At 43.4% G+C, this 144,179-nt stretch overlaps 4 protein-coding genes across 4 annotated transcripts; 1 reads left to right on the top strand and 3 right to left on the bottom strand.

The window, feature by feature from the left end:
- Positions 1-17,264: 17,264 nt before the first annotated feature.
- RPS21 (ribosomal protein S21) lies at positions 17,265-23,491 on the bottom strand. Its single transcript, XM_063425659.1, has 6 exons — positions 23,406-23,491; positions 21,982-22,055; positions 20,795-20,858; positions 19,482-19,553; positions 17,571-17,626; positions 17,265-17,327 (listed from the first exon to the last, which is right to left on the bottom strand). Exons 2-6 carry the CDS (start codon positions 22,029-22,031, stop codon positions 17,318-17,320), a joined length of 252 nt encoding a protein of 83 aa, XP_063281729.1. The 5' UTR covers positions 22,032-22,055; positions 23,406-23,491; the 3' UTR covers positions 17,265-17,317.
- A 15,870-nt stretch (positions 23,492-39,361) lies between these two features.
- Positions 39,362-49,391, bottom strand: CABLES2 (Cdk5 and Abl enzyme substrate 2). The gene is made up of 10 exons (XM_063459595.1): positions 49,147-49,391; positions 45,661-45,729; positions 45,272-45,364; positions 45,087-45,164; positions 43,476-43,584; positions 43,121-43,277; positions 42,914-43,017; positions 42,112-42,218; positions 40,383-40,587; positions 39,362-40,083 (listed from the first exon to the last, which is right to left on the bottom strand). The coding sequence occupies exons 1-10, from the start codon at positions 49,377-49,379 to the stop codon at positions 39,943-39,945; spliced, it is 1,296 nt and encodes a 431-aa protein (XP_063315665.1). The 5' UTR covers positions 49,380-49,391; the 3' UTR covers positions 39,362-39,942.
- A 20,584-nt stretch (positions 49,392-69,975) lies between these two features.
- Positions 69,976-128,936, bottom strand: RBBP8NL (RBBP8 N-terminal like). Its single transcript, XM_063459591.1, has 14 exons — positions 128,830-128,936; positions 107,254-107,386; positions 95,884-95,926; positions 94,354-94,449; positions 88,860-88,972; positions 87,454-87,526; positions 86,848-87,002; positions 86,591-86,673; positions 85,616-85,767; positions 83,179-83,962; positions 82,378-82,468; positions 80,126-80,196; positions 75,366-75,450; positions 69,976-70,790 (listed from the first exon to the last, which is right to left on the bottom strand). The coding sequence occupies exons 2-14, from the start codon at positions 107,318-107,320 to the stop codon at positions 70,684-70,686; spliced, it is 1,920 nt and encodes a 639-aa protein (XP_063315661.1). The 5' UTR covers positions 107,321-107,386; positions 128,830-128,936; the 3' UTR covers positions 69,976-70,683.
- Positions 120,920-132,597, top strand: LOC134566215 (uncharacterized). Its single transcript, XM_063425923.1, has 3 exons — positions 120,920-121,003; positions 121,775-121,888; positions 131,728-132,597. Exons 1-3 carry the CDS (start codon positions 120,920-120,922, stop codon positions 132,595-132,597), a joined length of 1,068 nt encoding a protein of 355 aa, XP_063281993.1.
- Positions 132,598-144,179: the final 11,582 nt, after the last annotated feature.

Genomic DNA, 144,179 nt, shown 5'->3' with positions numbered 1-144,179 from the left:
AATACACATCAGCCCCAATATATAGTAAAAACCAAAGGAAAAAAAATGTTACCTGCGCTCTCCTTAATCCCTTAATATGCTGCTGCCCATGCCATGTGTTCCCTATTAAGGGTTAATAAGTATAGGGGTGTATATAAAAAATACCCCTTTCTGTCTCATTAGAGATATCTTTGCCAGAAACTCAAGGAAGCAGGCTGAAGGGTCAGTGTTAGGACCCGCTTAGGGGGGTCTGCCTTGACGTTGGCAGGCGGGCATTCCCTCCAATGGCCATTGGAGCAACTAAATGACCTCCATTTGTCTAAATATACATAGGGATTAAGGAGAGCGCAGGTAACATTTTTTTTCTTTGGTTTTTACTATATATTGGGGCTGATGTGTATTGTAGTCCTTGCTGCTTAAGCGCAGGACTTCTCTTTTTGTATTTGTATTTACTTTGTATCACACAGCCTGGTTACAATGCTGCTGCCCATCCCATGTGTTCCCTATTAAGGGTTAATAAGTATAGGGGTGTATATAAAAAATACCCCTTTCTGTCTCATTAGAGATATCTTTGCCAGAAGCTCAAGGAAGCAGGCTGAAGGGTCAATGTTAGGACCCGCTGTTAGGGGGTCTGCCTTGACGTTGGCAGGCGGGCATTCCCTCCAATGGCCATTGGAGCAACTAAATGACCTCCATCATAGGCGTGCGCAGCCTATTGCATTAGGGTGTGCACCCGAAAGCACAAACACGCCGCATGTGTATATATTTATTCTATTTTTATTTTTCTATTTTTACTATATATATATATATATATATATATATATATATATACACACACACACACATACACTGCTGTGTGTGTGTGCTGCTAGTGTGCTGTGTGAGGGTGGTGTTAGTGGGATGTGTGGGTGAGGGTGCTGGTGTTATGGTACTTTTTAGCAGTAAACCAAAATGTTTAAATGTCTATCTGTTCCTGTCCAAATTAAGAAAATTGAATTGCGTATATACGCTGAAGTAATTAAGTCTGACACACGGAGTTCAGGTTAAAATAACTTCGAGAAAATTTATTGGCAAGTGAAGCAAAGCGGGCGCGCAGGCCCTTTTAAGAGGCATTTTACGTCATCATTGATTATCAATATATTAGTGAATAAACATCATTAATTGGGTTAATTGTTAAGTGTCTGAATTAGTGTCCACCTATCAGTATAATTAATTGGCTCAAAAACTAAGTGGTTAGTCCCGTGCCCACCCACCAAGAGGTGGTATTCTTTTGGACACGGGTGGGGACAAGGGGGTCTGGAGCGTCATTTTACACGGTCAGTGATCTCAGATCTCGTGGCCAGGTGCAAGGTCTCTTATGAATAGAACATTTCATTACTACTGTGTTCTCATGGCCTTCAGATTATACTATGTTGCGAGTTAGGGGAAAGTCAGCAGTTCCTGAGTTAGTCATGTCTTTATAGAAAATACAGTCTTTGTCCATTGTTAGATGTGCTGGGAAATTCTGTCATGTAATGTAGTTTTAAAATGGAGAAGTTAGGTTATGAGGACAAAATGGAGGAATGAAGAAGTCAGGTTAGGAGGACAAAATGGAGGATTTGTCACGGTATGAAGTTAAAATGGAGTTAGTACAATAATTCAATACAAGTACAATAAAGATTTTTAATAATTCTACATCACTGGTAGTGTGCTATGTGGGTGAGGGTGTTTGTGTGGGTGCTGTTTGTGTGTGAGGGTGCTGGTAGTGTGCTGTGTGATGGTGTTTGTGTGTTTGTTAGGGTCCTGTTACTGTGCTGTGTGTGGATGCTGTGTGTGAGGGTGCTGTTTGTGTGATGGTGCCGTTTGTGTGATGGTGCCGTTTGTGTGATGTGTGTGGGTGTCGTGTATTTGTGAGGGTGCTGTTTGTGTGTGTGTGTGTGTGTGTGTTTGTGAGGGTGCTGTTAGTGTGCTGTGTGTGAGGGTGTTGTGTGTTTGTAAAGGTGCTGTGTGTGTTTGTGAGGGTGCGGTTAGTGTACTGTGTGTGAGCGTGCTGTATGTGTCTATGTGCTGTGTGTGTGTGGGCTGTATGTTGGGAGGGATTGTGGAGGTGGGGGCAGATTAGTAAATATCCCCCCTCCCTACCTTATGTTTGGAGGGAGGATCCTTGATGCCATGTGCCATCCCTGGTGGTCCAGTGGAGAGTGAACTCTAGCCTGCGGAGCTAGAGTTAACTCTCGCGAGATCTGGGGGGCGGAGTCTGACCGCCGAGGCGAGCAGACGTGCAGGGAAGGGGCTCCTGACGGGCAAGTGTAAAAACGGGCAAAACCGACAGCTGTACAGCCCATAGACCCCCCCAAAGTGTGCTACCCACGTCGGGGACACACCAAGGAACCGGGGGACACCCTCCTGAAGCCGAACGGGGCATACAGCCCAATAATCTACTTGAGGCCTGCGGGAGATGGAGTCGGGGAGAGGCGGCCGCTCTCTCCGGAGCCGTGCACCCCAGCACTCACAAATAGCCACTGAACCCCCCCCCTATGGACCGGTGGGGGTTATCCCGGTCCCCACAAGGCAAGCGGACAAGAGACGGCAATCGAGCATGCTAACTTGGCAGACACACGAGTCAGGCGGGGCGCGCCCAAAATGGCCGCCCAAGACGGATCACGGAGGAGACCCACGAGCATTCATACACTGCCTTCCTCCTTGGAGACCCTGGACTGGCTGTGCTCAGCCTTCCATAAACTTCTATGCGGCAGGGGTATACCCTATCTTCACGCAGCGCGGGCGGTGGCCGGGTGGATTCGACCGGTGACCCGCAGGCGCTATTATGGAGACCCACTGCAGATATCCCGCTCACAGAGAATACAAGCGGCTCCCGCAGGGGAGAAACTCACACAGAGGAAGCGCACTGGATCCCGCACATCACCCCAACATAAGCTAAAGCAGCAGCAAAGCTACCGACACGCAAGACCTACCTATGTCCATCGCTGCAGTCTTCCGACGCCCTTATCTTCCACAACCCGCGGGCCTCACCAGACCCACACGCCGAGTTTGAATCACAGAGGTCCGGAACATCTCTCTGCCCGGCTGAACCTCGGGAAACACCGCCACCCGCCGGATGCCTGGCACTCAGCCGCAAACAAGCTTTGGTCACCCCAGGTGCCAGGAACTCACAAGGTCAGCGAGTGGCTCCCGGAAGGGATTGGATAAGCCCAGGCACTGGCTCAGGGTCCGTCAGGCACACCAAGATGAAGCGAGACTCCCCCACCTGGCTTCTTTATACAAGACCTGCTCCCTACATTCTCGCTGAACGTAATGTACTGACTGTTGAACAGCCAACATATCTCCCCTATGCAGCATCTCTAGCGTTGTTACCTACGCCCAAACCGTGCAACAAGTGCCTTTAACATGAACGCTCTCCTCCCCATCTAAGCATTGCTTTATGTCTTAATAGCCTAACATGTCTCACAACAAAATGCCAATGTTACACGTATTGATTAGCGTTTGATCTCCCTCATTAATGTTTTTGTATTCGCTTGACCATACCCGCTTTAGCATAAGCAGCAACTACACTTTTTTTATCTTTAAGCTTGCTTAATTTTCTATATACTGTACCTCAAATTAGTATAAGCGAAGTCATGCCTCTTGGTTTATTCAACACAAAAAAAATAAAAATTAGGCATTGTCTAGCAGGAAATGTAATTAACGCTGTATGAACCCTAACTTGTATACCACTACTGCATTTCCCCTCTCTTTGTTCTGTACCCCACTGCATATGCCTTAATAAAAGAAAGATTGACAAAAAAAAAACTCTCGCGAGATCTGAGTGTTGCTGTGGCAATGCTCAGATCTCGTGAGAGGAACCTGGCAGAGCTGCTGTCTAGAGCTCCCCGGGTCCTCTCCTGCCTCCCTCCGTGTTGCTGTGGGTTGGTGAGGTAGATCTTTGATCTCCCCGCCAGCCCATGGAGGCTAAAAGCAGAGCCGGCACTCAGATAGTGCCGACTCTGCGTGAGCCGTCAAGGGAGATCCGGACATCTCCAGAGAAGTCCTGGGGAATAAAGTGTGGGAACTCTTTTCCCACCCCCCTCCCCAAAAAAAATATACACGTGTGTGTGTATATATATATATTTATATATATATACTGACACACAGATATATATACGCGTGCACACACATACTCAGACACACACACATTCACAGACACACACACACTCACAGACACACACACACTCACAGACACACACACCCATACACTCAGACACACACATACTCACAGACACACACACTCACAGACACACACACTCACAGACACACACACTCACAGACACACACACACACCCATACACTCACAGACACACACACACACACACCCATACACTCAGACACACACACTCACAGACACACACTTACAGACACACATACACTCACAGACACACACTCACAGACACACAAACACACACACATTTATTCACAGACACACACATACATTCACAGACACACACACATACATTCACACACACACACACACATACAAATAATTTTTTTTTTATTAAAAAAATGTCCACCCAGCCTCCCTACCTGGAGTGCTGGCGTGGACTTGTCCCTGGGGTCCAGTGGGTCAGATGCCTGCGTCCATCTCAGCCGCGGCGAGGGAGCTGTGTGCTCTCTGCTCCCTCTCACCGCGCGGGCTGTCTGCTGTAGCTGGGAGCCGGAATATGACGGCAGAGAGCACACAGCTCCCTCGCCGCGGCTGAGATGGACACAGGCATCCGACTGGGGGGGGGGGTGTCCTTCACCTCTTGCTCCGTCCCCCCCCGCCATGACAGGGGGAACATGGGGGCCGGAAGGGGGCATTTGGGGGCACTGAATGCCCGCAGGAACAGCGTTCCTGCTCAAATAAAAGTGCAGGAACGCTGTTCCTGCAGGACTCAATACATAAGCGTGCCGCGGGGATTAGGGTGTGCCCAGGCACACCCGGCACACCCCGTGCGCACGCCTATGACCTCCATTTGTCTAAATATACATAGGGATTAAGGAGAGCGCAGGTAACATTTTTTTTTTTCTTTGGTTTTTACTATATATTGGGGCTGATGTGTATTGTAGTCCTTGTTGGTGAAGTCATAGTGTCTACTGTTATCCGTACATTTGGGTTTTAGAAACACATTTATGACTATGATCACAAGCAACTGACGTTATAAACTATATAATCTGATGGCAAAGTAGACTATTTCAGCAGGTCTTGGATAGTAACGTCACTTTAATTACAATTCTCATTTGGTATAAAGCAGATATGTAATATGCATTGTGAGTATATACATCAAAGCACTATCACTTTAATTGTTTAGTTTTGACACAGCATTTTTTTTATTGTGTTTTTATTACATTAATTTAGCATTTTATATATATTCACAATGCTCTTAGAACAGATACACTTCAGCTCATTTAGCAGTAGCCCTTTTAGTTTGTCTCCCACGTTGGAATTAGTGAAGGCAGTGGCGTACATACAAACCATGGGGCCCCGGTGCGAAAATGATCCGTGGGCCCCCCCAACAGGCACACACACATACATAGAGACAAACACACACATAGACACATACACACAGACGCATACATACAGACAGACACACACAGACACATACATACAGACCGACACACAGACAGGCACACATACATACATACAGACCGACACACAGACAGGCACACATACATACAAACAGACAGGCACACATACAGACACACACACACTTACAGACAGGCACACACACACATACATACAGACAGGCACACATATAGACACACACATACAGACAGACACACACACACAAGACACATACATACAAAGACACATACATAAAAAAACAGACAGGCACACACACAAGACGCACATACATACATACAAACAGACAAGCATACACACATACATACAGGCAGACCCACACACAGACAGATACACATACATACATACATACATACACAGACAGGCACACACACATACATACACACAGACAGACACACATACATACAGACAGGCACACACATACAAACACACACACAAAATGTTTAAGTCACCCTCCTGTTTCCTACCTTTAAGGTGCAGGAGGGTGACATTCCCTGGGGTCCATTGGTGGCTCAGGTGGATGGAAGTCCACTCTGACTCCCTGTTATTTATCCCACGCAGGCTCTCAGTGTTAGCTGGGAGGAGTGACGTGCAGTCACTTCCTTCCAGCTCGTGATGTCATCACATAAGGGACCCGGTCGCGCTGTTAAAGCGCCCAGCGCTGACCGGGCCCCCTGACAATGCATATCCATCGGGTGGCCCTGACAGCATGCGCCACCCGATGGACCCCTTGGACGTCGGCCCCGGCAGTTTGCGGAAGATGATGGCGGCCTGGCCCCCTGGAGTGGCGGGCCCGGTCACAGCTGCGACCCCGGTATGCACACCGCTGAGTGAAGGACCCACCGATATTGGGGTACTGCAAAGTAGTGGTGGTGGGGTTACCACAATATGGTGGAACTGAATCCCCATATTTGTTTGCTGAGATAGGCAATTTTAAGTGGCCTTGTAGGATTTAAAAATATATTTTTATGTGTGTGATGTAACTAAATCTGTATTTTGTATAACATTTTGGTCTGTACGGCAGAACCATTGCTGAGAATGGCGTATTCCGGGTGTGCCCCCAATTCGCTTTTTGTCTTTACTCGGTAAAACGAACTGCGTTCCGGATTATTCTGTTTTGACAAGCTGAAAATGTCTTCTTAAGTATGTTTGGAAATTGAAAATACAAATTGGTATGTGAGCGCTCCAAAAATCAAATATAATAGAATAGTGACCACTGAAGTACTGTACCTCAATTTATACAGCAAATAAACATAAAATAAAAATAAAGCCTAGTAATAAACCAGGGTTAATATAAATAAATGAGTAGGTAGCATTAATAATCTTGCCATGTGTCAAAAGTATCAAACATATTTATTCAACATAGACACAATATAAAAGCAACAAATTTTATACCACAAAAATACATATATATCGGCAACATAAAAGTCCAGAGCTAATGTCAAGAAAACAGAAGTATAGGCACAGTATGGGGCCCCCTAAACACTGGCACATAGGCTACTGGCAAGGACTGTGCACATATAAAAAAAATATATATATGGGGTATAGAAAAAAAGGATCGGAAAAAGGTGGAATGATCCCCCAGCTCCTGCACTATCCCTATCGGGGGGAGCTCATCAACCAACCAGGCTATCGGGTCTGGGCTAAGGGGGCAGCAATGGTGAAAACCCAGAGTACACAAAGTCAATAGATACTCTGGGGATCAGCCAGAGCAACTTACCCTGTTCACCCGACCTCCGAGCGAGGTAAAGGGAGCACGCCAACCCCTCAACACGAGATGTGAAACGGTGAGAGATCCGATCACGACAGCTACCACAAGTCACGGCCGGACCGCAAATGAAGGTCCGGAACTGAGGTACAGCACAGAGGAATAGGAGAACGACCGTCTACGCGTTTCGTCCTTGCTGGAGGACTTTATCAAGACAACGTCCAACTTTCACAAAAATGGGTATATATACCCTCTCCTAAAGTGGTCACAATTAATCAATTAAAACAAATTAAATAAAACAATTGAATTAAAGCAATAAAAAAATCAAAATACTGATATATATCAAAATATGAAAAGCATGGTATATGAAACAATAATCAAAAATGTATATATAAAAATGTATCAGAATTATAAAAATGCACAAATGCTCACATTCATGCAGATAGGAGCTACCTTCACCCCTTTATTTTAGAAAAACAAGTATAACCCCTGAGATGTAAAAATATAATTGCTACCTTTTTCCCATCCATTTTTTCTATACCCCATATATATATATTTTTTATATGTGCACAGTCCTTGCCAGTAGCCTATGTGCCAGTGTTTAGGGGGCCCCACACTGTGCCTATACTTCTGTTTTCTTGACATTAGCTCTGGACTTTTATGTTGCCGATATATATGTATTTTTGATGTATAAAATTTGTTGCTTTTATATTGTGTCTATGTTGAATAAATATGTTTGATACTTTTGACACATGGCAAGATTTTTAATGCTACCTACTCATTTATTTATATTAACCCTGGTTTATTACTAGGCTTTATTTTTATTTTATGTTTATTTGCTGTATAAATTGAGGTACAGTACTTCAGTGGTCACTATTCTATTATATTTGATTTTTGGAGCGCTCACATACCAATTTGTATTTTTAAGTAGTATTAAGTCGCTCTCCTGTATGTGATGCAGCCCGACACTTGATTAATATAAAATATTTCTTTGTCTGTTACCTTATATCAGTTATGTTTGGAAATTGCATCTGTTTTTTGTCCTCTGTATATTTCTATAAACACAGCACGGCCTATGGTATAGGGATACGTGTCTGACAAGCAGGGGCGGGCTGGGCCGGGGGGCAGGGAGGCAATTGCCCCCCAGGCCGCCCGAAATTCTTTTAGGACCGGCCGCGGCGGGCCGGCCCTTTAAATGCTGCAGCCGCCGAGCGCTCTGTAAAGAGCGCTCAGGCGGCTGCAGAACAGATTCTCCCCTCCCTCCCCTCCCTTGTAGGTGGCCGAGCTGGTCTCCGGTCCGCGGTCCCTGCCGGAGTGATAGGAAAGTGCACTAAGTGTGCACTTCCTGTCAGTCCGGCCGGGTACAGGAAACAGAAACCCCTGTTCCGCGCGGAACAGGAGTTTCTGTTTCCTGTACCCGGCCGGACTGACAGGAAGGTGCACACTGAGCACCTTCCTGTCACTCCGGCCGGGACCGCGGACCGGAGTGCAGCTCGGCCACCTACAGGGGAGGGGGTAAGAAGAAGGGGGGGAGGGGGTAAGAAGAAGGGGGGGAGAGTAAGAAGAGGGGAGGGGGGGAGAGTAAGAAGAGGGGAGGGGGGGGAGAGTAAGAAGAGGGGAGGGGGGGAGAGTAAGAAGAGGGGAGGGGGGGGGGAGTAAGAAGAGGGGAGGGGGGGAGAGTAAGAAGAGGGGAGGGGGGGAGAGTAAGAAGAGGGGAGGGGGGAAGAGTAAGAAGAGGGGAGGGGGGAAGAGTAAAAAGAGGGGAGGGGGGGGAGAGTATAAAGAGGGGAGGGGGGAGAGTAAAAAGAGGGGAGGGGGGAGAGTAAAAAGAGGGAAGGGGGGAGAGTAAAAAGAGGGGAGGGGGGAGAGTATAAAGAGGGGAGGGGGGGAGAGTATAAAGAGGGGAGGGGGGAGAGTAAAAAGAGGGGAGGGGGGAGAGTAAAAAGAGGGGAGGAGGGGAGAGTAAAAAGAGGGGAGGGGGGGAGAGTAAGAAAAGGGGAGGGGGAGAGTAAGAAAAGGGGAGGGGGAGAGTAAGAAAAGGGGAGGGGGGAGAGTAAGAAGAGGGGGGAGTAAGAAGAGGGGAGGGGGGAGTAAGAAGAGGGGAGGGGGAGTAAGAGGGGCGGGGGGAGTAAGAAGAGGGAAGAGAGGGAGTAAGAAGAGGGGAGGGGGATAATAACAGGGGGGAGTAAGAAGAAGGGGAGATAAGAAAAAGAGGGGGGTAAGAAGAAGAAGGGGGGAGTAAGAACAAGAGTGGGGAGTAATTAGAAGAAGGGGGTAAGAAGAAGAGGGGGTAAGAAGAAGAAGGGGGAGTAAGAACAAGAGTGGGGAGTAATTAGAAGAAGGGGGTAAGAAGAAGAGGGGGTAAGAAGAAGAAGGGGGAGTAAGAAGAAGAGGGGGGAGTAAAAAGAAGAAGGGGGTAAGAAGAAGAGGGGGGAGTAAGAAGAAGGGGGTAAGAAGAAGAGGGGGGAGTAAGAAGAAGAGGGGGGAGTAAAAAGAAGAAGGGGGTAAGAAGAAGAAGGGGGTAAGAAGAAGAAGGAAGGGGTAAGAAGAAGAAGGGGGTAAGAAGAAGAAGGGGGGTAAGAAGAAGAAGGAAGGGGTAAGAAGAAGAAGGAAGGGGTAAGAAGAAGAAGGAAGGGGTAAGAAGAGGGAGGAGGGTAAGAAGAAGGGGTAAGAAGAACAAGGGGGGGAGTAAGAAGAACACAGGGAGGAGGGGGGTTAGAAGAACACGGGGGGTGAGAACACACAGAGGGAGGAGTGAGAAGAACACAGGGAGGGTGGAGGGGGGATGAGAAGAGCACAGGGAGGGTGGGTGAGTGTGAGAAGAGACCGCTAGGGGAGGGTGGGGGAGAGGAGAGACCACTAAGGGGCAGAGGAGAGCTCTAAGGGACAGAAGGGACAGCTCTATAGGACAGGGGGCAAGACAGGGAGCTCTTTAACACTACGCGCACACACACACACACACACACACAATGCATCCCTATACATACACAGAAACACAATGCATCCCTATACATACACAGAAACACACAATGCATCCCTATACATACACAGAAACAGAACATGCTTCCCTTACACACAGAGAAACACACAATGCATCCATTACACACACACACAATGCAACCCTTACACACAAAGACAATGCATCATTTGCACACATACACAGAAACATACAATGCAAACCCTTACACACACATGCAAACACACACACTGTTTTTCTTACATACACACAGAAACACAATGCATCTCTTACACTCAATGCACACACATACAGACACACACCTTGCATCCCTTATGCATACAAACACAGATTCACACAATGCATCCCTCACACACAACCAGAAACACATAATACATCCCTTATACACAAATACACACTGCTTCCACTACACACAAACACACTGCATCACCTGCACAAACTGGTATCCCTATACACTACATACCATAAGCACACATATTAGATAACACATAACACATCCCCTACACACTCCACTCCCTGTGAGCGAGCTCATGGGTGGGTGGAACATACAAGTGGACTTATGAGTGGGCCTTATGGGCATACTCACCGTCAGGCACTGGAGCCCAGACCTTGAGATGTGTAAGAGGCCCCCAAAAAATGGAGCTGCTTCCAATTCTCCCAGAACGTTGAATTTTGTGACCACAGTTGCAAACAGCCTCCAGAGGTCCTGTTCTACACCAGACCAGTGGAGCCAAACTGCAGCCCATCATCATCCTCATCTAATTGTAAGTAGGCAATCTAGTATATTATTAGTGACACTAATCTATAATTTACCTCACATTAAAGGGACACTATAGCTTAATGAAGTGGTTCTGGTGTCTATAGCTGGTCCCTGCAGGCTTTTTAATGTAAACACACACTGTGTGCAGCACTGGCGTTAGTTCATATGGCAGATCATACGGGTGGGGCATTGTGATGTCACATGGGGGGGGGCGGCAAATTTATATTTTGTCTAGGGCGGCAAAAATCCTTGCACCGGCTCTGATCCTGGGCAGGTGCACCAGTCTACTGGTGACCCACAGGAGGGGAGTGCACTGATTGCACTGCAGTCTCCTCCTGCCCAGACCCGTCTTGACCGCAGTGCAAGTGCCCTCTGCCCCTAATTTACAGTGGCTCACACTCACAACAAGCAGTGCCTGGAGCCCTTTGCAGAGACGGAAACAAAGAGGTTCTGCGGCAGCTGGCCGTCCTGCAAGCATTACATTAAACAGCTGTTCCCCATGCAGCCACAGGTGGCATTGTGCTGGGAGACTGTGATTACTCTTCATTTCCTCCCAGCCTACAGAGCAGCGCATGGGGGAGAGAGGAGGAGGCATGATTTAATCTTGAATAAATCCTCTAAGCAAACCTTTATAAATTTGGGGGGGATCAGCTCTAGTTTCCACAGTTTATTTGTGTTTACTCTCATCTCTGTATTAATATTGAGGGATGTCTAAGTAGTAACATCAGTGTGTGTCAGCAGGGCCAGCCGTTGGGGTGGGCAAGCTGTGCGGTCACGCAGGGTGCCATGACCACAGAGGCGCCCGGCGGCCAACACAGCTCACAAGTTGGGTACACCAGCATATTTAATTTAAACGATTCGCTGGTGGTCCACTGGTGCGCACCAGCAGTAGGTGCAGTCAGATCATATCCTCTCCCTCGTGGTTCCGGCGCTCAGTTACTGAGTCAGAGCACAGGCTCAGAGATTCTCAGCCTGTGCTCTGACAACATTGAAAGTCAGAGCCGTGAAGGAGCGGGTATGGCAAAGAGCTACTGATTAGCATTACATCAATATCCGTTATAAAACCAGAAAAAGGTGGGCATGGATGGTGAACTGATTTGGTGGCGCAATGGGCCACTTGACTGGTTTTGCCCCCCAGGCCTAAGGCTGCCAGCCCTCCCCTGCTGACAAGGATCTAATTCCATAACCATGTATACTGATATAGAGCTGGTCTCTACCTCTGCTGCCATAACGAATCCTCGCTCTTCTGTTAGAACCTGGGATTGGCTTCCATTCAGTGAGGTCATGTGCTAATACTGTGTGATCACGAAAAGGATTTACCTTAAAGGTATTCATTGTGTTTCAGGTGGGTCACGTTCTCCAATATTAACTAAGGCCATTTCTATACGCCTCTCTCAGTGTACAGAATGTCGATGCATGCTGTGCTGTTAAAGGACCTCCTAATATCACCCAGACCCCTTCATCTCAGTGATGTATCTTAATGAAGTGGTCTTGGCGTAGTGGTACTGTCTTTTTAACTGTGCAATTTATAATATTGTAGACATTTTGTAGAAATAGCCCTTGATGAGTTAAAAACACACCTCTAGTAGCTGTCACACTGACACAGTATACAATTCCTTTTCTATGAGAACCATCTGATTGGACGCACACGCTCTGTGATCATCATGTCCCCATTGCTGTTCTATGAGGAGCATTGGATTGGACGAATGCTGGGGCTGCGACACCACCTTGATGATGTCACAGAAGGCGGAAAGGCCATCAACACAAAGGGAGGCTCGAGGGAGATAGTGTTCTCTGTTGTAGACAGCGTACCTGCAAGGGGAAGCCTTCACCTCCCCTCCCTCTGTGCACTCCTTTCAGTCTCTATAAATCGCTGGTTATGTGTTTTTCTCATAAGAACACGTCTCAGAGGGGCACATGTGCTCTGAGCCAGTTAAACAGCCAAAATCAAATGATTCTCTACAACAAGCATTTGAATGGACAGCACAAAGGCAGGGATGACGTCAGACAGGTGAAGAGATGAAGAGCAGCGCATGCAGCTTTGCCTGGTACGGGATTTCAGATAAGTTTACTAGGTTTTTTCCCCCCAGGTTTTTAAAGGGGACCCTAGCTAGTAATGCCCAATAGAGCATTATAAATATAAAAAATAAATACAAGTTAGACCTTTTAAGTTGTAGATCTTCACATGTGTAAGAGTATTCAAAATGTTATTCCCAAGTTTCTACCAGCTTGAGAACTGTGGTCTGTAAATGTAACATCTGAATAGGTTATCCACCTTGGCACAGATCTACTTCAGTCTTTGTAGTTGTTCATTATAACACCCATTGCACAGCGCTGTGAAATTTGTTGGCGCTATATAAATAATAATGGCAACTACGCAGTGTTATCACACAGGACAGCACAGATAAAAGACCACATTACAACTCATGTTCCGTGTGTAATAAATAGCCATCAATGTGTCGGAAGCATGTGGGTCAAGGTACAAGTGACCGGGGACCTTGCCAGTACCCTTAAAATGAACAATAAGCACCTGATGGGGTATTTTTGTCTCCATACTGGCAGTGCCCTATAAGGGGAGCAGGTAATCAGATTTTATTGGTGATGGAGGCTGTAGCTCTCACATTTGAAATCATTTTGATATTTTTAGTCTTTACACAGGGTTGCAGGCAGCCTGTCAGAGGACGTGGGAGGAGGTAAGCAGAATCCAGGGATGTGGAATTACTATCGCCAGACACATCGTTCCGAGCAGCAAAGCTTCAACAGAAAGCGTGTGTCCTAGGGGAGAGGCGAGCGCATGAAACTCTCAGAGGATGACTTTGTAGCTAGGCCCAAGCGTTTCTTCCCTCTGCCCAGCCTTAGGCTCCACTTCTTGGCCGAGGATTTTGTGGTCTGCTCCCTGACTCAGGGCCGGATTAAGAGCCCAGTGGGCCTGGTGCTGACCGTTATGATGGGCCTAATTACAGAATCTTATCGACCAAAAACACTAAAACAGTCATACCTCTCTAGCGTCATGTATATGATGGAGATGGTGTTGGAGGGAAACTCACAGGATGCAGCTATACGAAAACACATACTCTATGCTAATCTCTTTATCTAATTTATGTAGGCAAACCAACTAGGGGCATACTATGCAGGCAGGAACCTGAGCTTGACATAAATGCGTCTAATGATGCGCTCACTCCATGCTTTCTAAGGACTGTCCCCTAGCACTCGCTAATCCACTTGACTTACCTTCTTACTAGCAGGTAGAAGTTCCTGGTATATAGTCTGAGACAGAGAACAGATGGATGCAGTGAGTGTTGAAGAAATGGGACATGCCACAGTGACCAACGTCTGCATTATCTAAACTAATTTTATTGTCAGCCAGTCCACACAAGTTTTGTTCCCATACATCCCTCTTAAGCTTCCAAACTTAAAGGGACACTATAGTCACCAGAAAAACTACAGCTTATTGTATTTGTTCTGGTAAGTAGAATCATTCCATTCAGGCTTTTTGCAGTAAACACTGTCTTTTCAAAGAAAATACCTCCGCTGGCCACTGCTTAGATGGCTGCTAGAGGTGCTTCTTGGGGCAGTACTGCATAGTGTGCAGCACTGCCATTCAGTGTCTCCACCCTCTGCATGCAGACACTGAACTTTCCTCATAGAGATGCATTGATTCAATTTGTCTTTATGAGGAGATGCTGATTGGCCAGGGCTATATTGAACTTGTGCTGGCTCTGCCCCTGATCTGCCTAGTTGACAGTCTCAGACAATCCTATGGGGAAGTATTTTATTTTGCTCAGACCACCACTTCTGATGATGTCAGCAGACAGTTCAGAGGCAGAGCCAGCAGCTGCAGACTTGAATACAAGTAATATTTTACTATATTTAGGGAGGCAAGAAGGGGCCAGGGTGGTGGTTTTAACATAATAGGGTCATGATTATGTTCCTGACCCTATAGTGTTCCTTTAACCCCTTAAGGACACATGACATGTGTGACATGTCATGATTCCCTTTTATTCCAGAGGTTTGGTCCTTAAGGGGTTAAGCAAGAGTATGTGAAGAGTAGTTAGGGTTTCCACCTTTCATGGAAAAAAAAATACCAGCCATTTGTATAATTAATTAGTTATGCATGACATCACATGATGTAAATCACAAGGAGTGACATCAGAGAAAATTCTGTAAAATCACCAACAAACTACTCACAGTTTGATTCTGCTGTATAGATTAATTGCTCCCATTGTCTCTGTGTCCCTATGTATCACAGTGTCAGTGTCCCCATGTCGCCAAGTCCCCTAGTCTCCCAGTGTCCCCATTTCTCCCAGTGTCCCAATGTCTCAGTGTGTCCCCATGTCACTAGGATACTGGGGACACTGAGAGACCGGGGGACACTGAGAGACATGGGGACACAGAGACATTTAGGGAAACTGGGAGAAATGGGTACACTGAGACACTAGGGACACAGACACTGGGAGACATGGGGACACTGAAACATTTGGGGACACTGAGCCACTAGTGTCGGTCTCCCAATGTCCCCATGTGTCTCAGCGTCCCCATGTGTCTCAGCGTCCCCATGTGTCTCAGTGTCTCCATGTGTCTCAGCGTCCCCAGGTCTCCCAGTGTCCCCTAGTGTTTGTATCCCCATGTGTCCCCTAGTGTCTCAGTGTCCCCATGTCTCCCTGTAGCCTTCCCCCCATCCCTCACTTACCTGAGCTGTAGAGCTGCTGTCTGGACTCTGTGCTGTGTAGCTGCTCCCCCAAGGATCAGTGAGTAGTAGAGAGTATGCTGTAACTTCCTATCCTTGCCTCTCTCCACACAGTGACCCCTACTGGCCGGTGCTAGTATTGCAGAGTAATCTCCGTTTATACTGAGAAAAATACCTGCAATTGCATTGCCGGTATTACTGCAATATCAGCATGGCCAGGCAGCCTTAAATACCGGCTGTGCCAGTAAAATACCAGTCAGGTGGCAAACCTAAGAGTAGTGTGTGTAAAAAAAAAAAAAAAAAATTTTTTTTTTTTTTTTTTTTTTAAAATGGGCCTATTCCATGGGCCTGGGCCTGGAGCTGCAGCTCCATTAGCCCCTATGTTAATCCGGCCCTGCCCTGACTGGCTGTAGATTGGAGGTCGCACAGGAGGAGGAACAATAGAGGTTGGGTGGAAGACACACTTCGTGAAAAAGGGCCAGGAACATCAATCGGGAAGATAGGGAATAGACACTCATAGGGGGAGATTAGAGTCAAGGACACTGAGGTAGGATTATTGCAAGGACATTAACAGGTGTGCTAATGCATAAACACTAATGGAGTTTGGTAAGGGTCAAAGACACTAATTGCGGTGAGTTAGGGGGCAGGAACACACAAATTGGGGCACATCACACACACAGCAAGTACACCCCAAACACCCGGCCCATACTAAACACAACCTGCATACACACCCATCGGGGCACAATAGCTCCCTCCCGCACGCCCCTCCGCGGGGTAATAGGTGTTAAAAATACCCCTTCTGTCATTTAAACGATTAGCGAGACAATGTCCATCGGCACTGGTTCAGTCTCCACCTTTGCCAGTGTCTGCAGGCAGGGGGGTGGGAAAGGACCTAATGCGCGTCAAACGCAGCGCTCGATTTAGTACTTTTTTGTGCAGTTTGATGACGTATCAGCCTCATTTACCAGATGGATGTCCCTCGAAGTGCAGTTAAATCTGCAAGGTAATTATTGCAGTTTATCAAAGGCTGCAATAATTACCATTGGAGGATTCAGGGGACTTAGACCTTAAATGGTCTGGGTGCCTATAGTGTCTCTTTAAATCTGAATGTAAAAAGAGACAAAAAGTGGGACTATAGCGGTTGGAGAATTTTGCAGATCTGCTTTGTCTCAGTTTCCCCATTAGAATTTAACTAGTGAAAATTCTGAGTTTACCGAATAGCCTGGTCTATGGCCAGGACTCTAGGCAGGTATCCCAATCTGAAATTCTGTCAGGACAAGTAGATTCTTTTAATAAGGTCTGCACCCATTATGCAGTTAGATGGCTTGGTACACAGTGTAATAATCCTTAACCATATTCTGTGTAATTTATTGGGGACAGGTTTCTTGTAACAATCCGTGCACACTGACTACAATAAAGATTTGTTAAAGCTGGCTGTGTAGCCTGTGTTCTCGACTAACTGCAATAGGAACAATACAAGCATGCAATGTTTGCAATGTTTGCACTGACACACGCACCCCCCCCCCCCACCCACCCATTAAAAAGACAACACAAATGTTATTTTTCAGCTTTTATTTTTGTACAAGGCAGTACATTTCAAAGCAACCCTCTTAGAAGTTCCTGGAAAGAGAAGAGAATACGCAGACATTAGATTTTCACATTAATACCATATTTAACAATATGCTAATCTAGAAACGTATAAAATCTGTACATTCTAATATAAACAGGATAAGTTAATCTAATCTCCCTGATATCCCTGGCACAATATGCAAATGAATGACTATGCCAGAGAGGGCATATGGGATAGATTAAATGCACAGAGGGGATTCTTGAAAGATAAAAGTTTATATTCCAGAAACTTACTTTGAAACAATAGAGTCATTTTTTGCCAGCCTCAGAATGGAATCGTCAGATTCTCCCTGTAAAGAAAACACAAACAAAAATGATATCACACGTTTTATTTCATGATCCTTGGCCTGGAAATATCTAGCATCAGGGCTGAAAATTGCACTAGTGAGCAGAAACCAGGGCTGTGGAGTCGGACATTTAAACTTGCTTTTTTTAAATTCCAATCTAAATTTAGTATGAGTAGGAGTCGGCAAACAATGCACCGACTCCGACTCCAGGTACCCAAAATTTCCTCCGACTCCTCGACCCCGACATATTCCATGTTTCTATTTATATTCATGTTAAGTATGAAAGTCTAATGGGTTAAAAAGAACAGATGGTAATTTGCTATGCTATACCATGAGAACTCTGGAATGTTGGTGATTAAAGTCTTCATTTGTGTCCTTATATGGGCAGAGTTTTAGTCATTATGGTCATAGCTATATAGAATAGTGGACAAAGGACCACGAGGCTTATTGTCCGTGTGTTCTCCCTTCCCGAGTCCAGCAATATCGGTTGTATTATATTAGTAACTGTAAGCAGAATAAATCTAAAGAATACGTAAGTAATGCATATTAATATATAAACATCACAGCGAAGAAGAAAAGAAATATAAAAAATACAAGTGCCTTTTCTACATATAATCAGTTAAAAGAGCACAGGAATTGGAAAAAGGCATCAATTAGTGCGTACATTAAAGAGACAACCCAGTTTACATTTGATGACGCAATTGTTGCACAATAGGGATCGACCGATATTGATTTTTTTTAGAGCCGATACCGATAATCTGAACTTTCAGGCAGATAGTCGATGACTTGCCGATATTCTGTACATTTACCATTTTGAAAAAATAAACAATTTCTTAAGGTAAATGCACAAAATATACATGTTACATGTAGTGGACGCAGTGTGTGTATTTGTGTGTGTGTATATAATGCAGAGTGTGTGTGTGTGTATATATAATGCATATAGCGTGTGTATATATAATGCATATATATATATATATATATATATATATATATATATATATATATATATATATATAATGTATCGGTATCTATATTGGCGGATACCGATATTATTGCCGAAAATACAGATAAAACCGATAATCGGACGATCCCTATTGCACAAGTGCCAATTTTATGTAGACAGGCTCCTCCCAGGGGTGGAGAAGAACAGTGGCAAAAGTGTACTCGCCAGTTGACAAATAAAACTGATGAGGGTGCCATAGCACCTGGCAGTTACAAGATGAAACACTAAACAATCTATATATTTGTTTAAACCTTGAAGTGTAGAGAACTTACAGTCAGTTTGCCAAGGTAACCTTACTGTGACTAACGGTAAATGATACCGTGGTCCCAAAACATCACTGATCAATGTTTGATGCTACTTGACTCACTAGGGGTAGGATGGCTACACAGAATTTGATAGTCCCAAAACTCATGAGAATGCTAGTCACGGGTCTAAAAGAATGGTTTAAAGGGTTACTCGAAGCACCATAACCACTTCAAAACACTGGAATCTGTATATGCTGCTTCAGTACAAAACGCTGTACAGATTAATATGCTATTAGCGTAACAATAGCTCTGGGCAGACTAAGGTAAATTCTGTGCATATGCCATGCAGAGAGCATCATTTATTGGCGGAGAGCGTTCACCCAGCTAAGAAGTGACTCAACACCTAACAGGGACCCAGGTAAGAGGACAAACCATTAGAAAATGTTGTACCCCATTACTGGGGAATGGCACTGGGGTATTCCTTGCATCAAAACCACTAGAGGGTTGTACAGAGGGCTGTAGTGGCAATGTTTAATCATACTGTGTGCATTATTTCCCTCTAGTAATGCTCAACTATTAAAGTAGAGATACTGAGAAAAGCATTACATACCATCCGGCGAATTGTACCGCAGATCGCATAAGTTGTGCACTGGCCATTAAATCTTCCTGTGACTTTATCCAGCTGAAAATTAAACCAACATAATACAAGTGAGGCAACAAATCAACTCTACATTCTTGCAAATAACTGAAATTGGCCAATCTAAACACAAGTCAACATGAAGTGCAATCCAGTCCATCTCTTCATCACCCATACAGAAAGGGAACAAATCAATGCAATAGCCTTTAGTGCCAAATTCTAAGTAATTTAAACAAATCTAAATTGATTTACGAAGCAGCTTTGACTAAGTGAGAAAAGCTCTATATCAGCTGCCTTCAGCCAAGTACAAAATATTTATTTTTCAGCTTGGGAGATTATACCAAGTAGGGATCGACAGATATTGTTTTTTAAAGCAGATACCGATAACCTGTGAACTTTCAGGCCGATACTCTGTCTATTTACCATTTTGAAAAACAAATCTACTGTTAACTGAACAGGTTTTATATTTTTGCAAATTTTTTTTAATTAAGTGGTAAATACACAAAATATACATGCCAGTCAGATTTTTTTAATGTTTTCAAGAATACCTCTACCTCCCCCTTAGTGTTCCCCTCCCTGTCCATTAGTGTCGTGCCCCCCCCCCCCCCCCCACCCCCACCCCCACAGTGTTTCCCTGATCTCCCAGTGCTTTAGTGTTCTCTCCTCGCCACTCCATGGTGTGCCTCATTGCCTCTCTTGTAGCGTGGCCGAGCAGACCGGACTGCTGTACAGGAGATTCAGTTTCCTGTACCGCGGTCTGCTCTTCTCCACAGAGTGACTGGTAGGGGGAGCGCTCTGCGCTTCTTTCCTGCTCGTCACTGGATTCTTGCGCCCCCTGGGCAGGTTTGCCCTAATGTGGCCGCGAGTTTTGCCTTATGGACGTGCCGGCCCTGCATGTGTTAGATATAAAGCTGTAATATATATCACATCATCACATTATCCTATCACATTATCACATCGCCTATCACATTATCGGTATCAATAGTGGCCAATACCAATATTAGCCAAAATCCGGAATATCAGCCAAACCGATAATCTGTCTATCCCTAATACCAAGCTGGAAAATTGGCTCAAACTAGTCTGATGATGACTTGCATCTTTATTTCACTGGCAGTTAGAGGAATACCGTGAGGATTATTCAGTACAGTGAGAAATGTGTGGAATTCATAGAGAGATTCATATGTAAAGTCAAAAGAGCTGAATGGGGAAGAATGGTTTGATTAAAAAAAAATAACCACAGCAGTAAAGGAATATATCCTATAAAAATAAAACAGTAGGACCCTCACCTCCGCAATGTTTATCTGGATTGAAGCATGGTCCTTAGCACCAATAATTCTGTTGCTTGCAGAGCTGAAAGGTAAGAGACCAATGGTCACCAGTGAGATGAATATTGTGAAAACAACCATCAATGAATGGCAGAGTAAATGGATGGCCTGATAAAATAAGCTACTTTATCCTTCGAGCACCTAGGAAAAACACATTGAAAGGAAAACTATAGTGCTAAGAAAACTCCTACAATGACCCCCTCCTTCACAGCACTGGAAGGGTTTAAAAACCATTTTGTCACTTTCCTGATTCTAGTGCCGATGTCCCTCTGATCTGGGTCAGGTTGCGGCTCCTCCACCGATGTCAGTTGGCGGGGAATCTATTACTCATGCGCGCTGGCATTAGCACTACCCCATAGGAAAGCATTACTCTATGCTTTTCAGATGACGCTGGATGTCCTCATGCAGAACGTGATGACATCCAGCATCGGGCAACTGACCAAAAGTCGCCTAACCACCTGGAAGAGCCTCTAATTGCTGTCTGGTACTATCCACTAGAGGTATAGTTAACCCTGCAAGGTTATTATTGCAGTATATCAATAACTGCAATAATAACCATTGCAGGGTTAAGGGGACTGGGACAATGCACCCAGACCACTTCAATGAGCTGAAGTAGTCTGGGCTCCTAGAACGTCTAATCCAAGATTCTTTTAAAAATTAGATTTTAACAAGGCTGAACTCCTCATGGGCTAAGGGTACTGTTAGACCCAAGTAACTTACAAAAAAAATAAAAGGAGGTGCAAAACATATGTCCAAGTGAAGTAGACAGGACACAAGGCAGAGAATGCAGGGGACGGAGTCTTCTTGTTTAATTAGGTGTTCATATCCAATTACGAGTGGGAAGTGCTGTAATGCTGCCCTAGATATATCCAGGAAATAAGACCTTAACAAGCATTTTTCAAAATAGTTTTTAATATGCATGGTGAAATGTCACAAAGTGACAGGTCCAGGTTACAACCATAGTTTTTTACAAATGTTATATTTGGGTGTAAGAGGGGAAACGGGCAAAACGCAGTCTGTGCAATAATGATTTTTCAAACATGTAAAAAAAAAACAACCAATCTGCAAAGACTTTCCTGATCATTATCTGCTTCATGTAGACTTCAAACACTAGATTAACCGTTGAGAATTGCAATAATTTAGCTTACCATTTACGGGGGACGTACAAGTCCACAAATTCTCCAGCGTCGTTCTGCATTTTGCTAAATAGTCACACGATGACCTGCAATGTATGCATGTTTATTGGTTAGATTTTATTTTCTATAATTATGCCAAGTTAATAAAGGTAGAGAAACTTTAAAACTACTCAAAGGACCACTATAGTGCCAGGAAAACAAACTTGTTTTACTGGCACTATAGGGTCATTAGGTGCCCCCCTCCCGCTGGGCTGAATGGGTTAAAACTGTTCTCCAGCGCTGGGCTCCTTCTGTGCTGGGGAACTCTCCATCCCCTGCTGACGGCAGATCCAAATGCCCACAGGAAAGCTTCACTCAATGCTTTCCTATGGCCGTCCAGCGTCTTCTAACTGATTTTCACAGTGAGAATCCCGGAAGAGCCTCTAGCGGCTGTCAGTGAGACAGCCACTAGAGGCTGGATTAACCCTCAGTGAAACATAGCAGTTTCTCTGAAACTGCTATGTTTTCATCTGCAGGGTTAAAACTAGAGGGACCTGGTACCCAGATAACTTCATTGAGCTGAAGTGGTCTGGGTCCCTATAGTGCTCCTTTAAGAATTTCCTTGTTAGATACCTAGAAAATTTTGGCTATGTTACAGTTGCTAGAGCAAGTTACACTTGTCAGCTACGTTATCTAAAGCCAAATATCCCCAATATCAAGAGTTCTATGGCTGGAGGATTTTCTACAATTACCCTAATATTGAGGGAGACATGCCTGAATCTACTAATCTCTAGTGAGTTTTCTACCACCACACACTCCCTGCCTGTGCTTATTGTATTGCACTATATTTGTGTTTTATCCCACAAGATATACAGTGCTTATGGTAGATTGTACCGACTACTATACAGGTTGTACTATATACTATCACTTTTGGGGATTTCACACACAATTTTTCCTTTTGTTTTTTTCTCTTCTGGATTTCATCTATACTATTTCTTGTGTGTTACTAGACCAAGTAATATGTGCCCCCTGACCGTTCATACAGAGCCGTGGGGAGGGGACCACCAACATTACATACAGAGCTGATGAGTGACCCCTAGGAGCCATTTATAGTGAGGAGGCCCTGGCAGATCACACAGAGCCAGTGATGGGCCCCTGGCAGTTCATACAGAGCCGGTGAGGGTCCCTTGGGAGCCCATGTGAAGCTGTGGGCCCCTGGCGGGGGCTCTATATTTGGTATATAAATCGATCTCAGTCTCGCTCACTGAGGCCTACCGATCCCCGCTGTTTCCCAGCTCTCTCCCCGGCCACGTGTTCCCGCTCTCCCGGCTTTCCTGCCCCCGGGGCCCCCATCTCTCTGCCAGCGGCTCCCGGTGGCCCCAGCCCGCTCCTGGGGGCCTCTCTCCCCGACCAGGACCCAGCTCCACCCGGCCAGCTCCCCGCAGCCCCGAGCTCACCTCCTGCTCGCTGCAATGGCTGAAAGAAAGAGGCGGAAACGGCGACCCGGAAAGAGAGACGTCACCACGGAGAGAAGTACTTCCGGGTCACGGGAACAGGAAGTCAAAGCTCCCAATAATAAAAATAAAATAATAATAAAAATAATAATAATAATAATGTCATACAGCAACACTGAGAATATAATACCAAGAGTATTAAGAAAATATTACTAATTAGAGTCTAATCTCTGCAACATGTCATAATTACAGCTTTATATCTAACACTAATAATAATAATAATAATATTAATAACAATAAAATAATAATAATAATATTAATAAACATCACTTAAAGGGAAACTGTGGGGTAAAACGGCCCCAATAGAGATAATACACAGAAATAAAATATTAAAACAAACCCATGCCTTCAGTTACCCAAAATGCACTGTGTAGGGAGTACACCTGCGTCCCAGGTAGATCACGGGGTGATTGGAAGATCTCTGTAACCTGAGGGCAGCCATACTGCAGACGCCAGCGGTATATACACACGCAACCCGGATCGTTTATTAGAGAACCCAGCTGCGTCACGCTCCTCTCTCTATTTAACTAAAGGAATCAGCCCAAATTGTGAGCACAGCATTCAGATCGTACTTGGAAAATTCACATACAATTAATAAAATCCAATAGGCCACTGATTTCAGTTCGCTTAAAATGTGAGATCACCCTTTTACAAGCCACATAATTCTAATCATAGCGAACCAATATTTATCACAAGAAATAGTGTTGTCTCCTTTCACATGAGAGGGAACGGGATCAATGGTACTGGTGGTGGGAAGAGAGGGAACGGGATCAAGGGAACAGGGGGTGAGGCGAGAGGGAACGGAATCAAGTGAACAGGGGGTGAGGTGAGAGGGAACGGGATCAAGGGAACAGGTGGGGAGGCGAGAGGGAACGGGATCAAGTGAACAGGGCTGGGGCGAGCGGGAACGGGATCAAGGGAACAGGTGGTGAGGCGAGAGGGAATGGAATCAAGGTGACAGGTGGTGAGGCGAGAGGGAATGGAATCAAGGGGACAGGTGGTGAGGCGAGAGAGAATGGAATCAAAGGGGCAGGTGGTAGGAAGAGAGGAACCAGGATCAAGGGGACAGGTAGTGGGGAAAGAGGGAATGAAATCATGGGGACAGGTGGTGGGGAATGAGGGAATGGGATCAAGGGGAGAGGTGGTGGGGCAAGAGGACTGAAGAGAGGAAACCATCTGATCAGTATATAGGAGTAAGGAATTTAAGGCAGAAATAAAAGGAGAGATTGGTGGGCTGAACCAGGCAGTATCGGCCATGAGAACACACATCCTTTGTATTTATAGGTCGGGTAACTCTTCCCACAAGGTAAGATTGCTGTGTTTCTGCTAGCCAAGTGAACTTCCCAACTAACCTCATTATTGTTAATGAGGAGGACCAACCTTATTCATAGTTTCACATATCCCCCTCCATAGACACTGTTGTGTGTGGCTGCCACGATGAAGTATACTCAAAGAGAGCTAAAGTGTAACTAAAAGAGGTTAGGCTCCCGCCTCTCTGTGGGCCCTATGGCACAGAACCAGTTGTTCTTGAAAGTGCAAATCCAGTGTGGGCAGCAGCATCAGTACAGATAATGGGGGATTCATTGGACAGTAAGGGAATGAACATGGCTTTCCAGTTCCAGTGGAATAGGAAGTACAGCCCTATAAACAGGTCTGCTCAAACCTGAGCATCGAGTGTCTCAGTGCAATTGTCGTAGGTAACCAGGGAGCAGGCTGAGTAGTCAGAAAATGAAGTAGTTCCCTTGTGGTAAATGTGCATGGCAGAGTTCAGAGAACCAAAGAGAGATCCAAACCGTAATAGGTATCTTAGAACTCGGTGTTTTCTGTTACATTAGACATTGCCCGTGGGAGAGGTGGGCTGGACTGCAGTGCAACATCAAGTCTAATTGTAAACCCAGGAAAATTAAACTGGAGGAGGGGTCTACAGTTTAATCTTAAGACAGCATAATGTTAGTAGATATAAAAAGAGTCAAGGTCTTGTGCATACTTTAGGATATAATATTCGGTTACTCTACTGATAGAAAATAATCTAGATAATGTATCACTGTGACCAGTTACTTACATACAAGACAACTATTAGTATTGAAAATGTTGCAGACTGCACTTTCCCTAAAAGCACAATCAATCTGTCCAATTGTTCTTTAAAGTATATGCTTGCAATATTCCGTAAAATAGAATAACATACCCTCTTGAACAAGTCAACCTCTCAGTCTTGATAAATTAGGGCAGCGTCTCTGCATCGACAATTCTCTCCTCTATCTCTAATATTAATAAGTACACAGTTATATCTTAGATTTTCAATTAGGTCATGTTATGACCTACCTTAACTTGGCAAAGAGAAGAGGCCATGAGCTTGCTGTCGACTCTGTTGGAGCTGGAGATTACAAGACTCTGAACGTACTGGGTTTGATAGACCATAAATTGGTGGAGTGGGAGGCACAAAAAACAGAAGACAGTGGTTTAATGCCTGAGAAATGACCGGAGAATAGTTTTGTCTAAAAGACTCTAATCTAAACGGGTGTTTAATTGAGCCAAAGCCGCAGCCGATTTGGCCTAAAATATTAGCGATAGTCATACAATGTATAATATATATATATATATATATATACACACACACACACACACACACACACATATAAAAACAGGAGCACTCTCTTGGATTTCCAAAAAATCACCACCTCTACATCAACGTTTCGACCCTTCAGGGTCATCTTTATCATCTTGATAAAGACCCTGAAGGGTCTAAACGTTGATGTAGAGGTGGTGATTTTTTAAAATATATTTTGGAAATCCAAGAGAGTGCTCCTGAGAGAGAGAGAGAGAGAGAGAAAGGTGTAGGTGAAGCGCTAATAATATGTAACCCGTGATATAGAGTGCGGAATATATAGCAATACCTCTACCTTAGAATATTTTAATACAGGAATCCTAATGGAGGTATGCTGTACCTTAAAGACAAAAGGCAAAATAACCACACATAGTGTATACTGTAATATGAATAAGTAGTGTACAAAAAATAGGGGAAATATGCCCACTCTTTCTAATTTTTTTATATATATTTTTTTTAATTAGAAAGAGATTGGAGAGGAGGTGACTTTAATACCAAGATGAGTAAAAACGAAATGGAATGGATTTTTAAATTAAACACCCTAATCCCCTACGGTCTCTTGACGGGGTTTTAGAACCGGTGGCAAAATACCTAGACTTCTTATTCAAAGAACCGGTGGAGCGTCTTCCAACGTGTATAAAGGATACACAAGACTTGATTGGTAGATTAAAGAAAATTGAACATATTCCCACGGACCTGGTGCTGATCACATTAGACGTGCAGAGTCTTTATACCACTATCCCTCATGAGGGGGGCATAGATGCTATGTGGCAAATACTATGTGAATCTCCTTTCTATAAGGGTCCCCCCATAGAATTCATTATGGAATTACTTATGCTTACCCTTCAACTCAACTACTTCAGATTTGAAACTCGGTGGTACATGCAATGCTCGGGAACATCGATGGGCGCAGCAATGGCGCCAATGTATGCTAATGCATATATGCATATATTTGAAAAAGAGTATATTCTCCATCCATATAAAGAACAGATTGTACAATACGTACGTTTCATTGATGATATCTTAATCCTCTGGAAGGGGTCTATCATGGAAGCCGAGCAGTTTGTGAAGGACATCAATGATTTGCCTTGTCCAATTAAAATCACGGCTAACATAAATGTTAAAATTGTACAGTACTTGGATTTGGAGATTTTTATCGAGAAGGGCAGAATTGAATATCAACTATACTCGAAGCCCACGGATAGAAACACCATACTCCATTTTTCAAGTGCGCATACTGCACACAGCAAAAGATCACTACCATACACCCAGTTTCTCCGGGTTTTTCGGAATAATTCTCTGACCGAACGAGTCGAGAAACAAGTTGAAATTATGTATAATAAGTTTCTTATGAGGGGATACAATCGGTACACAATTGATACAGCGCTAAGTCGACAATACCACGGGTACACAGGCATCACCAAAAGCACCCAGATTGACTTTTCCAATGAGATTCAATTCGGCCAGCACCAAATTAGCCCAAGCTGTGAAGAGAAATTGGAGTACCCTGACGGGAGATCCAACTTTACCTACAATCTTTACTCAAAAACCAATGCTTTGTTATAATAGGGGGAGAAATTTGCGAGACTTGTTAGTCCGCACTGATCCGGAACAGAGTTATCTGCGTGATCAGAATAAATTCCTTAACCCGGGATGCTTCCGTTGCCTAGGATGTGTCACGTGCGGGCACTTGATTCCCACAAAATCATTTATTCACCCACATTCCCAGAAGAAATATCTGATTCGACATCGCATCTCGTGTAAAACCGATCATGTTATTTACAAACTGTCATGCCCTTGTGGATTGAACTATGTGGGGAAAACGGACACACAACTTTGCGAAAGAATAAGGGGACATCGTTCGAGTATACGTACAGCAATCAGAGATGGCCATACCGATAAACCAGTGGCACGTCACTTCCTCGAACAGAAACATCCGTTGACAACACTCAAGTGTATCGCCATTGACCATATTCCAGCGTCCAGGAGGGGAGGAAATCGATACATAGCATTATTACGTAAAGAGGTCTTCTGGATTCGAGAACTCAATACATTGGCACCTCTGGGTCTCAATGAAAAACTCTCTTATATATCCTTCCTTTGATTGGATAAGCTCCCTTTAGCTATTTTAACTTGTGATATAGAGTGCGGAATATATAGCAATACCTCTACCTTAGAATATTTTAATACAGGAATCCTAATGGAGGTATGCTGTACCTTAAAGACAAAAGGCAAAATAACCACACATAGTGTATACTGTAATATGAATAAGTAGTGTACAAAAAATAGGGGAAATATGCCCACTCTTTCTAATTTTTTTATATATATATATTTTTTTTAATTAGAAAGAGATTGGAGAGGAGGTGACTTTAATACCAAGATGAGTAAAAACGAAATGGAATGGATTTTTAAATTAAACACCCTAATCCCCTACGGTCTCAATGCGGATTTTGAAATGTGCAATTTTTTAAAGTAAGAATTTTAGGATGACAGTTTTTTAAAATGGGAATGCAGTCTCCACCCTTCTCTCCTTTTATTCATATGGTCTTATTTGAGAACTTTTTAAACCACTATTCTTTTTACTTTTAAATGCAGCACATCAGCACTGCTGAATTTGTAGATAATGGTTTTATCTATTATATTGTTGAATCTAATTATTTATGGGCTGTACTATCCCCTACAATATTTCTAATTCTTCCCTATACATTGATATGTTTAATTAAAACTTCTAGGGGCTGGATTACCCCCTGTAATAAACTCTAATCCTTGTTAAATATTAATATACTATATAGAAAGGTAACAATATCCCTATGGGAGAGGTTGGAGTTTAGGATTAATATACCAAACTGAGAGGTGAAAGATAGACCATTTATTCAAAAGATATAAAGGATATGTGTTCAATATAAGAATGTAATCATATGTCATTATGTGTACCAATTCCCCCGTTGCCATGCCAACCGACAATACAGAGATCGTGAGTGCCGAGCGCATAGTGATGACGTATCGGCACATAGACGGAAACCGGAAGTGACGGGCGGATCAGAAGACGAACTGAAAGCGAGGCTTGGAACGCAGGGCGTCACCGTTCCCATGGTGAACGCCCGCGATTCAACAAGCCGGAAATCAATCACAGTACCCATGAAGGGGTACTTATAGCAGGAGCTGGTCCAAAGAAGAAGCAAAGATTTTTCTCCAAACACCAGTTGAAGAAGCCAGATCGGCGAAACGCGTCCTGGGGACCTTGTGAGGAAAAGAGACTTTGATATTGGACTTTTTTTGGCCATTTTAGTGGTATTTTATGTAGAGATATTATATTATATTATTATTACTTTTTTTAAATATATGATACAATAAATTGCTTATTATTTTTATACCACTTGTGGCATCTCCTGCTATTTTTACAAAGAAGGCTTGTAGTCCTTAACTACATACACCCTCAGACCAAAGCCGATGTGGAGGGCTCTGGGTTTGTAAGTACATATTTTACTTTTTGAATATCACCACTGGAACCCACAATATTGCACCATAGATGTCTGTGTTTTGATCTAGAAAACAAGTGACAAAGGAACAACCACCCAAGAAGGGATAGGGTCGTCTTCACGGACCCTACAGGCGATCACAGTGAGCTATACATTGTTAGCTCCTGTAAGTGGGCATATTTCCCCTATTTTTTGTACACTACTTATTCATATTACAGTATACACTATGTGTGGTTATTTTGCCTTTTGTCTTTAAGGTACAGCATACCTCCATTAGGATTCCTGTATTAAAATATTCTAAGGTAGAGGTATTGCTATATATTCCGCACTCTATATCACGGGTTACATATTATTAGCGCTTCACCTACACCGTTCTATACTTTGTTTTAAGATAAGATTTTGGTGTTATAGCGGCTGTGTTTTGCGGTGTTATACAACAACTACCCATCTTTCCATAAGTAGCGCCAGTACACTCTATTTTTTATATATATATATTTGTGGTCGGTTAATATCGTATAGTGAAGTACCTTGTGATTGGAATTAAGTCGGTGTGGTGTGCCGGAACCGACGTAGAGGGTAGGCCTGAAAAAGAGGGCCCCCCCTGAATGAATTGTATAAGAGGGAGAGGTGGGTGGGGTGAACAGCGTGCGTACGGCAGGTAGGAAGGGGGGGGGAGTAGCGTTTATATGGAACGTTTAACTCCTCCCACAAATACAGGCCTTACGGCCTTAAAACTTGTGGTCGGTTAATATCGTATAGTGAAGTACCTTGTGATTGGAATTAAGTCGGTGTGGTGTGCCGGAACCGACGTAGAGGGTAGGCCTGAAAAAGAGGGCAAAAGGAAATGCCAGAAAACACACTTATAGCACTATATAAAATCCATGTCTTGCTACTCCTGTGTTGGGAATGTTCCTGTATAATATATAGCCGATTCCTAGTGCCTCTAATGTTTGTTCCGGCGTACTGCTACTGGATGTCGTTCTTATAGAATGGATGTGAAAATAGCAGCTAGTGGTCCTACTTACTCTAATGACGGAATGTGAACGTAGAATCGTATTTAGAAGTAGATAGGGAGTGATTAGTGGTTAAGTGTCTCGATTGTCTGGTTCGAACGTTGACGTGACGCGGTGTAGTGTTTGTCCCTTCTTAAAGTTTCCTTGGGGAGACATGACTTACCTGTCTGATTAGTTGTGATCGTGGAGTTGTAGGGTTCCCGAACCCTTGTATGGTTGCAGGCACATAGATTTAAGACCTGGTTGTGTGGCGCGAATGCTGTTTAGGGAGTCTGATACTGCCCGGTATTCCCATCTGTGTACGTACGTTACTGTGAAGCGATAACCAATTATCTTTGATATCTTGTGTAAAAAATGGGGTATGGTTTGAAAGGCTTGTCAGAAACGTGTATGTCAGTTCGGAATAGTGCGATCATGTACGTATGAAGGTTTGAATAAAAGGTGTCAAAAATGTAGAAAAGACTACAGGGTGATCAGTATGCCTGTGGAAGTCCTGCTCCACTGCTTCTTTGAAGAATGTCACGATTCTGTTATATGTATCCTAGAGCAAACGAATAAAGTTCTAGATGATAACTTGTGTCGAGCCCCAACAGCCGAGTGACCGGAAGGGGATGCCAAAATGCAGAATATGCCTGAGAGATGTGAGTTGGGTGAGGTACGAGACTGAGCGACTCATGGATAGTCGGCCCTGATAGACACGACAATGTTGCAATCCCTCGTCTGACGTTGCGTATGTAGGACATCCTGAAAAAGAACATGACAACAACAATGAACTCAAACAACAACAATATGGTTAAGTAAAATAGAACTGGCTGGCTAACTAGTGCCGAAGCGAAAAGCTCACTACCCCGTGACAAGTGAGGCCCTGCTAGTAGCCAAGCGGCTGGTGAGAGGCTCTACCTATGATTTGGGCGTGGGGCTCGAGCCACTAGCGTGGTGGCGGGGTGGTGGCCTCTCGGTGACAGTAAAGATCCAAAACGTGTGGCCGTGTCAGGTGAGGCCCTAACTATAAACCCGATAGGTGGGTGAATGCGAGGCACTAACTATGATTTGGGCCGAGGGGCGAAATCTCCGTGTTGAGATTGGGGAGTTGGCCTCGCGGGACCAGCTACGGTGTACAGCTAAGGCCAGCTCCTAACCCTAGATAGCCAGTTCTCTGACCCTAGACGGGGGCTTGATAAGGGGGTAACGTAACGTGCTTGGAAACCCAAGTTGTAGTAAATGATAGATACCCGGATATTCCCAGATAGAGACAGAGGAAACGAAGGGAGAGAAAGGAGGAAGAAAGAAGAAGGAACTGAAGTCGAGGGAAGGAAAATAATGTGCAGTATAGTGAAGTACTATGGAGATATAGCTGATAGTGCAGTATCGATAGACCCCGAGGGTGCTGAAGATTCTCATGATGGTTACCATATAAACCTGAAAGGAGATGAAATGAAGGCGTTGTGCCAAGAAAACGTCGTGGCAGCTGACGGAGAGAGGAGGGTGAAATTAGCAAGGTAGTGAGTAACAAAACGATTGTTACGGGTAGTGAGTACGAATGAAGAGTTGTGGAGTGGAGCCGTGGCCTGACGAGGCAAGGCAGGAATCAAGCCCCCGTACCCCAAACATGTAACAACGTGGCCTGGTAGAGGCAGTTGTTAGGAAACACAATGAAACTAAACCTGATAGAAACAGGTGATAATCGTTTAACAAAGGCCAATTGTGTAACAATTGTAGGAAATGTGAAGGAACACATTTATACCAGATAGAAACAGGCGGCAATAGTGAACCAGTAATTGTCTACTGCTAGCAGATGACAAAATGAAACAAATAGTAACAGTGATTGTCGGTTCGATACCTCATCGTGTAACAACGTGGCCTTGTCGAGGCGGTTGTTTGAAGTGTGGATGAAACAAAATTGTACCTGATAGAAATAGGTGATAATAGCGACCTAGTGACTGTCTAATGGTAACAAATGACAGTATGCAACATTAATAGAAATCAGCGGGGAATGTCAAATGGCGGTTACGCCTGAACCTGAGGTAATTCGATGCATGTATAACAGGAGATGCGTAAGTGTAAGCGTAAACTGGGAGATAAAACAAATCCAACATATACAGTGTTTAGTTAGTTAGATTAACTTGACCCAATAAAACAGTACATGCATAGCGTCAGGCATTTAGTGGTATTACGTGGGATGCACCAATAGAAGAAACACCATTAACAACCTGAAAACAGGACGGCAGAGAAGCTACACATTATACAGAATAAACAGCAAATACCATCAAACCACTAGGTGGAGATACCAGCCGAATAAACTAGGACTTTGCACTGATACATTAAAACATAATGGAAAGTATGCCCAAAATCTCCAATTTAGAAATATTGCACTGATATATGAAAAACATGATGGAAAGTAGGAGTGAAAATTTCCGTAGCCAATATGTCGTGCATGATATAATAAAATTAGGTAGTAAATCTAGCAGCCCTCTCCAACACTTCAGTGCACCAACTGGTACCTATCAGCCAATAGTGAGAAGCCTGTGGGTGGGTCTGCAGGTGGTTTGGGAGGGTGCTGGACCTGGCACTACAGATTTTTGCGAGCTTAGTCAGCCACAGAGGTAATGGAGCATGAGGGTCATGGGGGTGTCAGCCCTCTGGGATAAAAGTACATTACATTTAGATACACTGCTGAGATGCATAGGAGTACTTCCAGCCAAGTAGCCTTAGACCCGCCGCCCACGGTATAATTGCAAGTGTGTGGGCTATTCATTAGGGAGTACCTATATACCAGGCACTGACAGTATGCAATGTACCACTTCATAGCCAGACCACTACTGATTAATGAGTTTTAAAACGTTTACAAGGTCTGTAGTGACCATTATGTGCTAAGAGACCAGACAGGACAGGAGTACATTCTGGATTATGCCTTTACAGACCTCAGAGACTGTTTAAGGCCTGATGGCCTTGTTTAAGTGAGGCAATCTTGTCCAAACATACATGCCCCTGTTAAAATGGAAGCGGGGCCACTCCAAAGAGGCTCAGCTGGGTATTATCTATTTACCCCAAGAGGAAAAGGAAGTCACTCCCAGAACCTCATGAACATTCAGAAGCTATGTTTCATTGACCGAGCAGTGTGCAGTAAGTACAACTGTTCATGTAATAGGAATGTACAGGACGTTCTGGGTAGGTTATAGTGCCTATGAATTAAAACGAACAAACAAACAGCCGAATTGCCCTCCGTTCACAGTCTCACATGTGCGTGTGATCGTAGGTACATTAGGGAAAAAAAGAACGGCGGGAATAGCCGAAAGCGGCTATTCTCGCCGATTACCTGACGTTCATTAGTTTGTGTTGCGAGCGTGTGGCCGAAAGCCGGTGAGAGAGCCGCAAGGAATGATGGGACCGGAAGCGTGCTGTAGAAGACCCGGAAGTTGCTGACGAGAGGGAGGTGAGCAGGCCAGGTGAACAGCGTGCGTACGGCAGGTAGGAAGGGGGGGGAGTAGCGTTTATATGGAACGTTTAACTCCTCCCACAAATACAGGCCTTACGGCCTTAAAACATATATATATATATTTTTTTTTCCAGGTTGAGTGCCAGATGTTGGACATATACATATATATATATATATATATATATATATACACACACACACACACACACACATAGATACACACTCCGCCCCCTACGTTTTAATTTTCTTCCCAGGAATTTTAGCACTCCCTCAATTTAAGCCTAGAATAAAAGATTAAAATTAGAATCTAGAGCCAGTTTTGAGCGGTGTCTGGAAAAAACTGCATCCGTAATGGGAATGGCAAAGCATCAGGGGAATGTAGTCCACATCTGGAGTGCCGAAGGGCTTACCCTTCCACTAAGAAATAGCAGTCAAGAGCAGTATTTCCCCCATGACCATGTAAATCTGTACTGGGTGAAGACATTTTGCTTCAAGCAAGGAATGACAAATCTCTGACATCTCGGTAGTGTGCTAGTATAGGTCTCAGGATGATTTATCTCTAAGCCTGGGATGGGTGAGCATTCACATGGGATTTGACAATTTTGGACAAAACAGACAGACAAGTGGGTGGGGGGGATTGGAGATTCACTAATTTGTAATTCACTTAACAATTCACCACTATTTTTTAGGGGTATCAGTTAACCTTTAAAACCAACTCTATAAATTGTATAAAGCAGTGTTTTCTCAGGGATTAAAACACGTTAAATTAAATCAAACGATGAACAATATTTGAATTACTACATCCTCTATTTACGGAAGGTTGTCAGGACATACTGCTCTCTTATCCTTAGGTATGTTTTCCCCCTCTTTCAAAGTCGCCAGCGACCAATTAATATATTCTCTATTCTCACTTGTTTCATCCACATGAAGAGTAATGGCTGACTGACTTGACTTTGTATGTTAAAATATATCTACCTGAAGCTAAAGTCCCCCCTTTCAGAAATCGTGTTCTGACCTGCTGGGGACAACTGCCCAATGCTGTCCTATAAGTTATGCGACATGCGAGTGCATCTTACAAGTAGTCGGATACTGCTAGTTACTAATGGGAGGTCCAACCGCACACAAAGCCACATTCGAATTTCAGTAAATTTGTGAAAAAATGTTTTTACTGCCAGTTTGTTCACACCCGAATGAAATTAATCAGTCTGTGATTTACCTGTGGAGTCTTTTTAAATGGAGAAGACTCTACAGATAAATCCTAGGGAGAATTTTTTTTTTTTTTTACAGAAGTCTTGTTTTTACCCCATATTTAATGGTTCAGCTGTGAGGACTAAGCACCTAGTCATTTGTCATCTATTTGACTAGCACAAGGTACAGGTATTCTGTACAAAGAAACACTTTTGGCCTAACACGTGGGTTTAAACTATTGTATTAAACATTTCCTGCAAAGATTTCCACATTATCTTCTCTTGTCATTTTGAGTAAACGGTGTCAGAAGAAGCATGAAGCGATCACATTAAAAAAAAAAAAAAAACATTAAAAAAACAAACAAAAAACTAAAACACAATACGACAGTCTGCTTTCAAAACCTGTATCAAAAAACTTAATCTCCACTTTGCTATGTCACAACAGCATCAATTGAGAGGTACACACCGGAGTCAAAATACAAACAAGGTGCTTGGTTTATTTTACTGCAAAAAACATGTACAATACAATTTACAAATAAAGTTTTATTTGATTGGCATAGATCTACCCTGGAAGCACCAGAAACACACATATACAAACTCCAAATAAAAATAACAATTTCATATATAAAAATTACAGAGCTTGGCAATAAAATATAACACAAATAAAAATAGGATCTGATTTGTATTGTTAGCTTACACAAAACAACTATACATGTATTCTCTAGAAGTACATTAAAAACATCAAGTTTAAAAAGTCTACAGTAAAATGCATCTCCAATCTTCATTGCTTGAAGGTCCTGCAAGTTTGTCCTTATTCAAACAGTTTAAAAAGTGTATTGCTAGATGGGTCAAATACAAGGGGGTTAAGTATAAAAAGTGCCCAACTTCACGTTCCTATCTGTGCTGTTTATAGGTAATATTACTCAAATCTTTGTGCCACAATCTATCCTCCACCCCCCCCCCCCCGATTTTACCATTTACTACAATTGACAAGTTTGAGGGGGGAAATAAAATAGGGAAAATAAATTAATGATGGAAGATGCATGGTTAGAAAAATATGCACAAATAAGGCAATAAATAGGAGAGCAATAAAAAAATGTATATGAAGGGTGAACGTGACTCTTTTTATATAACCTCCAAGGTGCTTGCAGGAGACAAAAACTTATAAAACCACCATTTGTTTTCAACAGTTATATGGCAAACATCGTGGCTGTTTCACACCAAACAGAAATATTCACATTTATTCAACAATGGTTATACTAAGACCATAAACCTTTGGCTTTGACATTAAATAAGCTTGAAACTGGCACATGATGCAGAACGGAGCAGTACACATCTAACACAAACTGTGGATTCCACGCACAATACAAGATGAAACGCTTTGCAATGGAGAATTTGATGACTTAATGGCAGTTAATTTTTTATTTTTTTAATAACTTCTTCCAAATACCTATTAAAATTGCAAATGTGTTAATTTCAAAAATTTTCACTTGAAAGAGTGATTATAGCAACTGTTCCATCAGACCTGTCAAAATTAGGTCATTGTGCAAATCGTGTGGCAAGGAAGGGCCGGCAACAGGTTTAGAGTGGACACAGCCTTTACACCTTAATGGACAGCCACCTACCACATAACTGGGCAACCAATCTTACTCCTCTTCTACCCATAAGATGCATCAGAGGCAGTAACAAAGGGGGAACACGCACAGATAACAAGCATCCATAGGGCAGCCACGAGGTGCACTTGCCCTGCATTTCTGGAAATTTTACAAAACAAAGTAACATTATGGAATTAAACATTATCAAACAGAGTAATCTTTAGATTTTTTCAGTTATAGCAATGTTATTACAGGCCGTTACAGTGGTTAATAAAAGCCTGAAAAGTAAGAAGGTCAGTGCTGAAATAGAACACTAAAGACAATAAGCTGGTGTCTTTATCTGGGGTTATATTTGGAAACTCTTCTCCGCAGGGATAATTAGTGTGGAAAAAGGGGCGAGATGTACACTGCTGTATATTTGTTGTAACTTAACACCCAGAATGGAAAAGCAGAACACAAGCCACGGACACCGCCTTCTACTCAATATAGTAAGACTCTGCACTCCCTGTAGATAATGCAATATTAATGGAATCATAGACAGAGGAGCTAAATCCAAGTTCTGTAATTGATCAGCTACAGGCAGGCAGCATTAGGCATAGAAGACAGGACAGCTGCAGAACGTTTGCATTTACATAATCTGAAGCAAGGAAGATCTCTTTCGACCCTTCATCGGTTGGAGTAAAATTAAAAGTAACAGCTGGAGGTCCAAGGTCAGGCACCCAATTTACTGGAAGATCACACCATCTACAGGCCTTCACAAATTGCAAAGTCTTTAGGTAGTTAATGCTGTAATGTTTAAAAAAATCTGGACGTAGCTCTAGAACAGTCACTTTGCTAAACCAGTTTTCATTAAAATAATAATCTTAATAAAAGACAAGAGAAAATAAAAATAAAAACACACTACGGAAAAAAAAACAATATGTTGACTTTTTTTGTACAATAGATAATAACTTAAGAATGCTGGTACCAGACCAGTTTGATTTAGGCACATGTTTATACATCTTAATGCATAAAATTTAAAATCTTTGTTCTTGCAATAAAACGATCAGGAAGCAAAAAAACTAAAAACAAAAACAAAGAAAAAACCCTCAAAACAAACAAAAAAAAAACCTAAAAGACTCAAAAAGCACCAGATCTGAACATCAGTTTATATAAATCACCCTTCTAATGTTGGAGAAATGCGAATGCAGTTTATTGAATATATGGACTGATCAGCCACAACATTAAAAACCAGACAGGTTGAAGTGAATAACATTGATTATGTTGTTACAACTGTACCCATCATGGGGTGGGATATATTAGGCAGCAAGTGAACAGACAGTTCTTGAATTCCATGTGTTTGAAGCAGGAAAAATGTGCTTGTAAAAATATCTGAAGTGCCATATAGTGATGGCTAGATTACTATGTCAGAGCATCTCCAAAACGACAAGTCGTGTGAGGTGTTCCCATTATGCCGTGTTAGGGCCTACCAAAAGTGGTGCAAGGAAGGACAACCAGTGAGAATCATGGGTAACCAAGTCCCACTGATGCACGTGGAGAGCGAAGGCTAGCCCGTCTAGTCCGATCGCATTGAAGAGCTACCGTAGCTCAGATTGCTGATAAACTTAATGTTGGCCATAATAGAAAGGTGTCAAAACACAAAGTGTATCACAGTTTGCTGTGCAACTGCAGACCAGTCAGAGTGCCCATGATGACACCTGTCCACTGAAAGAGCTTTCAATGGAGAACACCAGAACTCGATCAGGGGGCAACGAAAGAAGGTTTCGTTCCGATGAATCCGTTATCTTAGATAAGGTGAATGGCCGGGTGCATGTGCGTCATTTACCTGGGGAAGAGAAGGCAGCAAAATGCATTACAGGAAGAAGGCAAGCTGGTGGAGACAGGGTTATGCTCTGGGCAATGTTCTGTGTTGAAACTTTGGGTCCTGACATTCATATTACTTTGACACGTACCAGCTACCTAAAGATTGCAGGCCACATACACCCCTTCACTACAATGGTGTTCTCTGATGGCGGCAGCCTCTTTCAGCAGGATAATGCATCCTGCAACATTGTTCAAGAATGGTTTGAGAAACATGAGAGTTCAAGGTGTCGCCTTGGCCTCCAAATTCCGCAGATCTCAATCATATTGAGCATCTGTGGGACGTGCTGGAACAACAAATCCGATCCATGGTGGTCCCACCTCACAACTTGCAGGACTTAAAGGATCTGCTGTTAATGTCTTGGTACCAAATACCAATGTTGTGGCTGATCAGTATAATAAATATATTGTTTTATTTGACCTCTTAGTGACAGGTAGGTGAACTTTTATAGTGTTAAAAGTGACTTTCTCCTGACATTTTCTTTACAAAAGGCATTTGAAACAACATTCCTTTTTTCCCCCCTCTCTCATCTATTAAAACTCTGGAAAATTAAAGCAGTAAAGACTATTTAAAAAGGCTTCTCTTTGCCATCTTGCATCATAATTCACAAGTACAACAAAGTAGGCAGTCGGATTGCATTCTGCCTTCAGGTTACAAAACACTTTGTTTTTGCAAAATTAAAAAACAAACAAAACAAAACAAAAAAACAACAACAATTGCAGAACAAATTTAAATATGATCAATGCAATCAATGTGCAGCTTTAAAGTGCTACGAAAGTGCAAAGAATATATCTGATGATGACACTTTAAAGACACTGCCGTGGCAATTCAAGCCATGACTTGTTAACATCTTCAATGCCAGAGTGATTTGTAATACATTACAAAAGGCACTGAAAGTGTTAAATGTGCTTTTTATCCCAACATCTATGAAAGAGATGCACTTTTCTAGAGGATACATTAGAGGGATGAAGAAATACTGTAGAAATATGTATACAGTAATGTTCCATAGAGACTGACACCATTGGTTTAAATAATACACTGTAATACCCACGGTTATTGTTACCACTGTGGTATTACGGAACGGACTTTGTACACACTGGCCTTGCAACGCCCCGGGATCAGAGCGTTCACATTGTTTTTCTTGCTAGTGACAGAGAGGGCACCAAAAAGACAACTTTTCCACTGTTAGAAGAACAATCCAAAAGAGTTAAAGATCAGTGGTGTGAGTCTGATGAGTGCACATGTCCACAGGGCACAAATAAAAATAATAAATAAATAATTATCATCACATTGTGATATTCATGTTACATCTGCTTGGTCAAGCGCCGGAAGTGAGGTAATACTTGGGCCTCGGGAAGGTAGAGGGCCAGCTCCATGGCAACAAGAACAGTCAACTCAAACCCAACCAGGTCCAGTCTGTTGGTTCGGAAGCGCTCTTCTAATTTCTGCATTTGCAGGAAGGGAACAAAAACACAAATCCAAAACATTGTAAATTCAAGCAAAAGTAAAAACCATATTGATTACAATTCTATTTAGCAGCAGACTAAGTTGAAACCAAATTCTGAGAGAACCAAGCTTGGTTGAAACTCTCAGAAATTATTTTGACAGATCTCTGTGTTGTATTATGGACTATGTGATAAACTCGAACAGTCTCCAAAGAAATGACTAAAATCCAATAATGAATAATGGACACAGGCAGGGAACAATTTGCCCAGTTACCCGGGGCAGTGATGCACATACTTACATCCAATAGATGTTTCAGCTCTGGTTTCTTGAAGTCGCTGCTTATCTTGGCAGCCAGCAGGACACAAGCTCCAGCACACAGTTTTCGGTTCTGTTTGTTTACCTTGCCCTGCAAGACCAGCTTCTCAAAGTAGACATAGGACATTGCCACAGTAACAGGTTCCAGATTACACTCCGCTGCCATGTTTCTCATCTCACGTTTTAAGCTACAGGAGAAGACACAAGGACAAGCTGTTAGAATAATTCACAGCTTTAGTACAGGAGAGGCTGAATGATGATCATCAGCAGAGCATGCTGGGACTGTGTGTTAGCATTCTTGGTACATTAAACAAAACAGGTAATAAAGATGGAATGATATCCACCAAGTAACTAAGTTAATGGCATGCATGCAAACCTGCAAGACAAGGATTTTCAGCTCCCCAAGCTCCGCCACCCTCCTCCTCCCGCAGCTCTCCAAGCTCCGCCACCCTCCTCCTCCCGCAGCTCTCCAAGCTCCGCCACCCTCCTCCTCCCGCAGCTCTCCAAGCTCCGCCACCCTCCTCCTCCCGCAGCTCTCCAAGCTCCGCCACCCTCCTCCTCCCGCAGCTCTCCAAGCTCCGCCACCCTCCTCCTCCCGCAGCTCTCCAAGCTCCGCCACCCTCCTCCTCCCGCAGCTCTCCAAGCTCCGCCACCCTCCTCCTCCCGCAGCTCTCCAAGCTCCGCCACCCTCCTCCTCCCGCAGCTCTCCAAGCTCCGCCACCCTCCTCCACAAGCTTAAACCCCACTGCCTCACCATCTTCCCAGCTTGTCAGGATTCCCACATATTTTTTTTCAGACCAACCAGCATTACCCGTATAACTTCCGGGTTTCGCCCACACGTCTGACGTCACGCGTTTCCCTTCAAAAAGGAAGCCGCGACCGCATCTAAATTGCTCAATGTTTGTTCATCCTTGATGTGCTCTCGCTACTTGCTACATTGCTTATTCCCGACGGAGCTCTGCTAACCGATTTCCTGTGTACCAAACCTCTCTGGTTTTGATCCTGGCTACACTCTACTCTCCACTCCCTGACAAGGAACAGAATTCACTTTGGATTTCTTCCTCTCTCCACTTACTTCAGGGACCCATAATCCGCTCTACTCTGGAAAGGACTTCAGTGCTCATCATCCATGAAAGGCAAGATAAGTTCTCCAGTGATTGGGATTACTAATTGGTTCTTACCTAGTTATTTTGGAAGGATACGGAATACTAAGTCTGCCCTCTGGGATTCCACTTGCTATCTCTATGGAAAATCTCATTAGCCAATTACTCATTTATGTTATTCATTATTACTGGAGTCTAAAGACTATAACCACTTCTCAGACCAGGATATATAACATTGCCAACGTTTACTGGTTCAAGTTAAAGGACTGTGTTACTTCCCTACAACAGGAATCACCTGCTCTGTCAACACTATATTGAAGTCTAACAGACTATACTACTTATTGCCAATGAAGCATTCCTTATTTTCATTTATTACTAAATGCTATATTCTTGTGAAGCAATACTGAAACAAGATTCCCATTATTTATGCATTATTATTTCCAATCCTTATTGCTGCAGAAGTCTGCCAAAGTTAAATTACATTTTCTTTAAGTGATCGTATCAAATCTCTTCATTCACCTGCGGTTGAGTTCCACATAATTTTTCCCTGAGAGTATTACACAGCTCACCAAGTCCCACTGCCGTCCTTAACTACCCAACCCTCCTCACCTCCTGATTTTGCTCAATGTCAGCTTCACATGAGGAAATTTCTCTTTGAAGGTTTCATTCATATCCTTTTTCATGTCGGATGGCTTCACATACTCAATCACTGTGGTCTTGGAATACAGAATCATATATTATAATTTGAACTTTACCATGACCATGAAACTAGTTGTGGTGCCACATTGTATAACAGGATTAGAATTAAAATTACTTGACTGATGGCTCCATAGGTTTCAAAGATGATCTTCTAAAATATTGACAAGTTGTAAGATACCAACACTCACAAAAATCTAATTCTAGGAGGCGGATGTTATTCCATATTCCTGTAAACACTGCTGTAGTAGTTATAATGCCAGAACTGTCCTGGTGCCATTCCACAGTAAGATGTCAAACCATTATAGTTCAGTGAAACAACTTACCTGGATACTCCAGGGAGCCTGCGGCCTGATCTGCATCCAGTCTTTTCTAGCAGCAGAATCTGGATGACTATATAGAACAAAGCAGAGCCGTGCAGGACTGCTCTCATTGGCTGAGAGCATCAACTGCGATCTCTCAAATAGTAAGCGCAGATAGCTAGATTCTCCTGCTGGAGAAGACCAGATGGTCTGTCATCTTACTATGGGACAGGGCCTGGACACTGCTGACACCATAACCGCAAAATTAGTTATAGTGCATGGAGTATTCCTTTATACACCGCATGCTAGATAACAAACCTGTCTTTTTTGTCAACTACCCATGAATAAAAATGCACACTTCTGCCATGTTGGAGTTACGGGTGCACTGTGCTGGTGGTAGCAATAACACTTACCATATATGAAGCAAAGATGAGAACACGTTTGTGTTTTCCACAGGTCCACTGAGGGTCATCAAGAATATTTGGGTTATATTCTACATCTTCTCCCGCTTCTGTACCTAAAAGATCAAATGCATAAATTCTATAAAAACCAGGAGAGAGGAGCAAAAGAGGAGATAAAAAACAAAACAAAAACCCAAAAGGTATTTTCCAGTAGCTTACCGAGTTCTGTTCCAGAAGCAACTGTGGTAAATCTAGCTGTGGAAAAATTCCGTTTGGCGGGCTCATGAGAGCTGTTTCGTAGTATGGGTGCCTGTCCTTCACTTTTTTGGCTGACTAGGGCATTTGTTGGGTACAGAAATTTTGCATATGAAACTACCTTGGGAAGAGAAGAATCAAAACAAATAAAACAAAGAAGAGCAACATCTTTCTATAAAACTAGAAATTGGACTCTCAAGATTTAGACTAAATGCTTCCAATTGTTGAGAAGGCCTCCTGGTGTAGATTTTAACCACTGCTAAGTGATATTTTTGGTTCTGGAAGTGAACACGAAGATGTGGCAAACTGAATGTCTTACCTGTCCCTCCGCACCCAGCTCCACCCCTTCTATTCCGAACACAGCATCGCTGGAGGATGACACACCACCTGAAGCATGTCGCTGCTTGGTTACGTCAACACGTAGATCACTGAGCAAAGATACCACAATTTAAAACAAACAGCAAAAGGACACATTTATTCACAGAATTAAGTTTGCTAAATGTTCCTGAAAGGATCTACAAGTTAACCAAAACAAACACACACACACACACACTTTCAAGTAACACTTTACAAATTCCAGTAAGTTCACAGAATATTGACATCACACACAAAGCATATACATCTGTGTGTTCTATTCAACCACTGTTTGATATGTAAATGAATTAAGAATACAGTTTCCATTCATTATCAATCTTTATTTTATATCTTTTCCCACAAGAATGAGATTTTAAAGCCTTTCTATAGCCTTTTACATTTATTCTCTCACAAACACAACAGAAGCCTGATTTCAAGTGACATTTTTCTTCTCTTCTTCTACAAACCAACTGCAGTTATTAAATTTAAAAGTTACAAGTTGTAGAAGGCAGTGGTATATTTCGATCTGAAACCTTTACCGCTAAGGATTTTGCAAACTCTATAACTCAAGTTGTACCATACTGAGAATCTTCGTAAAGGAACACTTCATAGTGAAATAAAAACAATTATTTAATAGACATACCGCAACGGATAAACAAGTATTCATTGGGGAACATCTTTAAGGGGGTGCAAAAGATACAGTTCTTATGACTGCAGCCTTTGCAAGCCCTCACCCGCCCCCCCCCCCCTTTCCCAGGAAGAGATGAACGCTGACCTGATTTGAGAGAAAGTATGAGGGGGGAGGAAGGCACGCTCAAGTAAAGTCTGACAAATCCGTTAGATCCAGGGAGCTAATGGAAGAACACCCCTTGATGTTTAATTTTTAATTTTTTTTTTTTTTATATTTATTTAGAAAGATTCTTTTTAAATGGAATATTCCTCACACATTAATGTGCTTTATGGGCATGGAGTGGTGCTTTAACACTCAGAGGTTCTGCTTACGTATTTTTTTTATTAAAAATTTGCAGGTAGAAATATAAGCAAAATATATGCTATGCTGGATAAATATGTATACATCTGTGAATTAACATACTATGGTGAAATGATGAGCAGCACGTGACAAGTTGTATGCCATTTTAAGTGACTGATGGGTAGGTTTTTGGATACAGTGTTTTGGCAAGGGATGCGGACAATGAAACGTGAGTCAGGTGAGTTAGAGTTGCATCTATGACTGGATGGGACTCCTAGATCCAGCCCTGTTTTAGGACTGAGCTTATTAGATAACTACGCTTTGACATAAACACAAGCATATTTGAAGAATCCAAAATAACACAAAACTAAAGTGTGCAGGAATTAATTTCTCAGATCAAAAAAACAGTGGCAGCACCTCACAGGAAGCAGTTCTATAGAGAGAGGATGCAGACTTTTCCAGAAACAATTAAACATATATTGAGAGAGAAAGGAAATAACATATCAAAAGAAAAAAAAATATATCCACAGTATGTGTTTTATAATACTGTTATGGAAATCTACAAAGTATTTTACAGCCTTGTGATACATTAAAACAAGCTCTGACCTGGTATGTATGCTTTCTCCATAGGGAAGGACAGAAAATGCTGCACATAGGGACCTTCTTGCACAGATGAGAATTATTCTATAAAACATTAAAAAATAGAAGTAATGAGGAATGGCACATTACACAGATATACTCATATAAAAGATGACAAATAGTTTGATACACTGTGTGTTTTTATACCATACCTGCTATTTTGGATGTCATAGTGGCGCATGCTTTTAATGAAATGAACTTTCCTCAAAACAGAGAGTCTTGGAGACTCAGGAGCAAGTTTGGACCTGAAATAGAAGAAGAACAAGCAAATAATAAAAATGTAAAGAAAAAAAAAGAAAAAGAAAAGAAGAACAAAGAAAACTGGGGGGAAATAAAGCACATTTGATGACCACAACAAAAGCAAGTGGAGTTTATCAGACAAGTTAGTTTATTATACCCACAATTCAAGCTAAATTATCCGGTAGAAATAAAAAAATATTGTGGTTACAGCACCCACTGCTAAAGTGCTCTCCCATTGTCAACAGCCACTCAGCATTAAAGACAGCATGGATAGGTACATAATGTTATAGTGTAAAAGTACCTCTGACTTGAAACACACTCGGAGAAGTCCTCTATTATTAGTTCATGTGGTCCGCTGAACTGGCTCTTTCTGTGAAAAGGTAGTGAGAAATAATAAACATATATATATATATAAAATAAAAGATCCGTGCATTTACGGCAAATGTGTTCAATTAAAACAGAGGGAACTATAGTGTAACGAACTGGGAATAAAAGAGAACCAACTTCAAAACAAAAGCAATTTGCTACAATGTTACACATTTATATCACGGGAAAAGGATGCTACGAATAACGATTTTGCATGCATTCAGTGAACACATCTACCACAGAATTCCAAAAATCTCTGTATGATTCAAGCCAAACAGCCAACTATAAAAAAAAGAGTAATGAGTCCCAATAACTCACTAAGATAACAGGTACATTAGGTCACTTTAACATACATCTTTCTTTGCCGGATGCAGTTATAAATGGACAACAAAAAGCTACAACGTTTGACAAAACCTACAAATTGTGTTCGCATCCCCAACATCCAGTCCGTGCTTCAACGCAGCTTTGGGAGTCTTGTGAAAAATGATCAAATTCAACTTTGAAGGAATACAGTTTGTAATCCGTTGAATGAATGTACGTTAATGGCTTTTTGGCAGCTGGAAGAGCAAATGTACAATTTAGTTGAATTTATGTTTCAGATAAATCTAAAGCGCCAGCCTCATCTCACCACTGTAAATACTGTGATGTTTAATAAAGCTGGATTAATACGGGAAGACAAACTTTATCCGAACATTCAAAGCAAAGACTGGATGGAATATTTTTAATACTTTCTGTTGAAGTCAACGCTTATAATTGACAAAAACTTTCTGGGATATGATTATGTTTTTTGCCCAATTGTTGAATAGGTGTCTTTTATTCAAGGCTGAGCAATATTCACATGGCCTGTGAAAGATTCAACATACACAGCATGGATGGCTAAACCAGATGTTTCTGTACTACTCTGCCATCCCCAAGTGTTCTAGTACTATTGGCTCATTATTATTCACCTAGCTAGATGTTCTGTTTAGCATAAAAAAACAAAAAAAAACAAAAAGAAAACCTCAATAAGGAGTTTTACTTCCCTTTACTTAGTGTTCATGCTAGCCTCTGTGTACTTGAAATCACCAATCCAATGCTACCCCACAGGGATTCCTCTCATCAGTAAGCACGGCAAACAGTTCTGGGAGGTTTAGTTCAGGCAACAGCCTTCATCAGTAAAAAGCCGATAACTGAACTTTAACTACAAGAATCCCCTGTTGCGTCCATAAATCTCCACCATTTCAAGGGATAAAACCAGCACTCTGAAAAGAGTGTAAGGAAAAGTACCCAGGCATCCTGAGTGTCTGATCATTTTCTTATTGGGGCACTACTCCCTCATGGACAAGCAGTCTGGAAAACTGCAGCAAACTCAAATGTAGCATTATTTATTTATTTATTTTGATGGGCTATTTATGCATAGTTTTAAAACAATATCTACACACAATGCATTAAAACCAGCTGAGACTTTCGGTGAGCCTTTGCACATTAAAGAGAGCTATACTTGTCACTAGCTCCTGGAGCGGGATAGAGATTCAGACATCTGTAGGAATTGAAAAAAAGTGGAGTTTGTGTCATCAGCTTTTGTCAACTTAGGCTCTGACCATAAGATAACGTAATCCCTCTTTGTCTTAGGTCTCTGGATGGTGTTGGAATGTCAATGAAATTCCAAAGCATTCCACAGGGTACTTGATAAAGATTTTATCTTTATGAAAACTCAAACAATGACATGCCCAATAGGGTATATTAAACCAGAAAGACCCTACCCCCTCAAAAGGATTATAATAACCCTTTAAATGCATATTAGTAGTCTGTGAAAATGTGAATTGGAAGCAATTTTTTTTTTTTAATTCTTTATTTTTGTCGTGCATGCATCACCAACATTTACTCAAAGCTACACCAGCTTCTGAGTGCAATTTACAATATTCAACAGAATAACAGGTGGACACAGCACAGTTTTTAGATTATAACAAAGAAAGGAACAAAAAAGGAATACGACTCAGTCAGTTAATGTTGAGTTGGATAGCATGTGGCTTTCCATGCATGGTCAGGACCAAAGTCCTGTGTGTCAGGTATAGGCATTCTCACCTCCAATGTTAAACTGTTACTTAAGACTTAAGAAGAGGCTTGCAGACCCTGGGAAAGGCCCGGAACATCGTCAGGGTAGATTTTGATACAATACAGTGGAAGCAATTTTAAGTGAATTCAAAACCCAATTTTTATCTTAGCCCGCAATAGCTGGATTAGAAATAAAATCTCTTCACGCTAGCTATGCATCTTTTCAGCCCAAAATGTAAACTTTAGTAAGGGTTTATTTCAGGGCTCGACAAATCTCAGGCGCCAGGACGTCTTGGCGAGTCGGAAGTTTTTCATTGCGCCTGGGTGTTTGTCAGCCTGTTCAGTCCACGAGGTGGCCGGCTAAGGGAGAGTGAAGGTGGACGGGTAGAAAGACCTGCTGTGATGTCAGAAGTCGGAATATTACGTCACTCCAGCTCCTGCATAACTAAACGGTGCGCAAGGCAGCAGAATAGGAATAACAGGAAGGTGACAGGATCATAGCAGGCAAATGATCTACTGCAGCTCTTACAAAGGTAGGGAGGTTGGGTAGACAAATTAAAATGGAATAATGGAATAAATCAAATAGTTAGTGAGTGTGTCTGTCAGTGAATGTGTCTGTTTAGGTGACTGCCCCCCTCTGATAGTATGGGAAAAGTGCTTTTACTTCCCTTTTTCCCCCTTTGGCATCACCTCCAATGACTTAGATCCTCAATCTTGTTGATCTCAGCCAATCCAATGCTTTGCAGTTTGGATTATAAATCATCAAGGACGGTACAAAGTGGGAATATGGGGTACAGTGGCATATCTGAGATGTCTAGGGTCTGGGTGAGGTACCGAGATTAATGGGGTACAGAGATGGACAGTGGTCTGTCCCTTGGTGCTGTACATGGTATAGGGTTCTGGGGTGACATTGACCTGTCTCTGGGGCCAGAACATGGTATTTGGGTTACCAGGGTGACACTGACCTGTCCCGGGGCTGTCCCTGGGGGCCGTACATGGTATTAGCATACAGTGAGTTACCGGGTGACGCTGACCTGTCCCGGGGCTGTCCATGGTATTAGCATACAGTGAGTTACTGGGTGACACTGACCTGTCCCGGGGGGCCGTACATGGTATTAGCATACAGTGAGTTACCGGGTGACGCTGACCTGTCCCGGGGCTGTCCATGGTATTAGCATACAGTGAGTTACTGGGTGACACTGACCTGTCCCGGGGGGCCGTACATGGTATTAGCATACAGTGAGTTACCGGGTGACAGTTACCTGTCCCGGGGCTGTCCCTGGGGGCCGTACATGGTATTAGCATACAGTGAGTTACCGGGTGACGCTGACCTGTCCCGGGGCTGTCCATGGTATTAGCATACAGTGAGTTACCGGGTGACAGTTACCTGTCCCGAGGCTGTCCCTGGGGGCCGGTGGGTGGCTGTAGGAGGCCCGGGCCGGGTTCCCATACAGGAAGCGGGGTGTCGGGGGGCTGCAGGGCCGGGTAGCGGGGGCTGCCGTCCAGGGAGATGTTATTGAGGAAGAAGAGGGCGGCCTGCCTCCGCCGGGAGTCACCGCCTCGCTTTCTGCGGGTCCCGGGAGCCGTCACTCCGGGGGAACTGCACGCAGCGGCGGCCATTACTGCAGGCCAAGCCCGGCTCCCTGGCCGCACGCGATTGGATGTCTCCATGGCAACGGCGCAACGCCACGGCCCTGATTGGACGCCGAGCCTGTCAATCACCGCCCAAAAAAGGCGGCAACCAGGAGAGCAGGCAGGTCACAAGGCACCTGAGGACAAGAAGGAGACAGTTCAGCTCACTATTACCTCACTACTCACTATTACTGACTCACAGCTCACTATTACCTCACTACTCACTATTACCTCACTATTACTGACTCACAGCTCCTATTACGGTATTACCTCACTACTCACTATTACTGACGCACAGCTCACTATTACGATATTAACTCACTATTACTGACTCACAGCTCACTATTACCGACTCACAGTTCACTATTACCTCACTACTCACTATTACTGACTCACAACTCACTATTACGGTATATATCCGGTCGCACCTCCCACGCCTCCACGCTCTGTCAGTCCCTGCATTGGCTTCCAGTTAGATATAGGGCCCAATTCAAAATTCTGGCGCTTGCTTACAAATCCCTACATAATGCTGCTCCAACATACCTATCCTCCCTCATACACAAGTATGTCCCGTCGAGACCCCTGCGCTCATCCCAAGACCTACGCCTATCCTCTGCCCGGATCCCCACCTCTGACGCTCGCCTTCAAGACTTCTCTAGGGCTGCACCTATTCTGTGGAACTCCCTTCCCTCCTCAATCAGACTTTCACCCAGCCTCCACTCCTTCAAAAAATCTTTGAAAACTCACTTCTTCGTTAAAGCGTATCAATTAAACTGTCAGCAGGCTTCTCATCCCCCACCCCATGACTCCTTTCCTGCAACTGTCAAAAATGACCTACCAAGCACTCAATAAACCCTTCTCTAACAAACTATTTAATTCCCCTACTTTAACCCGTTTGTGTCACTATACCCCACTTCCTCTAGCATGTAAGCTCATTGAGCAGGGCCCTCAACCCCCTCTGTTCCTGTACGTCCAGTGGTCTGATTATGTGTCTGTTAGTCCACCCATTGTACAGCGCTACGGAATTTGTTGGCGCTATATAAATAATAAAATAATAATAATAATAATAATTACGGTATTAACTCACTATTACTGACTCACAGCTCACTATTACCTCACTACTCACTATTACCTCACTATTACTGACTCCCAGCTCACTATTACGGTGTTACCTCACTACTCACTATTACTGACACAGCTCACTATTACGGTATTACCTCACTACTACTGACTCCCAGCTCACTATTACCTCACTACTCACTATTGCCGACGCACAGCTCACTATTACGGTATTAACTCACTATTACTGACTCACAGCTCACTATTACCGACTCACAGTTCACTATTACCTCACTACTCACTATTACTGACTCACAGCTCACTATTACCGACTCACAGTTCACTATTACCTCAATACTCACTATTACTGACTCACAGCTCACTATCACATCACTTTTACCGACTCACAGCTCGCTACTCACCAGGGGTCAAGTCCTGGGGAAAAAAGTGTGGGAACTCCCCCCCACCAAAAAAAAACCCCACTCGTATGCATATATAAACGCGTGCACACACATACACTCACATGCACTCAGACACTCACAGACGCGCACACATACTCAGACACTCACACAGTGGTGTATTTTAATTTTGTGCTGCCCTAGGCATGACTATACCTGAGAACCCCCTAATCTAAATTTACCACCCCTTCCTGTCAAGGGCGCACCACTTCCTGATTAAGAACCCACCCCTTCCTCTTTAGACTCCACCTTTTCCTGCTCCTTTTAAAGAAATACTATAGTGCCAGGAAAACAAAGCTGTTTTCCTGGCACTATAATTCCCTGTAGTGCCCCCCCTCCCTCATGTCCTCCCCTCCCCCACTCGACACTGATGGGGTTAAAATCCTATGGGTATTTAGCAGATGCTGGATGTCCTCATGCACAGGGTGAGGAGGTCCAGCATCAGTTAGACGACTTTTGGTCACCTAACCACCCGAAAGTCCCTCTAGTGGCTGTCTGATAGACAGCCACTAGAGGTGGAGTTACCCCTCAAGGTAATTATTGCAGTTTCTGAGTAACCACAATAATTACACTTGCAGGTTTAAGGGGACTGGGACACTGCATCCAGACCACTTCAATGAGCTGAAGTTGTCTGGGTGCCTATAGTGTCCCTCTAAGCACACTCTCTGACAGACACCCACACTGGCAGATACACACTGACAGTAACACACACACTCAGTGACAAACACACAGACGTCACTGATTTGACACACACACACATTCATTGACAGAGAGACACACACAAACACACTGACAGACACACACTAATAGTCACACACACTCTAAATGACAAACAGACTCTCACTGATTTGACAGACACTTACAAACATACACTAACAGAAGCACATACACGCAAACATGTGCATACACTAACAGAAGCACATACACGCAAACATGCATACACTAACAGAAGCTCATACACTCATACACACACATGTACATACGCTAACAGACGTAAATACACTCATACACACACACACTGACACAAACACACACATACACCAACAGACATGAACTAACATACACACACATACATAGACTAACAGACATACACACACACACATAGACTAACAGACATACACACACACATAGACTAACAGACATACACACACACACACTAACAGACATACACACACACACTAACAGACATACACACACATACACTAACAGACATACACACACATACATAGACTAACAGACATACACAGACATACACTAACAGACATACACACACACATACATAGACTTACAGACATCCACTAACAGACATACACACATCCACTAACAGACATACACACATACACTAACAGACATACACATACATAGACTAACAGACATACACATACATAGACTAACAGACATAAACTAACAGACATACACACATACACTAACAGACATACACACATACACTAACAGACATACACACACATACATACATAGACTAACAGACATAAACACAGACATACATATATACAAATTATTCAAATTAGCATTGCCCACCCACCCAGCCTCCCTACCTTTTAGGAAAGCTGGCATGGATGGGTCCCTGGGGTCCAGTGGGGCTGCAGTGAGGCGGGCTGCTCTCTCCCTGTCATGGTGGGGCACCTGATTGACTGCCCCCCCGGGCTGCTCTCTCCCTGTCATGGGGGGGCACCTGATTGCCTGCCCCCCCGGGCTGCTCTCTCCCTGTCATGGGGGGGCCACCTGATTGCCTGCCCCCCCGGGCTGCTCTCTCCCTGTCACACACGGCGAGGGAGCTGTGTCCTCTCTGCTCCCTCTCGCCGCGTGGGTTGTCTGCTGATGCAGGGAGCCGGAATATGACGTCATATTCCGGCGCCCTGCATCAGAAAACGGCGCGCGGCGAGAAGGAGCAGAGAGGACACAGCTCCCTCGCCGTGTGTGACAGGGAGAGAGCAGCCCGGGGGGGCAGGCAATCAGGTGGCCCCCCCATGACAGGGAGAGAGCAGCCCGGGGGGGCAGGCAATCAGGTGCCCCCCCATGACAGGGAGAGAGCAGCCCGGGGGGGCAGGCAATCAGGTGCCCCCCCATGACAGGGAGCGAGCAGCCCGGGGGGGGGCAGGCAATCAGGTGCCCCCCATTACAGGGAGAGAGCATCCCGCTGGGGGAACAGAGGGCATTTGGGGGCGGCATTTTTTGCCGCCCCCTGAGTGCCTGCAGGGGGAACGGCGTTCCTGCTGTGAAAAAAGTGCAGGAACCCCGTTCCCACGCGTTCCTGCAGGACTCGAGCCCTGCTACTCACTATTACCGACTCATCACTGCTCACTATTACCTCACTACTACTGACTCACAGCTCACTATTACCTCCCTACTCACTATTACTGACTCACAGCTCATTATTACCTCCCTATTACTGACTCGCAGCTCACTATTGCTGGCTCTCACAGCTCACTATTACCAACTCACCACAGCTAACTATTACAGACTCACAGCTCACTATTACTGACTCACCACAGCTAACTATTACAGACTCACAGCTCACTATCACCTCATTATTACTGACTTGCAGCTCACTGTCACCTCATTATTACTGACTCGCAGCTCACTGTCACCTCATTATTACTGACTCGCAGCTCACTATCACCTCACTATTACTAACTCTCACAGCTCACTATTTCCTCACTATTACCGACTCACAGCTCACTATTACTGACTAGCTAAAGCTCACTATCACCTCACTATTACTGACTCACCAAAGCTCACTTTTACCTCACTATTACTGACTCACAGCTCTCTATTACTGACTCACCAAAGCTCACTATTACTGACTCACCACAGCTCACTTTTACTGAGTTACTTACCACAGCTCACTATTACCTCATTGTTAACTCACTATTACTGACTCACAGCTTACTATTACCTCACGTGTAAACTGATGCTCACTCAGTTAATATCTTACCTCACATGTAAACTGACACTCACTCAGTTAATATCTTACCTCACATGTAAACTGACACTCAGTTAATATCTTACCTCACGTGTAAACTGACACTCACTCAGTTAATATCTTACCTCACGTGTAAACTGACGCTCACTCAGTTAATATCCTACCTCACGTGTAAACTGATGCTCACTCAGTTAATATCTTTCCTCACGTGTAAACTGACGCTCACTCAGTTAATATCTTACCTCACGTGTAAACTGACGCTCACTCAGTTAATATCTTACCTCACGCATAAATTGACACTCAGTTAATATCTTACCTCACGTGTAAACTGACGCTCACTCAGTTAATATCTTACCTCACGTGTAAACTTACGCTCACTCAGTTAATATCTTACCTCACGTGTAAACTGACGCTCACTCAGTTAATATCTTACCTCACGTGTAAACTGACGCTCACTCAGTTAATATCTTACCTCACGTGTAAACTGACGCTCACTCAGTTAATATCTTACCTCACGTGTAAACTGACGCTCACTCAGTTAATATCTTACCTCACGTGTAAACTGACACTCAGTTAATATCTTACCTCACGTGTAAACTGACGCCCACTCAGTTAATATCTTACCTCACGTGTAAACTGACACTCAGTTAATATCTTACCTCACGTGTAAACTGACACTCACTCAGTTAATATCTTACCTCACGTGTAAACTGACACTCAGTTAATATCTTACCTCACGTGTAAACTGACACTCCTTTACTCTTAAAATTCAAATCAAATTTTCACTTTTATGTCTTGTACTTGCTCAATGTTCCCCGCACAGTTCAGTGCATTTTTGTCAGGGGTTTTCACTAAAGCAAGAATTGCTTAGGATTCTCAATTATTTCAAAGTGAATTTCAAATTTCAGATAAAAATTGCCAATCTGGAAGCAGAGATCTCTTGACGAATATTTCCAATTTAGCTAATTTTAATTCACTATGAATTCCCAGCAATCCTTACATTAGTGAATAACCGTGGTAATGTAGCGTTATAGGTCCACTGATTATTTTTGGTAAATTAATCTTTTTTTTTTTTTCTATTTGCAGACATTTCTAACTCCCGAAGTGATCTTGCTGGACCAGTGAATATGGCACAGATCTGTCCTGTTACAAGGCAGGTGAACTTAATGTAAACATGTACACATACCAAAAATTCTCTCTATATAGAGGACACAGGATTGTGACGGTATCTCTGGTGGAAGGTACATTACAGAATAAATATACATGCAGGGGCTGTCAGACCAGAAACCAGATTCCAGACGTATTTCCTTTGCTTGAGACTAATCAGAGACATGTACTGACTGGCATTCATTTGGCTTGCAATATAGGGACCAAAGCAGCCATGTTGGGGGTACATCTCAAATGCTAATGTTTTTTTTTTATTCTTCAAATTTGGCAATTTTGCAAAGTTGCTGATCACTGGTCGACTCTGCACATCTCATTGTTTAGCAAATAAAATCTTGTTTGTTTGAGTGCTTATAAGAGAGCGCAAAATTATTTTCTGGTTCTCCTTAGCTTACCTCTGTCTGGATTCATTGTATTGCGCTCTGTGTGACAGTGTCTGGTGTGTGTGATATAGTAATATGTGCAAATCTCTGTGTGAGACAGTACAGTGTGTGTCTGAGACAGTCCCTGAAATGCTGTGTGTGTGATAGTCTATGACATGCTGTGTGTGTGTGTGATAGTCTATGATATGCTGTGTGTGTGTGACAGTCTATGACATGCTGTGTGTGTGTGTGATAGTCTATGATATGCTGTGTGTGTGTGACAGTCTATGATATGCTGTGTGTGTGTGACAGTCTATGACATGCTGTGTGTGTGTGTGATAGTCTATGATATGCTGTGTGTGTGACAGTCTATGACATGCTGTGTGTGTGACAGCCTCATATATCCTGTGTGTCCCACAGTCCCTAACATGCTGTATGTGAGACAGCCCTTGACATGCTCATGATGCTCTGTGTGTGACAGCCTCCAACATGCTGTATGTGAGACAGCCCTTGACATGCTGTATGTGTGACAGTCTCTAACATGCTGTGTGTGTGACAGTCTCTGGCATGCTGTCTTTTTCAGTTTGGCTACTCAAGTAGTAGCATGGCACCAACAGACTGTCACACACAGCATGTCAGAGACTGTGGCACACACACACACAGCATGTCAGAGACTGTGGCACACACACAGCACGTCAGAGACTGTGGCACACACACAGCACGTCAGAGACTGTGGCACACACACAGCACGTCAGAGACTGTGGCACACACACAGCACGTCAGAGACTGTGGCACACACACAGCATGTCAGAGACTGTGGCACACACACAGCACGTCAGAGACTGTGGCACACACACAGCACGTCAGAGACTGTGGCACACACACACAGCACGTCAGAGACTGTGGCGCACACACAGCATGTCAGAGACTGTGGCGCACACACAGCATGTCAGGGACTGTGGCGCACACAGCATGTCAGGGACTGTCGCGCACACAGCATGTCAGGGACTGTCGCGCACACAGCATGTCAGGGACTGTCGCGCACACAGCATGTCAGGGACTGTCGCGCACACAGCATGTCAGGGACTGTCGCGCACACAGCATGTCAGGGACTGTCGCGCACACAGCATGTCAGGGACTGTCGCGCACACAGCATGTCAGGGACTGTCGCGCACACAGCATGTCAGGGACTGTCGCGCACACAGCATGTCAGGGACTGTGGCACACACACACACACACAGCATGTCAGGGACTGTGGCACACACAGCATGTCAGGGACTGTGGCACACACAGCATGTCAGGGACTGTGGCACACACAGCATGTCAGGGACTGTGGCACACACAGCATGTCAGGGACTGTGGCACACACAGCATATCAGGGACTGTGGCACACACAGCATGTCAGAGACTGTCACACACACAGCATGTCAGGGACTGTGGCACACACACACACACACAGCATGTCAGGGACTGTCGCACACACAGCATGTCAGGGACTGTCGCACACACAGCATGTCAGAGACTGTCACACACACAGCATGTCAGGGACTGTGGCACACACACACACACACACAGCATGTCAGAGACTGTCGCGCACACAGCATGTCAGGGACTGTCGCGCACACAGCATGTCAGGGACTGTCGCGCACACAGCATGTCAGGGACTGTCGCGCACACAGCATGTCAGGGACTGTCGCGCACACAGCATGTCAGGGACTGTCGCGCACACAGCATGTCAGGGACTGTCGCGCACACAGCATGTCAGAGACTGTCGCGCACACAGCATGTCAGGGACTGTGGCACACACACACACACACACACACAGCATGTCAGGGACTGTGGCACACACAGCATGTCAGGGACTGTGGCACACACAGCATGTCAGGGACTGTGGCACACACAGCATGTCAGGGACTGTGGCACACACAGCATGTCAGGGACTGTGGCACACACAGCATGTCAGGGACTGTGGCACACACAGCATTTCAGGGACTGTGGCACACACAGCATGTCAGAGACTGTCACACACACAGCATGTCAGGGACTGTGGCACACACACATACACAGCATGTCAGGGACTGTCGCACACACAGCATGTCAGAGACTGTCACACACACAGCATGTCAGGAACTGTGGCACACACACACACACACAGCATGTCAGGGACTGTCGCACACACAGCATGTCAGGGACTGTGGCGCACACAGCATGTCAGGGACTGTCGCGCACACAGCATGTCAGGGACTGTCGCGCACACAGCATGTCAGGGACTGTCGCGCACACAGCATGTCAGGGACTGTCGCGCACACAGCATGTCAGGGACTGTCGCGCACACAGCATGTCAGGGACTGTCGCACACACAGCATGTCAGAGACTGTCACACACACAGCATGTCAGGGACTGTGGCACACACACACACACACAGCATGTCAGGGACTGTCGCACACACAGCATGTCAGGGACTGTGGCGCACACAGCATGTCAGGGACTGTGGCGCACACAGCATGTCAGGGACTGTCGCGCACACAGCATGTCAGGGACTGTCGCGCACACAGCATGTCAGGGACTGTCGCGCACACAGCATGTCAGGGACTGTCGCGCACACAGCATGTCAGGGACTGTCGCGCACACAGCATGTCAGGGACTGTCGCGCACACAGCATGTCAGGGACTGTCGCGCACACAGCATGTCAGGGACTGTCGCGCACACAGCATGTCAGGGACTGTCGCGCACACAGCATGTCAGGGACTGTCGCGCACACAGCATGTCAGAGACTGTCGCGCACACAGCATGTCAGGGACTGTGGCACACACACACACACACACAGCATGTCAGGGACTGTGGCACACACAGCATGTCAGGGACTGTGGTACACACAGCATGTCAGGGACTGTGGCACACACAGCATGTCAGGGACTGTGGCACACACAGCATGTCAGAGACTGTCACACACACAGCATGTCAGGGACTGTGGCACACACACACACACACACAGCATGTCAGGGACTGTCGCACACACAGCATGTCAGAGACTGTCACACACACAGCATGTCAGGGACTGTGGCACACACACACACACACACAGCATGTCAGAGACTGTCGCGCACACAGCATGTCAGGGACTGTCGCGCACACAGCATGTCAGGGACTGTCGCGCACACAGCATGTCAGGGACTGTCGCGCACACAGCATGTCAGGGACTGTCGCGCACACAGCATGTCAGGGACTGTCGCGCACACAGCATGTCAGGGACTGTCGCGCACACAGCATGTCAGGGACTGTCGCGCACACAGCATGTCAGGGACTGTCGCGCACACAGCATGTCAGGGACTGTCGCGCACACAGCATGTCAGGGACTGTCGCGCACACAGCATGTCAGAGACTGTCGCGCACACAGCATGTCAGGGACTGTGGCGCACACAGCATGTCAGGGACTGTGGCGCACACAGCATGTCAGGGACTGTCGCGCACACAGCATGTCAGGGACTGTCGCGCACACAGCATGTCAGGGACTGTCGCGCACACAGCATGTCAGGGACTGTCGCGCACACAGCATGTCAGGGACTGTCGCGCACACAGCATGTCAGGGACTGTCGCGCACACAGCATGTCAGGGACTGTCGCGCACACAGCATGTCAGGGACTGTCGCGCACACAGCATGTCAGGGACTGTCGCGCACACAGCATGTCAGGGACTGTCGCGCACACAGCATGTCAGAGACTGTCGCGCACACAGCATGTCAGGGACTGTGGCACACACACACACACACACAGCATGTCAGGGACTGTGGCACACACAGCATGTCAGGGACTGTGGTACACACAGCATGTCAGGGACTGTGGCACACACAGCATGTCAGGGACTGTGGCACACACAGCATGTCAGAGACTGTCACACACACAGCATGTCAGGGACTGTGGCACACACACACACACACACAGCATGTCAGGGACTGTCGCACACACAGCATGTCAGAGACTGTCACACACACAGCATGTCAGGGACTGTGGCACACACACACACACACACAGCATGTCAGAGACTGTCGCGCACACAGCATGTCAGGGACTGTCGCGCACACAGCATGTCAGGGACTGTCGCGCACACAGCATGTCAGGGACTGTCGCGCACACAGCATGTCAGGGACTGTCGCGCACACAGCATGTCAGGGACTGTCGCGCACACAGCATGTCAGGGACTGTCGCGCACACAGCATGTCAGGGACTGTCGCGCACACAGCATGTCAGGGACTGTCGCGCACACAGCATGTCAGGGACTGTCGCGCACACAGCATGTCAGAGACTGTCGCGCACACAGCATGTCAGGGACTGTGGCACACACACACACACACACAGCATGTCAGGGACTGTGGCACACACAGCATGTCAGGGACTGTGGCACACACAGCATGTCAGGGACTGTGGCACACACAGCATGTCAGGGACTGTGGCACACACAGCATGTCAGGGACTGTGGCACACACAGCATGTCAGGGACTGTGGCACACACAGCATTTCAGGGACTGTGGCACACACAGCATGTCAGAGACTGTCACACACACAGCATGTCAGGGACTGTGGCACACACACATACACAGCATGTCAGGGACTGTCGCACACACAGCATGTCAGAGACTGTCACACACACAGCATGTCAGGGACTGTGGCACACACACACACACACAGCATGTCAGGGACTGTCGCACACACAGCATGTCAGAGACTGTCACACACACAGCATGTCAGGGACTGTGGCACACACACACACACACAGCATGTCAGGGACTGTCGCACACACAGCATGTCAGGGACTGTCACACATACAGCATGTCAGGGACTGTGGCACACACACACACACAGCATGTCAGGGACTGTCGCACACACACACACACACAGCATGTCAGGGACTGTCGCACACACAGAATGTCAGAGACTGTCACACACAGTGACATGCTGTGTGTGTGTGTTTGTGTGTGTGTGTGACTGGCAGTCTATGTGTTTGCCATGCTACTACTTAGAGGCAGGTTGGATCTGCTAGAGGTTGCACTGGCAATTAAGTTATTTTTCTCTGGGCCCAAGCACTGGTATTGCAGAGCAGCCTACATTTACAGTACTGCCACAATTTCTCTATTCTCTATCTTATGTAAGTGGAAATGGTTAAGTTGTTACCGGATTTATTCTCCCCAAACTGGCTCTTTGTGTACTTTTGCTGCAGGCACATTGCATTGTGTAATTAGCATAATTCAAAAGGAAGCCATCATTACAAAGCACAACTCGGCTATCTAAACCCTTACTGCATAATGTGACAAGGGGGCCCTATTATATTCTTTTTTTTCAATGTATTTTATTTTTCATTTTTCATATGCAATGAGTAAAAAATCCACATTGATCAAGTGGGTACAGAAAAAAGAAAAGGGGAGGGGGAGGACATTGGTATATATCACAACAGTTTCGTACATAGGCGTCTTTAGACAGTTTGCACAAAATGTAATTATTGGTAGCAATTGGCTAACTAACAATTTTAATTTGAAGCATACAATATAGCTATACATTTGTTTCCCTTATTGCATTGTGTGCGCTAGCCCTGATATATCTTATCCTAACTGGGTAATGAGGGGGAAAAGGGGAAGGTCGCGGAGGAGAAGGGAGCTGACAGGAGCTGCAGGAGAGGTAAGTAAGAGCTCTGCAGCCCCCACAGCCCCCTGTTTGTATTATGGCAATACAAATTGCCATAATACAGACACTGACTCGAGTATAATGTGCTGGAAAACTCGGCTTATACTCGAGTATATATGGTAAGTCTTGTAAGATGGGTTGTAGGCGCCTAGCTAGTAGCTTGGCATATAGTTTTGTGTCCGCATTAAGTAGCGAAATGGGCCTCAGTTTGGCACATTCGGTGGGTGGTTTGCCTGGTTTGGGGAGCGTAACAATATGGGCTAGCAACATCTCCTCCGGTATGGACCCTGATTCCCTAAAAAAGTTAAAAAGTTCTGTGAGGTGCGGTGTTAGATGTGCTTCAAATGTGGTATAAAAGTGATTGGGGAACCCATCTGGGCCCGGAGCTTTGTGTTTGGGAAGTTTGTGAATTGCGTTTTGCACTTTTTCTTCTCTGAATCTAGCTGTCAGCTTTGATGTGCAGTCAGGCGTGGTAGATTCGCCTCTTTTAGGAAGATATCTATCTCCGACTCTAGTGGCTGGTAGAGACTTTTGTCCCGTGTGAGATTGTATAGCTTATTGTAAAAGGTCGCCAGTTCGTCCACCATGTCTTGTGGATTAAATAGTTTTGTCCCTGTGGCCGATGTTATGTATGGGAGTTTGGATTGTATATATTGGAATTTTAAGCGTCTTGCAAGCATTTTGCCTGCCTTATTCCTTTGCATATAGTAGGAGAGCTTCAGCTTGCGTAGCTGTCTTTCTAGGGTTATTAAGGATAGCGCATGTAGCTCTTCTCTCGTCTTTTCAATTTTTTGGGAGAGCGTTTTAGTTGGCCTTAATTTGTTATCTCTGTCTAGTGTTTTGAGACGTGTGAGCAGTTTGTCAGTGTCATTGTGCATCTTTCGTTTGTTTATCGACCCTGCTTGGATTAGGAGACCAGGCAGTACTGCTTTAAGGGCCATCCATTTGGTATCAATGCTCGAAGGGTCGTTTTTGTGGTTTTCATAGAACGTCTTGATAGTTGTGCGTAATTTGGTGGCAATATCTTCGTTATCTATGAGGGATTCATTCAGGCGCCATGCACTCCGCCCTCGAGCCGGGTACATGACTCTGAACGTGATAATTACTGGGGCATGATCGAACCAAGTTCTGTCTCCTATTTGCACTTCTAAAAGATTTGTGAGGGAGCTCTTGTCCACCCAGTACATATCTATACGGGAATATGTATGATGCACCCGTGAGAAATAGGTATAGTTTTTCTCTTCCGTGTATAAGGTGCTCCATGTGTCATAGAGATCGTTCATGTGCAGTAGTGTGCTAAGATTATAGCTCATAGTATTGGCCTGTTGTAGTGGATGTTTACCTTTGATTCTTTTGATGTCTAATTCGGGGTCTAACGTGCAGTTAAAGTCCCCACAAATAGTAAATATAGTATGTCCCACCCGTAGGTTAATTATCTTGTTTAGCGATTTTTTTATAAAGGAGGTTTGGGAGTTATTGGGTGCGTATATGGAAGCAATCGTAAGTTGCATTCCGTTCAATGAGCCCACCACAATAAGAAGTCTACCTCGTGCGTCCATGTATGTATTGTTTAGTTGAAAAACTCAATCTGTGTGGAACAGTATGGCTACTCCTTTTGTTTTATTTGGTGAGAGAGCATGATACACTTGGGGGTATTTGGAGGGTAGAAGGGTGGGAGGGTTCTTTTTACACATGTGCGTCTCTTGAAGACATATTATGGCTGCCTTAGACTTGTGCATTTCTTTGATCAACGCGCTTCTTTTAAATGGGCTGTTCAGGCCGTTTATGTTCATAGGAAAGCATTTAAACTGGTATGCCATTATTGAAGTGTATATGTTCTGGACAGCTTAATGGAGGCGGGTCTCTAGTTATACATGAATATGGCCTTTGAGAAAGCTTGCCATAATGTAAGTACTTGATGGTTTGGTGTCTGGCAAGGCCTTATAGAGGTACAGGAGGTTGCTGCTGACGGGATAAGGGGTAGATGACTAACAAGGATAGAACAAAAAGTAACAAAATTAAGTATATACAGCGTCTCTCGAACTAGAGAGATTGTCATGGGATACAATGGGGAGACTGTTTGCTCCTTGTCCATTGAAAGTCCCGTAGGGGGGTCGTGCGGAGCGGGTCCGCACCCGGGCCAAATAGTTGTTGGTAAGCTGCATCATTATTAGTGACTTCCGAGGGGGATTGCAGTTGTGGACAACAGCCTCTCTGTTAGCCAACTTATATCTGTATTCCTAACGTTATAGAACATGATCTGAATCACGGTCTACATCGAGGGTACTCTGCTATTTGTTATTTTTATTTTTTACTGTTTTTTTTTTTTTTTCTTTACATGGATCATTCTAACCATCCCTATGCTCTTTTTCTTTGGTGGGGGGTTAGGTATTGCTTTTGTTCGTAGTGCATTGGTAACCTAGTCTAGATTTTGTGGTAGTCAGTATCATCTATGTCAAACATTGTTAATAGTTTCACAACATCCTAAAACATAAATGGTATTCAATTCCTTATTACTGTTAACATTATACGTTTAAATTACTTTCCTTATCTATCTTAAACTATCCGATTAGGTAAAGTCATCTGTACCCACAAACATTTAGTATAGCATTCTAGGGTCTACTACCAGCTCATACATGATCCTGCATATCACAAGGAGCAACATGGTTACATAGTAAATATTGACAGTGAGCGTAAACATATGATTTGATTTTTTTTTTTAATAATCTACTGCACTAGCGTAAACACCCGAATAAATACCACTCCGGTCGTCTGATGTCGTCGGCCATCTCCATTGCGGCAAAATGTGAGTTGGGTTTAGAGCATAGGTCCTTCAGGTGTCAGTTCGTAATAGTTCAGTTGGCGATCCGAACAAATATAATACAAGTCAGTTGAATTGTCTTCTTGTGGCGATCTAAGTCTTGTCGATGGCTGAATTCAGAGGGCCGCTGTCCCCTTCCTTGCGTTAGCGAGGTGGAGGGCCTACCATCTGCCATTCCGGTCGGATCCTCTTCGGCGAGGGTGTTACAGCTGCAGATGTAGAGACGTTTTCTTGTGCGTTCCATAGGCCCCAATTTTTTTGTGTGGTCAGTCCTCCTATCGGATTGTCTATAATGTGAAGCTTGTTATTTCACCACACCATGAGTTTAGTGGGGAAACCCCATCTGTATGCTTGCTCGTGGTTGCGCAGAGTCTTGGTAATGGTGGAGAATTCTTTTCTTCTTGCCATAGTTAGTGCCGATAGGTCAGCATATATCGAGATGGTGTTGTATGGCTCAGGTAGCGTCGGTTTTGATCTGGCTGCCTTAAGTAGTGCTTCCTTAGCTCTAAAATAGTGGAAGCGGACAATAATATCGCGTGGCACTTCTGCTGCAAATCTGGATGGCTTTGATATGCGGTGAGCTCTGTCTAATTCCCATGTAACACCTTGTAGGTCAGGCACCAGTGCGGAGCTTAAGGCTGTGATGTATGTGGAAATCTAGTCTGTTGTAATGGATTCTGTGACCCCCCGGAATCTCACATTGTTCCGGCGGGAACGATCCTCCATATCCGCCATCTTATGCCAGAGTTTTACATTTTCATCCTCCAGTTTCTGTATCTTCTCTGTTATAGTGTTATGAGCTGAGCAGAGATCTTCAGTTTTCCTTTCAATCTGATCCGTGCGGTCTCCCAAATCTTCCAGTTCTTGGTGGATGCCAGATACAATGGTTGTAAAATCATCATTGATTGTAGCTCTCAGGTCCATGAGCATTAGTCTTTGGTAATATGGTCGTGGTCCGCTGCCTGTTGTGAGGGTGCCTCGTTGTTGCTGTCAGTCTCAGGAGACTGGGCTCTGCTGACGGCGCCATCTTGGGCCTGTTTCTGCCGTTCTTTTTTGTGCTGTCGGACCGCGCCCGTTAATTTTGTTTGCTTCGAGGGTGACATGGTGCCCCTCCAATCTTCCCCTCTCGGCTGTGGAGCTTTAAATGTAGGTTATTTATTTGCTTGTTTAGCCCGGGTTAGTACGGAGCTCCTACTCCATCCGTCCGTCCGTGCCGGAAGTTGGACACGCCCCCGGGCCCTATTATATTCTGATATATTTAGACTCCATGCTTGACAACAGCCATGTGTTATAGCACTAGATGTTATATATTCTGAAGATACGAGAGAGACTCAAATTATACTGAAACCCAGACATCTGATACCAATATCAAATTATCTGTGTGGAGAGTTTTGTCTGTCAAAGTTAATAGGTGTCTTTAGCAAAGTGGAATATGCTAACACAACAATATATCTATTGATGTCAATTCAGTATTATAATAAATTGGAAAGCATTCTTCACAGTAAGAGCAACAAGGAATGTGTAATTATTTGTCCACAGAGTTTGTTTTATCCAATTCTTTAGAGACTTTAAAAAAAAAAAAAAAAGGCCTGGATATATGTTTGGAAAACCAGACTGTGGCGGGGTATAATATAGTGTAGGTGATAACCGCATGTTTATCCAATGAGACATCTGATCGCCATTTTGAAATCAAGGAGACATTTTTTTCCCCAGTTTGTGACACAATTGATTTCATATTTAGGTTAAAATATCCAAGCTGTGACTATAGCCAAGTTGGAGACATTTTCAAAATGTTATATTTTCAGTTTTCAATTCACTATAACTGTGAATAAATTTAATTTATGTTTTGAAATAGAATAACTCATGTAGAATGGTAAAGGTTGTCACTGTTATGTACACCCTCTACAAGTAGATGGCAGCATGGATATTTGAAGATAAATATTTGGAAAAACGATAGTGGGGTTAATATTCTTGCAGACCTGTTAATTTTGGTAGTTCTGACAGGCTCCACCAGTCCTGTTTTTGCAGGGTCAGTCCTGATTTCGATAAATCAAAATTATCGATAAAATTAAGCTTGTATTTATTGGTAGCTCCAACAAATGCAATACATACACAGAAACTGCTACATACACCACACAGACTGCTGAATACATACAGACTGCTAAATACACGCACACAGACTGTTGAAAACTACACAGGCTGCTGAATACGCACACAGACTGCTAATTACAAACACACACACATTACTATATACACACAAAGAATGTTGAACACACACACACACAGACTGCTAAATACACACACACACACACACACACACAGACTGCTGAATACATATGCAGACTGCTGAACACACACACACACAGACTGCTGAGTACTGTATATGCTCCGATCTACCTGCTTGTGGGAGGAAAACATAACCTCACGGGTCCTTCCTCCCTCTGCTGCACCAAAGTGTGACGAGGTCGGTGAGGAAGATCTCCCTACTGGCCTGAGAAGGCAGACAGCGAGGCCAGCTCTACATGGGTCAGAAGGGGAGATAAAAGGATCTCCCCTGTCGGCCTTGGCACATGGACATCGCGGTGGGGTCCCTATACTCGGGGCAGCACAGCACCAGCAAATTATTAGCACACGCATTGCAATTAGAGAGTGCTTTAACAGCGTATCTGCAACGTCCTGCAGGCTGGGGTCAGACAGATAGACCCATTCAATCCTTCAGTGAGCAGCGCCTGCCCCTCTTCCAGGCAGGAACACCCATTATGGACATTGCAGTAATGCAAGTCATGTCACTAGTGGCGCCTCCTCTCAGGCCTGATCTGTGTACCTCCCAATGTTGGGAAGTATGGTTTTTGGAGGAGAGAAGACCAACAGATGTACCTGACAACATTTATTGTCTGAAAGGTGGATCTTATTTAGCATGTGGGCTAGGGGGACAGGCTACCCATATGCTAGGTGGTGCTCCAGTGCTTATATGGGTTTAAATGGCTGCAATTATCTCTAAATACATCACAAGTGTGGATAATCACACATTTGTGGAGGCCTATATACCAGTCGGTCAGAGCCAGTATGTCAGGTGAGTGGGACTGATTGCAGACCGTGTGTCACAAGAGGAGATTATGGGACTTCACTTCACACATAGGTTCTTGAAAGCTGTAAAAGTGAAGACGTCGCCATGGTAACCAGTGGAATGTGCCTGCCATTTGCTTTACTTTTAGGAGTTTGCTACCATATGTGTTCTTTACACAGAGCCCCTGGTGTGCTTACATTGTTACATCCATAGTACACAATATCACGAGCAATCTGACATAATTTCATAGAGGAAAGCAGGGCCTGTATTGTCTCAGTATTCCTCAAGGTCCTTGTAGGATGAAATGAATAGAGTTACGGAGTTCATTGATTTTGAAAGTCTATGTTACTATAGCGTTGGGATGATGCGTCTGATTGCTTTAAAGGGACACTCCAGACCCCTAAAGCACTTTAGCTTGCTGAAAAGCTTTATGTGTAAAGAGTGTGTCCTCTTTTTTTTCATCTTGCAGATAGTGCCATTTTTTAATAGGAAGTTACACTTTTATAAATTAATCTGGTTACACCCCTTTGGCTTTCAAGCATATAACCGGTAATGCTAATTCCTGGTATGGTTAGTTCAGTGGAGCTAAACTCAAGAGGCAGCAATTGCACAGAGCTACATCCTTGCAAAGACTTCTCATTGAGCTGCATTGGACAGCCACAGATAGTCTGGGCGGGGTTAGAAGGAGAGGATATGTAAAGACAGCAGACAAGAGAACTGCAGGTTTTACAAGAGGATCTCAGATATAACCCAGTGGTGTATTTTGGATCTGTCCTCCCCTAGGCATGACGGAACTCGGGCACCACCCAATTTACATTTTGCCCCACCCCTTCCTGTCAAGGCCACACCCCTTCCTGTTAAAGACTAACACACACTTTGACTGACAGACACACACTCTCAGATACACTGACAAACACACACACTCACTGATTTGACACAATCTGAAAGACACACAATCACTGACTCACTGACAGACACGCACACACTCACTGACACACACACACAATGACGCAGACACACACTCACTCACTGACATACACACAGAAGGACGCAGACACACACTCACTCACTGACATACACACAGAATGACGCAGACACACACACACTAACAGGCATACACAATCACTCAGACACACACATTCACTCACTCACAGACTGTCAGGATTATAGTTGATCCAGCACGCAGAATATTATCACACCTAGGACTAAGGATAACATCTAACATGACCTTAGAATGGCCGGACTTAACGTACCTGAGAATAGTCAAAATACTTGCCGAGGTCAGGGACACTGAATGAGACACAATGAGGAGGAAAGTCAGAAGTCAAGGATATAAAAAAACAGGGAAGTCAAAACGAAGCCAAAGTCAAATACCAGAAAAACACAATCAGGAAAAAACTCTCGGATAACCAGCTAGTGGAAACCACGACAAAAAGGTAATTTGGGTTTAAATAACCCTCCTTAGGCTGTAATTGGCTGTCTCTGACCTCTGACCCCAAAACGTGCATGCGCGTCTACGACATGACGTCGCACACACAAATCCGAACCGCAGCGGCCGGCGTTCCTAAGAACATCACACCCGCTGGGGACTGGAACTAAGAGAATACGTGCAGCTGCCCGCTGGGACCAAGGTAAGTCAGAAATATATCTGTCGGCGTGGCTGCTTAGTTTTTGTGCAGCCACGCCGGCAGACGAGCCGGGAGCCGTGACACAGACACACAAGCTCCCTCACAGACACACACATTCACTGACAGACACACACTCACTCACAGACACACCATTTAGGTGGCTTGTCCCCCCTTGACTCCCTTAAAAGGTAAGAAAACTTACGTTACTTCCAGCTGCGCATGGGTCTGCTGCGTTGTTCCAAGAATGTTATGTATATTATTATTATTATTTTATTATTTATATAGTGCCATCAGATTCCGTAGCACTGTACAAAGCATGTATATGCTGCATCAGAACAAACTTTCTGTCATGCGTTTAGATTTTTGCATGAGTTTGGTGCAGCCCAACATCTGGCTAAAGGATAAATCATGAAAACATCATGTCTGACTTTACTCATGCTTGTATATCACAAAAATTTATTTTGTGTTTAATTTTGTTTTGTCAATTTTATTTTATTGAGGTAATTGCATAAAACATAGTTTATACATGTAACATGCTCAACAACCTCATTTTTAAAAGAGAACTCCCACAAGAAAATAGGCTAAACTAATTTTAAATGAGGAATCCTATGTCTATTGCTAACAGATAAAGCTCCAAGACAGCAGCTTGAATTTAAGAGGGTTCCCACATTCCTGGTCCATTTCAGTTACAGTTGGCAACCATCTTGTCCTGCCCAGACATATTTCATACGCGTGTGATAATAGGAGTAAGGCTCAATAATGCTCATTTGTTTTAGGTGGGGAATCAGGATAAGCCCCACTTATCGGGGCATTTGGGGGTGGCGTTTTTTGCCGCCCCCTGGAAAGTGCTGCCCAAGGCAAATGCCTTGTTTGTCTCGCAGCAAATACACCGCTGATATAACCCCAATAATTAAATGCATAATTAAATGCATGCATGTTTTCATTCAGGGTATATATGTATAAAAGTCATTTTTTATATAGTTTGTATTTGGGCTGTGGAGTGTGCTGGCTCTAATCACGTTTCTCTAGTCTGAATTTAGACGCCCAGGCCAATACAAAAACAAAACGCTTATCCATATGAAGCAAGTATATAAAAAAAAAAAATAGTTTTTTTTGTAATAAACAAAATGTAATAATTTTGTAGCTGACATTATATTATTTTATTTACTTTTCAATAAATTCTATACATAATTTCACCTAATCTTACATCTTACCAAAAGTGGAAATGTATTAATGATTAGCACCTTAATATTCAAATACTCCCTTTCCCAAGGGCAGGTGTACAATCTAAGTGCTCAAAGAAAACAACAAATTAATTTGGGGAGTATTGTATTGTATTGTAAATAAATTTGGGAGTATTGATGATTACGTATTTAATGCCAGTTTTTTAGGTGTCATGTCTACGGACTGCATGGATTGCAGTTTTACAGTCCCAGCTTTGCATAACTAATTTATGAAAGTCCTTAGTTTAGCTGGGTGACCCATTCTGTAATTTTAATATAATAAATACTAATATTAATTGTGCTAAGCCCTTACAATTTCTTTCCTGCATCTAAGGTGTCTTGTTAGTCCTGGACAAGACATTGCTTAATTTATTGAAAGCAATTACCTGCATACTAAGAAATGTGATATACCTGCTCCAAACACTAGGGGCCCACTGAACAGAATATGGGTTCCAAACTAATAGAGATCGTTACAATGTAGCAGCGTGCGATAGATATTATCTTTGCATCACAACTAGGTCATTTTTAAAATAAATAATTAAGGAAGTTTATAGAACTGCAAGAACATCTGAGACTTAGCACAGAGTAGTTTAAAACCCATGAAGACTAGATTTGGACCTAGAATGCACCTGAGTGCTAGATTGATAAATAGGTGGAATGTCCGTGAAGAGTATGTGGGCTTCTGATTGAGTTACTCTCATTGCATTACTCTGCTCATTGTCAGGCCTGTGAGAGGTGTCCTCTGGCAGTATTGGGCAATCTCCTTACTGCGGATTATGTGAAGGTGACTAGAAGGTTATCTTAGCTTTATACATGTTAATTGTCCCCTTTTCACCCATTTTGTTCAATCATCCTGTAGAAAGGTAAGAGGGTGTCGCTTGTGAGTCCCATTCAGGAGAACACGTTGCTCTTTTCAAGGTTTCCATCTTGTTGGGAAGACGCGCTCTCAGCTGAATAGTTATGTCCTCTCTTTTTCTTTTTCAAGTGTTTCTTAGAGGCTGGGAATAAATACAATTAGTTGTGTTACAATGGGTGATGAATGCCTTATGCAGATCTGTTTCTCTCTTCACAAAATAAAAACTGGGCAACTAATTGACCCTGATCATTTTTGCAGTTTTATTGTGGACATAGGGTACATCCTCCCTGAAACAAAATATACAGGTTGTTTTAATAAGACTGTATCAGCTTGAATTACTTGGTAGACACGGTTTATTACCCTGGAATGCCTGTCAACATCGGTAGCTATTAAATTGCTTCATCATTACTGTAATTACCAGCACTGCTGGGATGGAGGAACTGTTAGAAATTACTGGGACCAGACAAATAGTTACTAATAAACAGTCTGGACAAAAGCAGTGTCTCTGTTTGATGTTTCTGGTCACTGAAGCACTGTGTATTATCTCTATAATCATACTTTAAACCAGTGCTTTGCATGAATTCCTTTAAAGACCTATGCCTATCCTCTGTTAATATGAATGCCTCTCACTGTCACCTTGAAGCATTTATTGGGCTGCACGAACCCTCCTCCCAACTAAACCCCTCTCTACTTTCGTTTAAGAAATACAAACTCATCACTTACAACTGACAATACAGGCATTTCCGCATGGCATGGTCGTGGTGGGGGGGACCTCAACGCGATGCCGTGTCCCGCCGTCGACAGGAGCGCACAGGGGGGTGCCCAGGTCTTAGGGGCGTGAAGGACAAGATAAACTACTGCATGAGTTTATAACCAAAACGGGCCTGGTGGATGCATGGAGGGCGCATCACCCCGGAATGGTAGACTATACCATTTACTCAGCACCGCACGGCACATACTCCAGGATAGACATGTTCCTGGTCAACAACCACTGTATGACGCGGGTCACGAACTTGGAGGTGGGCTCAATCGTGTGGTCAGATCACACAGAGGTGACCTTAACTTTAGGCAACCTATGCAGGGCGACCCCATGGTCCTGGAGGAGGAATACATCCTTACTTACTTACTTACTTACGAGGACATCACAAAACAGATTAGAACGGAGATCCAAGAGTACTTCTCTACGAACGATAGCCCGGACCTGAGAGCGAGTACAATCTGGGCTGCCCACAAAGCAGTGATAAGGGGTACACTTATTCACCTAGCCACTAGAAAGAAAAAAACTAAAATCCCAAACTCTCGAGCGGCTTCTGTCTGAACTTCGCACATTAGAACAAGCGCATCAAACACACTGAGACGGAGCAATCTTCCAAAGACTTGACGCTGTGAGACACGAAATTAAGACATGACCCGTTCGAGAAGGACATTCTATGAAAAAGCAAACAAAATGGACACACTACTATCTAGAACCCTAAATCCCCGACAAAGACGTAAACACATCACCTCGATTAAACACCCAGACGGTTCGACCAAAACCACCCCAACTGAGATAGCCACAGTCTTTGCAGATTTCTATTAACAATTTTATAACCACTCTCCAGGGTCGGTAGGATGGGCAATGACTGAAGAGGTGACTATTAGCAACTTCCTGAAAGACTTAGACTTGCCCACACTTCCCCCCGAGGCCAGGGAAGCCCTGGCAGTCGAAATTATGGAAGAAGAAATAGGCCAGGCCAAGCCATAATGGCATTAAAGGGAAATAAAGCCCCCGGGCCCCAACGGTGGGTACTATAAGGCGTTCAGAAAATAACTTACACCCCACCTCCTCTGGATGTTCAAGGAGCTTAGAGAGGGGGGCACACCGGAGCGCGACATGTCCTTAGCTACCATAGTGCTGCTCCCTAAACCAGAGAAAGACCAGATGCAACCAGCAAGCTACAGGTCAATCTCCCTAATAAATCATGACATGAAGATCCTGGCTAAAATACAGGCTTCCCGACTGAACCCCTACTTAACATCCCTGATCAATGCCAACCAGGTCGGCTTTGTCCCTGGCAGACAGCTCTTTGAAAATACCCATCGCAACGTTGACCTCATATGGAGACAGACGCACACACCCTCACTGATTGTCTCACTTGATGCCGAAAATGCTTTCGATAGATTAAAATGGCTATACCTATTCAAAGTCCTAGCCCACTTCGGTCTACTCATGCACTCATTAGAGCAATGTATAGCAACGTTAGAGCACAAGTACAGGTACCGGGAGCCCCCCTCTGCCCCTTTCAGCTTCATAATGGCACGAGGCAGGTATGCCCATTATCTCCACTCCTCTTTATCCTGTATCTCGAACCCTTGCTACAGGCACTTGGGCAACATCCACGAATACACGGAATTACAGTGGGGGTAAGGGAATTCCTGGTTTCGGCATATGCCGACGATGTGCTCTTGACACTTACAAACCCAGCCCAATCCATGTCGGCACTGCAGGAAATCCTCCAGGGCTACAGGGAAATCTCAGGCTACATAGTGAATATGACCAAATCTAGTGCGCTCCCAGTGGGAATGCCGGTGGCGGACACGGTGGCGATTGGGGACGAACATACCATACATATCGAGCATCTCTCTTAAATATCTGGGAGTGCGCTTGACCGCGGACCCCGGAAAACTGTTTCACCACAATTACACCCCATTAATGAAAACCCTGACGAAAGACCTTGAAAAGTCGCTGGATAAGCCGATTTCATGGATAGGATGGATTCACTCCGTAAAAATGAATGTCTTGCCATGCATCTTATTTATGTTCCAAGCACTGCCCATACACCTAACTAAGGCCCAGCTACTTCCACTGCAACAAACCATAGGTGCTTGTATATGGCAAAACAAACGCCATAGAATATCTAGACAGATCCTTTATAGACCTAAGACAAGGGGAGGATTGGGATTGCCCTATCTATATTACTATTACTTGGCTGCCCAGTTAGCGCAGGTGGCGATGTGGCACACACTCATGATCGGTGCCGACCTCCCGCAATTCGCCACGTGGGTCCCAAAAGAACATAGACCCATGATCAGAGTCACCTGCCCAGCGATCCTGAACTCACTATGACTGGAACCTAACACACCTAAAATACAATCTAGCATCCTCACCCTCTCCCCTGATGCCCTACCTTCATAATAAGGCATTTACCCCAGGCATGACCGCCAGAGACTCTAGGAACTTGGAGCAAACAGGAATCCAGAGAATATGCCAATTATACAAAGGCACCGAAATAGTAGGATTCGACAACCTCGCACAGGGGAGGCACCTCACGCCAGGCGTTTTTTTTTTTTTTTTTTTTTTAGATATATTCAACTGAAAGACTTTGTAAAACACCCACACCTTAGAAGCGCTGCTTTACAACCACTGACTTTTTTTGGAGCGCTGGTGCCTGACAGAGAATTTGCCCCGGGGTATGATCACGCTGCTGTACGCCCATCTCTGCTCAGAGGCGAGAGAATGGGGCTGACTAAAGTATACCGACCAGTGGGAACAGGAATTGGGTGAAGTACTGGAGGGGGTGGAATGACAGGAGATATGGGAGGCCAGTGCTACCACCTCTGTATGTGTTACCCTCCAGGAGCAATCCTTCAAAATGATGTTCCGGTGGTATCCTACCCGGTAAAGTTGTTCCGAATGCACAAAACCACAACGGATGTATGTTGAAGGGGTTGCGCCCTCAAGGGTACTTATCTACACATGTGGTGGGAATGTCCTAGTATGATTAGATTCTGGAACCTAGTTAAAGACCTCCTGGGGCAGGTGTTCTCCAGGACCCCGGAACTAGATCCCTGGGTGTATTTGCTCAACAGGTCGCTAGAGGGATGGACCAAAACGGAACAAAAGCTTATCCACAAGATCATGCTAGCGGCTAGGAAGGCGGCAGCAGCCGCTTGGCTACGGCCAACCACCCCAGGGGCAACAGAAATTATAGCTAGAATAAAGAGATAAGACTAATGGACGACTTGATCATCGGGGGTACGGGGGTCCACTAAAACCTTCCACAAGATATGGGACCCGTGGGACGACCGCGCACTAGGTGAGACTTTCTCTTCTCTTGTTTAGAAAAAAACCCTACTTCCAAGGGGTTGACTCATGCTGCAAGACATACTAATAGACATTGGCCCGATTCAGCCAAGGTTCATTGTACTGCACATAGTGAATAACCTATCGCAGATCTTTGCTTTGTCGAGAGGCTGGACCATTGAGTCTCGCGTTCAACTATGTCTTATTATAAAGTTAATTTCTGTAAAAATGGAAAAACCCTTGGCGGACGGAGACAACTTTGCCTATGTGAGTTTCATATCAATATAAATCGTATTGCATGTATCTACTGTAAGCATTTTGTACCGATATATTATGATATTTAATCTGGGAACATGTAACACCCAGTATTCCGATGTCATGTCTCTGTCTCCCTGCCAATTTGAAAAAAAAATAAAGAATTATATAAAAAAAAAAAAAAAATACAAACTCACACTAAAAAAGGGGGGCTTCGTAAAAACTACATATTAATTAAACAGTTCATCACTTAAATGCACTTTACATTTTTGGTTAGTTCTGCCCCTCTCTCTCTAATTGTAAGCTTTTGTTCCGTTATGTCTTGCTATGCCATGTTGCAGTTATGTTTTTTTACCCTTTGTACAGAGCTGACAATCTGTTGTTGGTTTTGTCTCTCACCTTGAGTCACTTTCTGAGTCCACCTAGCCTTGTCCTGGATCTTCTCTTTTACATAGACGGCATTCTGAGAGCTCTCAGTTTCTGTCTATAAAAGAAATATCCCATTATAATGTAGCTTTCTACCTGAGAGAAACAATTATATTTCTTAGATATTATATATATATATAGTGGTATAGTGGTATTCAACCTGCATTGAAAAGCAGGTTTATTCAGGGCCGGATTAAGAGCCCAGTGGACCTGGTGCTGACAATTATGATGGGGCCTAATTACAGAATCTTCTCGACCAAAAACACTAAAACAGTCATACCTCTCAAGCGTCATGTATCTGATGGAGTTGGTGTTGGAGGGGAACTCAAAGGATGCGGCTATAAGAAAACACATACTCTATGGTAATCTCTTTATCTAATTTATGCTTTCATCTTTCAAGTAAATCCATAACCCCTAACAGCAGTGTCCAGTGAAGCAGGAAATCAATGGGCGGTGTAAAAGAGTAGGCCACTGATGCGAATCACATGACCAGAACTGCAAAAAGGGACGAACATGCCCAAAAAGGGAGTATGTCTGTCCAAAGAATTGGAAGGCCAGCCTGGCATCAGTTTCCCCATGCATCACAGTGTCCGTGTCCCCATGGCACCCAGTCCCCTAGTCTCCCAGTGTCTGTGTCCCCATTTCTCCCAGTGTCCCCATGTCTCAGTGTGTCCCGTGTCACTAGGATACTAGGGGACACAGAGACATGGGGGCACTGATACACTTGGGGAGACTGGGAGACATGAGGGCACTTGTGGATACAGACATGGGGACACAGACATTTGGGGACACTGGGAGAAATGGGGTCAGAGACATGGGGGCACAAACACTGGGAGACATGGGGACACAGACACTGGGAGACATGGGGACACAGACACTGGGAGACATGGGGACACTAGAGACACTGGCTGGAAGACATAGGGACACTGGTAGACATGGGGACACAGACACTGGCTGGGAGACATGTGGACACTGGGAGACATGGGGACACAGACATATGGGGACAATGGGAGACATGGTGACACAGACATTTGGGGACACTGGGAGCCATGGGGACAATGGCTGGGAGGCATGGGGACACTGGGGGCCATGGGGACACTGAGACACTAGGGACACTGGCTGGGAGGTATGGGGACACTGGGAGACATGGAGACACTGTGTCCCTAGTGTCTCCGTGTCCCAATGTGTCTACCTATGTCTCACGGCGTCCCCATGTGTCTTAGTGCCCCCATGTCTCACAGTGTCCCCACGTCTCCCACTGTCCCCTAGTGTCTCAGTGTCACCATGTGTCCCCTAGTGTCTCAGTGTCCCCATGTCTCCCTGATGCCTTTCCCCTCATCCCTCACTTCCCTGAGCTGTAGTCTGGCTCTGCAGGCTGGGAGTTGCTGTCTGAACTTTCTGTGCTGTGTAGCTGCTCCCGTGTGTATCAGTGAGTAGAGAGAGGCAGGGAGGCATATGCTGTAACTTCCTATCCCTGCCTCTCGCCATACATAGTGACCCCTACTGGTCGGTGCTGGTATTGCAGAGTAATCTCCGTTTATACTGAGAAAAATATTTGCATTTGTATTGCCGGTTTTACTGCAATACCATCACGGCCAGGCAGCCTCAAATACAGGCTGTGCCTTAAAATACCAGTCAGGTGGCAAACCTAAGAGTAGTGTGTAAAAAAAAAAAAGTAACAAAAAAAATTTTTTTTTGTGTGTTTTTTTTAAATGGGCCTATTCCATGGGCCTGGGCCTGGAGCTGCAGCTCCATCAGCCCCTATGTTAATCCGGCCCTGGGTTTATTGTCAAAATTTACAGACGTTCAGCTTTTTGCATTGAATAAATGAAACAAAAGCAATCCAAATAGCTCAACACAACTAATGCTTCAAGTGGTTTCCCTAAATTCAACTGAAAACGCAACTTATAATGGTTTCAAAATGATTTGACCTATTCATGGTAGAGCACCATTTTGCTGTTATGACCTGCTGCAAATGAGATGCGTAGCCAGACACCAGTTTCTGGCAGCGTTCCTGAGGAATCCTAGCCATTGCTCATGAGCAATGGCCTCCAGGTCAGTAATATTCTTGGGTTTGCCTGCTGCAACCGCCTTCTTCAAATCCACAAACCTCTATCCAGTTCAGATATTTTTAAGTGTTCCAGCTCAAGTACAACTGGTACAACTAATGAAGCCCTTGGTTATTTGCATCAGGTGTGCTTGAGAGAACACATTTTGAATATTTGTGCTGTTGTGAGGGATTCTATTCAGGGGTTGAATAGTTTTCAGACTGGAGAAGTCATTCTAAGTTGCATTTTCAGTTGAATTTGTGGAAACCACTTTAAGCATTTGTTGTTTTGAGCTACTTCAATTGCTTTTGTTAGATTTTCTTTATAGTAAAAAGCTAAAAGTCTGTACATTTTGACAATAAATCTAATTTTCAATATGGGGGTTGAATAATTTTGATTACATATGTATATATTTTTTTCCATCAATGAAGCTACATTTTCATTGAAACATTTATTTCCCAGTCTTTTTCAAAAGTTACGGTTCCTCACCTCCCAAGTGTCTGTATGTAGGAGGGACAGTCCCTATTTTTGGTTCAAATCACTCTGCCCTTCTTTTCTATCCTAATGTCCCTCTTTTGTATCAATAATATTCCTATTAATGTGTTTTTAAACTACAACAAATGTGTTTAGAAATCAGTCTGTGTAAATTAGATACATTGTCCTTGTCTTAAATTTTAGTTGATTAATTTGCTATTTGTAAGTCACATACAATCTTTCAAAACAGCCTACCCCTGGCCATTTGAAATGTTGAGAAGTATGCAGTTCTATATATAAATGATTACTTTAGTCAACCATGACAAATTACAACTGCTTATTGCATGCTTAGTGTCCATGTAAAGAGGGGAAATTCCTGCCAACATTTTTCATGTTCCATGCAGTCTTTAGCATCCTACAACATTGAGCCACTTTATCGTTTGGGCAGAGCTCACTGCAGAAGCTGCAAAGCCTAGGGACATGCAACAAATGCGGGAACTGTAAATGTCTTTCTTTTGTTTTGTTTATTTGTTTAACATATTTTAATGTATTATCTATATTGTGAATTAAAGTGGAGCTGTTGGCACCATAACCACTGCAACTAATTGTTGGTGGCTACGAATCTATGAACCTATGCACACCATCCCCTTGCCTGGCACAGATAGGGTGGGTTAAATTGGGCTGATTGCTGTGCTAATTTTTCACCAATGCTCTCATCTTCTCATTGCCATCCAACGTTGTATGGCTAATGCAGAAGTGTATGCAATATCATAGCTGCAGAGGAGGTCTTCTATGGAGGCCAATAAGAGCCTTGTGTGATATTATTATTTTTTTTTTTTTCAAACTCTCACAGAGAGACAAAAACATTGGGGTAGTGCCTATAGATATTCACTACAGCTCATTGTACGGCTCATGGTACAGCACACTATAAGGCTTATTGTATGGCTCAAGGTAGAGCACATTGAATGGCTTATTGTATGGCTCATGGTAGAGCACACTGTAAGGCTTATTGTATGGCTCATGGTAGAGCACACTGTATGGCGTATTGTACAGCTCATGGTAGAGCACACTGTAAGGCTCATTGTATGGCTCATGGTAGAGCACACTGTATGGCGTATTGTACAGCTCATGGTAGAGTACACTGTAAGGCTTATTGTAAGGCTCATGGTAGAGCACACTGAATGGCTTATTGTATGGCTCATGGTAGAGCACACTGAATGGCTTATTGTATGGCTCATGGTAGAGCACACTGTAAGGCTTATTGTATGGCTCATGGTAGAGCACACTGTATGGCGTATTGTACAGCTCATGGTAGAGTACACTGTAAGGCTTATTGTAAGGCTCATGGTAGAGCACACTGAATGGCTTATTGTATGGCTCATGGTAGAGCACACTGAATGGCTTATTGTATGGCTCATGGTAGAGCACACTGTAAGGCTTATTGTATGGCTCCTGGTAGAGCACACTGTATGGCTTTTTGTACGGCTTATGGTAGAGCACACTATAAGGCTCATTGAATGGCTCATGGTAGAGCACACTGTAAGGCTTATTGTATGGCTCATGGTAGAGCACACTGTAAGGCTTATTGTATGGCTCATGGTAGAGCACACTGTAAGGCTTATTGTATGGCTCCTGGTAGAGCACACTGTAAAGGCTTATTGGATGGCTCATGGTAGCGCACACTGTATGGCTTATTGTACGGCTCATGGTAGAGCACACTGTAAGGCTTATTGTACGGCTCATGGTAGAGCACACTGTAAGGCTTATTGTATGGCTCCTGGTAGAGCACACTGTAAAGGCTTATTGTATGGCTCAAGGTAGAGCACACTGTAAAGGCTTATTGTATGGCTCATGGTAGAGCACACTGAATGGCTTATTGTATGGCTCCTGGTAGAGCACACTGTATGGCTTTTTGTACGGCTTATGGTAGAGCACACTATAAGGCTCATTGAATGGCTCATGGTAGAGCACACTGTAAGGCTTATTGTATGGCTCATGGTAGAGCACACTGTAAGGCTTATTGTATGGCTCATTGTACAGCAGGTGAAGCCATTAAGGGAAGCCACAGACTAAATGGCACTTCTCTGGAAAGTTCGAAAAGCTCTGAAAATGCAGTGTCCATCATTACTTCTTCAGGCCAGGCTGAGCACTAGGCAGCAATAGGTGATGCACCCAAGAGGAGTGATTTGTCTATGTACTGTGATTGCAAACCTCACTGCACGACATGTCCTCATCTTCTTCCTGAGGAGAAGGCACGTCTGCTAACTTGTCCACGGCTTGTCCTGTTAACAAGATTCAGACACTGTTATACTGAAATTCTCACCCTGTCAGAAATACTGCAACAAAGCTAGAATAAGTGAGGTATTGGCTGTGGGACTTTTAATCCAACATACAATCACTATTGCCCAGTGAGCTTTGACATAGACTGCAAGCCTTGTGGGTGTTTTACTGAAAACTCATGGAATTTGCATATAGTGACCTTAACTGGGTATTTCATTCTAAATTCAGTTTTTAATAATAGTGGTATTGTTAGGGTAGTTATCAAATTATACAATGTAATTAAATAATTATAATAATAATTCAATGTAATTAAATATTCTAATTATTATAAAGACTAATGCCTTACTTCAATAATAAACATGCCACTAAGTTTTTTTTCTTTATGCGGCTGTCTATGTATCTGTAGAATAGGTTTTCAAACTCTGTCATAGCCATACTGGGACAAAAACTCATCCTGGGCAGTTAACAAGCATTAAGAAGCACCTCCTCTTTCTTCACATGGGTAATTTATTGTGATGTCTCGCCAGAGCATTCAGTGCTCTGGAATGGATTTAAAAAAATGTCCTGTTTTTCCCCCTTCTTTTTTCTGCACAATGCAAGCATGCATTGGGTTTGCTTGTTATCTGTCTCTGGTGTCCTCAATTTGGGTATACCAGAGACCAAAAGTGGAACAGGCCTGTTAAAGTGTGTTATGCATGTGTTTTAAGGTTGTTTGGGGGATTACATGTGTTGTAGTGTGTGTAAAGAGGTCTGTTTGCAGCTTACTATGTATAGCTAGGGACTGTAGTGTGTGTGTGTGTGTGTATGTGTTTCTGGGATGTAAAGTATGTGCGTGTGAGTGTTTATAGGGCATGTAGAGTGTGTGAGCCTAGGGTGTGTTGTGTGTGCATGTAAGGGCCTCTATGGTGTGTCTATCTATGGGCTGTATGGAGTTGTATTGTGTGTGTATCTAGGAGCTTTAGTGTGTTTATGCGTAGAGAGGTTGTACTGCATGTGTGTGTATAGGTATTATAATGTGTGTGTGTGTGTATATATATATATAGAGTGCATATTTGTGCATGTGTATAGGGGGTGTATAGTGTGTGCACAGGGGTGTAGTGTGTGTATGTGTGTGTGTATAGGGGTATAGAGTATGTGTATTGAGTGTGTGAGTGAATGTATGTGTAAAATATGTGTATTTATAGGGTACATAGAGTAGAGTAGTGTGTGTGAGTGCATAGTGGAGTGGTGTGTGTTTATATCTGGTGTACAGTGTGTGTAGTGTATGTGTGAGTGCAAAAGGAGGAATGTGTGTGTTTACATGGAGTATAGAGTATATAAAGTGTGCATAATGTGTTTGTATGTGTAAGTAAGTACAGGGAGTGTAGTGTGTATAGAGTGTGTGTAAGTGCATGGAGTGTAGTTTGTATATACAGGCTTCTCATCCCCCACCCCATGACTCCTTTCCTGCAACTGTCAAAAATGACCTACCAAGCACTCAATAAACCCTTCTCTAACAAACTATTTAATTCCCCTACTTTAACCCGTTTGTGTCACTATACCCCACTCCCTCTAGCATGTAAGCTCATTAAGCAGGGCCCTCAACCCCCTCTGTTCCTGTACGTCCAGTGGTCTGATCTCAATTATGTGTCTGTTAGTCCACCCATTGCACAGCGCTACGGAATTTGTTGGCGCTATATAAATAATAAAATAATAATAATAATAATAATATATAGGAGGTAGGGTAGGGGCTTAAATAAACAATTTAAGAATTTGATTATAATTTGATTTGATTAAAAAAAACAACACATTTACACCCCTTCCACTTATTATGTTGCACGGGGAAAGGGGGCAAGTCATTTATTATTTGGCCCTCTTGTGTGCGCCGGTGTTTCAGAGTGTTGCTGCAGGTTGCCAATATCAGAGCTCTTGAAAGGGAGAAATGGAAGCTGCCTGACTCACTTATCTGGTAACCTGATCTCTCTTCCAGCCTATGAAGGGACATAGCTTCAGTGCTGCCTTTTGATCTCTCCTGCAAGCCTTGGCCCATGGCCATCACGGCTCACCAGGCATTTACCAGGTTTGCCTGATGGCCACTCCGGGCTTGCTCTCTGTGTATAGCAATTGGTTCAGGCTATCATTGCTTTGCTAGCACTATGATGGTTATGTATGGTTTAAAGGGATTAATGTTTTTAATGCTTTACCTGGATCACTTTCACGCTCTCTCTTCTGCCCTCTCGTTGATCTTTTCGTACCAGCTGCTTCTCTGTCCATGTCCAAGGAAGATTTAGATTCCTGAATTAGGACAAACCAAATATTAGTTCATTTACATTATCTAACAGCATACCTTTGCATTGAAACACCTAATCTAAAATGCTATCATAAAAAAATCAAACATGTAATTGTGATTAAAGGTACACTCCAAGCACCAAAACAACTTCAACTTAATAAAGAAGTTTTGGCATATAGTTCATGTCCCTTCAGGCTCACTGCTCAATTCTCTGCCTTTTAGGAGTTAAATCACTTTTGCGTCTTTCCATGCAGCCCAATTCACACAGCCAACATGAAAAAATTATTTCATTTTTAATCACATCTTACAGCACAGTGTGTTTACATTAGAAGTTTTTATCTCCTGCTCTGTTAATTAAATTTTAATCACACACTGGAGGCTGCTGCAGACTCTAGCAAGTTATTCACAGGGCAGATGATAATAAACTCTAAACAAATTCTGTGCAATAAGAGAAGCTAAAATATTTTGACTTTTATTTCAGGAAGCGTGTAGGGAGACTATGTGAGTCCCGGCCAGGGGAGGTGTAACTAGGGCTGCATAGACAAAGTGATTTAACTTTGAGACTTCAGAAGCATGATCTATACACCAAAACCACTTTATTAATAACATGATTTTTGTTTAGAGTGTCCCTTTAATACTGATTATATTACTGGATCTGATTTTAGCCATCAATATGAAATAGAAGAAGCTTAGTATTGATTTAGACCTGTATTACCATGACTCCATCTTGAAAGTCCTCCTGGTTAGAGCAGACCTTGCTGTCTCGGTTGTGCTCAGTCTCGAGATTCATGGCAGCAGCTCTTGTATTCTCATTTCCACCTGAGTGGACAAGATCACTACTTGACAACCAGGGGGGAGGAGAGGAGGTATTGCTGAACGTGGGGCTAGGTATGTAGCTTTCATACATCCTTCTCTGTTCTTTCTTGTTATCGGTGATATTGCCATGCTGCCCCCGCTTGGAATCAGACAGATCGAGGGGCTTATCTGGCATGGTCTCTTCGTGTTCTCGGTATTCTCTCTCTGAATAATTTGCTTCTTTGTCTTCCCATTCCTGCTCCTTACTCTGGTTATCTTGATGCTTGATGTTCTTCCAGCGAGCGCTGAGGACTTGCAGAAGTGAGAGATTCCCATCGTCCAGTCTCTCTTTTCTTTGAGACTTTTGGATGTCATCAGGTGATTGCGGTGATCGGAGTCCTTGGTGCTGCCTGCTTAGGATGTAATGGAGTCGTTCTCTGTTGTTGGGGTGTGTCATTCTGCCTCGGTATCCATGTTCCCTCATGTACACTAACGCATCATGTAAGTCCACCATCGCTTCCCTCTCCTCCCAATCATCCCTTTCTAGCATTGCCTCACGATTTTTGGATGGTAAATGTCGGCTTGTTCCTTCTACAGGCACCCCAGTACCCCGTTCTCCAGGACATTTCTGTGCCAAGTGCTGACTTAGTGCTTCAAGATGTGCAGAAGCCTCCGAGAAGTCTGCACCGCTACCTGTGGCATGCCTGCAAATGAAATCCAACTATTAACTATTAATCTATTCACCGTAAATCCACATCTTTATATTCTTTAATTAAAGGAACACTATGAGTACCAAAATAACTTTAGCAGTTTTGGTGTATATATCATGCCCCATGCACTCTCACTGCTCAAATCTCTCCCATTTCAAGCTAAATCACTTTTGTTTCTGTCAATTCAGGCCTAGCCACACCTCCCCGGCTGTTACTGACACAGCCTGCATGAAAAAAAAAAATGGTTTAATTTTCAATCTTATGTCAACTTACTTGTTCTTAATTTTATCTCCTGCTTTGTAAATTGAACTTTAATCACACACAGAAGGCTCATGCAGGGACTAGAAGGATATTAACAGAGCAATAGATAAGAAATTCTAAATGAAACAGGAAATTTAAACATTAGGTCTCACTTAACAGGAAATGGGCTGCGTACAGAGGTGTGACTAAAGCTGTATAAACAAAGTGCTTTAACTCCTAAAATATAGATAATTGATCAGTGAGACTGCAGGGGCGTGATATATACACCAAAATGGCTTCATTAAGCTAAACTTGTTTTGGTGCCCATAGTATCACTTTAAGCATACTGCACAGGCCGGTGGGTGCAAGCAGAAGTCAGGCAAGTCTACAGTTTGAAAGAAATGGAAGCAAAAAAGAAACACAGTGTGTAAGGATCGGAATAGTATACATGACGGGCACCAATGGGGTAAGATTGAAGGCATGTGAAATTTGAGCAAGTTGTATCCTTGAGTTAATTGATGAGTTAACTGCCCAAATCCATAAATGAAAGTCATTGTTTAGTAGTTACACCCCAAATGAAAACGTGCATGCATTTAATTATGCATTGTTTATTGGTAATATATCTAAAAATCTCTTGTCAAAACTACAGATCTCTGCAGACTTTACAAGCTCTCCCCTTCTAACTCTGCCCAAATTTTCTGTGGCTGCCCAATCACAGATTTCCCAATGCAGCTCAGTCTTTGCAAGGCAGGTGCTCTGAGCAATCACTGCCTCTTGAGTTCAGTGGAAATAAGCCAATCAAAGCAGGAAGTAACATGACCTGTTGCTTTAGGGGTCTGTAGTGACCCTTTAAATCATGACAGAGCAATGAAGGAGCCGTACAGTGTTGGACCTTTCATAGTGTTCATTTCTAGAGACCGTACACAGATCAGGTGTAATCTGTATATGGAAGAGAGTAACAGACTGGATCATGCTCCTTACTGACAAATTAAAGAGACTGACCCCTGTTTTCACTCTGTGTTATATAGATAATGCATTACTAATGATTAAAAATACTTTTTGTACAGTCTGCAAATCCTCAGGATTTGCTGTTTCTGCAGTGAGTTTTGCAGATACTAGAAGCAAAATGCTACAGTTTTACGCAATCAACATTCCATCATTACCTATGCATGGACCTGAAGTTGTTGTGGTGCTTGGAGTGCCTGTTTGATAAGGCCAAACATTGCAGAATGTCAGCTGAGCAGTCTACCTCAGGAGAGATGGCTGTATATAGATGAACATGTTTTTGGAAACTTTGGGGGTTCAGTGGATTGCAATTTTTTGTTAAGTTGGCTCTACTGAAGTTATGGAGCTTAGTGAAGACTTGAAAGTTTCGTGTGTCTCTCCTTTCCCAGCCATTGTACTTACGTTTCACTGGTTGAGGTCCTCCTTGTTTGGGCTTGTGCTTGAGCTGTCTGGCTACCTTTGGACCTCAGCACAGCAATGGTCCCATGAAGCTGGTTAGAGATTCGCTGGTGGTTCTGTGCATTGGCGTTCATCCTCTGTGTCCCAGGCTTGCACTGTAATGGTTACATGATTACTGCACGTGGTTACATTGTGAGCCTAGATGAACCTACTGTTCACAGGCCTTGCCAACATTCAGCTTCTTTAACTGTAATGCTTGTAACCCCCTGGAGAAATATTCAGAGGCTGAGGAGGAGCATTCTCAATATAGCTCTAAGCATGGCAATTGATGGCTTAAGTGCTCTGATGGGCTATTGGATCATTTGTTATTATGGGTACTAAAGTGAGAAGTCAAAGTAAATTTCAAATTTAAAAAGACACTTCACTAGCCATATAATATTAATAATTCACTGTTTATTAGCATTTAATTATGCATTTGTTTCCATTGGAGTCTATTTACAAACAGCTTGCAAAAGCTGCAGATCTCTTGTCGACAGCCTTTGCAAGCCCTCCCCTTTAAACCCGGCCCAGAATCTTTGTGGCTGTCCAATCACAGACTTCACAACGCAGCTCTGGGCAATTGCTGCCTCTTGAGTTTAACTTCACTTAGCTAACCAAACCAGTAAGTAACAGGACCGGTTGTATGATTAAAAGCCAGGGGTGTGCAACCAGGTCAGAATACTAAAGTGTAAATTTCTATTAAAATCTGCACATTTTGTAAAATAAAAAATGGGGAAACCCTCTTCACACAGAAAGCAATTTAGCAAGCTGACCTCTTTAGAAAATCCATAGTCTCCCTTTAAAACCAGAGTAGTCAAACTAAAAACACAGCTGACTCAGAAAATGTTTCCATTTTGACGATTTTGGCCTTAAATTTGAAATTCACTTTACCATTTTTAGTGAATAACCCTGTTAGTAACTCCGTTGTATAGCACATACCATCTCTAGGAGGCGAAAATCAGCACTGGTGGCTTGGAACGTCTTCTCTCCTGGAGACAAATGTGGAATCGCTGAACCTTTCTCTGAAATGAGAAGCATTCATGGTGTAACAATGTAGCTAGTCTGCCTCCATTTAACATTACACTCTGCTATATATAATATGAGGGACACTATGTAATGTATTGGGTTCAGGCGTACTTTGAAGTATCTCTGCAATTAATGTTTGGTGAAGCCTTAGTGCCCCCTGGGTAACTCACCTTCTGGCAATGGATGATCGGCTTGTTTTTCCTGAGTCTCTTCATCTTTGTTTGTCTTCTCAAGACCATTTTTTGGGTTCCCAACTGTTACGTGAGAATGAGGTGAGTCTGAACTGTGGTTTGCTTCAGGAGTATAGGACCTTGGATTTCTGTTGCTAAAGAAAAAGATCAATGCATTAAATGTATGACCTAACAAAGGGGTGGAACGTCAACGTTTAATAATACATTTAATAATACATGTAATAATATGCTGATTGAAAATATTCTCTAACTTATTTTTGCAGCTCCTCAATCTTGGTTTCAAATTTGCAGTTCCTGTGTCAACTATCCACACTTCTCAGTCTGTGAGTAAACCATTAATTCTGCAAATTTTCACTTCCCATATACAGCAAGAAGCCTGAATTATTTATAATGCATATTGCCCCTTATATAAAAATATTCATTCTTGCCAAGAGAAAGCTAACGAAATAGCAGAAACTCAAACAGAGGGCAAGTCGGTAGTGAATACCAATCTATGTGTTTCTCAAATAAAGTTGTTGTTGCTTACTGTGGTGTGAAATTTTACATGATAATAAGAACCCATTATTATTTAAAAAACTTGCTTACTCCAAACATTTCAGCGTCTTCAGTTCTTCAAGAAGGGTTCTGTTTTCTTCTTTCAAACTGTTCATTTCATTGGCTGCCATAACAAAAAGAGATATCTCAAAAGATTTAGTCTGGATGTACATACCATGTGCCCAACATGTTTTCTTTCCCAAGGGACTTGAATCTTGACTGAGTAAGGATATTTCCTTTTGGGTGAGGTAATGGGTGTATACGCACTGAGTGAGGAGATTTGCTGCAGGGTGAGGTAATGGGTGTACTCACTGAGAGTGGGAGTATACTCACTGAGTGAGGAGATTTGCTGCAGGGTGAGGTAATGGGTGTACTCACTGAGAGTGGGAGTATACTCACTGAGTGAGGAGATTTGCTGCAGGGTGAGGTAATGGGTGTACTCACTGAGAGTGGGAGTATACTCGCTGAGTGAGGAGATTTGCTGCAGGGTGAGGTAATGGGTGTACTCACTGAGAGTGGGAGTATACTCACTGAGTGAGGAGATTTTCTGCAGGGTGAGGTAATGGGTGTACTCACTGAGAGTGGGAGTATGCTCACTGAGTGAGGAGATTTTCTGCAGGGTGAGGTAATGGGTGTACTCACTGAGAGTGGGAGTATACTCACTGAGTGAGGAGATTTCCTGCAGGGTGAGGTAATGGGTGTATACTCACTGAGAGTGGGAGTATACTCACTGAGTGAGGAGATTTGCTGCAGGGTGAGGTAATGGGTGTACTCACTGAGAGTGGGAGTATACTCACTGAGTGAGGAGATTTGCCGCAGGGTGAGGTAATGGGTGTACTCACTGAGAGTGGGAGTATACTCACTGAGTGAGGAGATTTGCTGCAGGGTGAGGTAATGGGTGTACTCACTGAGAGTGGGAGTATACTCGCTGAGTCAGGAGATTTGCTGCAGGGTGAGGTAATGGGTGTACTCACTGAGAGTGGGAGTATACTCACTGAGTGAGGAGATTTGCTGCAGGGTGAGGCAATGGGTGTACTCACTGAGAGTGGGAGTATACTCACTGAGTGAGGAGATTTGCTGCAGGGTGAGGTAATGGGTATACTCACTGAGAGTGGGAGTATACTCACTGAGTGAGGAGATTTGCTGCAGGGTGAGGTAATGGGTGTACTCACTGAGAGTGGGAGTATACTCGCTGAGTGTGGAGATTTGCTGCAGGGTGAGGTAATGGGTGTACTCACTGAGAGTGGGAGTATACTCACTGAGTGAGGAGATTTGCTGCAGGGTGAGGTAATGGGTGTACTCACTGAGAGTGGGAGTATACTCACTGAGTGAGGAGATTTGCTGCAGGGTGAGGTAATGGGTGTACTCACTGAGAGTGGGAGTATACTCACTGAGTGAGGAGATTTGCTGCAGGGTGAGGTAATGGGTGTACTCACTGAGAGTGGGAGTATACTCACTGAGTGAGGAGATTTGCTGCAGGGTGAGGTAATGCACATTCTCGAATTCCTGCTGCTTTTTTTTAGCGAGTTCTTGTGTCACTTTACATCTGTCACACAGTCCTGCTCTCAGTCTAAATAAGACAAATCAGTCATTATTGCAATAATAGCTCTGAGATCGGCACTTATTCTGTTTGAGGGTCAGTCTGGAGTAATTTATGTGTCTGTTTTTCTAGATCTAATCTGAATTCCATATGCATCTATATTTAACGTAGCACTGTCACTCTGAACTTACCTTTCTCCTATTGTTTCCTCTTCCTCTCTCAGAATCTGTTCTGCTTTCCTTTATTTCTGATCTAGTTTACTTTTAAACATAAGATAAAGTAGGACTACTTTGTGTTATGAATTTTCGCTACACTTGACTTTCTTTGACCAAAGAAGGAGCTTAAGTCCCACAATACTCACCTTCCTCCTTGACACAGGAAATGGAGCTGACTCGGCTCCTCCGTTGGTCAAAGAAAGTCAATTGTAGGAAAAATAAGCCAAAGTAGTCCCTTCTTGATCTTATGTATTTTTTATTTTAAACATTTTTTTATTGTGAATGTAAGTTACAGCGTCCATGTCAAGTATAGTATCAGCAACTGCAAATTTGTCCTATAACAGATCCAATGTCTGAAGTGTTTTGTTGATCTTATATTTTAAAGAAAAGTATATCAGAAATAAAGCAGAACATGCTTTGAGAGAGGAAGAGGAAACAATAGGAGAAAGGTAGGTTTGGCGTGACTGTGCCGATTTAAAGGGATACTGTAGTGCAAGGAATACAAAGCTGTACTTTTGGCACTTCCGATCGCCCTGCCTCCCTCGCAACCCCTCCTACCTGGTAAATAAAGGGCTAAAAACCCTTTATTTACTTATCTGATCCCAGCGCCGAAGCTCCACCCCCTCCTCTGTCCCGCGACAAGCAGGGTCTAATGCGCATGCGCAACAAATGCTGCGCGCGCATTAAACCTCCCCATAGGAAAGTATTGAATTAATGCTTTCCTATGGGGGAAAATCTGACGCTGAAGGTCCTCAATCAGAGCGTGAGGACGTCCAGCGTCAGATAACGGACCCATTCCGATTCCGGAAGCCCTCTAGTGACTCTCTGGTAGACAGGGCAGACTTAGAGCTGCAATGTAAACCTTGCAGCACTAGGTGCAAAAGGGACACAGCACCCAGACCACTTTAATGAGCTGAAGTGGTCTGGGTGCCTATAGTGTCTCTTTAAGCTAAATATAATTTGCCGCTTCTTCTAACTATTGAGTTTTATATAACGTATAAACAGAGCGAGCCCTACTTCTATCCATCTATGGATTTATATAGCGTATAAACAGAGCGAGCCCTGCTACTGTCTGTGGATTTATATAGTGTATAAACAGATCAAGCCCTGCTTCTATCTATCTATGGATTTATATAGCGTATAAACAGAGCAAGCCCTGCTTCTATCTATCTATGGATTTATATAGTGTATAAACAGAGCGAGCCCTGCTACTGTCTGTGGATTTATATAGTGTATAAACAGAGCAAGCCCTGCTTCTATCTATCTATGGATTTATATAGCGTATAAAGAGAGCAAGCCCTGCTTCTATCTATCTATCAATGGATTTATATAGCGTATAAACAGAGCGAGCCCTACTTCTATCCATCTATGGATTTATATAGCGTATAAACAGAGAGAGCCCTGCTACTGTCTGTGGATTTATATAGTGTATAAACAGATCAAGCCCTGCTTCTATCTATCTATGGATTTATATAGCGTATAAACAGAGCAAGCCCTGCTTCTATCTATCTATGGATTTATATAGCGTATAAACAGAGCGAGCCCTGCTACTGTCTGTGGATTTATATAGTGTATAAACAGAGCAAGCCCTGCTTCTATCTATCTATGGATTTATATAGCGTATAAACAGAGCAAGCCCTGCTTCTATCTATCTATCAATGGATTTATATAGCGTATAAACAGAGCGAGCCCTGCTTCTATCTATCTATGGATTTATATAGTGTATAAACAGAGCGAGCCCTGCTACTGTCTGTGGATTTATATAGTGTATAAACATAGAAACATAGAATGTGACGGCAGATAAGAACCATTCGGCCCATCTAGTCTGCCCAGTTTTCTAAATACTTTCATTAGTCCCTGGGCTTATCTTATAGTTAGGATAGCCTTATGCCTATCCCACGCATGCTTAAACTCCTTTACTGTGTTAACCTCTACCACTTCAGCAGGAAGGCTATTCCATGCATCCACTACCCTCTCAGTAAAGTAATACTTCCTGATATTATTTTTAAACCTTTGTCCCTCTAATTTAAGACTATGTCCTCTTGTTGTGGTAGTTTTTCTTCTTTTAAATATAGTCTCCTCCTTTACTGTGTTGATTCCCTTTATGTATTTAAATGTTTCTATCATATCCCCCCTGTCTCGTCTTTCCTCCAAGCTATACATGTTAAGATCCTTTAACCTTTCCTGGTAAGTTTTATCCTGCAATCCATGAACCAGTTTAGTAGCCCTTCTTTGAACTCTCTCTAAGGTATCAATATCCTTTTGAAGATAGGGTCTCCAGTACTGTGTACAGTACTCCAAGTGAGGTCTCACCAGTGTTCTGTACAATGGCATGAGCACTTCCCTCTTTCTACTGCTAATACCTCTCCCTATACAACCAAGCATTCTGCTAGCATTTCCTGCTGCTCTATTACATTGTCTGCCTACCTTTAAGTCATCAGAAATAATCACCCCTAAATCCCTTTCCTCAGATGTTGAGGTTAGGACTCTATCAAATATTCTGTACTCTGCCCTTGGGTTTTTACGTCCAAGATGCATTATCTTGCACTTATCCACATTAAATGTCAGTTGCCACAACTCTGACCATTTTTCTAGTTTACCTAAATCATTTTCCATTTGGCTTATCCCTCCTGGAACATCAACCCTGTTACATATCTTAGTATCATCCGCAAAAAGACACACCTTACCATCAAGACCTTCTGCAATATCACTAATAAAAATATTAAAGAGAATGGGTCCAAGTACAGATCCCTGAGGTACCCCAATGGTGACAAGCCCAAGCTTCGAATATACTCCATTGACTACAACCCTCTGTTGCCTGTCACTCAGCCACTGCCTTACCCATTCAACAATATTGGAATCCAAACTCAAAGATTGTAGTTTATTGATAAGCCTTCTATGTGCAACAGTGTCAAAAGCCTTACTGAAATCTAGGTAAGCAATGTCTACTGCACCACCCTGATCTATAATTTTAGTTACCCAATCAAAAAAATCAATAAGATTAGTTTGGCATGATCTCCCTGAAGTAAACCCATGTTGTCTCTGATCTTGAAATCCATGTGTTTTTAGATGTTCAACAATCCTATCCTTTAACATGGTTTCCATCACTTTCCCCACTACTGAAGTAAGGCTTACTGGCCTATAGTTGCCTGACTCCTCCCTATTACCTTTCTTGTGAATGGGCACAACATTCGCTAACTTCCAATCTTCTGGGACTACTCCTGTTATCAATGATTGGTTAAATAAATCTGTTAATGGTTTTGCTAGTACACCACTAAGCTCTTTTAATAGCTTTGGGTGTATTCCATCAGGTCCCATTGACTTATTTGTCTTTACTTTTGACAGTTGAAATAGAACCTCTTCCTCTGTAAACCCACGTGTAATAAATGACTCATTTATCCTTTTTCTTAACTGAGGTCCCTTTCCATCATTTTCATCTGTAAATACCGAACAAAAATATTCATTGAGGCAGTCAGCTAGACCTTTATCCTCATCTACATACCTTCCTTCTTTTGTTTTTAATCTGACTAATCCTTGTTTTACTTTTCTTTTCTCATTTATATATCTAAAAAAAGTTTTGTCCCCCTTTTTTACTGACTGTGCTATTTTCTCTTCTGTGTGTGATTTGGAAGCTCTTATAACTTGTTTAGCCTCTTTCTGCCTAATCTTATAGGTCATTCTGTCTTCCTCACTCTGGGTTTTTTTATAATTACTAAATGCTAACTTTTTGTTTTTTACTATTTTGGCCACGTCTGCGGAGTACCACAGTGGTTTCTTGAATTTTTTGCTTTTACTGACAAGCCTAATGCAATTTTCTGTTGCCTTCAGTAGTGCAACTTTTAAATAATCCCATTTCTTTTGGACTCCATTTAAATTGCTCCAGTCTGATAATGACTCCTTTACACATAGTCTAATTTTAAACAAAGCGGGCTCTGCTTCTATCAATCTATGGATTTATATAGTGTATAAAAAGAGCGAGCCCTGCTTCTATTTATGGATTTATATAGTGTATAAACATAGCGAGTCCTGCTTCTATCTCTGGATTTATATAGTGTATAAACAGAGCGAGCCCTGCTTCTATCAAACTATAGATTTATATAGTGTATAAACAGAGCGAGCCCTGCTTCTATCTATCTATGGATTTATATAGTGTATAAACAGAGCAAGCCCTGCTTCTATCAAACTATAGATTTATATAGTGTATAAACAGAGCGAGCCCTGCTTCTATCTACGGATTTATATAGTGTATAAACAGAACGAGCCCTGCTTCTATCTACGGATTTATATAGTGTATAAACAGAACGAGCCCTGCTTCTATCTATGGATTTATATAGTGTATAAACAAAGTGAGCTCGGCTTCTATCTATCTATGGATTTATATAGTGTATAAACAGAGTGAGCACTGCTTCTATTTATGGATTTATATAGTGTATAAGCAGAGCGAGACCTGCTTCTATCTATGGATTTATATATTGTATAAACAGAGTGAGTCCTTCTATTTATGGATTTTTATAACATATAAACAGCAAGTCCTGCTTCTATCTATGTATTTATATAGTGTATAAACAGAGCAAGCTCTGCTTCTATCAATCTATGGATTTATATAACGTATAAACAGAGTGAGCCCTGCTTCTATCTATCTATCTATCTATGGATTTATATAGTGTATAAACAGAGCGAACCCTGCTTCTATCCATCTATCTATCTATGGATTTATATAGTGTATAAACAGAGCGAACCCTGCTTCTATCTATCTATCTATCTATGGATTTATATAGTGTATAAACAGAGCGAACCCTGTTTCTATCTATCTATCTATCTATCTATCTATCTATCTATCTATGGATTTATATAGTGTATAAACAGAGCAAGCACTGCTTATAACCAACTATGAATTTATATAACATATAAACAGAGCAAGCCCTGCATCAATCCATGGATTTTTATTGTGTATATACAACGCAAGTCCTGCTACTATCTATATATGAATTTATATAGTGTATAAACAGAGCGAGCCCTGCTTCTATCTATGGATTTATTTAGCGTATCAATTGAGCGAGCCCTGCTTCTTTTTATGGATTTATATAGTGCATAAACTGAGTGAGCCCTGCTTCTATCCATCTATGGATTCATAACACATTAAACATTACCCTAAATCTGTGACCCTCCAAGAACCTAATTTTTGGCATGACTGACCTGTTTTCCAACACTTTAATGTTTTCATTAAGGACCTTGTGCTGTTCCCGGAGACTGTGGTTTTTGGAAAATAATTCATCAATTCTTTGTGCATCTCTGAAATACAATATTACTGTATGGTTAAAGTATCCATTTGCCCATTCACACGTCAATACAATATCCACCCTATTGGTACTCTGTTATAAAAATATATGCCGGGGAGGGGCCTGGCGGCCATTCCGGCCGGACGCATCTGGAGTGAGCTCCAGCACTTAGGCTGCTAAATTGCCAGATTTTGGCAGTTTAAATCCCCACTGACAACTCTACTTGCCCCTAAAGCAATCCTGAACCAAGTGGGGACATACATGATGAGCGTGTTTGATGTTGACTCTCTGGTGTCCACGCTCCACGCCGATGGAGGGCTGGGGGCTTGCCTGATGTGCCCGGAGAGGCGGACGATCTCCGCTCCTGTCTGTGCGGCCGTATGGTGCCCCTCCCCCCCCCCCCCCCCCCCCTCTGGGCGGGGAGGGGGTGATCTCAGTCCATTTCATGAAGGCTCCCACACTGCACCAAGAGCACGCGGCAATATTGCAAGCATTAAATAGCACCCAAGATGGCGGGAACCGTGTGCTCCCCAGATCCATGCAAGGTGTGATGCGCGGTTCAGCTGCAACCATATGGAGGGTCAAAATCCTGATGAGCAGAGAATCGAGCTCTGCTGCCACCCATGATACTGAGAGCTGCATCCACCGGCTTGCCTGAGGGAATAAGGTGTCAAGCGGCGCAGAGGGCAGTGAGCCCTTTCTTCCCTATTTTGGGCCTACTCACTGTGAAGCTGAGAGGGATGCCACACACATCGGCTGACTACAGCAACAAGTCTGTAAAATTTCACTCTGAGTCAGGAACTTTACCAAGCAGAAGTTTTCTATCAGTCCACAGGACAATCACCCCTTGCCAGAAGGAGAGGGCCTCCTGGAGGTTTCACTCTGAAACAACCAATTTCTCCTGCAGTTCCTAATCTATTTTTTTTCCAGCTATTTCTTTTATGTGCACATGCTCTGCTTACTTGCCTTAAATCTTTAGGCCTAGCACTGTGTTAACTCTTTCTTGTTGACCATGTATTGTCTGACATGTCATTATTGTACTCTCGGCACATCAAAAATAAAGAATTATAAAATAAAAATATATGCGGTATTAACTTGGTCTATCCATTAATAAATGCCATCTATAGAAGTCCAACACCCATCTTACTGCTTGCAACATAGTTTGTGTTATACAAGAGGTATTGCCAATATTCGCTCTTACATGACAATTGCTGCTCTTTAAACATAGCTTACTCCGGACAAATTTACCAAATTCTACTTTAACCATATTTCATCCTAAATTCTAGATAGAGTCAGCCATCTTTGATTGAATGGGGCAAATTCAGACCTCATTAACTCATGAATCCACCCACCCTGAAGGAGTGAAAGAGCTATGGCAGTCATAGTATAATTCTAACTTAATGTGTCTGCAGCAACTTTCATTTCTTCAATATAAAAGGCAACTTACCTGCATTTTTCAACGGTAAGTTCATTGAGCTTTGCTTGCATACCTGAATACAATAGAGCAAAACACTGTAAACTTTTGCAGTTCTATATTTAACCATTTTACATTTCTTTTCTCAGTCATAGTGCTCAGCCTTTACACTGCTGCAGCTCAGCATTGAATTATATTATTTGTCAGATTTTAATTAAAATACAAAATAAAAATTATAAATTGCATTATTTCGCAGTTCATCTTTGCACATTTACCCATTTTCGATTGGTCGGAGAGGGACTATTTTATGTGGGGAGGCTGGACAGTTCTATTTGAGGATATATTTGGCATTTTAGGTGACTTAATAATCTGCTCATAATAAGAAGTTAAAATGGTTTGGCACTCTTGGGTAAAAGGTATAGGAACCAATGCAGCTCTCAATAGGTAGGATATAAAAAAATTAATAGGCAGTTTATTTAGGCAGTGAACGCAACAAATATGAGGTTTCAGCCTAATGGCTTTCATCTACATACATGATTATGGTAATTTGGCCGACACGTCGTATTTTGTTGTGTTCACTGCCTAAATAAATTGCACTTTGCATCCTATCTGTGGAACCCGATGATTTTGCTTTACATTCTACATGCTCATAACTCATTATGTGAGTGAAATATTAAGAGAATGATCATTCCCAATCTTGTCGATAAATGATGGAGGATGCCACTACTAACAAAGGCCAGTAGTTAGTAGCAGCTAATAATTACTGACTAGTTTGCTATCTTGTCCTTATGTTTTTTACCGTCTGATCGCCTTTAACGGCTCACTGGTAAAGCACAGAAACACACTGAGCATGCATACTGCACGGTGTGATTGGCCTTAGCAGGAGAATGTGACACTGAACACAATGTATTAAACTAGAATTTTATGAGGTTCATTTCTGCGTAGGGAATTCTTCATTTAAAGGGGCACTATATTCACCAAACCTTTTGCTTAATTAGGGTCTTTTTGTGTATAGATCATGCCTCTGAAGTCTCACTGATCAATTCTCTGCCATTTAGGAGTAAAATCATATTTGTTTCTGTTTATTCAGTCCTAGCCACACCTCCCCTGATTGTGACTGACATATAGCCTGGATGACAAAAAATGGTTGCATTTTCAATCAGATGTAAATTACTTTATAAAAAATGTATCTTCTGCTCTGTAAACTGAACTTTCTTGAGAAGAACGTGGTTATCAGCAAAATTCTGCATGGTTTTATGAAGCACAGGTCATGTCAAACAAACTTGATTGCATTCTACGAAGAAGTAAATTGAAGTATAGATCAGGGTGTTGCAGTGGATGTGATCTATTTGGATTTTGCCAAGGCATTTGATACAGTTCCACACAATAAATTAGTGTTCAAACTCAAGGAAATTGGTCTAGATGAAAATTCCGACCACACAGAAATAACGCTAATGCTTAACCTACCGTGCACAGCCAGGTCATGGCAACTAAACCCCCTTCTGTTACACAACCCACAGATCAGACAATCAGTCTATAAAGCCATCACAGAATACTTATAATTGGACGGAAGGAACCTTGTGGGCAGCGCACAAGGCAGTAATTCGGGGAGTCATGATAAATCAAGCCACTATTCACAAAAAAAAAAAACAGACAGCCCACCTGGAACAAACACTATCGACCCTCAGGACCCTTGAGGCCAAACATAAAATAGATCCAACGCAAGAATTAAACTAACAAATCACAAAATGCCAAACGGACATCAAAGCTTACATGGCGAAAGACTCGACCAAAGCCTTACCCTGGTCAAAACAATTCTTTTACGACAAAGCAAACAAAGCTGACACACTACTCGCACGCAGACTCGAGCAGAGAACCGAAAACAAACAAATAAATAAAATAAACACACCAGAAGGTACTGTCACAGAGGACCCAGAAAAAATCGCCAGCGTCTTTCTAAAATACTTTGAGGCTCTATATGACCACACACCGGAAGCAAGACAACATCCAACACCAACCACAACACTTGTAGACCACTACCTAACTCAGGTACCACTGCCCTCCCTCCCCAGAGAAGCAGCACAAGCACTAGTCAACCCCATAACGCCGGAGGAACTTGCAGGATCGATAAAAGCACTGAAACCTAACAAAAGCCCAGGCCCCGACGGGTTCACCGGACTTTACTAAACAACATATGCCCCCACTCTAATCCCACACCTCTGTACCCTGTATAACGCTATACTACAGGGCGACCCACTACCGAAAGATATGCTACAGGCCAACGTCTGCCTTCTTCCAAAACCTAATAAAACACACCTAGAACACTACCGACCGATCGCCCTCCTTAACGTAGACATTAAACTATTCACTAAAATTCTTGCAGATCGCCTCAGCCCCCTCCTGCCCCAACTATTCCACCCGGTCCAAGTAGGCTTTATACCGGCAAGACAAGCTAGCAACAACAGAAGATGGACATACGACCTCATATGGACTGCACAATCCAGACATATCCCAACCCTCCTCCTATCACTTGATGCCGAAAAGGCCTTCGACAGACTGCAATGGCCCTTCCTATTCGCTGCTCTTGAAAAATTCGGTTTCCCACAAAGATTCATAACCGCCCTGCGGGTCGTATACTCCGCTCCACAAGCCCACCTGTTACTACCACTTGTACACTCCCCCCTCCTTCACAATACACAATGGTACACGCCAGGGATGCCCACTATCCCCAGTCCTTTTCGCGCTATCCCTAGAACCGCTCTTGCAAACACGTAGACTCAACAAAGACATAAAAGGTCTGAAAATACGAGAGGAAGGGTACAAAACAACAGCTTATGCAGACGATCTGCTAGTCACAATAACAGAACCAGTAACATCCCTACCACCACTCCTACACGCCTTAGAAACATACGCCAGAGTTTCGAGATATAAACTTGACATCGACAAGATGGAAGCCCTAGCCATACACATAGATCCTTCCACTAAAACAGCTATACACAATATATACCCCTTCAATTTAACACCAAACTATATAAAATACCTAGGGGTATCCATACCAGCAGACCTCTCCCGCAGCTACGAACTAAATTACACACCCACAATCCAAAAACTCACTCAAGACATAGACAAATGGCAAAACATGCCGATATCCTGGCTGGGTAGATTAGCTTCAATAAAGATGAACGCTCTACCCAGACTTTTATACTTGTTCCAAACCCTGCCAATCCCAATACGTAACACAGACTTCAAACTACTGCAAACCAAAATAGATAAATTCATATGGGCCAACAGACGCGCCAGAATAAAAAGACAAACCTTGTATGTACCAAACAAAGCAGGGGGCCTAGGCTTACCACATCTAACTCACTATTATCAGGCAGCACAACTAACACAAGCCCAAAATTGGCATGCCCCATACGGAGTCAAAAGATGGGTAGACCTCGAACATGATATTTTCGGCAGGGACTTCCCCTCCTTGTATATATGGCTCCCCAAATCAGCGAGACCCACCCTACCCCAAACATCCCCCACAATCCTTAACACAATAAATATCTGGAACAAAACAACCCACAAAAGCGGACTAACAACACAACCCTCACCACTACTCCGCAACACACAATTCCCACCAGGCATGACACCAAAAGATTTTGCCCGCTTCGAAGAAAACAACCTCACGTGGCTGTTTCACTTCTACAGTAACCAGCAACCGACGCTTTTCACAGACCTCCCGCAAACTACACCGTACTGCACCTTTGAAATGTTCCGCCATATACAAATCAGAAGTTTCCTGGAAACACCGACAATCAAACAGGCCGGCACTAAGACACTCACACCCTTCCGAAAAACAATGCCTACAAACACCGACACAAAAGGGCCAAATATCGGCACTCTACTCCCATATAATACAAAACATCAAGGACAGAGCACTCACATACGTGTCAGCTTGGGAGAGGGACATAGGACCGGCAGAAGACCCATCTAACTGGGCCGATATATGGGAAGCCACAGCCATCATTTCCATATGCATAAACAACAAAGAGCAGGCCTACAAGACACTCATGCAATGGAAGCTCACCCCCCTAAAACTTAAACAGATGGGCAGGTCAGACAATGATTTATGTTGGAAAGAATGTGGGCAGAAGGGCACATACATCTGTAATGGACCGTTTTACACACAAGAGGTTAAAAACTGTTTAGGCGATATTCCCTTTTTCAGATGCACAGACAGCTACTGCAATCACCAATCTCCCTAACGGCAAACACATGAATTCACCAATCTCCCCAACTGCAAACACGTGAATTCACCAATCTCCCGAACTGCAAACACATGAATTCACCAATCTTTCAAACTGGAACCAGGGGAATGCTCCAAACTCCCGAACAGGAAACACACGAATGCTGTAAACAGCCGAACAGGAAAACCATACGAACAGTTTACACTCCTGGCAGTCGCACTGTAACAGCATACAATTCAATTCCCCCCAATAACGAGACGACACTTCGTTTGAGGGTCAAGCAGAACTGATTTACTGGGGCTTCCTGCCCGGCTTTTATGCAGGTCTCCCACCTGGTGTACACTCCCCTAGGGGACCAGATGGGAAACTGGGAAATATATTGGACATTGACCAATCACAAACTTACAATCCCACAATGCATCACAATCCCTCCTCTCTGTCCTGGAGGTAATTGGAAAGTAATCCAATAATCTCCAAGGACAGAGGCAAAACTCCATTAGCCACATGGCAAACAAAGGACAATAAAATACATAAAATTATATACTGTTACATTTATCACATTGAACATACACAATCTACCTATCCCCAGATAGCACATTATTACCGGATGGTGCTCAGATCACATACATACAGTTCAATTGCCATGGAGCCAAAGTCTTTCCTACAGTCTTTCAGTATACGGCTGGGCTCCATGGCATAGCTATCTGGGGTAGCATGGCTTTAACAGTCCGCAGAAAGGCATGAACCAGCCTTTCTGCAGGGAAAAAGAACAGTGTTAAACATGCGGTCATAGTCCAGTGGCAGGAGGCGGGCGACCAGGCTCCTCCAGTGGCCAGTGGCGAGGTTGGTTCCGCCACAACATCCACATGTGGTGGGAATGCACTCACACAACACAATTATGGCACCAAATAGTAACCATGGTCTCACAGATCCTGCATGGCAGGCTGCTGGCCAGTGAGCGATTTGATGGCTTTTCTTGCTACCATCCAACACATTCCTTATTGCAAACATGTCTGAAATGGCAGACATATACGCCATGGATACGAGAATAGTTTCAATATTTTTACTGATACTGTAAAGTATTATCATTAGGCCTGGCAAATAAACTCCCAAAGCGCAGTTCAGTGGCTACAGGGCAAGTCTGTCATGGGTAATCTTTAAAAACAACGTTGAGAAGCTTGGCAGCAGACAGGGAACACATCGTTTGCATAAAGCACAGCAGATCTCGCTGACAGGAATGTACCTTTTCTCTTCAAAACTTTTAATAAACTTGTTTGTCAAGTTTCAGATTGTTAACTACCTGTCTGTGACAGAAAGTGGTATATCAACTTCATCTGCGTTCTTTGCTCAGAATAAACGTCTGTCGGGTCAAGTCCACAAAATATTTCATGTTTAAACAGACACCAATCACTTTGTTTTTTGTTTTGTTTTTTGTACCATGTTTCTAATAATTGCCCATTTTGTATGGCATGTAGAGCCTATACTGATTATCATTGTTGTTGGTTAAAGTTTGCCGTTTGGTTTTCAATTCACAACAATTGTGTATTCATTGTACAAACCCAGAGTGTTAAAAGCAGAATAAATACTGTGAATACTTTCATTGAAGTCAGGAGACCCAATCAATGAAGTGCTGTGCATACCAGAATGTTTGTTAATGAAAAGCTTTTATTGCTTGTGTGCAGTACTTCTCATTGAAACTGAAAAGCAATGATTGGCTGACATATTTCTGTGCTCCTTGGATGACTGATTCTATGTCTCTGGAAACCAAAAAGTGCCAGCCCCAGTGTGGCGTAACAATTTAAAGAATGTAATTCAGCTCTCACTGCCACTCTGTGAAAAAAATGAAGTGTCCTGCACACTTAAAAAAAAACACAACAAACTGGATACACCAGCTTTTTACAAGAACTGTAACAAAATGCTTCCTATAGTTATTGTTATTGTGTGGAGGGGCTTTAGTCCATGCCTCCGGTAGAAGTGCCTTAATCCAGTGACATGTCTGGATTTGTGCACATGAGATGCTTAGTTGAACATCTTGATAGAGTGGAGTTCTGTACTTTGATGAGTCCATTGCAAAAAATGTTAACATTTATTTGATATACTTTTCTTTGTGTGCACTGAATGCTGCATTTTAGTTCAGGTCACGGATGATCTAACATAATTACGTCGAATTCTCTGTTATAAAGCTGAGTCCATGGTTCCTTCAGAGATGGCACCATGTCCGTGTCCTACTTCAGGTAAACACCCCCAAACAATGAAACAGCCCTGCTTGTCTGTTAGTATGTGGGTCTCAATATACCAGGGATGTGTTTAAAAAGAGATGTTTATTGTGTGGATATATACTAATTACAGGCCTGAAGCTGATATTTTTTATTATGAATTCAGGATGTAGCCTGACCATATCTACTGTGTTCTGATCATATGATCTGTGGAAATTAGATAAAAAACAGCCGGGTCGTGAGTGGGGCTTGCCAGAGCACCGGAGCGGACGCCATTCCTCAGAGCTCCAAGCCACAAGCACCTAAAACATACGATACAGGCTCCAACGCCTCACCGACATCGGGAAGGGCAGATCAAACATCAGGACGCCCTGCTGCACACGCTGGTGTCTTTCTTTCTCGCCCTGACGGCGAAGCACCACACCCGCATTCCCAAGGCCTTCCACGTGGGCAGACAGACCCCGGAGCTAGAGGGTTAATACCAGGCGTGCAGTGCCGCGGTGACATTGGACCAGCACATAGACAACCACAGTGCCAAAGAAATGGATAGAAAGTTGCAAAAACTGACTGCCCTCACACCAAGGGCCCACAGAGACATAGGCCTCATTCTACAGCCGCCCATACCTTCTCAGGCGCTGGCCTGCCGGGAGGCTTCACCGTCCATGCTGTCTGTCCACAGCCCGACACAGCCTGCATCAGACCGAGTGACCCTACAGGCGGCTGAGAACTCTGCACCAGCTTCTAAGCAGGTTATCCAAACCATGCTAAACGACCTGCAACATAATCTATTTTTTTTTTTATAAATCTTTTGCCTGCAACATAATCTACAGCAAATGTGGAAGGCAGACTTGGTGTTAATGGCTACGGAAGTACAGGCTGTGACAGAACGTACTCGAGCCACAGAGGAAGATGTTGTGGAGCTTAAACAGGGACTGCAATCACTTGGCAACAAGGTTCACCAACTACAAATGGCACACACTGCCATCACAAGGCAAGTTAATACCCTTGATGATAGAGGCAGGAGGAAGAATGTTAAAATCAGAGGGGTCCCTGAGGCAGTATCCCTAGAAGAACTTCCCCACTTTGTCAGACAACTTGTAGCCACCATACTGCCAACGAGACAAGCTAAACATTTCTGCTTCGATGGGGTATACCGCATTGCTAAATCATCCAAGCTCCTGCAACAGCACCCCAAACCCTGTCTGATAAAATTGGCTTGATGACGGCCCTTAAAGGAAAGACTCCCTTCGAATTTAAAGCACATACTATTTCCCTCTTTCAGGACTTAAAGGATCACTATAGTGTCAGGAAAACAAAGCGGTTTTCCTGACAGTATAGTGCCCTGAGGGTGCCCCCACCCAATTGTCCCCCTCCTGTGGCGCTGAAAGGGTTAAAACCCCTTCAGCAGCTTACCTTATTCCAGCACCGTGCTCCCTCGGCGCCGGTGACCTCTCCTCCCCGCCGACGTTGGCTCCCGAGTGGAGTGGTATGTGCATGCGCGGCAAGTGCCGCGCGCGCATTCAAACAGTCCACAGTTCTGCAATCTGATGCTGCAGTGACATAACCAAATGTTTCTAAAATATTGTCTTTTTTATGTTTTTATATCTTCAGTTAACATTCTTTCACACCTCATCCTGCTAAGACAATTGTCTGCCGACTTATATTTGCAGCTGCGGCTTTTTTTTTTTTTGGTGTCAAAATTGTCATGACTTGCACCAAAAATAAAGAATTATAAAAAAAATCAGACGGGTCCAATACTTTTTTCATGGAACAGTAGTGATAACAGAACCGGGATTCAAAAAAATGGATTTAACTGGGTAAAATAAATAAATGGCTTACAGAAGTATCTTCGGATGGATTTTTAGTTCTTTGTTATTGTGCCCACAAATGTCCCTAATTGTCACCAGTTCCTATTATTGCAGCATGTTTACTGCTTATTGATTGTTATAAATGTGGAGTGGGATTGGGGGGGGGGGGGGGAGGACACCAAATGAATCTCAATGGGCATATCTCCACAATAACTCACAAAGATGACATTTTTGGTGAAAAGGTTTGTTTCTCACTGAGCTACAAAAAGAATGCAGAACTGCTTACTGTTTGTGACATGATTTTATTAAAATCAGCATTTTCAGATGTTTAAATACTTGATTCTAGCAGCATGACAAAAACACAATGTGACTGAGGATTGAAGCATGTCTCTTCTTGCTTATCATAACCCTGTTTGTGAACAATACATTGCTATGGATAGGTCCGACACTCACTTTTCTCGTTTAACCAACATGTCTGTCTTCACATACATTTTTCTCCCCAAGAAATTTTTCTCATGTTTTTTTTTAACGTGCCTCGTCTTGTCCTTAAAATATATGCCACAAACATGATAGAGCAATGATCCTGCCACAAACTCCTCTAAAGAGCAGGTTGTGCCCTGGGGAAAAGGCACATGCTTTATTGTTTTGGGGGGGTACCTTGTAGAGGCCTAGAGATCCCCCATGCTGCAGTGTTGGCGTGTTCATTCACACATATCTTTTCATGCCACTGTGCTATGACCTGATGACTTTGTTTGATTCCACAAAAAATATTTATATACTGAACCATCAGTGTTTTATCATGCTGTCTATAGACTGAACACCAAACCCAGCAGCTCTCCATAGACTTAATATTGAACCTTGCAGCTCTCCATACACTGAACTCTGAAGCTCTCCATACACTGAACTCTGAAGCTCTCCATACACTGAACCCTGCAGCTCTCCATAGTTTGAACCCTGCAGCTCTCCATACACTGAACCCTGCAGCTCTCCATACACTGAACCCTGCAGCTCTCCATACACTGAACCCTGCAGCTCTCCATTCACTGAACCCTGCAGCTCTCCATAGTTTGAACCCTGCAGCTCTCCATAGATCGAACCCTGCTTCTTTCCACAGAGCTGCCATCAGAAATTGTGGGACCCTTGACACAGCTCAAGGTCTGGGTCCACCACCGAGTCCGCCTACAGGACCTGCACGCCCAAGGGGCCCGGTCATGCTATTAAAGATAGTCATAGTGCACAGTATGGACCACCGGATGCCTCCCCTCGGCATATATGCCCGCTGAGCAGGGCACATATATATATTGCTAATCGCTATATATATGGGCACATTTGAAATGTGGGGCCGGAGACCTTGGCCCCCAATGTGCGCCAACCCCGTGACAACCATCATGGTTGTCATGCCCTGATGGCAGCCAAGTCTCTCCATATACTGATAATCCAATAGTATAATCTCTATATACTGAACCTTGCAGCTCTCCATATGCTGGATTCTGAGCTAACCAGAGACAACCCTGCACCTCTCTGTAGACTGAACCCTACAGCTATTCATAGAGTGTACCCTACAACTATCTATAAACTAAACTTTAGACGGAACCCTACAGTTATTAATAGACTAAACCCTGCAGCTCTCTTTACACTGAACCCTACAGTTATCAATAGACTAAACCCGGCAGCTCTTCATAAACTGAACCTTAGAGCTCTCTATATACTGAACCCTGCAGCTCTCTATAGACTGAACCCTACAGCTATCCATAGAGTGTACCCTATAGCTATTTATAGACTAAACCCAGCAGCTCTCTTTAGACTAAATCCTGCAGCTCTTCATAAACTGAACCCTACAACTTTCTATAGACTGTACCCTAAAGTTCTTCATAAGCTGAACTCTGCAACTTGCCATGGAATGAGTACCAAACCATGTGATTTTTAGCAGAGTAAGCCCAGAAACTGCAGTATTTCACAGACAATACGGAGCCCTGCAGCTCTCTACAGACCAAACACTGAAGCCATCTGCATGACGAATATTTGCAAAACATTTAGCATTTAGAGTTAGTGCTGCCATGGGATTCTTGCATGATCCGCTGCATCAGATGGAATCTGAGTGAATTGATGCACTGCTGGTCTCTTCCCGAGCCAGTAACCTGACCGATGAGTGAGGACTCAATGTCTAGGCTTGGGGGAGGAGGTTACTAGAAGTGCAGACTTACATTTATGGTTTTGGATCTCTGTTGACCGTTTGGGTTTCTTGCGATTGGCTTTTACTGCAGTTTCCACACTGTATGTGTGAATAATTAGTAAATCCTGTCCACCTGTCCTTCATGGGGGCTGATTTGACACCTTGTGTTTTTAATTATTTAAACCGTTCTTCTGTAGTGCTCTTAACTGATTAGTTTTTGTCAGTAAATTCCGAGCACCAGAAATCAGTGTTTTCTCTGAATGGCTTCTTTTACCTCCCGCTGGGGGATTTTGGTTGTCTTATTGTGGACTAGATGGTAGTAAACAGTAAGCCATATGTAATACAGAACTACTAAGAGATCATACCCACTGACTGGTCACAGTTGGGTGGGGTACATACCACATCAGAACAGGTTAGTGATTTCTGTTCCTGGCAAGGTTTAAAGGGACACTGTAGGCACCCAGACAACTTCAGCTCATTGAAGTTGTCTGGGTGCAATGTCCCATGTCCCTTAACCCTGAGAAACTACCTCTGAGGGTTAACTGCACCTCTAGTGGCTGTCTACCAGTCAGCCACTAAAGGGACTTCCGAAATCGAATTGGACCTTTGGTCCATAATCTGACGCTGGATGTCTTCATGCTCTGCATGAGGGCTTCCAGTGTCAGATATTTTCCCACAGGAAAGCAATGAATAATGCTTTCCTATGGGGAAATCCTAATGCGAGCTCGGCCATTGCCGCACATGTGCATTAGGTCTCCCCAGCCGGCTGATGTCGGCGAGGGAGGAGCCTGGCGCTGGATTCAGGTGACTGAAGAGGTTTTAACCCTTCAACGCTGCAGGAGGGGGGCGCGAGGGGCACAATAAGATTCCATAGTGCCAGTAAAACAGCAATGAGTGTTCTATGAGGAAAAATGTGTTCCCATACAAAACAATTGACAAACATGTAGCTCCAAGTAGATATCATTTCATACCTAGTACATCCTTGTCATGGATCTCCCTCAGTCGATGCAGGGCCTCTGTGAAACTGTCAGCTGCCATTTTCCTTCTGGGATAATGTATATATTTCTGCGTCCGCTATAAGGCTACAGTCATTTAGCCTTTTCCCTGAAAGACATAAAACAAAATTGAATAACACAATCAGGGCTATTTGCTAAAGTGAGAATTTAACTAGATTTTACTTTTTAAGGGACACTATAGGCACTCAGACCATTTCAGCTCATGAGCAGATAATTATTGCAGCTTTTTAATAAAAAAAATAAAAATAAACAGAGTTAACTCCGCTAGTGGCTGTCTAGTGGCACTGTATTTTCTCTTTAAGACCATAGTATCCAGACTGGAATTATAGGTGATTTAGAGAAGTTTTTCAATTTGGCTATTTTGACCTTGAAGGGAAACTATAGTGCCAGGGACACAAACTACACAGCCACTAGAGGTGGAGTTAACCCTGAAAGGTAATTAGTTATTGCAGTTTCATAAAAACTGCAATAATTATCTTTGCAGGGTTAAGGGACCTGGGACGGTGCACCCAGACCACTTCAATGAGCTGAAGTGGTCTGGGTGCTTACAGTTTTCCATCACACTTGAAATTTGCTTTAAATTCTCACTTTAGTGAATGGACCTATATAATTTACTGTGTGTGGAGCTATGTGGCAATCTGCTTTCAGGGGAAAAAAAGTAATACAGAGGAAGTAGAGGGATTCCGTTGTATGAATCAAGCTGTGCTCATATAAATATCTGTAGTGCATCTTGTTATTAACTTTTTATATTATAAAATATTTTGTTGGGTGGTGACAGGATTGGCCCGGTGTTATATCTAGTAGATATTGTATAGTTCATGTTTTCCTATTCCTGATGATAATATTTAACGGTGGCTGAAACTGGACTAGTTCTTGTCTATTCCAATATCACAACATGCTAAAGGTTGATCAGCCGGATTATTACAATCTTCCCATTCTTATTTATCGATTTGTTAACAACGACACAGCTATCAAAATCTCACCATATCAAAACCTGCCGACAACACTGTAAGAGTTGGCTTGGTGCAAATGAGCTATATAAGTTATGTTACGGGAACAATCCACGCTGCGCACCATAACCACTACAACATGCAACACGAATTAACACAACACTTTCCCTGATTTGATTACGTTAACATTTATACCATACAAAGGACAAGTAAGCATTTTAACCTCAGTATAACATAGTAAAATTAACAATTACACGTTTTCACAATACCTCAGTGCCCGTTAAGGGGTACCTTTAAAGAAACACCCAGCAATGTCTATACGGAACATAGTGGGTTAATTACACACTATGTTACAATGCTGCCGCCCATCCCATGTGTTCCCTATTAAGGGTTACTAAGCATGTAGCGGTGTATATAAAAAAAACTCCCCTCTCTGTCTCATTAGATATATCTTTGCCAGAAGGTCAAGGATGCAAGATGAATGGTTAGTGTAAGACCCATCTGAGAGGTTTCCTCTAATGGCCATCGGAGTAACTAAATAACCTCCATTTGTTTAAATATAGATAGGGATTTAGGAACGAGCACAGGTAACTTTTTTTCTTTGGTTTTTACATACTTTTGTATGTATTGGGGATGATGTGTTCTATGGTCGCTGCGGCCGACCAAGAGTAGTGGGAGTTTGAGCGTAGGACTGTCACGACTAGTAATGTGGTCCAGCACGCAGAAACTATGTAAACATATACATAAGTAAGAAAAGGAAAATAATAGGATAGAGCGTAAACCGGACCTTAGAATGGCCGGACTAATACGCTAGAGACAGAGAATGGTCAAAGGGAAAGCCGAGGTCAAGGAAGCCAGAAAATACTCAATACCGATTAAACAAGCCAAGTCAGGGAAACCAGAGATCAGAATAACCAGGGAAACGCCAAGGATCAGGATACCAGGAAATCAGAAACACGAGAATAGCACTTTCAGGAAACCAGGAAACTGAAACCACGACATGGCAAAGTAATGGGGAAAGCTAGGGGTTTAAATACCCCTCTCTAGGCTATGATTGGTCAGAGGGCGACCTCTGACCCCAAAACGTGCGTGTGCGTTGACGTCGTGACGTCACGCACACGTTGGTATAATTCTCGGGGGCGGGGCTAGCAATAGACGCGACCACGCGGTCGGCGCCATCTTGGATCTGGGCGCGATGCCCGGAAGAACTACGTGCGCGGTTCCCGGCTCGCCGACGAGCAGGTAAGCTCGTGTAGTCGGAGCGGTCGTGCCGGTCGGGCACGACCGTGAGGCTCGGCGGGCCGGTGACCGCAACAGTACCCCCCACTCGAAGACCGCGCACCGGGCGGGAAGGACCCGGCTTAAGAGGAAAGCGGTTGTGAAATGACCGGATAAGACGGGGCGCATGGACCCGGTCAGCAGGAACCCAACAACGTTCCTCGGGACCATAACCCTTCCAGTCAACGAGATAGGACAAGACACCTCTGGATAATTTGGAGTCCATGATAGAATGGACTTCGTATTCTTCTTGATCACCCACTACCAAGGGCGGAGGAGGAGTGGATACCCTGGTGTAGCGATTGCAAGTAAGGGGCTTGAGCAGAGACACATGGAAAGTATTCGCTATTCTCATATGAGCCGGTAGTGCCAAAGAATAGGTCACTGGATTAATACGTTGGGTAACTCGAAAGGGACCAATGTACCGAGGGGCAAATTTCATGGATGGGACCTTAAGCTTGATATGTCTTGTGGAGAGCCACACCCTGTCACCTGGAAGATAGACAGGATTAGCGCCCCGTTTCTTGTCAGCTTGGACCTTTGCTCGGAATGAGGCTTTTTGCAGAGCTGAATGGACGGAATCCCAGGTATCATGAATCGATTCTAAACGGGTGTTCAAAGCGGGGATTTCTGTGTCTGAGAATGCAGAAGGTAAAACAGCGGGGTGATAACCCTGATTAACAAAGAATGGACTGTGATTAGAAGATTCATGAGTGGCGTTGTTTCTGGCGAACTCAGCCATGGGTAAGAGCTCATACCAGTTAGATTGATTGGCATTTATAAAGCAACGTAAATAGGCTTCTAAAGACTGATTCGCCCTCTCTGCTGCTCCATTTGTTTGAGGGTGATATGCTGACGAAAAGGAGAGTTCGACGCCCAATTGTTTGCAAAAGGAACGCCAAAACCTAGAAACAAACTGGGTACCTCTGTCAGATACTATGTTTTTGGGTACACCGTGCAACCGAAAGATCTCTCTCAAGAATATTTGAACAAGATCTTGAGCAGATGGTAATTTTTTAAGTGGGACGAAATGTGCCATCTTCGTGAATCTATCAATAACCATAAGGACTGTATTAAACCCGTTTGAACTGGGTAGATCCACAATGAAATCCATGGCCAAGTGGGTCCATGGAGCACTAGGTATGGGCAGTGGTTGTAACAGTCCAGGAGGTGACCTAGGAGGAACTTTAGAAACTGCACATATTTGACATGCCCCAACATAATCTTTGATATCGTTTCTAAGAGCAGGCCACCAAAATCTCCTGGAGACGGCTGAGAGAGTTTTATGGACTCCAGGATGGCCCGCTGTGAGGTTGTCATGGAACAAATCTAGTACCTTCTTTCGAAACTGAGGTGACACATACAGTTTGTCCGGAGGTTTTCCCACAGGTGCCTGAGTTTGATCTGCTATTATGGCACAGAAGAGTGGAGAAGACACTTCGGAAACAGTAGTGGCAATGAGGCATTCAGGAGGCACAATAGGATATATCTCCTGTTCTGGTACTTCATCTGTCTCAAACTGCCGAGAAAGTGCATCTGCCTTGGTGTTTTTAGTACCAGGCCTGTACGTAATTACGAAATTGAATCGGGAGAGGAACAATGACCACCTAGCCTGACGAGAGGACAGTCTCTTAGCGTCCCCAATATAAGCCAAATTCTTATGATCAGTAAAGATCAAAAGTGGCTCTTTGGAACCTTCCAAGAGATGCCTCCATTCCTTAAGGGCAAGTACAATGGCCAAAAGTTCCCTATTCCCTATGTCGTAATTCCTCTCTGCAGGTGTGAGTTTGCGAGAGTAAAATCCACAGGGATGTAAAGGCGTATCAGGACTTTCTCTTTGAGACAGAATGGCTCCAACTCCTGTCTCTGATGCATCCACCTCTAGGATAAATGGTTTGGATGGATCAGGATGGGTCAGGACAGGTGCTGAGGAAAATAAAAATTTTAATTGTTCAAATGCCTCTCTTGCTTCTTTGGGCCAAGATATACAATTTGTTCCTTTTTTTGTTAAATTGGTTATAGGGGAAATCACGGAGGAAAATCCCCTTATGAATTTGCGGTAGTAATTTGCAAAACCTATAAAGCGTTGAGTAGCTTTAAGGCCCTTGGGTAATGGCCACTGTAAGACTGCCTCCAGTTTGCGAGGATCCATCTGGAAACCATACGGAGATATAACGTATCCAAGGAATTGTATCTCCGTTTGGTCAAACTGGCATTTCTCCAGTTTACAGTAAAGGCCGTTTTGTAACAGGGTTTTCAGTACAATTCTCACATGTTCGTGATGTGTCTCTAGGTCTGGGGAATAGATGAGAATGTCGTCCAAATACACTAGAACGAACATGTGAAGGTACTCTCTTAGGACATCGTTAATAAAATCCTGGAATACCGCTGGAGCGTTACATAATCCAAACGGCATAACCAGGTATTCGTAATGTCCCATTCTGGTGTTAAATGCGGTCTTCCATTCGTGACCGTCCTTAATCCTGACTAGATTGTATGCACTTCGGAGATCGAGCTTGGTAAAGACTCGAGCTCCCTTCAATCTGTCAAATAGCTCTGATATAAGGGGAATAGGGTAGGCGTTTTTAATGGTAATCCTATTCAAACCCCTATAATCAATACAAGGGCGTAGGTCTCCTTCTTTTTTAGAGACAAAGAAGAATCCAGCCCCGGCTGGTGAGGAGGACCTACGGATATGACCCTTTCTGAGAGCCTCCTTAATGTATTCCTCTAAACAAAGATTTTCCTGGGGGGACAAGGCATAGATTCCTCCCTTGGGAGGCATAGTCCCTGGTAATAAGTTTATAGTACAGTCATAAGGTCTATGAGGGGGTAACCCTTCTGACTGGACCTTGTTAAATACCTCTTTCAAATCCATATACTGCTGTGGAATTTGTGTGGTCAAGGGAGGTGTAACAGGAACATTAATGGTGCCAATAGGTTGTGGGATTTGCTTAAAGCAGACACCTTTGCATCTCTCACCCCAACTCACAATCTCTCCTTCAATCCAATCCAAACGTGGATTGTGTTTAAGGAGCCAAGGGAAACCGAGTATTATCGGAACTGTAGGTGAAGATATAATTTGAAAGGTCATTTCTTCAGAATGGAGAATACCCACTGAAACAGTGATTGGCAGAGTTTCGTGTGTGATGAAAGGCTGGGTAAGAGGCCTTCCATCAATGGCCTCGACTGCTATAGGTTTCTCTTTATGTCTTAAGGGCAGGAGATGTTTTGCAGAGAATTCTTTGTCTAGGAAATTCTCCGCTGCCCCAGAGTCAATCATAGCCTCACATTGAACAGTAGTGTTCTCGAAAGATAAGGTTACTTTGATAAGGAAACGGTTCTTAGTCAATTTAGGGGACATATACATCACACCTAAGGTCGGTCCCCGTACGTGCCTTAGGTGTGCAAGTTTTCCGGCCGAACCGGGCATGATGACCTTAGATGCCCCTTCTTGCCACAATACATACATAACCCCTCGTTACGTCTGTGTTGTCTCTCTGCCTCAGTGAGTTTAGCACTACCCAATTGCATGGGTTCAGGTTCTGGAAGAGGCGTTTGGCTACTCACCACTGGGTTAGAGAAACGAGGAGCTATGGACAAATTAGAGCGTCTGTTACGTTGTTTGTTTTTCTCTCTCTCTCTGAGCCGGTTGTCAATGTCTATCATGTAGGCAATAAACTCGTTAAGATTAACCGGAAGGTCTCTAGCTGCAGTCTCATCTTGTATATTCTCAGCTAAACCTTCAGAGAAAGCAGCCACCAGACCGCTATTGGTCCAATCAACCTCAGACGCTAATGTCCTGAACTCTATAGCATAATCGGCTACAGAACGACTGCCTTGCTTGATTCGCATAAGGGCTTTGGCAGCGTTCTTCTCCCTGCCTTTAGGATCAAATGTAGCTTTAAAGGCCGTAAGAAAAGTATTGTAATCACGGGCTACTGCGTCACCACTTTCCCATAAGGGGTTAGCCCAGGTCAAAGCTTTTCCAGTTAATTGGTTCATCAGATAGCCTATTTTTGATCTATCTGTTGGGAATGAACCTGGGGAGGCCTCAAAGTGGTATTCAATTTGGTTTAAAAAACCTCTGAATTCCTTAGAATCACCTCCATAGCGAGGGGGCGGTGACAAGGTTATGGACGGTGGTTTATGTGGTACGGGAACCACTACAGGTGGCGGAACCACAGGTGGTACCGGAGGGACCTCTAAATAGGCAGTCCTCTGGAGCAAGGTCTGAAATGCCTGGGCAAATTGGTCTAACCTGTGGTCCATATCCTCCACCCTACTCTCACATGCGATCATATGCTTGCATAGTTCTGCAGGATCCATGGCCATGTCGTAATGTCACGACTAGTAATGTGGTCCAGCACGCAGAAACTATGTAAACATATACATAAGTAAGAAAAGGAAAATAATAGGATAGAGCGTAAACCGGACCTTAGAATGGCCGGACTAATACGCTAGAGACAGAGAATGGTCAAAGGGAAAGCCGAGGTCAAGGAAGCCAGAAAATACTCAATACCGATTAAACAAGCCAAGTCAGGGAAACCAGAGATCAGAATAACCAGGGAAACGCCAAGGATCAGGATACCAGGAAATCAGAAACACGAGAATAGCACTTTCAGGAAACCAGGAAACTGAAACCACGACATGGCAAAGTAATGGGGAAAGCTAGGGGTTTAAATACCCCTCTCTAGGCTATGATTGGTCAGAGGGCGACCTCTGACCCCAAAACATCACGACGTCAACGCACACGTTGGTATAATTCTCGGGGGCGGGGCTAGCAATAGACGCGACCACGCGGTCGGCGCCATCTTGGATCTGGGCGCGATGCCCGGAAGAACTACGTGCGCGGTTCCCGGCTCGCCGACGAGCAGGTAAGCTCGTGTAGTCGGAGCGGTCGTGCCGGTCGGGCACGACCGTGAGGCTCGGCGGGCCGGTGACTGCAACAAGGACTTGTTTTTTGTAATTACACACTCTGTCACCTATTAGCATCATCAATGTGCTTGGTTGTCTGTACACTTCAACCTGTGATGGAATTAAAAAGCCACCAGAAATGACAGTTTTCCTTTGTTGCTAAGCTCGTAGCATAGGCCTTTCAAGCTAGACATTGCAGGATTAATGACAGAGTCACGAGTTAGACCCGGCTTTAAGTTGGTAATAATTTCTGAATTTGCAGTGTTACTGGCTGTAAAATCATCTGGAAATTTGGACTGCAAACGCCTTCGCAACTTGTTGTCCCACCCGAAAGTCGGAACATTTTATCTTTTACCAAGGTTGGATTGTAATCTACCCAAAGATTGTTAACGCAGGGAACCTACCTACATTTTGGTACATTTTTACCCATCAGTTATTTGACCAACCTATCCATTATGCACCAACCTTTTCTTCTATTTTTTTTAACCCTTTTACATTGTCCTAACTATGGCCTTGATTTAATATTGTTGCATACGTTTTCCAAAATGATTTAATATTATGAAAAATATATTTTAATTTTGTAATATTTTAGTTTGTTCGTTTTTGATATATTTTCATACGGGATATATTTTGGGTATCTTAATATTGAGAACAAATCATTTTAAAAGTTTATCCAAACCCTACAAGCAAATTATACGAGCACCTACATTGACCACACCTGAGCCTTGCCTCCAGAACTAGACACCTTGCAGGGCAAGGCAACCGACCTAGCAAGTACCTAGCCTACCCTTTCACAGATCACTTTCTGGCAATATTACACCAAAATTAGATAGGACATAACACACAGCACCACAACGTCCAATGACTCACTCTAAGGATACACGAACTGGCTCATAACCTTGCAGGGTTGCGACATGGTAACAAGGCCCAGGTGTTTGTAGACTTAAATGTATCCTGTAAATGCCAATGTTTTTACCCAAGTTGTTACTTATACAAAAACAGGAACTGTAATACGATACCGAGCAACTCTGTTCTGTCAAAAGGTTGCCATATCAAACTTTATGCTTATGTTACCAATTAATGTGGTACTTTCCCACTCCAGAATACGTTCCCACTCCAGAATATACTACTAGAAACAAAACATTTTACCACTGTTTGCACTAACCATGTACAAAACCTAGAATGAAAAATAAAAAAAAGTTTATCCAAACATATTAAATAATGTGTATAGCTCATCCAATAATATTAAATCAAAGCTTATATTTCCTCAGAACTATACAATTTGACTTTATTGCTGCAATTTTCCAGCACTCCATTTTTTCTCTCATTATTTAATCACAGTGGAGGCGGTTCAGTTCCTGGAATTGCAAATACAGCCATTTCATTGTTTCATTGTTTCTGGTATTGCACATTTGAGCGTAGTGGCCAACCAACAGTAAGCTAAAGCAAATTATAAGGTGACCATTTATGAGGTTCTTTTGATTGAAATTGTTTAGGTGGGTCTGATCTTCAGTGTATTTTTTTTTTTTTGTGTGTGTGTATATAGGACTTGGATCAGTTTCAGCTATAACATTCACCCAGTTTAAAATGTAGAAACAAAAATGAGTCCCATACATCATATTCCTTAACCTAACTGGCTGAAGTTTTGTTGCACTGAAGACCTTCATATTCATTAATTAAGTTTTTCCTTTCAGATTAGAGGCAGTGCTTATACCACAGGGATATCCAATCTGGAGGGAAAAAACAGGCAGGCAAATCTCCAAACATTTAAACCCTCCCCTAATTACCTCCTTTCCAATAAGTAGCAGCTCCTCCTGATCATACCCAGTTCTTTGCCTGCCTTCGGCAGGGGAGGTTAGACAGGAGGTTCTCCAGGAAGCAGGTGAGAAGGGCTGAGGCTCGGGAGGCTCTGCTTCCTTGATGTCCGGGTAAGTAGCGTTTAACACGCCGGACGGCGTGGTCCCTGAGAATTTATTATGCCGTCTCTTGCCGTGCCAGGTGCCGGTCTGACGAAGGACGCAGGCGTGCGTCGGCTGGGAGGTCCTGTCGGTGGAACGCACGCACAGGTTGCGTTGCGTTCCACCAGGGAGTCGCAGAGCGCTATGCACATGCGCAATGCGAACCTGGATTCAGGCGCCAAATTTGAACTTGGCGTTTTTGTTTGGTTACAGGACTTAAAAGGAGCATTACCAGCAGCAACCTCTGTTTGCCAGGAGCTCTCAGAATGGTTGCAAAGTGTGTTTCGCACCTGTCCTCCAACACACTCTCAGGCCATTTAAGGTAAGACTGATTAAGTTTTTATTTAAATGGTTCTAGCCTGAATCTTTAAGGAGAAAATTTTGTTTATTCTCCCTTTCTTGTTTTCTGTTCCCAGTATGTAATCCTGAAAATTTTGGATAAAGTTGCTGAGAAGGGGAAATGTACATCTAAGCCAAGCATTTAATGTGCTCTGTGTGTGGCCATCCTATGCCAGATGGTTGTAAAAAGAAACTTTGCTCATGGTGTTCAAAAGAAGCTTCAGAGGAAGCTAAAAGAACAGAAATGTCAATTTTCTCAGCTGGTTGCAACATACGGTAGTATGCAGCAAACAGTTGTGGATATGCAGTCGGCAGCATTAGTCAGTCCAGGCTTCGGTTGCCCAGGCTTCACAGATTGTTATACATGCTAAGAAAAGACTGAGATTTTGGGAAGTTCCGATACTAGTTTGGGAACTAGTGGTTCTGATTATGGCGAAATTTCAGGTAGTGACTCATCAAATGAGGAATCTGCATTCCCAGAAGAATCCAAAGAAGTGCAGTGCATTTTGAAATTGAGGAAACGGGGAAAAAGTCCAAAATGTTTTCTTTTCACCCACAGATTAGGGAGTTGATTTAAAAGAATGGAAAATTCCCAAGTCACAAGCCGTTTATTTCTAAACCTTTTTAAAAAAAACTCTCTTTTCCATAGAAGCGGAACAAGATTGTAAGCTGGATACAGTCCCTGTAGTGGGCGTTCCTATTGCTCAAAAAGGTAAGATGACTACATTACCGATTGGAGACTCAAGCGGGCTGAAGGATGTCATGGAAATACGCATGGACTCCTCCTTAAAGAAGTTGTTCAGCTTTGATTGCGGGGGCATCCGTTGCCAAGTCCCAAAAACTTTGGTTGGAAGAACTAGAAAAGGTCTATACGGGAGAAACAGGAAGACCCGATAAAACTATTAAAAAATATCAAGATGACAGCTGATTTTTAATAGATGCTTCTGCAGAAAGCCGGAAATTGTCGGCCAAGTATATGGGTATTTCAACAGTCACCAGAAGGTCGCGTTGGCTTAGAAATTGGTCAAGCAGATGCGGCACCTAGAATTCACTGTGTGAATTAGCTTTGAACCAGGTAGACTGTTCGGCTCGATTTTGGATGAGTTGTTAAAACAGAGGAAGGAAAGAAAATGTTTCTATGTTCCGAGGTTCATTCTCTGGATATGGAACTCTCTCTGATGCGAGAAGTATCAAGTCTGTTACAAAGAAGAAGTTCCTCTAATGGAAAGACATCAGGGCACCTATTCAGGACTTTTCTTGGTGCCAAAACCAGTTGGATCGTTCAGACCCATGATAGACCTAATAGCCGTTAACAGGCGGATTATCAAATTAAAATTCCTCAGGGAATCAATAAAATCAGCGACTCTGCTTATTCATCCAGTAAGTTGGTTTGCGTCCCTGGATTTAAAGATGCCTATCTTCATGTACCCATAGCAGAATCCAGCAAAAGTCTTCTAAGGTTTGCTGTGTGCTGCCAATTGGTAAGCCAGACATTACCAATTCAGAGCACTGCCTTTCGGCCTGTCATCAGCGCCCAGGGTATTCACAAAGCTTCTAGTAGTCGTCTCAGCTTTTCTAAGAGGTATGGGCATCGCTGTCATTCCTTGTTTGGACGACTGGCTGTTGTTTGCAGAGTCCCAGGATCAGCTACAGTTAGTCCTGGGGACAGCTATATAATCGCTGGGAAACATGGCTGGCTAATAAATGTCTACAAATCGGAACTGGTGCCAGTTCGAAGGATCCAGTTCTTGGGTCTAGGTTTGGATTCTATCGCTATGAAGTTTTCCTGCCAGAAGAGAAGAAACTAAAGATCAAGCGTTTAATCTAGAATCTCTGAGAAAAAGGTGTGTTTTCGATCAGAGAAGCCATGTGCCTACTGGGTCTGTTTACAGCCTCAATCCCGGCTGTCGGTTGGGCTAAAGCCAGGATGAGACCTCTACAGAGAAGCATTCTGCAAGTCTGGAATCGACAGGAACTCGGCCTAGAGAGGCTTAAGAGGTTCAACAATCTAACTTTAAGAAGTCGGCAGTGGTGGACCTCTTCTTAATTCCTGCACGCAGGTCTTTCATTCCGGATGATGTCCTTCATGATAATAACAACAGACGCCTCTGCACTTTGCTGGGGGGCCCATCTGGGAGACAGAATGAAGCATGGGCGTTGGCAAGAGAAGGATGTGAGAAATTCCTCGAACTTCAGGGATTTAAAGGCCGTATGGGGGGGCGGGGCCTGACCTGCAAGAAGAACAGTCGCATGGCGGAGGAGCTCCCGCCAAACCAGCTGAACCTAAGGGAGATACTCGGGGTTATCAAGCCTGCAATGAAACCGGGGTACGCTACCCATGTCGGGGGCCCCCTGGCAACTCACCCGATATCAAACTTGAGGGTCGCCCATAATCGAACAACAGAGGCAATAGGCTGCGGCCTACGGTGCATGGAGGTGGGGGGAGACGGCCGCTCTCCTCGCCTCTGCGCCGAAGTTACCGAGCAACTGACTACCCGCTCCCCCCCCCTCAGGACCAGCAGGGGTGAATGCGGTCCAATCCCCCCAGGCGGCAGGGCAACAACGAGTACCAATAGCGGCACCCCACAAGCAGCGCATCACAACACGGGCCCACATAATGGCGAACGCCACATGGGACCGCAACAGCCCTACAGAAAGGCAAAGCATCCACAGCAAACTTGACGCCCTATTCGACGCCTTCTGGGAGAAGCTGGAAGCCAGGGAGCGGCAGCCCACAGAACAGGTACACTCACCCACCGGAGAACCTGCACCTGCTAGCCACAGCCCGCGCCTGATGAGACCCACAAAATGGCGCCCGAGAAGGAGACCTTTCCCGCCGGCACATCAACAGGCAAGGCCACGCTGGGCAACGATGATAACCGGATGCGGCCCACCAGCTTCCCACAGACAAAGCACAAAGCCGAGACTCACGACGCGATCAACCACAAGCATGCCCTACACACGGCTCCGTACACGCCTGATGCCACAGAAAGCCCCGGAATATCCGATGGGGACTGCACTCACCTGCATCTCCCGAATAAGCCCTCACAGCAACAGGTGGTCGAGCCAACCATCGCAATCAGCGAAACTGCACCAAAGTTTGTACCAGCAGAGCTGCCAAGCACCCCTAACTTTATTCCCTGTGCTGGGCATAGGCTGACAGAGCACACGCATGCCAGGACTCACAGAGGCTCATAACCTCTGCCACAAGGGACACTGTCCAGGCCACAATGCAGCCCCATATATAGTGAATCACCACAATGAAGAACTTTAAAGAAGAACTCATGGTTTGAAAAAATGATTACTTAATTGGCAATCTCACAATACTATTGACTGGGGTAATATCACACCACATATGACACACATGCTCTCAAAAGGCCTGTCACTTAACGGGACCAAGCCTGCCTGCCTGGCAGTTTTTCAGGGATATCTCACCCTATATACACTTCAGACATCCACACTGCCTGCATGTTTCTCCTTTCCTTTTAGACTTGGCACCCTTATAACAATGCTCTTCCAATCACATAATGCTGCGCTACATACAAGGGTCATGTCACCTGACGGCCTTCCACATGCCACTCTCATGTTAATAAGCCTGCCTGCCTGGCACCATCTCAAGATACACGACCTTTATTACACTCTTATATTGTAAGCATGTAACATTAACCACTCAGTAACGCCTGACTTACTAATGTTAAACCTGTTTTTGTTTAAACATATACTATAAAAACGTGCATGTTCCTCATATGTCACTTAATGCTTTAAACATGTTTTATTGATGCTTGCTCATGCTAATGTGACATATAGTAAGCCTGTCTGTATTTTTTCCTATATGCACAACCAAAATAAAGAATTAAAAAAAAAAAAAAAAAGGCCGTATGGATGGCGCTCTTGGCATTTCAGATCAACATATTCAAATTCGTTCAGTCTATCGAACGACAGTGGCGTATTTGAACAAACAGGGAGGTACAAGATCAACTAAATTTGAAAGCCTTTGTTCATTGATCATTCTGTGGTCAGAAGTTCACCTTATGTCGATCTCAGCAGTTCACGTTTTCGGAAATTCAATGTGGTGGCAGATGCCCTGAGCGGCATCATTTGAAACAAGCAGATTGGTCCTTGTCATGCAGAATTTTCAAGCTCATTACAGACCGCTTCGGTATTCCGGAGATAGACCTGATGGCCTCCGGAATAAACAGGGGGACAAGTCGTTTTGCGTCCCTAAATCCAGCAGACCAGCCAGATATCTTAGATGCCCTGTCGGTACAACGAAAGTTCAACCTGGCAGATATCTTCCGCCAGTAGTTCTTATTTCCAGAATACTTCAAATAGTAGGCTGGATATTGTAAGGATTATCCTAATCCTTCCCTGGTGGCCAAGAAGAAGTTGGTTCTCGGTTCTTCTGAACTTTCCAGGGGCCACCTTTTGGAAGCTTCCTCTTTCAGGAGGAATTCTAGAGGACGCCATAGTGCCTCTTCCGACCCTTCGGAGATTCCGATTGACGGCCTGGTTCTGAACTCCAGATTTTAGAGAGTAAAGGTCTGGATCCTGAAGTTATAAAAATTTTGTTGGCAACTTACAAGGAATCTACTTCAAGGTTCTTCGCTAGGATTTGGAAGTTTTTTTATCAGCGGTGTTGTAGGTTTGAAGTCAACCCTGTTTCCGCGTCCATCCAGAAGATTCTATGCTTCCTTCAGATGGGATTTGCAAAAGGTCTTAAACCTGCTTCATTGAAATTACAAGTTTCTGCTATCAGTTTCTTCTCCCTCAGATGCTTAACCTCGAATTTTCTGATTTCAAGGTTCTTCAGAGCTCTGTCACGTTTGGTGCCCTTTGTTAGGGAAACCTGTCCTCCCTGGGATCTGAATTTGGTCCTTTCCGCGCTTTGTGAACCGCTTTTTGAACCATTGGAAGAAGCTTCCCTGAAGATGTTTTCGTTGTATACCGTTTTTCTTTTGGTGGCTATTACGTCAGCTAAAAGAGTATGTGAGATCCTAGCTCTTCGGGAGAATTTCCCTTTTTGGTTTTCATCAGGACAAGGAGGTTCTGAAGCTCGATCCTTCATGTATCACTAAAGTTTTATCTGTTGCCAATGTCAACCGAGAAGTGGTTTTGCCGACCTTTTGTCGGAATCCATCTAATGCCTTGGTAAGTAAATTTCACTGCTTAGACGTAGAGATATGTCTTTTGCAATATCTAAAAGCTACGGAATCCTTCCGGAAGGATAACGGTATGTTTGTCTTGTTCAAAGGCACAAAGAAAAGGTATGTTGGTTTCGAAGAGTTCTCTGGCTAGATGGCTGAAGGATTGTATTCTGTTATCTTATTCTAAGAGTGGCACGGAAATTGCAGGCCCTATAAAGGCACATTCTACTAGAGCTGTTTTCGCCGTCATGGGCTCTGCGAGCAGCTGCTTCTCCCTCTCGAATTTGTTCAGCTGCTAATCGGTCCTCTCTCCATACGTTCTCAAGACACTACAAGTGGGACATACTGGCCTCGGAGTATGCAGCTTTTGGGCGCAAGGTGCTTCAAGCAGTAGTGAACTGAAACCCGCCCTCAGGATCTGCTTTATTATATCCCTGTGGTATAAGCACTGCCTCTAATCTGAAAGGAAAAACATAAATTTTACTTACCGAAAATTTCTTTTTCCTGAAGATTAGAGGCAGTGCTACAATTCCCGCCCCTTTTTCTAATATACTCAGTAGTTTTGCAGCTATTTGGCTTATGTATTTTCTGGGTATGATCAGGAGGAGCTGCTACTTATTGGAAAGGAGGTAATTAGGGGAGGGTTTAAATGTTTGGAGATTTGCCTGCCTGTTTTTTCCCTCCAGATTGGATATCCCTGTGGTATAAGCACTGCCTCTAATCTTCAGGAAAAAGAAATTTTCGGTAAGTAAAATTTATGTTTTTTCTGTTGTATTTTCAGCTGATATGCGGTCTCTCCATCATTGTTTTATATTTCTTCTCTTAAAGGGACACTCTATGAACCATAGCCATCAGTGCTGATTATATTACTACAGCTTATTGCAGTGGTTATTGTGCAAGGAGTCTTTGGATGCAGTCCATATGATTTTTCTCAGAAGCTTCTTCATGAAAAATGTGATTATCCTAGCACCCAAAGCCCCTCTGCAGCCATCGAGATATTGAGGAATATTTAATCTGTAAAAACACTCTAACGCTGAACTAACCGTAAAAACACTCTAACAACGAACTAATCGTAAAAACACCCTGACACCGTACTGACAGAAAAAGACACCCTAACACCGAACTAACTGTAGAAACACTCGGACACAGAACTAACCGTAGAAACACTCTGACCCCGAACTAACCGTAGAAACACTCTGACCCCGAACTAACCGTAGAAACACTCTGACCCTGAACTAACCGTAGAAACACTCTGACCCCGAACTAACCGTAGAAACACTCTGACCCCGAACTAACAGTAGAAACACTCTGACCCCGAACTAACCGTAGAAACACTCTGACCCCGAACTAACCGTAGAAACACTCTGACCCCGAACTAACAGTAGAAACACTCTGACCCCGAACTAACCGTAGAAACACTCTGACCCCGAACTAACTGTAGAAACACTCGGACACAGAACTAACCGTAGAAACACCCTAACACAGAACTAACTGTAAAAACACTATTACACTGATCTAACCATAAAAACACTCTGACCCCGAACTAACCGTAGAAACACTCTGACCCCGAACTAACCGTAGAAACACTCTGACCCCGAACTAACCGTAGAAACACTCTGACCCCGAACTAACCGTAGAAACACTCTGACACAGAACTAACTGTAAAAACTCTATTACACTGATCTAACCATAAAAACACGCTGACACCGAACTAACCGTAGAAACACTCTGACCCCGAACTAACCGTAGAAACACTCTGACACAGAACTAACCGTAGAAACACTCTGACACAGAACTAACCGTAAAAACACTATTACACAGAACTAACCGTAAAAACACTATTACACAGAACTAACCGTAAAAACACTATTACACTGATCTAACCATAAAAACACGCTGACACCGAACTAACCGTACAAACACTATTACACTGATCTAACCATAAAAATACTGACACCGATCTAACCGTAAAAACACTATTACACTGATCTAACCGTAAAAATACTGACACCGATCTAACCGTAAAAACACTATTACACAGAACTAACGGTAAAAACACTCTGACACCGATCTAACCATAAAAATACTGACACCGATCTAACCGTAAAAACACTATTACACTGATCTAACCGTAAAAATACTGACACCCATCTAACCGTAAAAACACTATTACACTGATCTAACCGTAAAAATACTGACACCGATCTAACCGTAAAAACACTATTACACAGAACTAACGGTAAAAACACTCTGACACCTATCTAACCGTAAAAATACTGACACCGATCTAACCGTAAAAACACTATTACACTGATCTAACAGTAAAAATACTGACACCCATCTAACCGTAAAAACACTATTACACCGATCTAACCGTAAAAATACTGACACCGATCTAACCGTAAAAACACTATTACACAGATCTAACCGTAAAAACACTCTGACACCGATCTAACCATAAAAATACTGACACCGATCTAACCGTAAAAGAGTTACAAATCTGAGAAAATTTTGTGGGCCCTTGCAGAAGCTGTGTGCATTAAGCTAAGTCATTATGCATGGCCATAGCTTCCTATATAAAGAAACATTATCCTCACACAGGTAGAGCAGGTGGAATTCCTCATATGAAATAGAAGGATTCTGACACCAAAACCGGAAGAAGCTAAATTCACACCATCCGCAAAAACATTTAAACACACATTGGCACAAACAAGCTAATAAGCACAATGACTTAGCTTAATGCACACAGCTTCTGCAAGGGCCCACAAAATATTCTCAAATGTGTAACTCTTTTACGGTTAGTTCTGTGTAAGTATTTTTACGGTTAGATCGGTGTCAGTGTTTTTACGGTTAGTTCTCTGTAATAGTTCTTTTACCGTTATTTCATTGTAATAGTGTGTTTACTCAACATTCCACGTTCTAATCAGTCACTGCGGTGGTCTTCGTTCGGGAACCGAAACAAAATTAAGAACGCATCCAGGTAGGTGAAAGCAGCCAAAAGTGATGGGGTTATTCCTTCACAATTATAAACTGTGCTTTCCTGTCCATGAATAGAGTTCAGAGTGAGAATGAGGCTTATTGTCACATAACATATTTGACACTTGTATATTTCTCTGTGTATGCTCAGAGTGCTCATTTTATCTGATAATAGGTGTAGTCTGAGAGCAGTGACCAAAGACTTTATTCTACAGTAGTGCAGGGTAGAATGACTGGGACTCAATCCATTGGTATAGGGATAGGACAATGTGTACTGTCTCTTTAAACAATCAGCACGGTGGCTGGGCAGCCGGGGGCAGGGCTCACTTAGCACATTACCAACTAGTGATAATGTCAAGGTCAGCAGCTATAGTACAATTAATGGACACAAAGCTGCCTTCAATGGTACACTTCCAAACTGACTCATTAAAATTAACCAAATTCTCTCTGCAGTGCAGTAAGATCCTGCCTTGTTAGCTGTACCTAACAGAATGTTATTAGATGGGAAAGTTACACACAGATCAATAATGAAAATCAAGTACATTCCAGATGGTGTGCCACTGTAACACACAGTTTATATTGTAATGCACAGTTTATACAGTGTAAATGGTGGCCATGTGACATTGTAATGGACAGTTCATACAGGGTAATTGGAGGCCAGGTGATATTGTAACAGACAGTTTATAGAGGGGTAAATAGTGTGACATTGTAACGGACAGTTCATAGAGGGGTAAATACTATGGACATTTTAACGGGCAATTCATAGAGGGGTTAATAGTGTGACATTGTAACGGACAGTTTATACAGGGTAAATGGAGGCCATGTAACATTGTAACGGACAGTTCCTAGGGGGATTAATAGTGTGACATTGTAAAGGACAGATCATAGAGGGGTTAGTAGTGTGACATTGTAACAGACAGTTTATACAGGGTAAATGGAGGCCATGTGACATTGTAACGGACAGTTCATAGAGGGTAAATAGAAGCCATGTGACATTGTAATAGACAGTTTATAGAGGGGTAAAATGTGTGATATAGCAATGGACAGTTCATAGAGGGGTAAATAGTGTGATATAGTAACGGACAGTTCATAGAGGGGTTAATAGTGTGATTTTAACCGACAGTTTATACAGGGTAATTAGAGGCCATGGGACATTGTATTGGACAGTTCATACAGGGTAAATAGTGTGGCAATGTAAAGGACAGTTTATGGAGGGGTTAATAGTGTGACATTGTAATGGATAGTGTATACAGGCTAAATAGAAGCCATGGGACATTGTATTGGACAGTTCATACAGGGTAAATAGAAGCCATGTGACATTGTAACAGACAGTTCATAGAGGGGTAAATAGTGTGATATAGTAACGGACAGTTCATAGAGGGGTTAATAGTGTGACATTGTAATGGACATTTCATAAAGGGTAAATAGAAGCCATGTGACATTGTAGCAGACAGTTCATAGAGGGGTTAATAGTGTGATATAGTAACCGACCGTTCATAGAGGGGTAAATAGTGTGACATTGTAACGGGCAGTTCATAGAGGGGTTAATAGAGGCCATGGGACATTGTATCGGACAGTTCATACAGGGTAAATAGAAGCCATGTGGCATTGTAACAGACAGTTCATAGAGGGGTAAATAGTGTGATATAGTAACGGACAGTTCATAGAGGGGTAAATAGTGTGATATAGTAACGGACAGTTCATAGAGGGGTAAAAAGTGTGATGTAGTAACAGAAAGTTCATAGAGGGGTAAATAGTGTGATATAGTAACGGACAGTTCATACAGGGGTAAATAGTGTGATATAGTAACGGACAGTTCATAGAGGGGTAACTAGTGTGATATAGTAACGGACAGTTCATAGAGTGGTAACTAGTGTGATATAGTAACGGACAGTTCATAGAGGGGTAAATAGTGTGATATAGTAACAGGCAGTTTATACAGGATAAATAGAGGCCATGTGACATTGTAACACAGTTCATAGAGGGGTAAATGGAGGCCATTTGACATTGTAACAGACAATTTATACAGGAAGGACAAAGCAGACAAGCTCCTAGAGAACAAAACATTTGCATAAGCTGACGTAAGAAAAATGCTGTTAACATTAGGCTGAAGCCAGGGATGTTTCCTTCTCCTCTCATTTAATAGGACCTATTATGGAACCAATCTGTTAGATGGGATTGTTTCTTTATAAAGAAACGGCTGGAGGACCGGAAGTCACTACGATGTGATTCCTCAGATCAGAGATAGCAAGTCATGATGTAAAGTGCTCAAGTTTTTATAGGAGGAGACTTCTCAAAGTGTTACATATAGATTAATGGCACAAATTGATATATTTGTCAGTTTTTGTTTTTTTTGTTGCTTATTTTGTGAACCGACCGTTATTTCTGAATATGTTAAATTTTTCGGTGTTGCAGCATATTAATTAATGTTTCTGTTACAATTTATTTCACATTTCTTTTTTCCTCCACTTTAAATTTATCACTTTTTTTTTTTTTTTTTTATTCTTCTGCAAAAATGGCAGAATCTAGGTGTAAATTAATTCTATTTATTGAGGGCTCCATATTAAAAAATAAATAAATCTGTGGAACACAGCAACAAGGTGTGCAATGTGGAAACCAATACAATTTTACTGCTGATTGATTCAATATTCCCCAGAATCACATGGAATCACCTACACGTCAAATATGCTTTCTAATTTTTAATCATTTGCTTATAAATTGCAGTTAAAAGTGTATAACTCATGAAGAATTAAGAGGAACCCGCTTGTATTTTCTCATCCAGCCTGAAGGGGTACAATGATGTATCTTGCCTGGCTGATACATGTATGACACATTAAATATAATTATATATATCTTGACTGTTTATCAATACAAAAAGACTACAAATAAAACTATTTATCCAACCTGTTTGCATTTGCTAACTGATTGAGGTTGGTTTATCAAATCATTATTTATAGCTTGTCTTTTGACCTGTTAACCTGGGTCCATATCCCTGTTAATGAGCTCAATTCCCTTATCATATTAGAAGGGTTCAGTACATTCTACCTTTACAAATCCGCCAATCCCAGTTCATTATTAAATGGGTGCTAACATGCTATATGTACAGAGAACGTTTTAATATATAACATTTTCCTTTCCTTGTTCTCATTCTTCTGTCAGCTGTGTGAGAGGTGTTAATATGCTTTCTGATGCAGGTAGCTGGGTGTCTGCTGATACAGTATAAAATAATGCTATTTATTGTATATCTGGGTGATCCAGTGCACTAAATCACAATATATGTAGCATTGTTGTGTAAAGCCCAAAATCTCCATATGTATGTGTGATATAACCGCATAGGCTCACATATGTTAGTGCTAAGTTTCTTTACACTGAGTAAAGTAATCTCTTGCTTGTTCTGTAGAAAGATGAAATTCTATAATAGAATACCATCATATTATATCTGCAGGTTTGTTTTTTTAGAGTATAGCTAAGTCCTGTATTTCATACATCACCGGGTTCATACTGCTTCCTTCAACTTCCAGCAGTTTATTCATTAAGCAATGTTACCTGACACTCCATTTCCAGTGTTTGATTCAAAATACTCGAGTTGAAATCTCAATTTACGGTTCGACTGAGCTGGGAATTTTCCCCCTTTATCCTCATAATTTTTTATTTTTTTTTGACACATTGGTTAGATCACATCCACTCACTGTTTAGTGAATATGCCCCTAAATTATTCATATACTTAAAGTTACTCTTATACTTTCCTAATGGCCACTGCTCTGTTGGACCTCTCTCTCTCTCTTTCTCTCTCTCTCTCTTTCTCTCTCTCTCTCTCTCTCTCTCTCTCTCTCTCTCTCTCTCTCTCTCTCTCTCTCTCTCTCTCTCTCTCTCATCACTGGCTGTGGTTGTAACCTTGAGTGAACCAGCCTCAGAGCTGCAGGCTCCCTGTGTGCCCAGCACCAAACCCTTCAGTCGTGTGCCACTTACATGTCATTCGTAAAGTCACGTTTCCGCATCCAATTTACAGGTTGGGGGGCAGCCTTGAAGCAGAGATAACAAGCAGTAGACCAGCTTCACAGACACGAACACGTAAATAAAAATTTGTCTTTTTTTTTCGTTTCTTTTTTTTTTTTGCCAAACCTGTTGGGCAAGTTTAGGTTCTTCCATCCCTGCAGCAGAAACGAGGCAAACCATATTCAAAGTGGACAAACGGGTTCTGCTGTTTCCCAACAAAGCGGCAGAACGGGTATGGTGTCAGGTGAAATTGAGATATGAGCGTTCGTTGGGATTTGGGCCTCTAGCTGAAGGGACTCGGGAAATGCAGAAACAAAAGAAAAGATGGCCCAAGTAGGGAGACAGAAGAATAGGGTTTTATATTCACCCATACAGATTAGCATTATTGACTGAGACTACTGATAACGATTCAAATTTTTATTTAACGTTTCATGGAATCAAGTTTCAAAATGGTCAGTTTCATCCGAGAACTAGCACTGCAGTTTGAAACTTCAAAACAAAGATTTTAAAAAAATTTTTACAGTCTGGATTTTTTTAAAATGTTTTTATTTTATTTTTTTAAGCAGCTCTATAGCAGTTTTGTGATTTTCAGTAATTATTATGAGTAACAAAAAAAAAAATACTGGTTTAGAACTAATTAAAAAATAATATTTATACGCAGTGACATGTCTGGAAGCTCTCACTGGTAAGAGAAAAACTGAAGCTTGGCTGTGAATCTGTGCTTGCAGTGCTCTAATCCAGACATTCATAGATTCTGTCCCTCTATCCCAGACTCACACAGCACCACTAACTTTATGTATGTCATTATTAAATGTATGTATGTATGTCTGTCAGTATGTCTGTATGTCATTATGTATGTATGCCAGTATCAATGTATGTCATTATGAACATATGTCTGTGTGCATGGATGTCAGTGTCTGAATGTATGTATGTATGTATGTCTGTCAGGATGTATGCAAGTCATTATGAATGTATGCATGTTTGTCTATATGTATGTATGCCAGGATCAATGTATGCCTGTATGTCAATATGAATGTATGTCTGCATGTCATTATGAATGTATGTCTGTGTGTATGGATGTATGCATGTATGTATGTCTGTATGCCATTATGAATGTATGTCTGTGTATGTATGGATGTCAGTGTCTGTATGCATGTATGTCTGTCAGTATGTCTGTATGAATGTATGCCAGTATGAATGTATGTATGTCTGTTTCTCATTATGAATGTATGTCTGTGTGTGTATGTATGTATGTATGTATGTGTCTGTATGTCCTCATGCATGTGTGTCTGTATGTATGTTAGTATGTGTCTGTCTGTCACTATGTATGCCTGTGTGTCTGTATATGTGTGTATGTGTCAGTTTGTATGCCTATATGCATGTATGTCTGTTTCAGTATGTGTGTCTGTTAGTTAGTATGTATCTGTGTGTGTGTGTATCTGTGTCCTTTTGTATCAGTGTCTGTGTGTGTATTCCTGTAGGTGCGATTTGGAGGTGGACCCTGTGGGCAGGATTGGAGGCGGGCCCCAGGGGCCCCAGACCCTGAGCTGAGTTAGGGGCCCCAAATTTTCTGGTGGCGGCCCTGACTTTATCCCAGACTCACACAGCGCCAGTAACTTTATCCCAGACTCACACAGCACTTTATCCCAGGCTCACACTGTGCCAGTAACTTTATCCCAAACTCACACAGAGCCAGTAACTTTATCCCACACTCACACAGCGCCAGTAACTGTGACAGACCTCTCTGTCCCTGGATTTTATATTTCTCATTATGAGTTTGTTGGTTTGTTCGATGATTTTAACTTCCCTTATGTACAGTATGATTTTGTTCGAATAACCAAACTAATTACCGAACAGCCGGACCACCCGCAAGTGAAGTGTGCTGTTCGTTAACCTCCCAGAAGCTGTGGTTAACCGCAACTTAATTGATGAACGGCTGGGTGGATGCCGTTCGTATAGTTGAACACGTGGCGGCGGCCATCTTAAACTGTCGAACGGCCAGCGGTGTTTTGTCATCGAGTGTATGGAACTGTTTTCGGGCACTCGACCGCACGAACACCACTGGGACTTCCAGACTTCTAGAAATTTGTTTCCTTTACATACGAATGCAGTGGCATTCGGTACATTGAAGCACACGAATAAGAGACACTGGAGAATCATAGACACGAACAGTTCTTTCGTTACCCCTGAAATAGACCGGCTGAACTTATTGAACTATTCTGGGCAGTAGCCTCGTGGGCGGCTGGGCAGAAATGTGAACTTTTGAACCCCATAGCCGATCTGGGTGAATTTTTAGGATGTTGTTCCCCCAGATCGGGGCTATCAGAAAATTTACAATTTATGGGGGTCTCTTATGTTTTTGGGGTATTTCCAAAAATGTGTCAAATACTTGCATTTTTCGTTTGGAGATAATTGAGTTGATACAGTAATTAACTCAATTATCTCCCAAACAGAGGAGGGGGATTGTACACACTGTATAGGAGGGACTGAATGTAAAAATCTGTTTTTATTGGCTTGTTGATCTTGTGTCCCTGTGCCCAACAAGGTCCACCTGGGTGGCAACTTTGTTGGGAAAATTGTACAAAAGGCCAGTGTGCCCCATTAAACCTTCAGTTCCTGATCTACCCTCAACACATACCCGCTCTAATCACTAGCTCTTCTAAGTGCTGTTCCTGCTCTGCTCTACAGCCTCTCTCGCATTACAGGGGAGAAAGAACATCTCTCGTAGCGGCGAAAACCCCTCACACTATCTGGGTGACCGCTACAGTAACTTTATCCCAGACTCGCACAGCGCCAGTAATTTTATCCCAGACTCGCACAGCGCCAATACATTTGATTCAGGCTTACATTGTGTCAGTAACTTTATCCCAGACTCACACTGTGCCAGTAACTTTACCCCAGACTCACACTGTGCCAGTGACTTTATCCCAGACTCACACTGTGCCAGTAACTTTATCCCAGACTCACACTGTGCCAGTAACTTTATCCCAGACTCACACTGTGCCAGTGACTTTATCCCAGACTCACACTGTGCCAGTAACTTTATCCCAGACTCACACTGTGCCAGTAACTTTATCCCAGACTCAAACAGCGCCAGTAAATTTGTTTCAGACTTACATTGTGCCAGTAACTTTATCCCAGATTCACACTGTGCCAGTAACATTATCCCAGACTCACACTGTGCCAGTAACATTATCCCAGACTCACACTGTGCCAGTAACTTTATCCCAGACTCACACTGTGCCATTAACTTTATCCCAGACTCACACTGTGCCAATAACTTTATCCCAGACTCACACTGTGCCATTAACTTTGTCCCAGACTCACACTGTGCCAGTAACTTTATCCCAGACTCACACTGTGCCAGTAACATTATCCCAGACTCACACTGTGCCAGTAACTTTATCCCAGACTCACACTGTGCCAGTAACTTTATCCCAGACTCACACTGTGCCAGTAACATTATCCCAGACTCACACTGTGCCAGTAACTTTATCCCAGACTCACATTGTGCCAGTAACTTTATCCCAGACTCACACTGTGCCAGTAACTTTATCCCAGACTCACACTGTGCCAATAACTTTATCCCAGACTCACACTGTGCCAGTAACTTTATCCCAGACTCACACTGTGCCAGTAACTTTATCCCAGACTCACACAGCGCCAGTAACTTTATCCCAGACTCACACAGCGCCAGTAAATTTGTTTCAGACTTACATTGTGCCAGTAACTTTGTTCTAGGCTGACATGGTGCCTATAACATTGTCCCAGGCTGACATGGTGCTAATTGTTTTGTCCAGTTATCATTATGTACCAGACACACATGGTGCCCATGTCTTTATATATGTCTCATAATGCCCAAAGCTTAGGTAATGCCATTTCTTTACTTTGACTCATGCTGTATCCACAATTGTGTCCCCAAGTCACAGTGACTGTAACTTTAACTCAGGCCCATGCAGTGCCAGTCATATTGCCCAAGGCTAACACAGTGCCCGCGACTTTAAGTCTGCTCAGGATATGTTTGTAAGGTAATGCCCTGACAAAGACTGAGAAATCCACACCCTACTCCAGAGAACCGGTTGGTCATAATCCTTTCTTGAAGATGAAAATAAACAGCCTGCGAACTGACTCAACCACATGCCAGGAGCGGCAGGATCAGCAGAGCTGCCAGCTCAGACAATGTTTAAAATACATGCATTGCATTGTGTGACTCGTCTCAAAGGCCACCCAACCTTACCACAGCCGGAGTGAAACTGAGCACTTAACGTAATATGGATATCAGACGAGTCTGCAATATTACTGAGCTTTCTGTTGGCTCATTTTACCAAAAAAGTCTTTTAAATCACTCTTTTCATGGTTTCTTTGTCAGTTTGGCTGTCACCTTTGCTTGACGGAACACATCTCACATTAACATATGGTAGTTAAAATACAATAAAATGAGAAAACAAAGAGATACCTGCTAGAAATCTGACTGCTGTAATCAAGTGGTTACATGTAGACCATGTTTTCATTGACCAGGGAAGCCAGTTGGGATCCCCCCTGCACTCCATGAATTACGTATTCACTGTATCTAGTCATTCATGAGAGCCCGGAGAGAGTGCACACTAGCTACCAATGTAATTTAATTAGTAACGATAGAGGGAATATGTGAGGTAGTTCCCAATTCTCCTTGGCCTTGGCTGCTGTGTTAAGTATGAAATTGATGTTCTTGTCATGCTCGTAACATGGAAATTTACCAAGCAAGCTGCATTGTTGTTATACTGGAGACAGGGAAAGAAAGAGACAATAGTGAAGGTGGGTAACCCATCCAGACTGACTACTGATGAAATTCTGCTCCTTTTCTTCCAGTTATTGTCTGGCACATAGACAGGTGAAGGGTCAGGGAGTTTACTGGACTGGGAGACATGGCCTAGGAAATCCACTACAAGCGCTGCCATTCATATAACATGGCTCATACAGTTTCATTGTGTATTCTTTGGGTTTCATTGTTCATTTTGTAACTACGGTGAGTTGACAATTAACTTTCAAAATCAAGGCCAAAATTGCAAACTCTGTTAGAAATCTCTATTTTGGCATACATTTTGCAAGTTATCTGTCAACTCTCTCAATGTTTAGTAAATAATACAATCTCACACCTCTCACTTTTCACATCAACAAAACTATGGAAACAGTGAGTATACCTTCCCATAATCTCTCACTAGTTCAGCACTCAGTAGCTGTTCCATTCCCTGTTCTAACTGATGGTAAACCTGGGTAGCTGCTGTAAGATTACTCTTCATTAAAGGAATGTTATAATAGATATTCAGATCCCCACCCCAAAAAATATAAAAATTAAGTGATTTAATTAACGTATATACCTGGCGCACAAATCTCTCTGCGACTGCCACTTCCCTGACTTAAAATTAACCAATACTGGTGATCTCAGCCAAACCAGTGATTCCACACAGGGAGCAATTGGGGAGTTTAGGCACATGTGCAGCAAGCATTGAAACACCGTACTGTGCCAAATCTGCATCCTTAATGAGATACATTGACATGGAGCATGGAGACCTTGAACGTTGGCCCCGCAAACTTTGGTATACTACCATTTTGATAAAGCCTTTTAGGTAAAACGTGTTAATGGTTTTAAATTGTGTATTTTAATAATAAAAGTGATTTTGGTTACCTTTTTTATAGGACCAACTCCTCCTACTTTATTACACGCTATATACAATTTTATTTTATTTATCTATTCCTGGCATCTTTTTATCTTATTTTTAAATCACTCGTATCCTGAGTCAAGAAATCCTAGGTGGGGATTATTCCACCAGCGCTGTATTAATAGAGCAGTATTTCCTGCTCTATATTTGTAAGTATATTTTATTTATTTAAATATACTTTTCTTACGGAGAGCACTATCGTTGTTTCCCATATATTTTTGAGTACCAAGGTTGGATTGACGGACGCATTCTTCCAGTATATCCTGTAGCGGGGATCATACCGCTAAACGCCCAAAAGTCTAGAGCTGGTTCAAGCTCCTGTAAATGTGAGTGTGTTATCCTATTTTCTATTTTTAATTTTATCCTTGGAGCCGCAATACTTCACTATTGGCAGTTTGTCGTGTTTCCTATTTTGTCCCAACATATACGGATTATCCTACAACCCGGACGGATCAACTCCTGAGGACTGTACAGATATCCCACCAAATTATATTAGTGAGACGTTTTATTTTATTTTATCTTTTATACTATATTTTTATCACTCCAAAGGACTCTTTTTATATTTTTTTTTTTTTTTTTTTTTAATTCTTTATTTTTGTGTGCATAGATTATACAGATAACATTTTTCTGGCCATGCCACAATAGCTATCGCCAGGAATTTAGTTGACAGGTAAATACAATGTAATGGCATGAGTAACTGTGCACATTTTTTAAGGTGTAATACCAAACATCAAACAGATAGTACTAGTAGAGTGTTGTTTGTCAGTAGTTGAGAAAATCTCCATAGCTTAGCAGGTTATCTATACTGACGTGTGTGTGCCCTGTGTGTGCCCTGGGCACTGAGTGATTGGCTCTAGTGTGAACGTGTTAGCAGATTATTGGAATGCCTCAAATTCAATGTTTTATACGTTTGTACATTAGGGTTAAGTTTGGTGACGCTTGTCATGAGTCAAAGTGGGTGCCTGAGCCCTAATGTTTGCTAGTGTGGCATTCTAGATTGTTTTCCTCGCTTAATATAGTGTGTCAAGCATGCTTTGTGGGTGTAATGCAGTGCGTCTGGCTGAGCACAGTTGAAGTTAGTAATACTATGAGTGAGCATAGTTCAATGTCCCTGGGTTCGAGCAAAGTTGCATGAGTCCACTTAAGTTGAGCAGGGTTTGTGGGGTCGTCTGTGCTTGCGTCGGCACCGAGGCTGGCCAGCGGGAGGGTCTCCTGTGGCTCTTGCTGCTCTGCGTTTGCCTGGTGAGTGCTGCTTGTGACCTGGTGGTGCAGTTGTTAGTTGTCCTGCGCTGTTCGTTGGCTTGTAGCGGTAGTCGTGGTTTCGTGGGACAGGGCAGGTAGGGTGAATCATGTCTAGCAGGATGCAGGGTGGGTGTCTCGCTGTTCCCTCTGACTTGTCTTGTCAGGTTTGGCAGTGCTAGGGTCTAGGGACCTCTGTGGATCTGCTGTATAGGGGCGGTTCAATAGGGTCCCGTTTTGTGGATTCCCCTTAATACTTGCTCACAGCCTGTACCTTAGTCTTGCCAGCTTAGTTCTGCAGCAGAGGCCTGGGTTAAGCTATCCTGGTGGTCTGGTGATGGTTTCCCCCCACTCAGCTTGATCGGTCCAGCAGCTCTCGCACATGGCTGGTGTGCGGCGGCCATTTTGTTGATTGTCGCCGGTGAACATTTCTCGCCAGGGCGGGTGATTAGGCCCCGAGGTGACCCACTGCTTGATGCCCTTGCAGACCGGGATGACCCCCCCGGTCCAGAGGGGGGGGGGGAAGCACGACCCCGGCCGGAGACCCGAGAGAGCGGCCGTCTCAACCCGGCTCAAGCTCCATCCAGCTCCGGGCCCCAGTCGGGGTACTGTCGGCACCTGGGTATTCAGTTTCCCCGATTTGCCCCAGCTCCTGGGGGCCAGTGCGGATTTGGCGTGGCTTGGTGGTCCCAGTTTGCCTCCAATTTGCGCCGTCTGTTGGGCCCTGGAGCGGGAGCTCAGACGAAGCGCGTCTGATCCCGCCGGCGGTCAGGCCCCGCCCCCTCTTTTTATATTTTTTTATACACTTTTATCTAGAGACTTATTTTTGCCGTTACTATCTCATTGTGACCATTTGGTCTGGTTTATATTGTCTTTTATCACTGTATTGAAGCTTTTAGCGCAGCCCTTACCCCCTTTTTTCTATTTCCAGTTTGTTTTGTGTTTTAGGGTTTTGTGGGAATCCCTAATTAGGGTTGCAGGCTTTTCTGTTATTTAGCGCAGACTCTTCTTCTCCTTTTTTCCATATAGTGGTTCTGGTGCCTAGAGTTTCCCTTTAATAGCTTTAATGAATAGGACTATTGTTGTGACCTTTTGCATGTATAAAGCTGTAAGACCAGCTCCTTCTTAAAACACTGGCAAATTACATGCATGTGCCTGCTGCAACTTTCACAACCAGAGGGCTTGTTGTCTGGGGCCTCTACTGGCCTCTAGTGTTATATATTGGTAAAACATAAAATATTCTGGGCGTTAGAAAGGTGAATAAATCAGTTCTCAGCATCTAGAGACATTGGTTCAGCAGTCGTTACTATTTACTGAGCCCTGCTATCCATGCTGTTTGCAAACATCACCACTGGCCATCAGTGCTGGGATATTGGGTTATATCTGGGCAACCCCTAGATGTTAATGTGCCTCTCCCCAGAGCTAGACGCAAGTCATTGTTGCTGTGCCTCTCCCCTTGCGGGTGCCTTACTCCTTCGCTCCATACCTCTTTACTATACATTTTCACAGAGGCTTTAGAGAGGGGCCTTGTACATTAAATTTTCATTACTTTTCCAATAAATGTATGTTCATTTTTGCCACTTTGTATATTCTATATGTGTATTTGTATGCTGTAATAAAATAATTTTCTATAGCTCAGACTGCAGCATTTGCCCCACATTTGGTGTAGTGGTGAATTGTATGGGAGACTCCTGATCAGTACAGCTGGGTGCAATTCTACTAGTCTTTATAAAGAAAATTGTATCAAACAAGCAAAGATGATTTGCTGCAATGCATCTGTTTGTGATTAAATAAATTAGCAAATGTTGTGGGGTTGATTACAATGTCTCGTTAAGTAAGTGAGTAATATCTTATTAATCATGATCAGTTTGTAAAAAAATCAAACAAATTTTTTTTAAATGCCCTGACCTAGCGTTAAATATGTATTTTCTGGACCCTTCAAGCATGCAATCATAACCAGATTCTAAAAAAGCCCAGCCTTGACCCAAGCTCCCCATTCAACTACTGCCCTACCTCCCTACTACCATTTACCTTCAAGATCCTTGAGAGAGATGTGTACATGACACTGATAATGGCCTTGAAACTTTCTGCTTGATCCAATTCAGTGTGGATTTTGCACTCATCACTCAGTCGAAATTGCCCTGACCAAAGTATCCAATTACTTAAAGGAACATTATAGTGTATTTCTAACACTATAGTGCTGGAGTACCAGTTTAGTATTCGCTTCTTCTTCTCATCACATCACAACCTTCGGTTTACGAGAGTCTGCTTCTTCCTGTTTCGCTTTTTCAATTTCTCCTTTTCAGTTTTTTCCTCTCCTCCGCAAAAACTGTCGGTGTTTCCCAAAAATTATATAATAAGTCAAAGAAAATATTTGCTAATTATTAGCCCGTACCCTGAAAATTTGTAAAGTGTTTGTGTGTGAGCAGACACCAACCCACAATATGTGGACCCAACGTATACGAACGATTCCTGGATGATTACTTGAGCAAATGAAGAAGAAATAAGCACTGCGAGCATAACAGAATCTAAAACACAACAAATAGAAATGTAAACTATATCTAAACTGTGCAGTTTAAACAACCATAAAAACATACAGGGATGTATTTACCACAAGGCAAACAAGGCAATTGTCTAGGGCGGCACTTTCGGGGGGGGGGGGGGGCACCAAAAATGCCACCCCAAGCTCCCAGACAAATGCCTTACTTGCCTTGTGTCCTAAGGCTGTCCACCTTACTGTGAGTGAGTGGGTTAGTGTAGCTGTCAGTGTGTGTCTGTGAGTGAGTGAAAGTGTGTGTCTTTCAGTGAGAATGGATGTGCCTGTGAGTGTGTGTCAGTGTGTGTGTGTCATTTTATGTGTATCTGAGAGTGTGTGCCTATCAGTGAGTGAGTGTGTCAGTGTGTGTCGGTCAATGAAAGTTTGTGTTAGTTAAACAGTGTGTGCTTATGACAGTATGTGTGTGCCAATGACTGTGTATTTGTCAGTTAGTGTATATCAGTGCATGTATCAATGAGGGCATGTGTCTGTCAGTCAAAAAAGTGACCCTGACACGAATTGGGGGTTCAAATTTAGATTTTGGGGTGCCCGAATTTAGTGGTGCCTAGGGCAGCACAAATCCAAAATACACCACTGAAAACATACATATAGGAATGCCAATTTGGAACCCAAACGGTTAAAGGAACGTATAATGTTAGGAATATAAACCTGATCCTAACGCTATAGTGTTATCATCACCAGTTAGATGCAGGACCCTGAGTGACTGTCAGGGTACCTGAAGTCTCTACCTCTGAGAGAGGTAGAGACTTAGAAGTTTATCCAGATAAAATAACACTAGTGGCTTATAGTCCAAAAAGCAATTCTGTCTGCTCACTGTTCATCCAGGACGCGTTTCACCAAATTGGCTTCCTCAGCTGGAAAAAATGTTCAGCTGAACATTTTTTCCAGCTGAGGAAGCCAATTTGGTGAAACGCGTCCTGGATGAACAGTGAGCAGACAGAATTGCTTTTTGGACTATAAGCCACTAGTGTTATTTTATCTACATAATATTTTAAAGTTACATGTTATATAAATTTTTCCATAATAAATTACATATATATATTTTTCAAACTTATGGCTTTTATTTCTACCTGCTTTAACAAAGAAGGAATGTGGTCCTTAACCACATACACCTTATGAAACGAGCCGATACATTGGCTCCGGGTTTGTGAGTATATCTACATTACCTCGTACTATACCTTCTATATATATAGACTGTACTACGCTATATGTTCCCTCCTATACCCATTACCTAGGACATTGCACCTGGAGAAAACTTGGACTGAAAGGAGGGTGAGGGTCGCCTCTACGGACCCTAAGGCGCATATACCTGAGCTAGTGTGATAGCTCTTGAAAGTGTTACCCTGAATAGAGTGATACTACTCATAAAAGTATATGAACTTTTAAGGTACAGTTAGGATTCCTTTCTATTATTTCTGTATATCCACTATTATTAGAGCGCTACACCGGATATCCCTTCTACTTCCACTATCTTTGATAGAAAGATAAACACGGTGACATAGCAGCTCACTACAATATATAACTTTGGAACTATCCAGATTACTGACCTATATACATAAGCGCTTGTACTTCCTACTCTTAGAAGTTTATCCGTCCGGACGGCATGTCTCCTCGGTTCCTCGCGGTTCACCCGGTCTTGCAAACGCCGGCCGCGAGGGAGTCACTTCCTTTTATAGCAGGAAGCCCGGAAGCCGACGTCATGACGCCAACCCGGAACGGCCTGTCACTCAAATCTGTGGAGACGAATCAGGACTCGCCGGAGGCGTGTCTTCTCTCCCTAACCAGGGTATTTAACAGTGTCTCTCTCATTTACTCATTGCCCTGTCGTGGTTCTAGTCTGCCTAGTCACACAGTGCTCTGTTATTCTCTTGTCTTTTGGTTCTGACCCGGCTTTGTTATTTACTTACCTGTCTTTCTGTTATCCTTGACCCGGCTTGTCTCTCGCTTACCTGTCTTCTCGTTCCCTCGACCTCGGCTTGTCACTGACCATTCTATACGTAGTTTTACGTTAAGTCCGGCCATTCTAAGGTCCGGTATACGTATCTGCTACTCTTTGTACTCTGCGTGTTGGATCCCTGACCCGATCCTGACATTACGACAGGGCCATGGATCCTGCAGGTACAAATTGTCAGCTTGGTTCTCCTGATCCTAGGTTTGACGCCATGGAGCATAGGATGGATCAGATGGCACTAGCACTACAGGCGCTGCTATCACGTCCTATTAATCCACCTGAGGAGATGCGTAATACGTCTGTTCCTCCTGTGGGTTCAGGGCTAGAGGTAGCTACTGTAGGTGCTTCTTCCCGAGTTACCCCACCTGTACGTTATGCTGGTTCTCCTGAGAGGTGTCGTGGGTTTTTGAACCAGATCAGTATCCATTTCGAGCTACAGCCCCGTTCCTACCCTACTGATAGGGCAAAAGTGGGATTTATTATCACCTTACTCATTGAGAAGGCTCTGAGATGGGCTAATCCGTTGTGGGAGAATGATAATCCATTAGTCTATAACTATAATGCCTTTGTAGCTGTCAGGGTACCTGAGGTCTCTACCTCCGAGAGAGGTAGAGACTTAGTCGTTCATCCATCCGGACGGCCTGTTTTCCCCCTTCCTCGCGGTCCATCCTGTCATGCAAAGCCGGCCGCGAGGGAGTGACTCCCTTTTATAGCATGACGCCTGGAAGTGACGTCAGGACGTCAAACCGGAACGACCTGTCACTCTATTGGTTCAGGACCAATCAGGACTCATCGGAGGTGTGTCTACTTATCTGAACAGGGTATTTAATAGTGCTTCTTTCATTAGCTCATTGCCCTGTCGTGGTTCTAGCTTGTTCTAGTCACTCAGTGCTTGTGTTTTCTCGTTATCCCTTTTGGTTTTGACCCGGCTTGTTTGCTCTACTCTGCTTATCTCTGTTACCCTTGATTCGGCTTGTCTCTCGCTTACCTGTCTTCTGTTACCCTCGACCTCGGCTTGTCTTTGACCATTCTCTACTGTACTACTTACGTTAGTCCGGCCATTCTAAGGTCCGGTATACGTATCTGGCTACTGTTTGTATTCTGCGTGTTGGATCCCTGTCCCGATCCTGACATTACGACAGGGCCAATGGATCCTGCAAGTACAAACAGTCAGCTTGGCTCTCCTGATCCTAGGTTTGAAGCCATGGATCACAGAATGGATCAGATGGCGCTAGCGCTACAGGCGTTATTATCTCGTGCCAATAGTCCACCAGAGGAGTTACGTACTAACCCTATCTCTCCTGTAAGTTCTGGCCTAGAGGTAGCCACTGTAGGTGCTTCTTCTCGCATTACCCCACCAGTACGTTATGGTGGTACTCCTGAGAAGTGTCGTGGGTTTTTAAACCAAATTAGTATTCACTTTGAATTGCAACCTCGCTCCTATCCTACGGATAGGGCAAAGGTGGGATTTATTATCACCTTACTCATTGAGAAGGCTCTGAGATGGGCCAACCCATTATGGGAGAACGATAACCCGTTAGTATACAATTATAACGCATTTGTAGCTGCTTTTAGAAGAACTTTTGACCCTCCAGGTAGAAAGGTTAATGCAGCCAGATTACTGTTACGCCTGAGACAGGAGAACCGAACACTTGTGGATTATGCACTAGAGTTCAGGTCTCTGGCGTCAGAAGTCAAGTGGAACGAGCAGGCGTATATGGATGTATTTTTGAATGGGCTATCAGATGTAATCCTTGACGAGGTTGCTACTTGAGAACTTCCTGAAAATTTAGAGGATTTAATTTCGTTCATTTCTCGTATAGATGAACGTTTAAGAGAGAGACAGAACACTCGAGAGAGGAACCGGAGACCTTCCTTTAAGTTAGCCCCTGCATTTCTAAGTCCTGACTCCACGGTCTCATTGCTTCCTGAACCTATGCAGATAGGCTATATCCGTCTCTCTGAGGAGGAGAGACAGTACAGGAGAAGGGAGGGGTTATGTATGTATTGTGGGGCCAGAGGTCATTTACTCTCGAACTGTCCTAACCGCCCGGGAAACGCTCGCACCTAAGTTTCTCTAGAGGACAGGCCTTGGGTGTTTCTATTTTGTCCTCTACTCCTAATTATAAAGATCACAGGCTTCTGCTACCAGTTTCCTTAACTTGGGAGAAGGAAGTTATAGAGGTTATGGCTTTGATAGATTCCGGAGCTGCTGAGAATTTTATCGACAAAGCCTTTGCCACTAAACACAATATTCCATCCCAGTTAAGGGAGACACCCTTGGCCGTTGAGGCCATAGATGGTAGACCATTACTGGATCCTGTTATCTTTCGTGAGACCATACCCATTAACTTAAATGTTGGGATCCTACACGTGGAAAATTTATCTCTTATGCTCATTTCGTCCCCTTCTGTTCCCATAGTTCTGGGGTATCCTTGGTTGAAGAGACATAACCCTATTATCGTTTGGGAATTAGGGGAGATACTCTCGTGGGGCCAAAACTGCCAGGAGAGGTGTTTACGCAAGGTTTCTCCATTGGCTAATATTAACACACCAGGTAGTCCTACTCAGTCCACAGAGAGACAGATACCGTCCCTGTACCAAGACTTAAAGGCAGTATTTTCGACAAGAAGAATGCCGATTCATTACCTCCACACAGGTCATTTGATTGTAAAATTAAGCTTCTACCTGGTACTATGCCCCCGAGGGGTAATGTATATCCTTTATCTACTCAGGAGAACACTGTTCTAGAGGAATATATTCGTGAGAATTTAGAAAAAGGATTCATTAGGAGGTCTTCTTCTCCTGCCGGGGCTGGGTTTTTTTTCGTTAAAAAGAAGGATGGCACGCTGAGACCTTGTATTGATTACCGAGGCCTGAATAAAATAACTATCAGAAATGCCTATCCTATTCCATTGATTACCGAGTTGTTTGATCGTCTTAAGGGCTCCAAAATCTTCACCAAATTAGATCTCAGAGGGGCATATAATTTGGTAAGAATCCAGCATGGACACGAGTGGATGACGGCGTTCAATACTCGTTATGGCCACTATGAATACACAGTTATGCCATTTGGACTTTGCAATGCTCCTGCAGTATTTCAGGATTTAATTAAGGAGGTACTTAGGGAGTTTCAACATGATTGTGTTATTGTCTACCTGGACGACATACTGATACACTCTAGGGAGATTGATACTCACCATAGACAAGTCAGAAAGGTACTACACAAACTTCTGCAACACGGTCTATACTGTAAATTGGAGAAATGCAGCTTTGACCAGTCTCAGATAGACTTTCTTGGTTACGTGATTTCTGGGGAAGGCTTTAAGATGGACCCTGACAAACTCCAATCTATTTTAGATTGGCCATTGCCTAAAGGACTCAAGGCTATTCAGAGGTTTATTGGGTTTTCCAACTATTATAGGCGCTTCATTAAGGGATACTCTTCTATTATTTCGCCTATTACCAATATGACCAAACAGGGGGCTGATACTAAGACCTGGTCTACAGAGGCTCTTGTTGCTTTCAAGACTCTCAAAGAACTTTTTGCTTCTGCTCCCATTCTAGTCCACCCTGATACGACTCTGCCGTTCTTACTTGAGGTCGATGCCTCTGAGACGGGAGTTGGCGCTGTTTTGTCTCAAAGGTTAGGGGTGGACAAACCATTACACCCTTGTGGGTTCTTCTCTAAGAAATTATCTGGTCCTGAAAGCAGATATGACATCGGTGACAGGGAACTGTTAGCGGTCATTAAGGCTTTAAAGGAGTGGAGACATTTACTAGAAGGCACATTACACCCTGTTACTATTTTAACGGATCATAAGAACTTGTCTTACATTGGGGAGGCTAAGCGCCTGTCCGCCAGGCAAGCTCGTTG

This window comes from Pelobates fuscus, chromosome 6 (genome assembly GCF_036172605.1).
Source record: "Pelobates fuscus isolate aPelFus1 chromosome 6, aPelFus1.pri, whole genome shotgun sequence".
Classification (NCBI taxonomy): Eukaryota; Metazoa; Chordata; class Amphibia; order Anura; family Pelobatidae; genus Pelobates; species Pelobates fuscus.
This window is presented reverse-complemented; position numbering and strand designations above follow the sequence as displayed.

Coding starts and splice junctions, on each gene's coding strand:
- RPS21 (XM_063425659.1), bottom strand. CDS start 22,031: ATGCAGAACGACGCTGGAGAATTTGTGGACTTGTACGTCCCCCGTAAA. Junction 19,554..20,794: donor TCCAGATAAACATTGCGGAG/GTGAGGGTCCTA, acceptor TTTAATTTTCAG/CTGGATAAAGTCACAGGAAG. Junction 17,627..19,481: donor GCGGTACAATTCGCCGGATG/GTATGTAATGCT, acceptor TTTTCTTTACAG/GGAGAATCTGACGATTCCAT.
- RBBP8NL (XM_063459591.1), bottom strand. CDS start 107,320: ATGGCAGCTGACAGTTTCACAGAGGCCCTGCATCGACTGAGGGAGATC. Junction 83,963..85,615: donor AGGACCTCAACCAGTGAAAC/GTAAGTACAATG, acceptor TTTCATTTGCAG/GCATGCCACAGGTAGCGGTG. Junction 75,451..80,125: donor AGGACATGTCGTGCAGTGAG/GTTTGCAATCAC, acceptor TTTCTTTTATAG/ACAGAAACTGAGAGCTCTCA.
- LOC134566215 (XM_063425923.1), top strand. CDS start 120,920: ATGGCCTCCGGAATAAACAGGGGGACAAGTCGTTTTGCGTCCCTAAAT. Junction 121,004..121,774: donor ATATCTTAGATGCCCTGTCG/GTACAACGAAAG, acceptor GGTTTTCATCAG/GACAAGGAGGTTCTGAAGCT. Junction 121,889..131,727: donor GGAATCCATCTAATGCCTTG/GTAAGTAAATTT, acceptor ACTTTATCCCAG/ACTCACACTGTGCCAGTAAC.
- CABLES2 (XM_063459595.1), bottom strand. CDS start 49,379: ATGGCCGCCGCTGCGTGCAGTTCCCCCGGAGTGACGGCTCCCGGGACC. Junction 45,365..45,660: donor GAGTGTGTTTCAAGTCAGAG/GTACTTTTACAC, acceptor CTTCTATTTCAG/GTCCAAACTTGCTCCTGAGT. Junction 40,588..42,111: donor ACATTGAGCAAAATCAGGAG/GTGAGGAGGGTT, acceptor CTTCTCCTGTAG/CTTAAAACGTGAGATGAGAA.